Consider the following 144179-nt stretch of genomic DNA (forward strand, 5'->3'; position numbering starts at 1 on the left):
ATCTCCCTTATATAATTACATATTTGTTCTTTAGTGGTTATCTTTCTTGTGATATTGCACATTTTTCTTTTGTAATTATCTTCCTTGTGCAGTAATATATTTATTCTTTGTTGGTTGTATCTTCCTTGTATTTTTACATATTCTTTGTTGTGTTATCTTCCTTATATAATTACATATTTGTTCTTTAGCGGTTATCTTTCTTGTGATATTGCATATTTTTCTTTTGTAATTATCTTCCTTGTGAAGTCACATGTTTATATTTTGGTAATTGTATCTTCCTTGTATTTTTACATATTCTTTGTTGTGTTATCTCTCTTATATAATTACATATTTGTTCTTTATAGTGGTTATCTTTCTTGTGATACTGCATATTTTTCTTTTGTAATCATCTTCCTTGTGAAGTCACATGTTTATTCTTTGTTGGTTGTATCTTCCTTGTATTTTTACATATTCTTTGTTGTGTTATCTCCCTTATATAATTACATATTTGTTCTTTAGTGGTTATCTTTCTTGTGATATTGCACATTTTCTTTTGTAATTATCTTCCTTGTGAAGTAATATATTTATTCTTTGGTGGTTTTCTTCCTTGTATTATTACATAATTATTTATTTTTTAGTGTTTATCTTGTTTGTGTTATTCCATATTTTTTTCTTCGGTGAATATCTATCTTAGCATGCTTAGATAGTAAAAATCAAAATTACATAAACCCGTAAGAAAGAGTGGCAAATTACCGAAAGGACATCCAAACTATAAGTCGTAAACCAATTGACAACGCAGTGCCAAAAATCGAAAAAGGCAAAACAACCACCAACAGTTCTACAGAATACAAAATAATACTGAGAGTTTGAACTTTTCAGAAGAAACAGCAATACAAACAAACAAAACGATGCACATATGCAAATATTATAACTTATTGCCATGTTTCTGTTTTCAAAGGACTGGTTTCAATTTGTAGAATCTAAAATGTGGGTGGACCAGTGGCTCTTATAGCAAATAATTAAAAATGAAAGAAATATTCGAACGCTGTAAACATTTTAGTATCTCGCGACAAAGTTAATCTTTCAATTGTTTCGTGAAAGAATCACATGATTGTAATTGTCATAGGAAAACAAAAAACCTGTTTGTAAAGCCTCAAACTTACAAAAAGAGGAAGAAACCTCCAAGAGGATGTGGATTGGGTTTACAGAAAGAAAAATAATGAGCAAAACAAAAAAGAAAGAGAATAAAGGGTGTTAAAATATATAAACAATAACTGCAAAAATTACATAATAGGGTAAGCCATACTGATTACAGAAAATAACAATGTCCAAAATACAGTTATCAAGTTGTTTTCATTTTTTTACATCACTGGGTCGATACCTCTGCTGGTGGACTATTAGTCCCCGAGGGTATCATCAGCTCAGAAGTCAGTACTTCGGTACTGAAATGTGATTTAACAAACTTTACTAAAATTGTCCGTTTAGAAATTTAGAAATTATCAAGAAACTAAGGTTTCAACTCCCTCAGGCAAAAGTGACTTTAGATGAATTTGGCTATTTATTTTAGGTATTTTTTACATATAGATGTTCAATGGGTTTGGTACTTATACATCTTTGGATTTCAAATGTTTGACTTTGAGCGTTCCTGATGAAGGTAAATCCAGGAAAGCGCTTCGGACGCATAGAATTATAAAATGTGTTGTTTTCAATTAATTAATACAGAATAGCCATTATTCTTAAAGATGAAGAATAATGAGAGGAAAAATTAAAGAATACAAAAATGAAGGATTCCTATATATATACCCTTTTCCAAGGGTAGCCATAACTAAAAGGAGTAGCCTAAACACAAACTGACAATACCATTGCAAAGAACTATAATGATTAAAAGACAATCAACGGTCTAAAAAACACTACCAAAAAAAAAAACACAAAAGAATTATTACGAACAAAAAAAAACTGTGGATAAACTCAAGTGCTCTGTAATGATAAGCAGATCCGGCTCTACAAATTTTACATAGCTGCATTGCACATTTTTTCCTTACTAAAATTTTGCTCGGATACTGTGACTCCCTAAGAGGATAGAAATCGTAGCATATGCTGTACTGGTAAATGCACACATGACAAAACCCAAATAGCATGATTTATACGTGTAAATCCCATTATATGAACTGCTTTAATTTGTAACGGAATTAGTCAATTCAGTTTGAAACTCAACATATATCACTACGACTCTTACTAAATAAGTTGTGTGTGAATTCAAAATAAATTAGGCACAACATATTTGACCAATTAACTTAATTTACAGATAGTCTAAAGGATTTGAGGCACACCATATCATGTGTCATGATATTGTGCACTTGTATACCAAAAATCTAAAAGATATCTTTCAAAATAATGAATTGGTGCCCGAAAATGATGATAAAAACGTCAGGAGTGCAACACCTTTTTGTGACATAAAAAAAAGAAACGTTTTTCAAAGTCTTGCCTTTGAGGAAGTTCTATTTTACCTTGGAATTTCAACACAAGACGAGGAACTGCAAGTCTTCCCTCACTGTATTGGATACCTAAATTTACGAAGTGTTATTACAGAAAATGTTATGATGCTGGATCTTCCAAGTGCTCCACGAAACCTGTTTCTAAACTATTAGTTACCACCAGTTGTAACAGACGTAATAGGCGGACTTCGTAGTTATTGAAAAAACTACCTAATCTAGGGGGTGTCAATCAGATGTGGATACAATTTTTTTTAAAGACCTGATAAGAGTTAATACAGTCTAATTAATATGCGTCTTTCCTGTCAGTTTCAATAGTATTTGAAAAAAATATTTCTCTGCCCTAAGGGAGCTACCATTTAATTTTTATGGGGGGGGGGGGCTAGGATGAAATTTGAAAAAAATAGGCAGGACAGGAGTTTTGAGTAAAAAAAAAAGGCAGGATGAGACACTTGCAAAAAAAAAAGTCAGGACGACAATTTAGGTAAAAAAAAGTCAGAATAAACTAAAAAAAAAGGCAGGACCGAACAGAGTGAAAAATAAAAAGGCAGGACAGAGATTACAGCTAAAAAAAATGCAGGACAAAACTTTTCCTCCTAGCCCCCCCATAAAAATCAAATGGTAGCTCCCTAAAGAGGTAAAATCCCAAACAATCTAATTAAAATATTGATCTCTGATTACGTTATGTAGTATAACGTAATCAGAGATCAATATTTTAATTAGATTTGTAGTATAACGTAATCAGAGATCAATATTTTAATTAGATTGAATCCCAAACTGGGTTAGTTTCTTATCAAGTGTAAACTAAGGTAATTAATTGATTCCACCCGATGCAGCTTTTTATAGTGTGAACACGTTACAAGTGTGTCAGCTCTTCAGCGCTATTTACAGACCATCTAACAAACATTAGGTCGAAATAAAACACCTGCGACTTACTTTAATTATAATATGGTTTATTTCCTATATACTATATAATTATATATCCGTTACCCAGACACCCTGTGTTTAACACCACCCATCTGTTTATGATGATTATAAATTTCGGTTAATCTATTCTATATTCTCGGGAGCATTACATAGTATAATAGCTATGACTACATCAAATAAAAAAAAATGATGAAATGAAATGAAATAGCCGCAGTTTTGTTTTATAGATTCATCTTGTTGAAATTTACTTAATTGTGTGAAGTAAAAATTCAGTGTAATGATAAATAATTAAAGAACAGAAATGAAATGAAACACATTATTTTTCTATTTAAACATCTTTTTTCCTTCCATTCTAAATGCTTTCAAAAAAAAAAATAGATCACTATTTCTCTATTTTTAAAAAATATCGAACCGTTATATTTATCTTATTTATATTTTTCTCCTATTTTTTTTTTCTTTTTTTTTTTCTATCCTCATTTTTTTTATTGCGTAATATTACGTTGGAGCCTCGATAAACGAGTGGTTTACGTAGTACGGCGACTACTGTATTACTAGCCTGTCTGCACGTGCATGGTATACCAAAAGCAGGGGCCGATTTATGCGGGGGCGTGGCGGGCGTGCGCCCCCCCCCCCCTAAAATTTGCAAAGCACGGGTTGTCCGCACGTAATAAGTATCCGAAGAGACGACGAAAGCTAGCCTAATGTCGTTGCATTCAATCTGTTTTAACATTCAAACAAGTATTACTATATAAAACAGTAATTTAACAGAATTATTTAACGTGATTACTAATCAACTGACCTATTGTTTATTTAAGTTCTATAAACATGTTACACTTCAAAGGAAGGTGTCAAAAGCGGTACCGTAACTGCGTTTGAAGACAAATATCATAGGCTTTCAGCAGTTAGAATAAAAACAATTGTGACATTGTAGTTGCAGTTTTAATAAACAATTTCTTTGATAATCGAAGTTCATAAATATCCCTACATCACTTTCCCACGAAGAAGGTGGAAGTGCCCTACCCGCTATTTGGGTTATTTCATCATGGCACGACCAAGAAAGCAGTCTAAGTTAGATTCTTTCTTAAGGAAAGATAAAGATTATGGTTCAAGCGAGAGGTTAGTTTGTTAATTTGACTCATTATTTAATATCTCTGTGACAATATATGATTCTCACTTGCAACATATAAATTTTGCCGAAGCCTGCATAAACGGTCAAGGACCAAACCCGTAGGTACTACAGTATTACATGGGATCCCAAGAAAATAAGCACATTTTTTTTAAGGATCTCATTTTGATTTTAGTGGTTAATAGCGGCCATTTTTTTTTACAGTATGTAAAAAGTCTAGCACGACCTCCGAAAATAGAACAAAAATAAAAACACGTATTATGAATTGACAAATAAATTGTACCAGTTATAATTTTCGTTTTCAAAATCTTATATTGGTCAGATGAGCTATCGTCATTTGCTTCGTCTCACTTTGCGTCTGTCGGTCCACCTGTCTATCTGTCAACTTTTCACATTTGCTTCGTCTTAACCAAGAAATTGAAGTTTGGCAGGGCTAGTGGTAATGGAGAGTTTAAAGTAATTTTAAAGTTAACCGATTTAATTCCACATTATTGAAACCATGTACAGTTGGCTTAGACACATCGACTTTGTGCAAAACAAGAGATAATTATTTTTGTGGAAATCCTGTATCTCTTTAGGTCGCAACTACCGGCCGTGTAAGGGCTGTAAACGTTTAAAACTTCGATTTGTTGTATTGCCAATGAGACAACTCTCCACAAAAGACCAAAATATCCGGTGTGTGTCCGTTACGCATTTGTTATACACGTCCGTTTTATCCGGTCAGTACATCAACGGACTCCCAACGGATAACAATTTTGTCAACGGACAATTTTTATTTTCATCCGTTAGGCGTCCGTTCGTGCTATCCGGTAAGATGTGACCGAGGCTTAAAGTTAAGATTTTTTGTAATATTAATTTCTCTCTTATTATGAGTATAAATATGATAACTGTATTAAAGGGAAACCCAATAACATCAATCACACTCTTGTTGACAGCAGAGTATGCCCATTGTTGTTCCCGAACATTACAAAGGTCTTGAATTTGCCATTGCTTACGTCCGTTACAGCTAGTTCAGTAGAGAGAGAAAACTCTTCACTTCGATTCGTAAAGAATTCCTTCAGAAGTTCTATGAGTGAGGATCGGTTTAATGCCTTAGTTCTGCTGTTTGTCCACAAGGATATTGACATTGACATCCAAGCTGTTCTGGACATGTTTGCTAGGAAATATCCTAGACGAATGTTTCTATTAAATCCATTGGCTTAATAAAACTTGAATCATTCAATAGATATATATATATATATGAACCCATATACACAATATGAATCCCTTATACCTTAAAGAAATTAGTTAGGGTTGTTACTAGCTTGTTGATTTTACAATATTTAAGGATACCTTGTCATCGTCATACCTCAAAGGTTCTTCGCAGAAACAGAGACATATTGCTTTACCTCTGTCCCTCCATCGGTCAGTCAATCACTTGATATTTGGTTCGGTATAGAAATTTTTAAGTTAACAATATATTCGATTAAATTATAGTAATGTATCACCAGTTTTCCCAGCAACCATTGACATAAAATTCGTTTAATTTTTTTATATGGAGAATCAGTTAGCACCAGTTTTCCCAGCAACCATTGACATAAAATTTGTTTAATTTTTTTTTTGAGAATCAGTTTGTGTACTCAGAATTGTTTCTATTCTACTTTTGTTCAGTCCCGTTTTCTGGTAAATATATAGAGGTAGTCAATGAACAGAAACTAATAGATTTTTTTGTTAATTATGGTTAATGTAGATTGTCATTTGAATTATGCGGTTTTAGATTGAAACTTTAATTTCTCGCTCATTTTACCACAAATGTTTCTCGCCACACTTCGCTTGGCAAGATATCTATCTACATTGCACCCACTCTAGAAGAATATTTCAATAACTTTGATTATTTTAACCTCAAATTTTTTTTTTACATTATTTTATTCTGCGCTCCCCTAACGTCAAATCCTGTATCCGCCCCTGATAAAGGTCCACTCGACTGCCGAAGATATTAGCTCCGGGCAGCCTGGCTTTATATTATCAACCACTAAAAACTAACTGCAACGAAATACCCTCCCTTATATATTTTTTTTTTCCAAAACAATACTAGAGACAAACATATGTCATATATATAATACCTCCCCGTTTGTTTATCATGAATACGGCTATGTCATAATAAAATACCATTGAATATTAATGTATTTACGACTTTAATGTTTTAATAATATAACTTTAATATAAAAAAAATAACCTAGTTAATGTCAATATTTACTAGGACATAGTGCAGATATAATAAGTAAGCAGACCACGTATAAGCCCTCAATTTTTTTGTGTAAACCCCTGAGGGTTTACACAGTATATATTGGACGATATATGTATAGCCTGGAAACCTGGCCCAATCATACTGCGTCGATAACATGTAGCGGAGCTAATCAGTAGCCAGGACCCCAGGCTAGATATATGTAGTCTTTCGGAACACCGGATGTTATTCGGAATACATCTGTCCTTTCTATTGCCACCTTTCATATACATGCGCAATAGCTTAGCTATTGACCTGTTGAATAAGCATTAGCATCATGAGTTGCTATAGAGATGCAAAATTTATCATGACACAAGCTATGTTAACGAGCATTTGAATACTTCCTTGCACGCAATTGCAAGCTGCTAATATTTACCTTACATATATCCGTAATGATTATTTTAATTAGAGTCAAACGTTGAAACCAGGTTACCAGCTTTGTTAATTCATGAGATAAGATTTCATGTAAACAAGCAATGACATAACAAATTAAATGTGCCGCTTTAATAACGATAATCGGATTGATAACCTTAAAATTAATCATGCATGCAATTTTAGCAGACTTAACAGGATCGACGTTAAGGTAACAGGTACGTAAATGGCTTGTCCTGCGATTTTTAAAAGAAATTGTATGCACGTAGAACTTATTGAAAGATAATGAAAAATCGAAAAATTTAAGTTGGTCACCGATCTAATTTCCGAGTTCCAGGCATTTGAAAATGGTAATGAAACAACATAAAGTACATAGACATAACGTCAAATTTGAACCAAAAATAAGAAATTTCAACCTTTATTTATTCTGCAGTTTAAACCAATCCTACGATTTTTCTATAAAAATCAAATGTTTTTAAGGTATTATTTTCCTTTCTTTTGATATATAATTTTCATGGGGTTACCGAACTGCTTTTTCATATATCAGCCGTTGAAAGGGTGTTGTTGACGGGAAAAGAGAGAAAAATCATGACGTCGCGGAAAGGATTACGCAACGTCAAGGTTATTTCAGCAGAATTGTAAAGACAACGACTGCCTCATTATAATTTGTTTGGCTGTTCAAATGCGCTATAGAGCATATTATCCTGCCTGGAAAAAGGATCGATTACCTATTATTGTTTTTTCAGTGATTATACGAGGTCCTAAGTATTTATAACATATTTCTGGAAATATTAAAAACACAATGTTTAAGGACATATGTTTATAAACTTATTGAACAGAAACGATAAAAGATCTATCATTAAAATAGATTCTCCGAATGACGAGATACATTCAATGTTCACATATTCGACCACAATATTGCTGCTTCACAATATTGGAGGCGAAATATATCTAAACCGAAAACATACTGACAATGTATTGTGAAAAAAACGAAAAACGGCCAAAAGACAAACAATGGTAAATAAATGGGGAAAGATGGGTCCGCTTGCATATGATGTTATAAAGTGATATTACTAAAAAACTTTAAAAGTGACGCCACCAAAATTTAAACTAGATCTGTGATTATTTTTGGTAATCAGCATTGTGTATAAGTCTTCTAACATTTGGTTGAGGCAAACTTAAGTTAGAGAACGGAAACCAATGTTGGACGGTACGACTGACGAACGGACAGACGGACAAGTGTTAAAAGTAATGCCCCCTCCGCTACGGCGTGTGCATAAAAAAAAAATCACAACATTTAACTTTTAATCCTCCGATAGTTGCAGGATGTCATGCATATAAAATATATAAAACTATGGTTCAATGACACGAGAACATAACATAAACATGAACACATACTTCGATCCAAATAGTACTGGTCATTTGCAAACTTAAGTAGTGTGTTTAATATGACATGAAAGGAGATGTGGGATAAATGTAAATAATAGGCTAAAAGACCAACAAAAAGAATATTTCAAAATTTGTTGCATATTATCCCTACTTTTCTCTCCATCGTTGGTTTTGTTCCGTTATTATAGTGCGGACAGTGCATAGATGTGAATATCTAAAAACAAATGTATATAAATTCCAACTTATTTATCTTTTGGTTTTTTTGTTATTCGGCTTCGCCGCGGTTGACAAGGTTTTCTCGGGATACCAATCTGCTCTATCCCCCACTCAGCTATGTGTTGTTACAAATTGTTCAACATAGACTTTGAACACACTGTATATGACGTTCAGATAAATTTATCCAGTCTAGATTTTGTGAGCTGTACAGTAATGATCAAGCTAACAATGTACTGAATAGAAAAGCTTCGTGTGATTTTGAAGAACCGTCTTCGAGGGATTTTAACGTATGTATTAGATGTTGCAGAGATTGGAAATCTCCAACAGCTTTAGGACCTCGTAATTTGTGCCAACAATATTCCTATTAGTACTTTAGAATTTTTGGCAAGTGTTGCGAAAATTGAGAAGAAATACGTAAAGCAAAAATAAAAACTCTAATTCTAATTTTTTATAGCAGCATTTGCACATGTATATAAACAGTATTAACTAAAATCGAAATAACTGTAATTCCGAAATTTTTGCGCAATTTAAAATGAATTGATTGGTGCAAGCAGAAATTTCTATATCTTCAGTATAATATACTTTGCTAATTATTTTATTTTTGAAGTGGCGGTAAAGCCGTAATTTTCAATCAGCGGATCTATATTTTTCCCTGCCGCTTTTTCATGCTGGAAGCTTGTAATACACAATGTTCCATTCAATTCAAATTAACTGAAAAGCAACGTGTATTCATTTCTTTGAAATTTTCGTTCATTTTGAAAGACAGTTTTACTTCGGAGTTTCCGTTTGTTCATGCGGGAGACCCCATCACCTTTAGTCATTACGATTATCGGTCAAGTTTATTGTCACTTTCTCTTGCTTACCCGTCTGAAGTAATTTCCGACATTATATTATACAAATTTCATGTCACACAGAAAGCAATTAAACTCTTTTGCTTTTCAATGTTCTTTTTTACTATAAATTATTTGTTTTAAAATAGCACTAGTACTTTCATTTTCAAATTCTATTTATAGACCATATCGCGGACGTGAAAGAAAGCACTGTAAAGAAAGATCTATGTTTACATTTATATAAATATGAGAAAATGGTTATATAACAGTTATAACAGGAATATCAAATTAAAAATTATTAGTATTAACCTTTTTTGTGTGTCGAGGATTGAATACGTCCTAGCCGTTTTCACTCACGTTGACAGCTGTTTTGGAAAAATTTATTTCTTTGAATGCAAATGAAGATCAATGAATGAATGTCCGTGACAAAGTTTGCTATGGCATTTCAATAAATAAAATGACAATATATAGTGTAAGCTTTTAATTTGTTATTGTGGGAGTTGACGTGTGTAATGCATGCACGTGTTTATGATATTCTTATCAAGATATACTACATTTCGTTTTCACGTCAGATATGATTTATCAACATTCCCGATTTTTTAAGTCTCTGATCTTTGCCGATTACCGGCGTATAGTAAGTTCATGTATGGACAGTTACCCCAAGGTATAAACAAAACAGTTTCGAGATCCATTCTTTGTACTTTGAACAGTTTTGTAGAAACATAATTTATATGCAAGCTTTAAGTTGGTCAGCTAGTGTTAGTAAAGGACAGTAAACCAAAACTCAGTCGCTCTTCGGCCTACACGACATGCCATTTTTTTTTTTATTTTCATGGGAGGAAAGCACTGTTTAAATGTTACAAGATATTTCATTTTTCATTCTTCAATTTTAGCTATATTTTGATGAGATGCATTCAATACTCTGCCACCAAATTGACCATTATTCCGACGAAGCGGAATATATTCCGACATCTTGAAAATATTTTTTCTGGTGTACGGGAGATAACTCCCATAGCAACAAACGCCGATTTTCCCGTTTTCCGCTAGAGGCGTTCATTTACGTACCTCTCACCTTAAGATATCAAATGTTTTTTTTAAAGACACCGAGTGATGATAGATGTAGACAGAGATAACCAATAATAATTTCTATCATATATGGTCAGGGAACAGATTATCTAACTATATGTTCCTATTGTAATTTCAAAGGCTCTTCAAAATGTTCGTAAAAATAAAAATAAATAATTATTATTTCTTGAAGACGATCAGATGATGAATTTTCGGTTTTAATATATATTAAGTACGACAATGTAAAATAGTGCAAGGGGATTTTAAGCCATCTCACTGATCAGTGTAGGCTACACAGTACCCCCAAATGAACAGTATAAAACTATCCAGCAAGAGAAAAAGATGGGTCAATATAGAAAAATTAACAAGGCAACTTCAGTTCAATTTCAATATATACATGTATTATTATATAGATTATTCTAATGGATAAGTCAAATGTTAGAGGGAATATCTTTTTAAATATGGCAGGAAAAACAATTAGACAACTCTCCATGAAGTGTTAGACACAGTGTAGTCAAAGTTAGCAGTTAAATGTATACTATACATGTAACTGCTAACTTCAAACCAGAAACAAAAAGCAAATATGAACTGCACCAAAAAAAAAAAAACCACCAAACAACATGCTTCTTACTTGGAACATTCAGAAAATATCTACAAAGCGAGTTAAAATTTTTAATAAGTTTTTGTTTTTAACAAAAGCGTTTTGCCATCTAAAACTTTTAAGAGCAGAAAGCACACAACTTAAAATTGCCAATGCTTACTACCCTAAGCATCACAAAAATCTTGCAGAGCAGGTGTAAAGATATTAATAATGATCAATATCAAGCCATTGTTCAAATAACCATGAACATATCAAATTTTATTAAAAAAAACCACCACAGCTATTTACAGGATCACGTACTGCATTTCTTGAACACAAGTAATCATCAATTAATTACATTTCTTCACATTTGTAATTGAACTTTAGCCTAAAAAAATAACTCTTATAAAAAACCAGCACCTTAAAATGGAACATCCAGTGGTTGACTCAGCATATTGTCTTTCGGGAGAGAGAAGAAACAAATATTCCTTGGTCGTGGGCAATGATTCCTTAATGCGGGGATCACACATTGCCGATTATTGCTCCCGTTTGAGTTCAGACAGCAATAAGACACGAAAAGTGAAAAAGTCGGATTACTATCCTCAATTATCTGGAATGTCCTATCATTGTCTGAACGCAGTCGTTTAAATTCGTAACAGATAGGCTACGGGTCGGGAATGGTCTTGATAGTTCGGCGAAGCACCCCGACATTTAGGTGCGTCCCGTAACATTCGGGGAAACTCAGCCGACTGTGTCTAGCCGGATGACAAGCGTGACTATGTCGTGGCAGATTCTGCTGTATCGGATAAAAATTCTAATATTGTTCTGTGTTTTCTGGACGGTGTCCTGTGGAACGGGAATGATCTGGAGAAATTTTTCATTGATGTTTTTCTGCCGATTGAGTCCAGATTGCATCCAGATCTAGTCGATTTCAAACCGTCTTTGCCGAAATCGTTCCGGAACAGTCCTGTTATTAATACGAAATTCGCCAATGATACCCACCTCAGAGTCCCGACAATTACAGAATACAATACGACTGAGACCAGACAAAGACGTTTGCAATGAGATAGAGATCGTGATAGAATTCCGTTCCGACAGTACCTGATCATCCCGAGTATGTCGACAGTTTTCGAACGGATAACTTCTGTCAGCGTCGGTTCACTGTCTGGTCACTGTCTGATCTCTGTCGGATTACATTCGGTAGAATCGGGATGCAGTTGTGACCAATTCGGTCGAATTTTACTTTGCGAAAGATACAAATCGGATTAGAAGCAGATTGAGAACGGGATTATCGTGAAAAAATTCTCTTGGAAACGGTTGAATATCAACGCTTCCTGAACAATATCTGATTGTTGTCGTGATTAATTAATTAAAGTTTGAATTTCCTTCCACGATTCACAGGATCTTGATCAGACTTTTGACAAATTTTAATTGGGAATGGTCCTGTCAAGGACGGCAGTAAAAATCGTGAATGTGTGATCACAGCTTTAGCGAAAATATATTAACCCACATTGAATTGTAATTTCATTAAAGGGAAACTTCGCAAAAAAATCAAAAATTGATATTATGTCCATTCTGTATAAAAAGGCTAAAATTTATAGATATTAAAGTTTTATTCCGCTAGATAAGAGATCAACATCGATTTTAAATTTTGAGTATCAATTTTCTACGCTCCGCCATTTTGTCATCTTCTACGATTATAATCACGATATGTCTATAAAACACAAAGAACCAAAACTACAGTAACCGATGTAGTCGTAATTGCGTGTCGATATCTTGTCAATCGTACGATTGTTTTATCTGACTAACTATAAACTTGATACGGAAAATGCTGAGGGAAAATGACCATTATTATATATCTGTTATTTTTAAACTGTTAATATTGGAATGAGTTAAAAAGTCAAAGTTCAAATAATAAATAAGTGTTCCGTGAAAATTGTTTTCATAATTCTTTAAAGTAATAAACTTTATTCAAATAAATTCTGATCTTTCCTCATCTGATCACCAGCATGGCTAAAGGTATTACTCCCAAAGGTATTGTGAGGTGAGGACTCAGGTGACACGTCCAGGTATTCAAGCGATTTCCTGTCGGGCTTGCAAGTTCATGCATCGTTTCACTTCTGTAGGTATTGATCAGTGTACACGGCAGACTAATAACTTTCCATTTTGAACTATCAGGTGTATAATACACATCTCTGTCTTGTGTGTCCGAAAGTGATATGATGCCAATAACTTAACTCGTACGCTTGTTTATAAATAACATTTCTGGTGTAAAGAATATTATTTATGAAAATATAAAAAATACCACAAAAAAAAAGATTTGAAGAAATAAAAATCTATATACATATTTTTTCCGAGGGTTAATTTGGGAAAATGTAATTTGTCAATAGTAAAGGACAGACTGGAACATACCAAAAATATTGATTTAAAAAATGTACGCACTTGTCGATGTTGGCTTATACGCCTGGATAGAAAGTTACGGAACTATAGTGCAATTCAAAATATATACATGTATCAGACTATATTGTATACCAAAAGAAGAAGAAGAGAACCAGTTTGATTTAAATACAGGTCGATATATATCTTGCTTTGGTTCATCGAAGTTATGAACATAGTAAAATCCCAGTTTTATATATCAATTAGATTGTTCTCGAATAAAGGAAGAAATTCGTCATCATCACAATTGTTCCGACATTCATGTAAAATATATGCAACTGGACGTACACTAATAATCCCAAAGGGGTGTGAGTATTTTCTAGGAAAACTATTGAGTATTAAAGTTTCAAATCAATTTCGGGATTTATTTTCTTTCTTGCCGTGATATGATAGCAATTAAAAAAATAAACTGCTTATCCGCTTTAGTGGTATTCTTGCCAGTTGAACAGCCTTATAAGTTACATTCAAAAATAGGGAAAGATGACATAAAATTCGTTGTCTTTTGTTTTTGAACATCGTTGGTCAAATAGATAGAGTATTATACGTTGTGAGACGAGGACTATTTCAACAAATACTATAAATACAAGTGGAAGTTTTCGTTTTTTGCAATTTGAGAGTAAATGATGTATCAAACGTTCAAGAATACGCATGTAAAATGTGTCACTGGATATAAAAAAAAATCAATCTCAAAACCTACTTCCGTATGGAACTTCCCCTTTCAGTGACCTGCAAATTTAACAGATGATACACTTTATAAGATTTACATGTCCAACAACGACCCACTGCTCTACATGTGTTACTGACAGCCTAAGATAGTAATTCTTCTGTTAGGTCAATTCTCTTTCGAACAATACCAGAAAACATGGAAAATAAGTTCTTTAAATTTTGACTCTGGAATTAACACCATTTTTTCGTGCGACAAACTTTATTTCTGCCGGGCGATGAGCAGACATGGGCGGAAAACAATAAACAGATAGGTTTAATATTTGTTCATTCATTTAACATGTATAATATGAATACGATTGTACTTAAAAAAACTTATATAGTTAGTTTCAAGAACAACCGGGTTCAGACAAACTGTTCTGAAATCGATGCTGTTACTAATGCATTCACCCAATTCAATATTACCATCAAAGAGAGTAAATTCGTGGCAACAAAGACATTCTGTTAATAACGGCATAAGTATGCATTTAGTACACGAACACCAATCTGTGTTTTAAAAACTAGCGATGGTTGCTAAGGATATCTTGATTTCGGGAACTTTCTGCAGCTTCCATTTCATGGAGCTCTTCTTCGTTATACTCTGGCTCTAGTGCGTACCCAAAATGACCATACTCGTCAAAATCTGACTCTTTTGACTGACTGGAACCACTGTTATAGTACTATCATTCTCCGAACAAGACATTTTTAGTTATGATTTTATGATAAATTTTTGGACCATATATAAACTGTTCTATAAAAACAAGCACGCAAAAATCATAAGATAGACATATAAGTAATATGTGAGTAAAGTTAATTGAATCATTTAAGTTAATATCCTTTGGTCTCGAATGTAGTTAACTAATAAATGTGTTTTATAGGATAGCTCAAATCCTCATCCAAATAATATAATCTAGTATATGACATAACCCCTTCCTACTACACCGAGTTTTAATGCCAAGCGTTAGACATATTTTAGGTACCAATTAAGTAATTGAATGAGTAATAGATAACAATAATTAATCATAAATGTGCAAAGATTTAAAAACAAAAGTATTTTTTCTTTGTTCGTACATATTATACTCCGCTTCGGTAGAGTTATCTACTTATCTTCAGATAGTTTCAGATATCAATTAATACATGGCTTTCAAAAGTCTAAATGTAAGTGTTCTCGTACATTTTTTGCCTAATAAAGAAAATCAAAATGCTTTGGTAAAGCTATTTCTAATTTCCCCTTTTTAATGAGACTTAAATCAAGGACAAGAGGTGTATATCATTTCATTCTGACACATGAATTAAGTTTCCCGTCTTTAACCAAAATTGTTTATTACTTAGTAAATTAATTTATTTGAATTGAAATAAATGATACAGCAAATATAATTAAATAATTCCACGGCGATCTATTTTTATTTGTCACAAACTTGAATTAGTATTATAGATGTGTATATTGAATGCTCCCTTGTTTTATAATCCACTGATCCGAATAGACAGTCACACCTGGCAAGGTGTGCCCTAGAGGCGTGGTTAAATACCGAAGTGCAAATAACAATTTACCTTTCAACAAGCCATCTACGAGTATTCAATTTGCCACAGAACCGTGAATACACACATCGTATAAATCTAGTCATAGCAGAGATAGTAAAAGGTCAATAAGAGTACACCAACATATTATTGTACTTTAATTTGTTCACCTCATACATCAGTCCGAAAATGCATTAATTAATAAATTTATAACTTTTTTGGTTGTCTACAAAAATAATTCGAATATATACGTTTAACATAGAAAATTTATCTCATGAATGTGTACAATTGCACGTCTGTGCGTCTTATCTTCTTATTATCGGATGTTTATTAGATAAACCATAAGTCATCGGCGCGCTTACGATTACGTTTAAATATCATTAAAAACCAAGACTTTTACTGATTGTATTTTAAATCCCGGCATGCAAAAACCAGGAGAAAACGTCACGACCTACAGGAAGTAGTTAATAATTTTTCATTAATTGTTGAATTTCTCCTTTATTACTGGACATATAGCGATAAAACTTTGTGAATATATATATTTTGTCATAATGAACAGTGGCGTAGCCAGAACATTTTAAAGTGTACGCCCGAAGCTCGACAATGGGTCTGAGGGCCCCCAAAGTGTCCAGGTCATATAGTAGTGGGTTCGAGGGCGAAGCCCCTGAAGCGAACGAGATATCAAGAAGGAGATACCTGTTCTGTCATGAAAAACTCATCAAAAGCAACATACTTTATATAGAGCCTAATTTGTTTTTCTTTAATGTTTAATTTATAATAATTCATGGTGTTGATTTGGTTTTAGAGAAAATGTCCAAACCAGTTACTTTAGAATATGTTTAAAAGGAGTCATAGGGCAAAGTAATCATTCAACCAAGCCCCCTTTTTGTACGCAAATTTCGTTAATGGACATGAAATAATTTTGACAGATTTTCAGGTGTATTATGAAATTCGTAAAGGGTTCTGTGGAACCCTGGTTCTCGCCTGGGATGCTTCCCGCAAAAAACAAATCATTTATCAGTCCATTCCAGGATTTAAAATAACTGAAAACTTTCTCTATCTTCATCTGCCAAAGTTTCATGACAATCTATGAAGGTTTACAAATTTGTCATGTAAAAAAATAATACCAGCTCGTCTGTTAATCATGTTAAATGCGAAAAGATAACTTAACGTCCATAAATTGAAAAATTAAAACAAGATACTTTAAAAAATTTTGTTTCATTAATCATAAAAAAAGTTTCATAAAACCTATCTGTCTGTAGGACTAGGCTACTCTTAAAGGAGGATAGTTTACCAAAAGTAATAATTTCATCACGGTTCAGCTTGCAAGCAAGTTGATTAAAGATATTATCTCTACCTACACTCGCAATGTAATCGGCTGTAACTGAAAAAGAAATTTCTTTTATAATTATCGGAAAATACAGGAAAAATTAAATGTATTCCAAACTTTCGTAAAATTTCATGCATGTTTAACAAATTTATTGATAGACATTTTTTTTAACAACATGCTGAACATTATGTTGACGCCGCCGACGTAATCTAGGATTAGTATGTCTCGCTTGCTCGACAGGCTGGACAAAAATGCAAATCTCAACAGATAATGAATAATTTTAAACAAAGGGAAAGAAACTACAATTCAGTGTAAATTCAGACTTTGACAGAAAATGAACGCATGTATAATACGATAACTTTTGTTTGAAAAGTAAATTTCATCATTTTTATTCGCAATTATACAAATCTTAATGAAGAATGATTTACTAGGCTTATATGATTTTGACCTGTTCCTTTTAATTCATTGATATTAAAATATTCTTTTATCAAAATTCAAGTGTACGCCCGGGCGTTTTGACGTCAACGTAGCTACGCGCCTGATGAACATATTTAAACCATAAGTAAAAATCGCGAATTTTCCCTTTAAGTAAACAATCAATGGGTTACACTACTGACTTGACCGAATGACAGGACCGAATGACAGGACCAAATGAAAAATGCTAATAACTTTTTCATTTCTCAAAGGATTGATCTCAAATTTGAAATATAATAAGATTTCATCATTTGATAAATAGATTTAAGAAAAAAAATAAAAAGTTTTGTAAGAAACTTTAGAAAATGTGACATGACCAACTTTGATAATGACAGGACCAACATCGAGAATGACAGGACCAAATAAAAATGCTAATAACTTTTTTGTTTTTCAAAGGAATTATTTCAGATTTGAAATATAAAATGGTATGTCATATTTTGAAACCAAAATGTTATAAAAAATATAGATTTATTTTCAAAAACTTTCGAAAACGTGACATGACCATCGCTGATTGACAGGACCAACCTCGACAATGACTGGACCAGATGAAATTGCTAATTTCTCTTTTTTTTCTCAAAATGTTTTTCTGAAATTTGATATATAATAAGATTTCATCATTTGATAAATAGATTTAAGAAAAAAAAATAAAAAAAAATTGTAAGAAACTTTAGAAAACGTGACATGACCAACTCTGATAATGACATGACCAACATCGACAATAACAGGACCAAAATAAAAATGCTAATAACTTTTTTTATTTTTCAAAGGAATTCTCTCAGATTTGAAATATAAAATAATATGTCATATTTTGAAAAATAAATGTTATAAAAAATATAGAAAGTTTAACCGTGACATGACCATCGCTGACTGACAGGACCAACCTCGACAATATCAGGACCAGATGAAATTGCTAATTGCTTTTTATTTCAAAAAATATTTTTTTGAAATTTGAGATATAGTCAGATTTAACCATTTTATACATAAAAATAGGAATAATATAGGGAAAAAAATATTAAAAGCTTGCTGTAATGTGACCTGACCAACACTGACAATGACAGGACAAACCATGACAAGGACAGGACCAAATAAAAATGCTATTCACTTTTTAATTTTGAAAAGGAATTATGTCAGATTTAAAATAAAATGTGATCTCATCTTTTAAAACATCAATTAAAAAAAAATCTAGATTTTTTTATTGCGAAAATGTGAAATGACCATAGTTCCTGCTATAGAAATCCTGGTTGAAATTAATAATAATAATTAAAAAACACACATTAAGATTGAATGATTTATAAGTTTTTAGAAAATAAGGGAAAAAGCTAACTTTATTTATCTTTGGTGTAAATATTTATCATATTAATTGATATTTCACACATGCTATATCTTAACTCTTTAACTATGTATTTGGGTTGAGAATAAAGATAATTCATTCATTCATTCATTCAGATTATTTTGTATATTAATTACCGGACATAATCTGACACGTCTGAAAACAATTATAAGGTAACAAACAAAAGATGTGACATAAGCCATAAATAAGTTGATAAATCCAATAAAGATTGTGATGACAGTAATTAAAATCACATAATAGTTCATGTCGTTGTTTTATTAAATATTTTCAGAACATTAAATAATTATTTCCATGTATTCTTGAGTATATGCAGGGTATATCTTGATAGTTTTTTCCCCCTCATAATAAATAAACAAATAAACATTTCTTGAAGTATGCCCGACCCTTGCATGCATGATTTCTTGGTAGTTTCAAATATTTTCATAAAATATACTGAATCAAACATTTTCACGGACTACTTTAAAAGGGTTGATACCTTTTCAAAGTGGCTTAAATTGGGCTTCGTGATGTCAAGAAATATTATGATGACAATTCAATAAATCTGAATTTATCTATAGTTTAATGAACAATCTCTTAAACTATAAAATGATTATATGTAATTACATATAAATATTTGAAGATCTCTTTCTTAAATATAGTGATCATTCGTGTCTTTTTGTCCTGTGACTCTCTGCCAACATACGTTTAGCATGTTTAGTAGCTAGGTCAAGAATTTTAACCACCATAGAATATATTTTCCTGAATTTATAAGATATATCTTACTAATTATGGATCAGGGGCCGTGTCAACGAAGCTGTCCTAGGACTAGGACATGTCTAAGGATGGTCTAAGGATACGTCTTAGTCCTAAGTCAGGTTAACGAAAGTGTCCTAAAATAAGATATGTCCTAAATTTGGTCCTAAAGTTAGGATATACAAATAGGTGTCTTAGGATAGTCCTAAAGGTTACAATGTCCTAAAAGGTAATAAAAACAAAATATATGGCAAAATACTAATACTATATTAAACTATCATACTGTTATTAGAATTAGATTAATAAAACAAAATATTTTTCAATTTTGTTAAAGATTCAAATTTATTACATTAAAATATTTCGTGCTGCCTTTTTTTAAGCCTACAAAATACTACTGACTACATGTATCATCATAAGCAATATTTTTTGCGAATAACCAAAACGGTGCAATATTAATTTAAATATGAGAAAATATTACTTCTTTTTTTTTTTTTTTTTTTAACTAATCCTGATTTTATATAATGTAATGAAATCCAGAGGACCTAACGACAAAACTAGTTCATGTACTAAAATTGCAGCACGGATATTGCATTTAACAATGTTTTGTGACTATTTACTTTTGTTTTCGTATTAGATTCTTTTATATCTTTTATCATATTTAATAACGTATTTATTAGTATTACTTTAAATCTTTAACTTTTATTGGGCGTTAATTGTTTTCCATACAAGAGTCGACCTCTCTCTCTTTACATATAGATACTAAAATACAATAAAATCTATGTCATAGACATCTCTACCTTTTTTCCAATTGAATAAATGTGTTAGGATGGTCCTAGGACCATCGTAGTTAGGACTGTCCTAAGACAGCTTTGTTTTACATCCTAAGACATGTCTCAGACACGTCCTAAGAACATCCTAAATAATGTCCTAAGACATATCTTAGGACATATCCTAGGATACTTTCATTGACACGGCCCCTGAATTGAACAATTTCAGTAAAATCATTGGCCAGATCATAGCCGATGTTGGTCAGGTCACACAACCGCAAGCTTTCAATACGGTTTTTTTCTATATTTTTCTTATATGATGTGCAAAATGGTCTTAATTGTCATTATTTCAAATTTGAGAGGAATATTCTGACAAATGTTATGCATAATTAGCATATTTATTTGGTCCTGTCATTAATTGTCGAGGATTGTCCTGTTATTGACAACGTTAACCAGGTCACATTTCAGCAAGCTTTTTATACCTTTTTCTTATATTTATGTATAAAATGGTATAATCTTCACATATTTTAATTTTCAGAGAAATATTCTGCGAAATAAAAGAATAATTAGCAATTTCATTTGTTCAGGTCATTGTCGAGGTTGGTCATGTCAGTCAGCGATGGATCATGTCACGATTTTGAAAGTTTTTGAAAATAAATCTTTATTTTTTTATAACATAAATGTTTCAAAATGTGACATATCATTTTATGTTTCAAATCTGAGATAATTCTTTTGAAAAATAAAAAAAGTTATTAGCATTTTTATTTGGTCCTGTTATTGTCGAAGTTGGTCCTGTCATTATCAGAGTTGGTCATGTCACGTTTTCTAAAGTTTCTTACATATTCTTTTTTTTTTTTTTTTTTAATTTATTTGATAAATGATGAAATCTTATTATATTTCAAATTTCAAAAAAATATTTTGAGAAATAAAAGAAAAATTAGCATTTTCATCTGGTCCGGTCATTGTCGATGTTGGTCCTGTCAATCAGCGATGGTCATGTCACGTTTTTGAAAGTTTTTGAAAATAAATCTATAATTTTTATAACATTTTGGTTTCAAAATATGACATACCATTTTATATTTCAAATCTGAAATAATTCCTTTGAAAAACAAAAAAGTTATTAGCAATTTGATTTGGTCCTGTCATTCTCGATGTTGGTCCTGTCATTATCAGAGTTGGTCATGTCACGTTTTCTAAAGTTTCTTACAAAAGTTTTTATTTTTTTTCTTAAATCTATTTATCAAATGATGAAATCTTATTATATTTCAAATTTGAGATCAATCCTTTGAGAAATGAAAAAGTTATTAGCATTTTTCATTTGGTCCAGTCATTCGGTCCTGTCATTCGGTCCAGTCATTAGTGTAACCCAATGTGTAACAATCAATGTCAGTTTTTAATTCTTATACCACAAAAATCGAAAAATTATAAAACTGTGAATAAGAAATATACAATTAACAATGATAGTTTAAATATTTGTTTCTTGGACTTAAGAAAAGACTATTGTCTCCTGATTTCATTGAAATTTTGCTTGAACATGATATCTGTATTTTTGTTGAAACGATGTTAACTGATTTAGATAATTTGAACTTACCAGACGATTATATTTATGTCACAAAAAATAGAAAAAAATTTAAAAAAACATCAGGTGGAATAGTTGTTATTTATAGAAAGAGTTTAGAAAAAGAGTTGAATTTCTATAATACTGAGAGTCAATTTGTTTTATGGTTTAAACTTTCGAAATCAATTTTGTCACTTAATTCAGATGTAATTTTTGGTTGTGTTTATGTACCACCTGAAAATTCTAAGTATTCTACTATAGAAGCTTTTGAAGAATTGGAAAATGAATTGAATATCCTTACAAACACTGAAAATTGTTATATTGCCCTAGTTGGCGATTTTAACTCAAAAACTGGGTCTTTACCCGATTATATTATACCTGATGAGTCAATTGTTAGTATGTTTGATTTAGATTGTGATGCTGATATATTAGATTATTTGTATGATTATGAGAATCTGACTCGAAACAAAATCACCTTACAAAGAGTGTCTCAGTGTACATGTAGACCTAATAAGTATGGTCATAGACTGTTAGAGTTGTGCAGAAAAAATAATTTCAGGGGTTAAGAAATTTTGTTATAGCTCACTAGCCCAGGGCTAATTGGTTGCAATATTTTACTAGCCCTGTTGGAAGAACTACTAGCCCAACAAAACTGACCTGCTAGCCCTAGTATGCCTTACAAATTCAGAGTTTGCTGCAATAAAGATGAATTCTATAAACTTAACAATTTTTATCCATTCACGGCATTGTACAGTAGATTTTTGCAAATTGGATATTTAAAACTTATATCAGCAAAAAATATTCCATTAGCATATATATATTCAATTAATCGATAATTGAATATTCACTGAAAATTCTGATATAATGAGTTGACCAAATCCGGGGATGATACAAGTCTTGATCACTGCTATACGTGGGTATGTAAAAGGATTGGAGGGGTTTTATCAGATACAATAGCATCATCACGTTTGTGTAAAAGAATTAGCAGCAAATGTTTCAAATTTATTTCTGACAAAAGTCAGGTTTCTGCTGTCAAAAGGGATTCACATTTATATTGCATAAATTAATCAGAAGGAGGTAAAATCAGGTTGCATAAGCAATGTACAATACCACCTCCTGTACTGACACATCGATATTGAAAGTACAAGATCCACCCAGAGTTATTTGTTCTATTTTAAAACTTGTACAACATTAGTTCAATTTCTGGGAATCCCGGATGACGTAGTGGAATCTGATTGGATAAGATAGAAAAGCGATGAGGGGATTTTCCCCTTTCAATTTTAGAAACGCCAAGAATTTTTTGTTACTAGTCCGTCTGGCATTTTTGGTTACCAGTTTTGATTGCCCGAGGTCTAAATGTTGTAGTCCCGGGCGTCGGTCTAGTGGATTTCTTAACCCCTGAATTTATATATTGCAAATTCAAGAGTTGGATCAGATAAAGATATTGGGGAGAAAACATGTAACGATTCAAGTGTTGTTGATTATTTAATTATTTCATCAATGCTCTTCCCTTTGATTGTTTATTTTGAAATTGCTGACTTTATACCGTTATATTCTGATTGTCATTCTTTTATAAATTTTAGACTTCAGGCCACATTTAGTAAATCAGATTCAATTGTTATCAACAATAGAAATGATAAAACTTTTGTCAGGTGGAAGAGTGAACAGAAATCTGAATACGTTGATCGAATTCACAATGATTCCGAAGGTATTTTGACCACTGTTATGAATAAACTGGACAAATTGTCCGTAAATAATGATGCAACTCAAAATGATATAAACAATATAGTTTTAGATATCAGCAAAAATTTTAAAGATGCGGCAGCAGAAACGTTTGGGAAAGTAAATAAACATAAACATTTTTACAAACATGAAAATTCAAAACCTTGGTTTAATAGAAAATGCTCGATGAGTAGAAAAAAATTTCATAAAGCTCGAAAGAGATATAGTTTTTTGAAAAATGCTGAAAACAGAAGTAAAATGAGACAAGCTAGTAAAGAACATAAAATAACATTAAATAAATCTTTTGCAAACTATCAACAGAGAGCTCAGTGCCGCTGATGAGTTGCGTAACATTTCTAAAAAGGATACAAAAGCTCTATGGAAAATCCTTAATAATCTAAATGATAGTAAAAAAAAAGATAACAATGACGATATATCTCTAAAAGCATTGTATGATCATTTTAAAATACTAAATGAAACTGTTGAGACAGAAAATGATTTCGAACAAGATTTGGAATTTGATACTCTACCAGACGATGTTGAGTTATTTTTAAACAGTCCAGTAACAGAAGATGAAATTAAAAAAGTTGTTTCAAACTTAAAAAATGGCAAAGCTTCAGGTAGTGATGAAATTTTAAATGAGTATATAAAGAATACAATTGACGATTTAATGCCAATTTATGTTAAGCTATTCAATTTGATTTTAGATACTGGAATTGTTCCTGACAGTTGGTCTAATGGAATCATGATTACTATATTTAAAAATAAAGGATCAAGATCTGATCCCGAAATGTACAGAGGAATCACTTTGAATTCATGCTTTAGTAAAACTTTTTCTGCCATGTTGAATTACAGGTTAAATAATTATGCAGATCACGTAGACCTGATTTCAAAGGCACAAGCAGGTTTTCGTAGAGGATTCTCTACTGTTGACAATATATTTGTATTGTATTCTTTAATTACTATATATTTTTCATTTGGTAAGAAGCTATTTTGCACTTTTATAGACTTTAAGAGCGCTTTTGACACTGTATGGAGGTCAGGATTGTGGCAAAAAATGCAAAAATCAAACATTAAAGGTAAACTATTTAATGTGATCTATAATATGTATCAAAATATAAAAACATGTGTCAAGAAAGGAAATGAATTTTCCGAATTTTTTATATCTCATACAGGAGTAAAACAAGGTGAAAATCTATCACCTTTTTTATTTTCTTTGTTTCTAAATGATTTAGAAAATTATTTTGTGGAAAATAATATAGAAAGTATAAATAATATTTCAAAGCTGTGCTTGGAATCATTAGAAATGTATGTTAAATGGTTTATTATACTGTACGCAGATGATACTGCGCTATTGTCTGAAAGTGCAGAAGGATTACAAAAAACCCTTGTATGTTTTGAAGAATATTGTAAAAAATGGAAGCTTAAGATTAACACAAGCAAAACTAAAGTAGTGATTTTTAGTAAAAGGAAAGTAAAAAGAAATCAGAATTTTATGATATATGGTGAAAAAATTGAAATAGTTGATTCCTACTGCTACCTTGGTGTACTTTTCAATTACAACGGTAGCTTTTGTACAGCACGAAAAAAACTTCTTGTTCAAGCACAGAAGTCTTTGTATGCTCTTTACCGAAAAATTAAAAATATATGTATTCCCGTCGATTTGCAGCTAAAACTTTTTGACTCATTGGTTAGTCCTGTTTTATTATATGCTTCAGAGGTATGAGGATTTGAAAATAAAGAAAGCATTGAGAAAATACACCTTCAATTTTGCAAAAACATTTTGAAATTAAGAAGCAGTACACCAAATTATATGGTGTATGGGGAACTCGGAAGATTCCCTTTGGAAACCATTATTAAACGTAAAATGGTGTTGTTTTGGAATAACTTGTTATCGGAAAATAACAATTTATCTTCCATTATGTATAAATTAATGCTCAAATTACATTTTCAAAACCCCATTAACATTTTGTCATGAAGAACTTTACAAAAACTTGGCAATATTTTTAAAAATTCTTACACGATACTTGTGATTTATGTTGGTTTTTAGTTGAAAGTTATGGTAGTTTGTAAATTGACATTTGCTATATTTTCTCATGTATGTAGCATTATTATGTTTAGTGTGAATGTATTGAGTATAAACATGTGTATACGTGTATATATGATGTCTTCTTGTACACCTATGTGTCTGAGGTTTATTAATAAAGTATTGTCTATTGTCTATTGACAAACATGTGCACATCTATAATACACAATAATTATATAAAACAATACATCTTAAGTAAACAATTATCTAATATTTAATACCAAACAAGCATTTGGGTTTACGATTGCATTTCTTTTTTTAAAGAAAGCAACTTGTTTAAAGATTGGGCTGCAATCTATTAGAAAAAAAAGAAAAGTTGTGTCCCTTGTCACATAGAGGTCGCTAAGCGGAAACTGCCATTTCTCTGCGAAAATAAAATTGTTTTGGCATGTGAAGCCGACACACAAAAAACAGAGAAAGAAGAAATATAACAGAACTGACAGATAAATTCAATCATCTTTGCTCTCTGTTGAAACAAGAAAAATGGCGAGTGTATCGTATCATATCGCTAATCTTTTGGAAAAGGTAGACGTCATTTGTCATGATCTAAATATTTGCCGGCACCGTACTTATTTTACGATAGAAAACAAAAGGTTCTATCTTTGAATTGGATTATTTCTGTTGTAACGAAAAAAAGAAATTTGTAAACGCCCTTTTTCCTTGCAAAGATGGGCGGGACGGGACCTCTTGAGAATGGCAATGTCTGCTATAGTGGGATTTAATACACCTTATCGCTAGCATTTGTCCGCAATTACTGGAATTCATACAGGTTACCGTTAAATTTTAACGTCATAAAGCAAAATATCTGACACCGCAATGAAAAAGTGATTGTTGTGTGGGTCAAAAATTCAAGCGGTCGGTCCAACGGCTGTTTTGCCAGACAAGCTTGGGCCGTGGGATGTCAGAGCTCGTCCCATATAAAAAAGTGGATATTTGCCCACCCAAAATAGATGCGCTGCTTCATCGCTTCTCATGTCGACTGACGGCCTTGGAATTATGTAAATCGGGCATCAATCTGTTCATTTTTCATTTATCTCTTCATTTATGTAAGTTTCACCTACCTGCAAACCTTTATTTTTCCATATTTTAACAGTTTTCACAGTGACCCATCGATTTCGACATAATATTTGAGACCTTTGACAAGTCACAACAAGGATGATTATATAAATCACGGTAAAATTTTAACCAATTTGACGCTAAGAGTAGCTAAAAAGGACTGTTTGAAGCCTGCACTGCAGTAGAGGGCATTGATATCAGATACCCTCTTTTATCCTTGATTATTTATTGGACCCTACAAATATTTAAAAAAAAAAATTTAGATACATATTGTGTTACAATGTTGAAGATTCAGGTAAAAAGAAGATCACATAATTCAGTTAATAATAAAAAACATTGATTTTCATTGACAATAAATTAGAGCCTATAAAAGGGAGATAATTCTTTTCAATAATCCTGAACAAAACTATCCATGTGCATGTTTTACTGATTCAAGGTATAAAAAAGTCCTGTAAATCCTTTTCATCATGTTCATTGTTTTATTTAAAAGTCAGAGGTACTGTGTGTACAAGTTATTTTTATTTATTTTGAAGAAGTAAATGATAATTTTCTTATGTTGGTTAATTTATTATATATCCAAATTTTCTTATAAGGTTTAAGTGATCTCCCCTTAATAATCTCAAAAAAATAATACTTGTACTTGTAATTTTTTTCAGCAATTCCTAAAATTCTCTTGTATAGGAATGAGAAAACAAGCCTTAATTAATTTTCTCTGGTTACATGTAGCGCTTGATTTTTTATTAGAACTCAATGTTTCATCTCATTAGTTCAACTAAGAAACTAAACGCTGAAAGATGTTGAATAATTGTGCAAGGCCTTCAAAGACTACCCCCTGGACACTTTTAAATCAGCAGTGTTTTCAAGATTACAGACAAATGAGATTTTTTTGGTCTATGAACACGTGATCATGATGATGAATACCTTTGAATGAAGTATAAGGCCAAAATAAATAAATAGTGTGTTTCCTATTTCACCCCGAAAAAAATTAGGTAGGGTAGGTAGGGAAAACATTTTATTTTATGAAAACTTTTTATTTTTTTCTATCGATGACAGCAGAAAAAGATTCAAAATGAAATCATTTGATGTACCTGCATGCTTCTTTGATATTTATTAGTACTTAATTAAATCTACAGGTTTTTTTAATTTTCTGTATAAAGTATAAGAAATATAAAAATAAACTTACGAATTTCATGGGCCGTAATAGGAATATGTTCTTGCCAATTAATTATCTTAAAGAAAAAATGGCAGTGAAAAATCTGGCATGGTATTATTGTTTGGCCTCGTTGAACCTAACAATGTAAATGACACACAGGGTATACATTGTACATGTGGGAACAGACTCCTACCCCCTTTTTTTAGTAGTAGAATCACTGTAAATTGATGCTAAGCAGCGGCTTATGATTTTTTTGGGGTAATACTCTTCCACCCTCTTTATTTAATAAATACATGTAGATGTGTTTTGATGTTTGACAGAATTTAATCTTGAGGAGTGGGGTTCTGACAATATTAAAATTTCAGGTTTTGAGAAAAGTGAGAATCTTTGTCTTCATATTTAATACATGGAAAAAAATTGTAGATATTAATAGGGCATGATTTTTTTTCCTTCTCTGGTATAAATTGTTGTGGGCCAGCCAGAGAAAATTAAAAAAAAATAAAAGTAGACATGGTGCAGGGGCAGATTCATTTATAAATGAACATGAATCATACACCATGTCTGCCTACTGGGGAAAGCTTTCTATTTCTCGGTATACGCATTGTCAGTCAGGGGACTTACTGAAATAGGTGATTTTTAAATTACTTATTTGAGTAGCAAAATCATGGTTTTGTCACAAATTGGAATTTTGTATTTTTTTCCAAATTTTAAACACATAGGTTTAAATAATATCTTTTGATTAGTAAAATTGAAAAAAAATAAACTTTTTGCTTCTTTTAAGTAGAAAGGCTTCTGCCTTTGATGCTATCATTTAGCTGAAAATTCTATTTTAGTTGAAAAAATGCTATAATAATGGCTTTACATAATGAACTGATACTTTCTTAAAAGATTTTTCCCAGCAGTGGGAGTATTTTTCCTGTGAAGTTCAAGGTTTCATCTTTCAGATTATGTAATAAAATTCTACTGTTCGCGATAAAAATCTCACTGTTCAGGGGTGTTGAAATTAGTAGGGATTATTTAAAGAATGATACTTAAAGAAGTGATTTTTGGGAAGGAAATTGAGGTCTGATACTTAAACAAGTGATTTTTATGTCATTATCCTAGATTCAGTACAAGGTCATCACCTGAAATGACCTGGTCATCCTAGACAACACAGATGTTGGTTCTGATAAGTTTAGAAACATAATTAGTCCCTGGATCATTAGTATTCTATATTTAAAGCTACAATAAAATTAAATCACTTCTTATAGTGATTAATTTGTACTACTTAAATAGGTGATTATTAAAGAAAGACAACTCTAACTTCCAACCTTTATGAAAATAATGTTACTTAAATCAGTGATTTAGAAAATCACTTATTTAAGTAAGTCCCCTGACTGATTGTCTGCCTCTTGTCATCATTAACTCCAACTGTCAAATCCCCAAAAGCATTAACAGCCGTTATGTTACGTCCGAGAACAGTGTTTTACAACATTCGTAAGAGCATTTTTTACAACAAAAGCTAGATTGATTTTAGCAGTAAATTAATCTCATTTTACTCTTAAAATTATTGGTCAATTATCGTCTTGTCATATGTTTTCGTATGTCATAAAAGTTTTTTCGTCTATAGGTCCATCATGTTGTTCTTTAAAAACATTCATCATATTGTAATTATCCGGAATTCATATTGATGTCATTATATTTGCAAACATGTGATCACATTTTGCATATTTGACAGCTATTAAATACGCTGCACGGTTGTTGAAAGCCATGCTTGTTTATTTAAAATCTTGGTTTTTGAAACGCTTGACTTATCCATATTGGTCGTTGCTATCAAATGTTTTAAAGATCTGTAGTTTTCTAAACAAATAGTCGGATCTTTTTTTAATTTTTGTCAATAAAATGTTTAGGGTCGGCGTCAGAAAGGGAGGTAGGGTCGGGAAACCGGAAACACACTATTATTTATTTTGGCCTAAAGACATTTGCAAAGGACAAACAATTAAAATGCTACATTGTATAAGAGAACGAAGGGTTTCCCCTGGATCAATTATTTTTTTCACCACCTCTTTTGCTAAAACAATATATTTTTCGCCACTTTAATATTTTTTTCGCCATGTGACACAAATATATATCTTTCTTTTGAATCCCCCCCTCAAACCTAAATAAGATTATTTTGCCCCATTGCTGTCTAAGGTTATTCTCTAAAACTATTCTTACAGTATGTATTGTAATAAATAAATACGAAATACTTAACATTTACCTTATAAAAGAAAGAACTGTATAGGGAAAATTGATTATATTTTGATCAACTTTAAAAGAAGGGGCCACTTACTTTTGAAATTAAAGAAGATATAAATCCTGGAATATAAAAAAATCTTGGTTACCTGAAAGATGTCACAGTTCTATGGCCAAGTTTTTTCAAAAATAATATAAATCCTGTGTCCTTTTGTACTAAGAAGTGTTTTTTACAACAAAACAAAAGTTTTTTGATCACTTGACATTGATCCCTCATGTAAGGTGTATTCATAACATTGGAGGGTTATTTTCATTAGAGGGGTTGTTCCCAATCTTTTGAATAAATTTCTTCATAACAACAGTTTTCTTTTCTAGACCATCGTAAATACATGTGTAAGTAAAACTATGTTTGAAACACGTGTGTCACTGAATCAACTTTAAAGTACCCATTCAAATCAATTATCGACATCAAAGTTGAATGATAAAGTTTCAAATTAGAGACCTTTCTTGCTTTTGAACATTTTTCTTCATAGCAAGTATTCTTTTCTGGACTATCATTAAAAGAAGGAGAGGAGTCGTCAAAATTTTGCTTCAAACATGTGCGTCTCAAAGTGGTTAAAAGATCCTTTAAGTGACATGTAACGAACGCCAATCAACCATATCATTTTGTCATTACAATTAAAACCTTTATTGATTACAGTGGCGGATCCAGAACTTTTCCTAGGGGGGGGGCCCGCTGACTGACCTAGGGGGGGGGGGGGGGGGCCCGCTCCAGTCATGCTTTAGTGATTCCCTATATAATCAACCAAATTTTTCCCACGAAAGGGGGGGGGCCAGGGCCCCCCCCCTGGATCCGCCTATGGATTAGTCTTTTGATGTCGATAGGCATAAAATGCAATCAGCTAATTATTGATTTTCTGTCAAAATCTTAACGAGTTCAAGGTGAATTCAGAGTATTGTCTGACCAGGTCATGCAGGTAAAGACTGAGAAATCCGAAAAAAGTAAATAAACAAGATGGTTGAAAATAAATGTTATGTATATTTCTTTTGCCAAATTCTTTCGCCATTGACGAATTTTAATCGCCACAATTATTATTTTTCGCAAATTGCGAAAATGGCGACCGCCAGCGGAAACCCTGACAACGAGAGAACGAATTCCTGAATATCTAAGGGACATAATTAAGCAATATAAATGTATAATTATAATGATATTTTAATACTTCTTCAAGTAAAAGAAATAACTTTGTATCCCTTACTGACATACATGCATGAGTTATGAAAACAACACAATTTTAAACAATCTAGTGAGTAATAATCATACAGTAAGGAAAGAACACAGTATTGTCAATTAATAGATGTAGAAAGATGTGGTATGAGTGCCAATGATACAACTCTCCATCCATGTTACAATTTATAAAAGTAAACCATTATAGGTCAAGGTACGGCCTTCAACACAGAGCCTTAGCTCACACCGAACAGCAATCTATAAAGGGCTCCAGAAATTAATACTGTAAAACCATTCAAACTGGAATTAAGGTGGTACCTAACACTACAGGGAGATAACTCTGTAAAATCAGCTAAACGTTTTAATTACGTTGTGTTGATAAGGGAATATTAAGCTTCTCAATGATGAAAATAAGTGTTTGTCAAACTGCTATATAACCAGTGTAATTTTTCTGATAAAACGGTTGGTTCAAATTTTTTGAAATTTTTATATTTTTGTAAAAGGGTCAAAGTAAATACTTTGTCAAAATTTTAAGAAAATTAAACGACCCACATTAATTTTAGCTAAAGTGTTGGGTACCACCTTAAGTTTATATTATTTTTGCGTTACAGATGACTTCAAACGATAAAGACTTTAGATTTATGGCTACAAATGATTTGATGACAGAACTTCAGAAAGATTCTATAAAGTTAGATGATGATAGTGAAAGAAAGGTTTGTTTCATACTCATAGAACTTTATACTGTATAGCCATATCAGTTAAGCATGTTCATGATGTTAAGAATATTTATTTCTGAAATATAAAAGAAAATTGACCATTTCAAATTTTGGGTAATAATTTTGATGTACTTCAGGTACATGTATGTTGATATGCTGTATTTAAGTTATTTTATCCATATACATGATATATAATATAGAGCAGTAATTAACTTCATGAACTTAGAATTGGGATTATGATATATGTGTGTGGTACATGTACATGATGTTTGAGTGCCGATGAGACAACTCTCGATCCCAGCGATGATCCAAGTCACGATTTGTAAAAGAAAAACCATTATCATGATTATAGGTCAAAGCAAGGTCTTCAACACAGAGGGAGAGCCTTGGCTAACAGTGACTATTCTTTTCAAAGTTACATGAATAAATTTTCAACTAGATTTTGTACCAAAATTATCCTTTTATGTAACTTATTCACTGTTATGTGTTTTCTATATACAAGTTGCCTTGTATACATGTGTAAATGAATCTTAATGTGATATTGTCATTTTTGTCTAAAAGGCAATTTTAATTTTTGTGATATTGTGAAAAATCCTGTTTCAAAATACAAAATTTTAAATGCAAGTTAAAATTATTGCGTTTATAACACCATTGAACACTGTCACATTTTTCCCAATAATTTCTGAACTACATTTGTACTGTAAACAACAGATAGTCTGAATTGGAACCACACATTTTCCCAGCTATTGCAGATCTAGATTGCAGTGTTCACCCAAGGGGCTTAAAGCACTGTTATACCGTGGTGCTTTATTTTCTACTGTGGTGCTTTCTCAGATGATTTTATAAAATAGACATAGGAAGATGTGGTATTAGTGCTAATGAGACAACTCTCCATCCAAGTCACAATTGCTAAAGCAAATCATTATAGGTCACGGTACAGTCTTCAAAACGGAGTGTATAGTGACTTTTGTCTCTATATTTTTTTGAAAACCAGTGCTATGTTAATTTCAATAGTGCTATTGGAAAATTCTTGGTAGAACACTGGATTGAAATATTTAATGCTGTTTTTTTTCTTCAAATTATTGTTAATTGTCATATATCTAATAAACTTTTTCTAGACAATGTTAACTATTCTTCAAATTGAAATTTGATGATGCAGGAAATTATAAAGTTTTCAAAATATAGAATAAAACAATGAAAAATATGTTTGTATTTAAAATAAGGGAGAAACCAAATGATGGTAAAATGTCCATTGATACCATGATTACCTGATATCAATGCAGTGATCTGGAAGGTTTTTTCCACTATGGGCCCAGGGCCCCTCAAAAATAAATTCAATGGGCCATTTAAAAAAATATGGGGCCATGTTGTCAAATGAGTGGGCCATTTGAATTGACTTCTGTAAAAAAATAAAAAGTATCATTATTTTCTCATGTTTTGGAAAAGAGGTGTTGGTACAAATTTACCTTTATGATTTTAAATAATATTGTTCCTGTGATTCTGTAATTTCAATGAATATATACAATAACTTCTTCCAAAACGGATAATATTAAAGATAAACCTTTATTTACAATGTATAAACTGTTACTGTTGCCTTGGCTTGTTCATGTTCATGTTTTTTTTAACATTAAATTTGGGTCTTCGTCGATACCATACTCATTCCAGATGTTCCGTATTAGAGGACATTTCAGGAACGTCCTCTGCACTTCTTGTATTATTATTATTACTTCATCAAGATGACAAGAATAACAGTAGAGAGTACCATTAATTGATAGAACAAATCAATAATTCGCTGAAGTCATGTTTACAAAATGTCAAAACGAGCCAAAGACCAAAAAATGACAAGGACAGTTAAGCGCCTTTTATGGAGACAAAAACTATATTCATAAAAAGGCTTCAGGGGTTTTCAATCGAAATAATAGCAAGCTAAACTAAATAAAAAGATTATTATTAGGGTTAAATCTCGTCTGTAATAGCCAAATTTCACAAATGTTAAGTTGTTTATAAAAAAATATATCATGAATGATGGTTTATTGCGTTTTTTGGGTTATCAGTTAAACCGCATGGTTCTATTATTACCATAGGAAAACACCCGAGACGTCCTAAAAATATATGGGTGCTCCTATGATTGGAGGAACATTATACTGTGTACACACACATGGCTGCACGGAACACGATCGGAAAACTATTTGACGATATCTAAACGTTTCAAAACGATGTGAAAAATATCGTGCGCCACGTGGGCGCTTACATTTGTCACTCTATGCGCCATTTTTGGTGAATATGCGCTAAAGGCGCAAGGCGCACGTCCTTCCCGATCACTGTCAATGATATCATGATTACCTGATATCAATGATACCATGGTTACCTGATATCAATGATATCATGATTACCTGATATCAATGATACCATGATTACCTGATATCAATGATATCATGATTACCTGATATCAATGATACCATGGTTATCTGATATCAATGATACCATGATTACCTGATATCAATGATACCATGATTACCTGATATCAATGATACCATGATTACCTGATATCAATGATACCATGATTACCTGATATCAATGATACCATGGTTACCTGATATCATTGATACCATGGTTACCTGATATCAATGATACCATGGTTACCTGATATCAATGATACCATGGTTACCTGATATCAATGATACCATGATTACCTGATATCAATGATACCATGATTACCTGATATCATTGATACCATGATTACCTGATATCATCGATACCATGATTACCTGATATCAATAATACCATGATTACCTGATATCAATGATACCCTGATTACCTGATATCAATGATACCCTGGTTATCTGATATCAATGATACCATGATTACCTGATATCAATGATACCATGATTACCTGATATCAATGATACCATGATTACCTGATATCAATGATACAATGAGTACCTGATATCAATGATACAATGAGTACCTGATATCAATGATACCATGGTTACCTGATATCAATGATACCATGATTACCTGATATCAATGATACCATGGTTACCTGATATCATTGATACCATGGTTACCTGATATCAATGATACCATGGTTACCTGATATCAATGATACCATGGTTACCTGATATCAATGATACCATGATTACCTGATATCAATGATACCATGATTACCTGATATCATTGATACCATGATTACCTGATATCATCGATACCATGATTACCTGATATCAATAATACCATGATTACCTGATATCAATGATACCCTGATTACCTGATATCATTGATACCCTGATTACCTGATATCAATGTGTTTTCTTTCTTTGTAGGTTGTTAAGATGCTGCTGAAGTTGTTGGAAGATAAGAATGGTGAAGTCCAGAATCTAGCTGTTAAATGGTGTGTATCTTTTACTAATCAGTTTGGACATGCTTGTCCACAAGCACACCAGTCAAGGCTTTTCAAATTTCTATCAGGGCTGTAACTTTGCCAATGTTGTATAATATCAGATTATTACATGGCATTTTTCATATCGCATGTATTATCAGCCCTAGGTTCAATATCAGCCCAAGAGCCTCATGGCTCGAGGGCTGATAATACATGCGATATGAAAAATGACATGTTTTGATCTTTTTATCATATGCTTCAACAGTAGAGAAAAATAACAGATTTATATATTGATCCTTCTACGTGGTTCCCGAAAAGAAGTTGAAAGAGTAAAAAGTTCACAGACGTCGGACCCAAAATTTGATACATTCAATATGAAATCTTTCTATCAGAGAAAAAAAAATATTTTAATATGGACGAATCGACACAAAAATAATTCAACAATATATATAATGAACATTGTTTGGAAAAGTTAACTTTTTTAAAATAACTTTCTAAATTATGTTACAGAAAAACTTAAAAAATGCATTTATTTAATTAAATTTTTTTTTAAATTTAATTTAATTATTTTAAACAATATACTTTCAGTATTCAAATAATTGTTTTGTACACTACTTTGTAATGTTTTTCACTGAAAACGTAGCATTGAGGTGTATTTTCCGGAATTTGCCGAGTATCACCGGAATGCCATGTGATAACGTTACGGAAAGGCATGTGATAAACTTTTCATATCAGCCCGCTAAGCACCAATTCGGAAGATATGGAAAATACTTTAATTTAATGCTATTATCATACGGTAAAAATCATATGTTATTTAGTCTTAGTATATGATAAGTTTGGTATATTAACCCGATTTCATTTAATGATCTAAGATTCCTCATTGTCAAACTATTGTATATATATGAATGGGTTAAATCATTGTTAGAATAATAAGGAGGATATTTGGATGTAGAATGTATTCAATTAATATGGCATTTATTGTAAAACAATATTTCTGCGTGAATTTATTTATATTGTGATAGTCATTATTTTTACAAAAATATGTGAAATTAAACTGTCAATTGTTCTTGAACAATTGAGAGGTCTTTCCTTTTGTAATGTAAAATAAATGTTCAAATAGACGTAGAATGTATTGAAAAGCTTTAAAACACACTGAAAATCGTTTAAATAAGGTTAAAAACACTAAATTCGCTATCTGGGACATGACCTTGACCTTTGACCTTTTGACCTTTGTCAAGGTCATCAGTCCCCAATGTCATTGCCGAAGACCCCATGGGTCTAGGACCTTTGGTTATATAGTAAAAGCTGATTTTGTCTTTCCAGAAACCTAAAACAGGTGTTATGCCCCTTAAAAAAAGGTCAAATCTCTTCGGTCAAAATGTAACAAAGTTGCGCCGTAATGACCCAAACATTTTCCACTATTCAAAACTTCTGTAAGTATAATGGTTTCTGAGATTATCCCATAACAAGGTGTTAGGTCAAAGGTCAAGGTCAACATACAAATTTGACCTTGAGGTATTTTTCAAAGATACATGAATTGATGATGATTGGTGAAGATCCTAGGTGTCTACGACTTACGGTTTCTGAGTTTTGGTGGTCAACCGACACCGGTTAATTTTCATAGGGGCATAACCCTACCAATGAGTCGTTGAATCTTTTCGATCCAAATGTAACGAAGAACCGGGGTCTGGTCCTGAACAAATTTCACCCTGTGTTTTTTGTCTACCTATTACGGTTACGGTGTTGGAACGATAACAAGGTTTTTGGGTTTCGGAGGGATTAATCCGAACCGACAAAATATTTCGACTCACAGGGTGAGTTCCAGATAGGTATTCATGACACCTATACAGAGTGTGAATATGAAAGCGACACGTCTTACGGTTAACGCGGCTAAATTTGTCAAAGTTTAACGGAAGAATAATAATAATAAACAAAAGAAATACAGTAAGGTCTTTCCCTTTTGTAAAAGGAAAGACCTTAATTATCTATTATTATTAAATTCTGTATGAAAATAATGCTATAATATAGAAGTTAAAAAAAATATTCTGTAATTTCAATCCTGTCATGTCTGTTGCAGTTTTCCAAAAAAAATAAAATTGTATTTTCCAACAATCTGTCTTTATTATTAACACCTCAATTTTGCCTCTTTTGAAGAAAATAATACAATTATGTTTTTGTTTCAGCCTTGGACCATTGGTGAATAAAGTGAAAGAGTTTCAAGTTGAGACCATTGTAGATACACTTTGTAGTAATATGATATCTGATAAAGAACAGCTCAGAGATATCTCAAGTATTGGTAAGTATGTTGATATCTGCTAAAAAATAACTGTTTAGAGATTCATATACAAGTAGAGTTTACATAAAATGTTCTTGTGGCTAGTGAATTTTATAGACATTTCACTTAAAATGGCCAATTGATACATACATTACAGTGATATATAAGTGTTAAAAACGCCAACATTATCTATTTCACACTTATTTTACACATCATGCACATGTTATGAGACCACAACGCACGATTTAATTTCATATTGATTACCATGAAGAGTGGAGAGTTTTTTTTTTATTTTTCGTTTCGCTAATTTTTGATAAAGATGAGATCATGATAATATTTCATTGCGTAAATTTGATTTTATCATATCCCATGTGTGTTAAAATAAAGAGGCATGACAACCAATACCTCAGTCTCTGTATATATTTTCTTAATGCAAACAACATTATTTTATTTAAGGTTTAAAGACAGTGATCAGCGAGTTGCCTCCCTCTTCTACTGCACTAGCATCCAGCATATGTAAAAAGATAACAGGCAGACTTACCAGTGCTATTTCTAAAGTGAGTGATTTCTGTTTCTAGATCTACTATGACGTAGATGATATAGATATGATGATTGAAGTCTTTCATTTCAGGTTTTCTCTTCTATTCTGTTAAAGTTATGCTGATTTTGTAATGACAAACTGTTGGAGATCTATATAACCAAATTCAGAGTACAAAGTAATGTTAAACCTAATTATGCCCCACCTACGATAGTAGAGGGGCATTATGTTTTCTGGTCTGTGGCTCCGTTCGTTCGTTCGTCCGTTGGTCCGTTTGTCCTGCTTCAGGTTAAAGTTTTTGGTCAAGGTAGTTTTTGATTAAATTGAAGCCCAATCAACTTGAAACTTAGTACATATGTTCACTATAGTATAATCTTTCTAATTTTAATGCCAAATTAGATTTTTATCCAATGTTACGGTCCATGGAACATGGAAAATGATAGTGTGAGTGGGGCATCTGTGTACTTTAGACACATTCTTGTTTTTTTCATGTTTTGTGGCAAAGTGTTTGTCCTGATTGACATTAATGTCATGAGTTGTGAAAGCAAAGAAAATGGAAATTATAAAATAGGATTTAAAATAATGTCTTACTTGCAATCAAATATTTTTGAAACCCTGTTTACTATAGAAACTTTTTATCTGGCTTTGACTAGAAATTACAGTATTGATATTCTCTTAATATGACATGTATGATACTGCATGGTCTGACTATTTTACATACATGTATGTTGAAAAGTATTTAAAAGATCTTGGTACACATCTGATATCCAGATATTCTATTGTAGCAAGAAGACATGTCTGTACAATTAGAAGCCTTAGACATACTAGGGGATTTGTTGAGTAGATTTGGAGGTGAGTGCACTTCAAGATTTAACTAAGTAAAACAATAATAAACATTATCGAAAATTAGATTTCAATTTTAGATGCATTCAAATAAATAAACAATTAAACTTTACATCATTTGAAAATTTGACAGTAAAACCTGCATTCAAAGACACACTCAGGAATAAAAACTTTTAGTCCAGCGGGACAATAATTATGGTGACTTATGAAACTTGTACACAATTACTTATTAACACAAAACAATAATCAAGTATAAATTTGGGTTGCATCCCTTTTACCGTGTTTACGGTCCTTCAGTTATGTCTATTTATAAAGTTCTATTTAATTTTAAGGTTTTATTTAATTCTGTCTTATTTTTAGGTTTGTTGATCAGTTTCCATCCTAGTATTATGCAATCCTTGTTGCCACAGTTATCTAGTCCCAGACTGGCAGTCAGGAAGAGGGCAATCATAGCGTTAGGTTAGTCACAAATGGCAATATTAAACTCCAATGTGTATGCTATAATATAGATTTTACTCAGCTATGTAGGATAAAGGTGGTACCAAACACCTTGACTATGTTGACTAAAATTAATTTTGCTTGTTTAATTTTCATAAAATTTTGACAAAATATTTACTTGTGACCCTTTGACAAAAAATATGATTTAAAAAAAAAACTTGAGCCACATACTTTCTCTGACAAATTTCATTGGATGTATAGCAGTTTGACAAATACTAATTTGATAATTGAGAAGCTTAAAATCTCAATAACAGTACAATGTGATAAAAATATTTAGTTGAATTTTACAGAGTTATCTCCCTGTAGTGTTAGGTACCTCATAAAAAGTCAATTTTACTCAGAAATAGCAGATGTTATAAGAAACTTTCTACTCACAACAGATGTCAAAAGAAATGTATTTCACAGCTGTGTATGTTTAAAGAAATATTATGCTCAGTTGCACGTGTGGAGAAATTTGATATTGGTCACAGAGCTGTGACATCATGAGTCAAAAATTAAAAGATTCAAATAACAGCATAATCTATGTATTTGGGAAGGAAAATATCTATTCTTTTCAGAAAACATATCTGTTAGATAGTTTGTACAGTGTTTTTTCCATCATTTTAGGTAATTTACCAGTGAAATTTTCTGTTGCGTATATAACATGGTGTCTCAATGTCACCATTTTAAGACCTTTATATGCATTTCAATAATATGATACATGTTAACAATAATGCATAAGAGGAACAAATGACAAATATAGTCTAATTCAAAAAAAAAATATTCAAAAAAATATTTTAGAAACACAAACAATAAGGACACCGTTACACACAGAACGGAACAAACTTTTTATATTTTCAAATGATATTTGAACACACTATGATACACTGGTTTTAATTTTGATAAAAGGTAGACTTATTATTAACCTATGTTGTTCTCTTTTAAGCACCTCAAGTACTTTTTTACCAAGTGAATTGTAGGAATTAATCAAATGTCGTGTGAGTAACAAGGACACGAGCAGAAAGAAAACATTTTTCTCTGTTCAATAATGATTGGAAATTGTATTTATCCTGTTTGTGTTCATGTTCAATTATTCTGATAATGTATCTTTTTGAATTATTGAGGTAAAAATAAAGCATGCCATGGCTGTAATTGCAGTTAATTCTATATAAGATATATATGCTACAGCAGAGCGAGACCCACACTTTTCTCGTAACACACAATCACAATTGAATAACAGATATTCAGTAAAATGGTAACGAGACAAGAATCAAAACCTTCCTGAATGAATATATATCAGAAAGCTGCCAAGAGATTTAGAACATTTAATAGGTCTATATAACACATAAAACTCCTTATATTGCAAGATCTAGTTGACTTTCTTTATTCTGTTAAGGAATATGTTCTTGAAGGAAACGTAAAACAAAATTACAATATTTAAATTTTACAGTCATTGATTTTTAAATCAAATAATTAAATAAACATGTCAGTTCAGTGCACTTTTCCTTTTCTGTTGCTGTTGCAGCTAAAACTTCTCTACAAATAAACAATAAGAAATTAACTAACAAATTAGGCAATGCAAATTACGCACTTTTAAATAATGTTAGATAACCCTCAGCCTTAAATCATTACAGTTTTCTAAATCAATCAGAAACTTTAAAAATTATCTTGCCTTATAACTTAAATTATGAAAAAAATATGTATAAAGTCCATGTATGAATAATTTTAGATGTAACACGTCTTCTGATTGACTGACATTGTTTTGTTATCATTACAGTCATTCCTTTTAAAAATAGTTTAATGGAGTTATGCGGTGTGCACCACATTTTTAAAAATAGTTCTTCATAGACAGAAAAAATATTATAGTCCTTCCTTAAATATATATAATTAGTATATGGGCTGCATAACTTATTTTTCAAACTCATACCTGAAAACTTGTATAAAATTCTGCTCCCACACATTACAATATCTGGGGAGGTAATCTTTGAATGAACATCTGTATGAAGAATAGTGTGTCGAGTGTCATTTAAAGTCCACATGTTCTTGGCCTTACAGAAAAATCTAACCCATGGCCAATCATCCACCTGCAATAAAAAATAGTTCCAAATCTATAAATTTATTCATTATTGATTTAAACAAAAAATCTAAGTTTTCCAAATTCTATTAAATGATACAAAATAATGCTTTGATTTTAATTAGTTACTGTTCTTTTTTTTTATTATTACAATCACAAAGCAGTAATCAAAAGTAAACCCATTAACTAAAAGAAAGATCAATCTTTTTAAAACCACCTCTGGGTTTAGACTTTTTGAGTCCTTACACCAAAGATCTAGTATAGGAGGTTTATCTATTACAGGTGATCCAGCCGAGTCCTTTGATATACCAAATTCTCTGATCAAGTTAGTTCTGCATCTAAGTTAACAAATAAAATTCAAACAAACAGAACTAATTTTAACAAACAAGAATAAAACAAAATAAACATTTCATTCTGGTACTTACAACTCCAGGAATCAATGAAGCACCATGTTTTATCACAATGTATTCTCCTACTTGGTATCTGAATAATTTTTTATATGACCATACATTACCAAAACTGAAGCACAAACTTATATATTCTGTTCTCTGATAGAAATATGTTTTAAAATTGATCAGTTTTATAATGGAACAAGATTTTAAAAGCCTAAACATATGTCATGGTTGCCTCGTTTTTATAATTATACTTAAGAACTTAAGGGGGTACAGAACACCTAAGAAAAGATAACTCTTACTCATAGTCTGACTCATTGCTACGTTTTAAAATTATGTGCACTATGCAAGCTTTTAAAAGATCATGATCAGAATGTTTACATTATTGCTAAGACCAGCTATACACCCTTTGTTATTCACTTAATCTTTTAATTCATTTAAAGTTACTCATTTTCCATTAATGAATCTTCAATGAGACATAATAGGGAAATAAAATGAAATAAAGTACAAAAAGTCAAAAGTCTAAGGGTGCTACCATTTTAATTCAGGAGGAGGGGGATGGAGGGGCTAGGCTTTAAAATTTTGTCCTTCATTTTTTTTTTTATAGTTGTAATCATCATTATTGTCCTGCATTTTTTATTTTTCGTGGCATTCTTTACGGACCTGCAATTTTCATTAGTTTACTGAACTTGTTTTCATAAATTGTCATCCTGCTTTTTATGCCAAATTACTGATCCTGCCTTTGCCGGTTTGTTCAAAAGCCTGTCTTGCCTTTTTTCAAATTTCATCCAAGCCCCCCTCCTCAAATGAGGGTGGATAGGACCTTTATCAGGACTTCGGGATCGATTGTTTTTAAGGTCGGGATTTAGGGATTGACCCTTTCGAGATCCGGAAATTCTTTTTTAGAATTCGGGATGTCAGGATTTAAATTTATTTAAATTCGGGACCTCAGGATTCCATGTTTTGAAGCCGGGATTTCGGGATCAGGACCCCTCCTACCCCCTCTCAGCATGCTCAAATGGTAGCTCCTTCCGACAATTTAATTTTAACCAAATAAATAAGAATCCCTGGACAATTACACAATGCTTATGTTCGTAGATCTTCTTATCAAATTGATTAAATCAAAACTGAATTGACTCCACACTGAGAGTACTATAACATTATAGTAGTCTCAGCTCCACAATACTTTTTTTTAAACGAAACATGTAGTTTTTAATGCAATACACTATGGTCTTAGAAATACATGCAGTAATGTAAAAAAGATTACGAATAATTTATAATATTATAATTGCTGTCATATTTTTTAAAGTGCAATTGACTATTTTATTGCATAATTTATATTCATATAAAAAGTTAGAAGATACCCAGAGGGATAATCAACCACCAGTGCATCATTTACATGTCACGGAACAAGCTATAGGCAAAAAGAAGAAAAAAGCGTCAGATTCAGTCCAAAAAACACTACACATATTTTTGCTTTCTTAATTCATCTGAATAAAAAGAAATATATCTTTCTAGTATCTTTTTCCAACCTTTATCCTGACAGGTGTAGAAAATTAACAGATGTCTTCTATTCCGTCCACAATTTTAGGGAAAGTAAATTCTATATTTAGAGTCATAGTTGAAACTGAAACTACACATGTATGATATAAATAGAACATATCATTTTCGCTTCATCAAATTTTCGAAGGGATAGCAAAATTTGTTATTGTCTTTTGTTGTGCATTTGTCATGTCAACTTGTGTATCTTTCCGATTTTGTTTATCAAATGCAATTTTGGAATAAATATAAAAAAGGAAGTGTGGTGTTATTGCAAACTTGTGACAAGTGAAATGTTTCTTCTCAAGTCTCAATTCAAGATTATTACTAAATAGAGTAATCATTCTCTATAATAATAAGGGGCCCCAAAAATAATGTGAAACTTGTAACTGCCGTGCTTTTAACTAAAAACCAGTTGTATCTAATTTTCATAACCTCTGCAGAAATAATAAAAATATTATATGTTTTAACAGTATAAGGATTTTGCACAGTCAGCTCTATTTCATCTCTCATGAGCCGTCGTTCTTTGCACCAATGGTTTTGTCGTTAAGTTTTGAATTGTATTTTTTTGAATCTGGTCAAAAGACCATTAAATTGAAAATCTTGATCATGTAAAGCATCTGCCAACTTTTAAGCTTTTCCCTATTTATCATGTGTATTTTTGGCGTGTCATGCTTTTAATTTCAACAGCTCGTATCTCAAAAATCAATTACATCCTTTTTTTGCCCCTGTAACTGAAAGTCGGGGGGGGGGGGGGGGGGGGGGGGGGGTATTGTTTAACCCCTGTCCGTCTGTCCTTCCGTCCGTCCCATTATTGGTATATAGTTATTTGGCATAACTCCTTCTTCTGTTTGTTTCCTAGGAAGTTTTCACTTTGCTGTCTGTTGAGTAGTTAAGTACGTACACTGCGCTTTCAATAGAAACGATTCCCTTTTCAAACAATTTTATGTGACTACATGTCCATTATGTATTCCGTGTGCATTGAATGGTTTGACATTTCATAAATGTGTCTATATTGTTGTATGGTCGATTAAAGCTTGTGTAATATGATTTTTTAAAATAAATATGAATTAATAACTACATAAAAGTCATGGCCCGTAAAAGTGTTTCTTACCAAAAACCACAATTATCGTCCTTGAGGTCAAGTTCAAGGTCTCATGAAGGTCAGAATTTTAAGAAGGCACACCACCTCATGATGATACATCCACATGCCAAAGATGTAAGGCCTAGGGCAAAAGGCAAAGAAGTTATGGCCTACATGGTTGTGTTTTTCACGGAAAAAAACCATAAAGTTGACCTTGAGGTCACATTTGAAGGTCACACAAATGTCATCATGATGCAAGACACTTAACCCTGTGATGATACATCCACATGCCAAATAGCTAAGGCCTAGTTCAAAAGACGAACAAAACTATGGCCATTATGTACTTTTTGAATAGATTTTGCTCTTATTTAATGAACCAATTTGAGGGTGGGGCGTAATTTAAACTTAAATACCAAAAAATCTACTGGTTAAATTTAAAAAAAAAATTGCAAGAACAACCGACTAGTATAGCACTCCAAATGCTTAGTTTTATGAAAAAATTAAACGACACAGTATTTTACAAAAAAAAAATTCTTCTTCAAATACTAGAAGCACAGCATTCACTTTTCGGGGCTGATTCTGATACCCCCTATTAAAGTTCTGGCAAAATTTTAAATCCGAAATAAAAAACTTACAAGAAAGGGGTATCAGTGAACTAATATTCACCTCAGCTATCATTATTAGCTATGCTATTGTCAATTCAGGATTAAATTTAATTTTTTTTAACAAATTCAACCCTATACCCATATTTCAGAAACTTCCAATTTTGGCCGATACTAGTATGTAAAAGATGCCATATTTGAGTTACCAAATCTTTTAAACCTATGGTTCAAATCATTTAAAATTTTTACAAGATGTTTAGGTTGGCCTAGTTTATCAATGAAAAAAAATTAAGAAAAATTAAACGACAGGATTTTTTTGGGGTATAGTGTTGGGTACCCCCTTAAAGTTACTTTTTTAAGTTATATTGTTTGAATCTTAATAGATAATTTTGCAACTCACTTTGCATGGTCTTCATTTATCTTCTGATCCATGGTGACAGTCTCTAAAAGGTCATCATATTCAAATGATATCTGATTAATGTCAGCATTTATCATTTCCATGGTAGAGTCTGTAAATAAAAGATACTTACAAATTAAGTGAACACATAATGAACAAGTTTTTAAAATAAACATTAACATTTCATAGTTAATTTTACAATTAGATTTTGATAAATTTGGAGACAATAGCTATGACAAAAACAGTTTTCCTATTGATGCTATTAATCAAAATATTATAAACAATGACCTAGGGTGGAGTAAAGCAAACTCCAAAGTCAAAATGTTAAATGACCTTGGTACATACACATTAAAATGTACAAAACTGTGTCTGCAATATATATTATTTACCATTTAATAAGGTCATGTCATCTTCAGATTCAGTAGACCTTTCATTTTCTTCTATCTGACCATCTTCATCTACTTGACTCTCTTTACTAGCCCTTCCTTCTATCTGATCATCTTCTTCTACTTGACCCTTTTCATCAGCCCTTTCTTCTATCTGACCATCTTCATCTACCTCATCAGCCCTTCCTTCTATTTGACCATCTTCATCTACCTCATCACCCCTTCCTTCTATCTGACCATCTTCATCAGCCCTTCCTTCTATCTGACCTTCTTCATCTGCTTCATCAGCCCTTCCTTCTATCTGACCATCTTCATCTACTTCATCAGCCCTTTCTTTTATCTGACCTTCTTCATCTGCTTCATCAGCCCTTCCTTCTATCTGATCATCTTCATAAACTTCATCAGCCCTTTCTTCTATCTGACCATCTTCATCAACTTCATCAGCCCTTCCTTCTTCTTGATCATCCATTCTATCGTCTTCTGAATGACCATCTTCTTCCATGTTATTAATTTCAGCAGTTCTAGCACGAACATTTCGTCTCTGTACCACTCTTTTTTTAAGATTTGAAACAATCCATTTGCCCAGGAGATCTTCATTTTCACATTTACCTTGAGATGTAATACAAGACTCACAGAAACAAGATCTTTCTCTGTGTGTCACAACACCTTCTTGTATACATCTGAAACTATGATATGTTCTTGTACCTTTTACCGCTTTGAGGGACTGCCTTTCTGGGCGGTTCCTCTCAATCTGTCCACATGTTACATAAATACATTTTCTTTTAAAATGGACATGTTCATCTTCTTCTTTTGGTCGAGTAAGTGCTTTGTTGCAGTAATCATAAAATGTTTTTGCATCTGAAACCTCTGTTGATCTGCTCTTGACAGCCAAAACAACACTCTTCTTTACTGTACCTATTTCTCTATCACATGGGCCTTTTCCATGGCGACTTCCAAAGAAGTGCTTCTCTGACTGAAACCCGAGGTCTTGATAGGAATAAGAAAGATCAGCAAAATTAACCTTCCCCTTGTATTGCGAGGATGCACCATCTGAAAATTGGATCAATTTTTCTATTTCAATGCCTTTTGCAAGAAGATGATTTACTGCTGTTTTAAGGTAGTGTTGGACAGCATGGTTGTCATGCTTATGATCATCACTTATGAACATAATACTCTCTTCAACAATGTTCGTACAGTTTTCCTTCGGACAATTGTAATAAGATACAATTGGGTGGATTGTTACCTGGTCATAGGACCAATGTGCACCCTGTGCCTCATCTTGCCAAAGACAAGTAAAGTTCTCGGCAAAGTCAAGACACATGACGACCCAATTTTCAGGGACAGCCATAGTAATTTTCTTAAATTGCTGCGCCTGCCATTTAGCATCGAAAATATGTTTAGCAAAGGGTTCAAGTTTAACTTTTAATATTGATAAAAAGTTATTAAATTTTTCTTCTTTTGGAATTTTCATCATCCTCAAGCTTTCCTTCCCAGCTGCATTTTTATATTTAGTCCGTTCCCACGCTGACCATTTTATGTTGTCATTAGAATAATCCTCAAGGAAAACCAGCTTTTCATTAAGTTGGCTTGTGCCACATTGGACACATTTTCTATCAAAACACTGTTTTCGGTAGTTTAAATTTTGTTTTGGACATAAAGTCCAGCTGGAAAGTTGGTATTTGTCCCTGATAGCCAATAGCTCAGGTATTTCATTATTCTGTATCCTTTCTTCATCTACAATTTCATTACGATCAGCAATTATTTGCCTGTGTTGTGTGAAAGATCTCAAGGCATCAACACACAGCTCCATATTTACACAGTACTCGCACAGACAATTCATAAACTTGTTTTTTGACATAGGGAGGACATTCCTAGGTTTTTGTTTAATAAATTTACTATAGCTTATTGGCTTTTCAGGATTTTCTGATGTATATTCTTCATGCATTCGTTTCAGAGAGCACTCCATCACATGCTTAACCTTATTAACATCTTTTCCAATAAGGCTTGTGGATGGAAGAGTTCTTACAAAATCAGGTCTTTTGAAAAAATTATCAACCTTCTCCAGTTCCACTTCACTTAAAGCATCCTTCCTCTTTTTCCTGGCATCAAGATTATCAAAATTGTCTATGACAGAGCTTTTAGCAAGCTTTCTTGAGATTCCAAATTGATCCAATATATTTTTTTCGTTTCTTCTTACTGTTTTTATTGCAGATCTACTCAATAGATGCGCAACTGTTCTTTTGAAAACAATATTTTTCTTCAATTTACTTTTCTTTATACCTTCCATCTTCCTTTTTATGTCTCCAAAAGAGTTATCAAATAGTTCAAGTCTTTTTTTTGAATTTGGGCTGCAAATCAAACGTTTTCTTAATGCACTTTTTTTACTTGGTGTAGCTTTTTCTATTATAGACGAAAGAAGAGTAGAGAATTTTCGTGGAGAAGATGGCAAAATGGTCTTCATTCTTGACACTGCTTTGCGTCTGGCATCATCAGATCTAAACCCCGATTCTGTTGTAGTTTGCTGTTTTTTTTCTGTAATTTTTTGTTTTGTTCTCATCTCCTGCCTGATTTTTTGTTTTTTGTGAGCATAATTTTCTCGTCTTTTTTCATTGATTCTTCTTCTTTTTTGTGCTGTCATACTTTGCCTTTGTTTTCTTTTTGCCTCACACCATTTGGCTTTTTGATGTTCTTTCTCAGCTCGTGTCACTGCTTTTTTGGGTTTTATTGTGGTGGAGATCAGTTGACCTTTTTTTCTCTCCCTATATGCCTGCATTCTTAACCTTGTTTTTTCGTTATACTCTTTCTTTTTTTCATCTGGCATGCTTTGAATATAGGCTGCTACTCTGGCATTATCATATTTCCTATGTGCATCATACAGCTCTTTATCTTCCTTCAGTTTTTTTCGATATTTTCTGGATCTTTCTTTGCCAGTCATGGCCTTTTTCTTTTCACTCGAGGAACATGTTGGTTCTAATAATGATAATTTGCTTAGATTCTTTCGTGGTCTTAGGACAAATAATTTTTCTGTAGTATCCATGACGATCTGAAAAAAAGAAATTGTTTAAAATGACTTGAATATTGAAAAAAAATGATGTGGTATGATCGCTAATCATGCTTATGAGACAAATCTCCATAAAAATTGACACAGAAATAAATTACACTAAGGTCACTGTACAGCCTTCTATAATGAGCAAAGCCCATATCACATAGTCAGAGCTCTATAAATGGCCTGAAATGGCAAAAACTAACAGCCAAAACTTTAACCTGAAGCGGGACAGACGGATGAACTAACAGATGGGCGCAACCAGAAATCATAATGCCCCTCTCAGTGGCGGATCCAAAAAATTTCATAAGTTGGGGCCCACTGACTGACCTTAGAGGGGGCCCGCTCCAGTGATTTCCTATATAAGCAACCAATATTTTTTTCCAAAAAGTGGGGGGGGGGGCAGGCCCCATGACCCCCCTAGATCTGCCTCTACTATCGTATATAAACAATTTATTTTTCATGTAACCTTTATTGCTAAATTTTGTTCTCAATGATCACTTGAAATCAGGAATATGCATTGTTGTTTGTTATAAAATACGATTTTGTTTCCTGTATTATGAACAAAACAAAAAATAATTTAAGGCACTTTCTTCACAGAAATATGTACTATGAATATCTTTATTGACAATATTTTACACAGTTGTAATGACTATTTGAACTGACAAAAGAAACTGAAAGCACTCAGCTAAAGGGACGACATATATCATTTTGTCTGTTTTGTTTCTAATAGAGGACAAAATTATTGTGTAGTCAAGTGTTACTCACAAGACAAAAGTTTTATACAAAGTTAAAATAACACATGTAAATATTTTATTTTAAATGCATATGTTTTAGTTTAAGTTTTATCCATTTTTTCCAAGATATGACAGGATAATATATAAATTATCATGACAATAGTTAGTTTTTTCATGTATGTTTCGTTCATAACAGAGGACAGCATTTTCAGAAGTCAATTGTTACTAACAAAACAAAAAGTTTTAATTAAAACTTTATAAGTGTGTAAAATAATAATCTGTGCAATAAATTTTCTACACACCAAAAGTTCCTCACTGCATTATATTGCTTTCCTAAGGGAATTTAAAATGTATCAGAGCAGTACAAAATAAGTACAAACATGTTTTGTTCATAACATAAGACAATATATTATAGTAGTCAGATGTTGTGAACAAAACAATTTTTTTTTATAGACATTAATAAACTTGATAACACCTTTGAGTACATTACAAATATTTGGTTTAAATGAGTTTGTGTCAAATCTGGTATAAATTTTGAAAGATTATTAAACATAAAGGTTGTTACATAAAATTTACTGATATGTGTATTGTTCATAACAAAAGACATGAAATTACGTCGTCTTTGTTATGAACAAAACATTTAATTTCTAAATTTCATTTTTACATTAACAGCTAATACACTGCTAACATGAACTTTCTTTGCTAAAGAAATAATCAATGATAATACAACAAAATGGTTAGCAGCAATGGCTTATATTTTGTCTTGACTTCTATTCACATCGAGTGTTGTGTGCATAACAAATGACACAATACTGACTGTTCGTTTGGTGTCCACTTTTTGGAACAGAACAATATGCTTATTATCATTAAAGAACAGTTGTAAACATATCATCTTTTTATTAGAAAGAAATGTTTCAGTTTTAAGGGTACTGGTTCTCATTTCTGGCATTTAAATTTAATTATGGCACACTTTATGACTTATTTTATGTACGTTCGTCACAAAAGACACTTTTTTTTGGTGTCCTTCATAATGAACGTTACAAAAAAACAGTATGTGTAAAATAAAGATTAGGAAAGATAAGATCAGCTGATTTTAACACACAAGAAACCCTTACAGACAATTCTGTGTAGAATATTTCGAAACGTCACTATTGATGTCTTAAAAAATCGTAAATCTAAAAAATTCATTACGTTCGTAACACTTGGACTACACTGGGCTTTCGCGATCGTGTCATTAAAAGTTTATCTTTTCTAGAATTAACAAGTAAAAATTGGAAATCCTTCATTTAGAATTAAACATAATACTTCTAAAAAGCCTTAAATTAATTCATTTCATGTTTGGAACGAATAAGAATTAAGAAAAGTACAAAATTTAATGAAGTTTACTTACCCCGTTGCGTACGTCACTGTCTTCCATGTTTAAGACGACACACCAAAATGTGTGTTCTACGTCATATTTTCTGTTATTTATCACAATTTCTCGTGACGTGATGGAAATCCCCAGTCTAACAATAGATTTAAAACACATTCGATGTTCTTCAGATTATTACACTGAAGCATAACAATGAAAGTTGCGTTCGTAATATCATGACGCCAATTTCAAGTCGCGAGAACAAACATCAATTTCACCATAATAATTTATCTTGCCATTTAAATATCTCTTGATACGGGTTGTTCTTGTTATAATTATGAAAAACAAGAAGGTTGCACAGCCATTTCACGATGTTTGCCGATTGATTTACGAAAATTGTCTTCTACCACTGTAGGACACTATTAGTTACATACGGAACACATATTTTTCAGATGGAAATACGATTTTTTTAAACACTGGACAACTTATTGATGGTGATTTTTAGCATGTTTGATAATATTACTTTCAAAATAAACGTTCATCTATTCAATTTACACTGTTTTCTGACTGCTTTCTTTAAAAATACCTTTGGATGTTTATTATGTCACATATTTGTCCCCAAAATGTATGCTCTTTTGTGGAAAAAAAACATTCTTGGACCATACCTCTTGAGGTTATCACTGATTTTTTTTAAATTTTATTAGTATGATACTAAAATAATCTGATGCACAACATTTTGTCTGCCAGAGACAAAATTTTCTTGTAAAAAAAGAGGTTTATTGACCAACCATCCATTTTTCCCAATACTGAATTCCTCCACACATGTAAAAGATTTTACTCTAAAACACATCAAAAGAAATGTTTTACTCAGTTGCAGCTTTTACAAGAAATTTTCACTGAGAAACAGTAAAAAATAAATTACTGTTATTTACTCTAAAAACATCTGGCAATTTGCATACTTAATAAGATAAATTCATTGTGTTATTTAATCACTAACAGTCATTTTATACTGATAAAATTTTCTTCCAAATTGTTCTTTATCATAGAAACTGACATTTATCATTTATCAGAAGATGACTGGAAGTTGAAACCATATTATTTTTTTTCGTTTACAGGTTACTTAGTAATGAGTTGTAACAACACATTGTTTTTCGAGTTGATAGAATTTTTACTGACAGAGTTGAATAAAAATACCTCAACATCCACAACTAGAACATTCATACAGTGTGTCGGAGCTATCAGGTAATGTTTAACACTCTACAATTGAAGTAGTTTCCTTGGTTTACTCCTGCCAACTGTCTTCTGTTCTTCAATCAAGTTTAATTTAATCTCAGTATTTGCTAGAATTTAAATTTTTGGAATATACACTTCAGAGAGTGGACAGATGATCATATTTAAGTTCTTTCTGCTGTCTTCACACTAACACCATAGAAGAGTGACAATATTCACATGAACTAGATTGCTAACTTCTTTTTATTTACCTTTATTTATTCTATTATACAAAGACGAGATACAAACCAGCTTTTAAAAGCACAAAATATGTTTACAACTTTATCTAAACAGATGGTTTTCATTTAGCAGTGTAAGGTCTATTGTATATAAAAAAAGATGTGTGTGAGGGTATTGCATTATTTCTTTGATCACACATATCTCGAAAAATGTATTGAAAGTTTAACAATACTGAAAACCAACTTATGCGATTTATATTTGCATTATTTTTTTACTCTCGAAAGTAGCGAAAATAAATCGCTCACGAAAATGTAAAACATGGATCTTTCCTCATTAAACTACATCATAAAAATTTGAAAATCGCGAAATTAAATAGTTGCGAAGTGGACTTGAAAGGGTAAAATGCGAAATAAAATATTCGTGAAAATAAGTTGGTTAACAGTATATAAATTTATTTAATACTTACAGTCGACAGGCAGGTCACAGATTTGGGGAACATTTAGAAAAGATTGTGCCACCCATTATGAAGTTTTGTCAAGAAGAAGATGATGAACTGAGAGAGTACTGTCTGCAAGCTTTTGAATCTTTTGTCAGAAGATGTCCTAAAGAAATATCATCATTTGTTACTAATGTTAGTTATTTTATGTTTATTAATGGAAAAGATATATATATTAAGATATCATAAGAGAGAGAATCCAAATGATTTTTTATCAATTTAGAAAATTTCCACAACAGAATCTTTACAGTTATATGATTATTGACTTCAGTTAACGGAAATGCCATAAAATTGGCTGATCTGTTGTGCAGCTTTTTATCAAATACTTAATATATATCTTTTAAGTCCATACAAGTAAAAAATGCTTAAAAATATAATTAATTTAAAAGTTCAATGAAGTACAAATTTGACTTGACAAACTACAAAAAAAGAAAATACTAGGAAAACTAGTACCAATGATAGATTCATGAATACACAGTATAGAAACTTCAGTTTTTACCTTTTGAAAGAAATGGGAGTAAAAAATAACTGCATGTTAAACAGAATAACAATCTTAAGTTCACACAAAAAAAAATATGTGAAAAGAACTGGATTGTTGCCATTGCTGTTTGTTAATTTCCAACTTGCCAAATGATTAATTGTAAGGTCTAGGGCAATCATTCTGAAATATATAATGAGGGTTATTTTAAGTCACATTTGCAGCGATTTATATTTGCACTATTTTTGAAGTAGCAAAAATGAAGAGCTTGAGAAAATTAGTTTAGTTCCAATTAATTGAGGTGTTATTCCTGATTTCAGATAATAAAAACCTGTCTGAAGTACATCTGTCATGACCCTAACTATAACTACGATGATGACGATGATGGGTTCGGTGATGAAGCTATGGATGCTGAAGACGATGACGAAGATGAGTAAGTCTGACCTTTTGACCTTTAAACTTAGATGTCATGGATATTGAAAAACATGTCATATTTTATCTGTTAATTGGGCGACTAGGACTATTTTTAAGTGCAGATGTAAACGTTGATCAATGAAAATCAAGAAGATACATGAAAGCACTAAGAAGAAAATTATTTATATTTTTGAAATTCAATCCATAAGTCATTCCAGCCGTATCATAACATGGTATGGTGTGTTCAAGCAAGGTCATTCTTTATATTTTTGTGTTTTATAATATCAGGCAGGTGCTACCTGATGAGTTCCAGAAAGTGATAAGTTTTTGACTAGCAGATTTTTTAAGGTTTTTTACTTTCAGCAACAATTTTATGAGACTCATCCGGTGCTTGCCGCCCACTTCAATGTCAACTTTTTCTACCCCATAAAATATTTTGATATATCTATGTGTTATTTATGAACAAGAAGTTCCAAAAGATCTTTTTGGTTATTTACTTAATTTTAAAAAAAGTTACTGGCATTTATGCCCAATTTTACATGTCAAGTTTCATCATCGCTATGTGTGTGATAGGATTTCAGGACCATACTACAGACGTAATTGCACAACCCATTTTCCATTTCAATATTTTCATGGCCATAATACAGATGAAATCTACCTTTCTACAATTTTATCCCCCTTTATCAAGCTAATAATCTGTGAAATCATTTAATGTCATTTATCAAAATCTTACCTTCTTCTGAAATGTTTTTACAGACTTGCCAGGTAAAGTGATTGAAGTAATTTTTAATAACCTTGTTTTATGTGTATGGGATATTTCATTTAAACTAAAGACCTCCATGAACAAGAACAACCACAGAAATCCATTTTTACCACCAACCTTGCAATTGTTGCGTTAATGTCATTTGCAATTCGGTTGCTGTCTTATTGAAGCATACCTTCATTTCTTTGTATTCATATGTTGTTAACAAACTGATAAAAACCAATTGAATTTGGGTTATGAAGATTGTTTGAGGTGCCTTAAAGTTGTTTAAAATCTATAATATGAAATAATCCTCTCACTTTTGTTTTTTGCAAAAATTGTTGACTATATTTATTCATTTGTTATTGTTCTTTTAGAAGTTTCATTTAATTAGTGTTTTAGATTTGTTTATTTTGTTGTAACTATTAGTATTGTACTACCAAATGTTTTTTTATATCATGGTAAATGATCATGTGATTTGTTAATGCCTGTAAACAATATTGGCAGTATATATAGGTAACAGCCATTACAGTTTTCTTATCCTTATTTAACCTGTAATTAATAAGATATTCAATTTGCAATGTGAAATAGATGTTGATATAAGAATTTTTTTGAAAATTTAAATGTATAAACTTTGATTACTTTTTTAAAATATTTTAATTTTGGATGTAACACGTCTTCTGATTGGCTGACGTTGTTTTGTTTATCAGCTCAGACATAATTTTGTCATCAACGTTTTTTTCATGATTTACTCCGTTTTAAAATGGAATGAACGGGTAAGTGATTGTGCAACTCATTTTTGATGTTATTTCTTCATAAACAGAAAATGTTTTACAGTCATGTCTTCATATTTTTCCTATTTATAGGGAAGGTGATGAGGAGTATAGTGATGATGATGACATGAGTTGGAAAGTCAGACGAGCTGCTGCTAAATGTTTGGATGCTGTTATTGCTACTAGACATGAAATGTTGATGGAATTCTACAAAACTGTGTCTCCAGCTCTTATTACACGGTTTAAAGGTGAGAATTTTACAAAACTGTCACCATGTTAAATGGCTAGGTTACTTTTATATTTGATTTTTTTTTATCTTTGTTATCAGGAAAAGTTAACTCTAGCATTGTCTTAAATAAATTTAATTATTACATTGGTTGCAATGAATTACATTAATTTCCCAGTGAAATAAAAACTGATAACGTGGTTATTTCACTTCTCTGACCTCATACAACAATAGAAGTTGTGAAGACGTGATAACATCAGATCAAAACAAATTGTGAATGCATAGAAAAAGATATAATTCCTTACATTTTGTAAAAAAAAAGCCAATGTAATAAAAAGAATAACTATTCGAAGAAATCAAATATTGAAAAATATTCAACTCTTGACCAGACAACACTGATAATTAACTCATGCGCTGTGTGCATTTATGAATTAATGTGTTGTTCGGTCTGACACTCATTGAATATTTTTCTCTATTTGAATTCTTCTATTAGTTATTCTATAAATAATAAGATTTGTTCCTTTAAAATTTGACAGAGAGAGAAGAGAATGTAAAAGCTGATATTTTCCATGCCTATATCACACTATTAAGACAGACCAGACCTACTGTGACCTCTGACCCTGATGCTATGGATCAAGATGGAGGGTAAGATTACAGTCAAACCTGTACTCCTTTAAACCAGAGAAAATTGAACTCTCAAAAGGGGTGACCTTTGAATGTAGGCCTTGTAGTCATGGCAGTAAAATAATAAAAAAAAAGTTAAGCAATAATTGAAATTAACCATAGTGGCCAGGTATGACATGATTATGTTTCAGTGCATTTTTCTAAAGAACTACAAATCAGGCTTTCTGTTATTTGGATGTGAGCATGTTTCACCTTTTTTTTTTCTTTTAGATCCTTCACTTTAATATCAACACCCTATTTACTGAATACTTCTATCATTAATGAGAAATATCTCAAACTTGTAGTTTTCTATTTTTAGACCAGTTTCAATGTTACAAAATCAGGTACCAGACATAATCAAAGCCATACACAAACAATTAAAGGAAAAGAGCGTGAAGACAAGACAGGGATGCTTCAGTTTACTTACAGAATTAGTTGTCGTCCTACCTGGTGCCCTAACAGATCACCTACAGGCATTAGTTCCAGGGATACAGTATTCTCTAGGGTATGTTTATATTTTTGTGCTGTAACAGGTCACTTGCAGTAAGTAGCTGTAGGTGATATGGGATACAATATTCTCTTTGTTTCTATTTTGCAAAATGTACTTTTATACTCAAATGACCTGACCCACCAACTTGGGTATAATTTGAAAGATAGTTTAGTTTGTCAAAATTTGAATGAAATTTAAAACTTATTTATGCTTCTCTGTCCAATATACCTTTTATCAAAATATGCTCAAATAAAAAATGACGGCAACAATATAGCCAATATGCTGACAAAGGTGTTAAACAACAATTATCAATCAATCAATCACTATATGCAAGGTAGGAATTTAAATTTGAGTTTAAAATAATATGGTTTAAAGATTTAATACAATAAATAGGATTATTGAAACATTGAAATTTCTGAATAAACAGCAATCTGTTTGATGCAAATACAGGTTTATAAAAATAATTATCAAAGATGAGCATAAAAAGGTTGGAAGTTTTATTTCATATTTCAAGATGCATTATTTTTTCAGTGATAAAAACTCCAGTTCCAACATGAAGATAGACACATTGTCTTTCCTGAACTGTATCCTAACTCACCATAGTCCTGTTGTATTTCATCCACATGTTAAAGTTTTGGTACCAGTAAGTATAAAAACTAAAGACTAAAGTAGAAATTTTATTTTAAGTTTGGTTCATTTATTTAAGGTCAGGTATATACAAATGTTATTGACAAGTATCACAGAACCATTTAGTAAGCATCAGACTATAAAAAAATACATATGTAACCTTTTTCACTTTCAAAGACATGATCCATTACAAAGTTGTCAAATTGATCTATAATTGTATAGAATGCACTTAGAAAGCAGTTGGAATCTATTTTATCTTTTTTTAGCCCATAGTACATGCAGTTGGAGATCCATTCTATAAAATAACTTCAGAAGCTTTGCTAGTAACACAGCAGCTAGTCAAGGTCATCAGACCATTAGGTTAGTAAAATAGTTGTGTTATAAGGAGGAGACTTCTGAACATGATATCCACAAATAACTGTGGTGCTGTTCATTGTTACCAAAGTTTGAGAAAGTTTTGATCTCTCACTAATAGTTATTCATATAAAAAAGAAGATGTGGTATGATTGCCATTGAGACAACTTTCCACAAGAGACGGAATGACATAAAAATCAGCAACTGTCGGTCACTGTATGGCCTTCAACAATGAGCATAGCCCATACCACATCGTCAGCTTTAAAAGGCCTTGGAATGACAAATTGAAAACAATTACGATAAAACTAACGGCCTATATAATGTACATAGAAATTAACAAAAAACAAATATGTAACACAGCAATAAATGACAACCACTGATTTACAGGCTTCTGATTTGGGACAGGTACATACATAGAGAGTGTGTCAGGTATAAACATGTTAGCAGGATTCCAACCCTCCTCGTGTATGCTTGTCCCTGATTGTTAAGGACCAAGGCAACCAGACAAGATTTTATCTTCAGACCATATGTTTTCATATGTCATATGAATTTGTACTGTGCAATGGAAATTATGATGTCACAATTACGAAAAACTCATGAGATAAGGAAATATGAATAAAAAGCGACATGGGGAATATGTTAATTAAACATCAGCATGAAAACACAAGAATAAAGACATCTAGAGTTCAACATTAGTACTGTGTTTACAATATATCAAACTCTTAAAGAAGCCATAGTCTAAAAAGTTGTGAGTCAGACTTTGTTTTAGCAAAGACTAACCCACAATGCTAAAAAATCAACTGTTGTATGTTTCTATACATGCCAGAATCATTTCAAAACTGTTAATTTTTCTCCCAAATTTCACTGATTGTAAGCTTGATTTGCTTCTTTAAGTTGCTCTAACCTGACAGAATACAATAATGATGTAACCTCAGGGAAGGTAACCTTTAAAAAAATATATTCTCTATAGTCGAAAAATAATCTAATGAATAGCATAAGGAATATGTAATGCTTTAGATCATATGAATCCTCTTTCTTGCAAAATCATTTATATATTTTGTGTCTTTTTTAAAGCTTGCTATTTTGTTTGGGGTTTGATGGCCATTAAGTGGTTTTTATATTCTTTTTCTTTTGACTTTGGTGGATATATAGGTGTCTTGTTTGGTAATGCACATCTAATAATTACTAACATGACTAATCAGCATCTATTATTTTTTCCAGATGTACAAGTGAGTTTTGATTACAAACCCTATGTAAAAGACTTATACAAATGTACACTGAACAGATTAGTGGCTGCTGATATTGATCAGGAGGTCAAGGAGAGGGCTATTTCTTGTATGTAAGTCAACATTTAATATGAAGAGTTGTGTTTGATAAAGAATAAAGATAGACACTGATTTGAGAGGAATTACCTTGTCAGGTTTTTAATGTCTTCTCCTTTTTGTATCCTCATAAACAATATTTAGTTATTTCAAGCAAAGAAATGTATATTTGAAATATAAATGATACAACAATTATTAAGGTTTAAATGACTATTTTAAACACATGAAAGATTGAAATTAAAAAATCATTCAGTGCCAAGTAAATGCAAGAATTATATACTTTTTTCCATTACAGGGGTCAAATGATTTGTAACCTTGGTGACTGTTTATCTGCAGAACTGAAGAATTGTTTACCAATATTCTTAGAGAGATTGAAGAATGAAATAACAAGATTAACAGCTGTAAAGGCTTTAACTATGATAGCAGGGTAATATAAATTTGATATTGACTTATGATAGTAGCTGCAGGCTTTCAACAGCAATGTTTTGGAAGAATTTTTAAATTAGCACTGATCAAATATATTTACTAGAGTTATTCCCCTTGGAAGTAGAAATTAAATGGAGAATGACATTGAAAGCTATTTCATGCCTTTATTTCTTTTAGGATATAGTTGAATTTGTGCATCTTTAGACATTTAAATGCAGTTCTTTCTTTTCGTTTTTAAACTGTTAATATACAAATTGGTATATTCAGAGTTTAGTATGACACCCATTATCTCTGTACTAGTATACATATTTGTTAAGGGGCCAGCTGAAGCACGCCTACGCATTCAGGAGTTTCTTGCTACATTGAAGACCCATTGGTGGACTTCAGCTGTTGTCTGCTCTATGGTCGGGTTGTTGTCGCTTTGACACATTCCCCATTTCCTTTCTCAATTTTATTTGGTATTATAACATTTATATTATAACCTTTATGGAAGTTTCTACTAAAGCCAAAAAGAAATATTTCTATATTACCTCCATTGCTCCTGTTTATTTTGGTTTTCATTTTGAATTTTCTGATGAACATTCTTTGTATAAAATTTTGAAATTATTATTTTTCAGATCTCCATTGAAAATAGATTTAAAACCTATATTAGTAAGTATGTTTAATTGTGTATAAAAAGGTACACAAACTACAAGTGAAAGGGCAGTTAAAAGAATAAAAAAAATAAAACAGTACGAATTAATTATACCTGAAGTTTCAAAGAAGAGGGGTCATATACTGTTGTATATGTCAAGCCATTAGTCACTAATCGCTTTTAAGATTATGAATCAAATACTTTATATCAAGACTTTTTACATTCATAGTCACTCAAGGAAACCAAGTTTAACACGCGTCTTTTTCTTTTCAGGATGAGGGTATACCAATCTTGGCCTCATTTTTAAGGAAAAATCAAAGAGCTTTAAAACTTAGTACATTAACATGCCTGGATGTTTTAGTAAAAAATTATGGTAAGTAAAATTTAAATACTTTTAGTACTTTTGTATAAAAAAAATCTGCTAATCATGTTTGCTGTTTAAAAGTTATAAACATGATAGATGTTGATGTTGTCAGTTATTTGCCTCTTGAGTGTATAGTGAGAAATAGTTGTATGTTTCATTCATATTTCTGTCTTCGGAAAATAATCAAAAATAATGTAAGGGATAAAGTATATTTTGTTATTTTATTTTAGGTACAGCATTATCATCTGGTATGATATATGAAGTAATGAAGGAAATGCCTATACTTATCAGTGAAAATGATCTTCATGTTTCTCAGGTAAAATCTGACTAAAACCTAAGAATACTTAATTAAGTAAATGTAATGCCTCTATCCTTGTCAGTGTAAATAATCTCCATGTTTCACAGGTAAAGGCATGTAATACTGTGATTGTCTATAATTAAGATAGAACTGTTTTGTTCCTTGATGTAACAAAGGGGACTTCTCTTCCTTATTCAGCATGGTGATATATTGATTTAATTTGGCGGAATTTTGCAATGTTTTTTAGAAGATTATAATTAGTCTTTAATACAAATTTCTAAGATCAATGACAATTTCTAATTCTAGGAAGGTTGAAGGCAATTTAAATAAATTATCATGTTTTCATACACTGATTTGCATGAGAAAATCTGTCCCTTGGAGTTCGAGTTTTAAAATTTGAACAAGCGAAGTAACTCAATTTATTTACAGCATATTTTATTACTATGAATATAATAGATTTAACGTTTTTATCTTATGAAGTAAATAGCCTCTGTTTAAACTTTCCTTACAGACTTGATGGTATCCTTGTTACAGAAATATTTAATCAAATAAAAGATGAAGCTTAAACTTCCATCTTGCATTCTTTCTTAAATGTCTTTGTTCTTAAAATTTTTACATCTTGAAAAAGAGAGTGGGAAGTACCGAGAGGAATAGTCAAACTCATAAGTTGTGAACTAAAGTGACAATACATAGCAATAGCAGGGGGAAAACAACCAAAAGACAAACAACATCATTTAAAATAAAATAAATTTAAGACTGAGATACTGTAACCCCGCCAAAAACAGGTGGGTGTACTCATAGGAAGAGTAAGCAGATTATGCCCAACATTTGAAACTCAAAATATGTAAATATTGAAGATTTTAAAAGATTTCCAGTTAACTCCTACTTGTATTTAATTTGATGGCATGGTGTTATAATACATGTACATGTATAAAATCATTGACACATTTTTTTCAGTAATTAATTGCATTATAGCCATTTCATGCTGATAGTAAGTTTGGCAAGTATCAATCATTCATTCAATTTGTAAATTGGGTTTCTACTTAGTATATGCTTCATGTTTGTTAGGAAAAAATAAGTTCATAAAAAATTAAAACATTGCCCAGTTTTATGTATCTGTATATTTGTTTTTTTCAGCTTTCCCTACATTTGTTGACCTCCATATCTAAGATACACAAGTCTTGTATGGCGACCATACCCAATGAGATATTACCACAGATCTTAGTACTGATCCAGTCCCCACTACTACAAGGAGGAGCTTTGAATGCTCTATTGGAGTTCTTCCAGGCTTTAGTAGCTACTGGACTACCTAAACTTGGTTTTAAAGATCTTCTTCAGGTAGGTATTGAATGCTTTATTGGAGTTCTTCCAGGCTTTAGTAGCTACTGAACTACCTAAACTTGGTTTTAAAGATCTTCTACAGGTAGGTATTGAATGCTCTATTGGAGTTCTTCCAGGCTTTAGTAGCTACTGGACTACCTAAACTTGGTTTTAAAGATCTGCTTCAGGTAGGTATTGAATGCTTTATTGGAGTTCTTCCAGGCTTTAGTAGCTACTGAACTACCTAAACTTGGTTTTAAAGATCTTCTACAGGTAGGTATTGAATGCTCTATTGGAGTTCTTCCAGGCTTTAGTAGCTACTGGACTACCTAAACTTGGTTTTAAAGATCTTCTACAGGTAGGTATTGAATGCTCTATTAGAGTTCTTCCAGGCTTTAGTAGCTACTGGACTACCTAAACTTGGTTTTAAAGATCTTCTACAGGTAGGTATTGAATGCTCTATTGGAGTTCTTCCAGGCTTTAGTAGCTACTGGACTACCTAAACTTGGTTTTAAAGATCATCTACAGGTAGGTATTGAATGCTTTATTAGAGTTCTTCCAGGTTTTAGTAGCTACTGGACTACCTAAACTTGGGTTTAAAGATCTTCTACAGGTAGGTATTGAATGCTCTATTGGAGTTCTTCCAGGCTTTAGTAGCTACAGGACTACCTAAACTTGGGTTTAAAGATCTTCTACAGGTAGGTATTGAATGCTCTATTGGAGTTCTTCCAGGCTTTAGTAGCTACAGGACTACCTAAACTTGGTTTTAAAGATCTGCTTCAGGTAGGTATTGAATGCTCTATTGGAGTTCTTCCAGGCTTTAGTAGCTACTGGACTACCTAAACTTGGTTTTAAAGATCTTCTTCAGGTACGTATTGAATGCTCTATTAGAGTTCTTCCAGGCTTTAGTAGCTACAGGACTACCTAAACTTGGTTTTAAAGATCTTCTACAGGTAGGTATTGAATGCTTTATTGGAGTTCATCCAGGCTTTAGTAGCTACTGGACTACCTAAACTTGGTTTTAAAGATCTGCTTCAGGTAGGTATTGAATGCTCTATTGGAGTTCTTCCAGGCTTTAGTAGCTACAGGACTACCTAAACTTGGTTTTAAAGATCTTCTACAGGTAGGTATTGAATGCTCTATTGGAGTTCTTCCAGGCTTTAGTAGCTACAGGACTACCTAAACTTGGTTTTAAAGATCTGCTTCAGGTAGGTATTGAATGCTTTACTGGAGTTCTTCCAGGCTTTAGTAGCTACAGGACTACCTAAACTTGGTTTTAAAGATCTTCTTCAGGTAGGTATTGAATGCTCTATTGGAGTTCTTCAAGGCTTTAGTAGCTACTGGACTACCTAAACTTGGTTTTAAAGATCTTCTACAGGTAGGTATTGAATGCTCTATTGGAGTTCTTCCAGGCTTTAATAGCTACTGGACTACCTAAACTTGGTTTTAAAGATCTTCTACAGGTAGGTATTGAATGCTCTATTGGAGTTCTTCCAGGCTTTAGTAGCTACTGGACTACCTAAACTTGGTTTTAAAGATCTGCTTCAGGTAGGTATTGAATGCTCTATTGGAGTTCTTCCAGGCTTTAGTAGCTACTGGACTACCTAAACTTGGTTTTAAAGATCTGCTTCAGGTAGGTATTGAATGCTCTATTGGAGTTCTTCCAGGCTTTAGTAGCTACTGGACTACCTAAACTTGGTTTTAAAGATCTTCTACAGGTAGGTATTGAATGCTTTATTGGAGTTCTTCCAGGCTTTAGTAGCTACTGGACTACCTAAACTTGGTTTTAAAGATCTTCTACAGGTAGGTATTGAATGCTTTATTGGAGTTCTTCCAGGCTTTAGTAGCTACTGGACTACCTAAACTTGGTTTTAAAGATCTTCTACAGGTAGGTATTGAATGCTTTATTAGAGTTCTTCCAGGTTTTAGTAGCTACTGGACTACCTAAACTTGGTTTTAAAGATCTTCTTCAGGTAGGAATTGAATGCTTTATTAGAGTTCTTCCAGGCTTTAGTAGCTACAGGACTACCTAAACTTGGTTTTAAAGATCTGCTTCAGGTAGGAATTGAATGCTCTATTGGAGTTCTTCCAGGCTTTAGTAGCTACTCATGGATTTTTCTAGCATTCCACAGGGTCCGGTATTCGGACCCATTCCCAACGGCAAAAACCCTACATTTTTCCCAATTTTGGCAGCAAAATTCCCAAATGATCACAAAATTCATTTCAATCTTTATTATTCATGACAGAGATGTTTATTTTATTCAACCGCTAGCTTTATGTAAAAAAATCGCCAACAAGTAATGTGTAAATCCAAGTTAAAACATATTGAATGAAAACAACATTGACAAACAATGGCTGCCATATAAAATAAATAAACAGGAAGTGTGGGAATAAACTAAAACCAGGTCAAATCCGGAAACGGACAAGTATATAAATCCGGGTTTGTCATTCAAATACAGTAAATAAAAAATGAAAAGAACCAAACATGTGACAGCTATCATAGCAACACTAAAATTGAAAACTAAAAGATATATAAAAAAGAAAATAGAAACAGGATATATTTTATACAGAACTTAAAATATATATATTTTATTTCACACTTTTTCATGTCAAAATCAAAAAAATGTAACAATCCTTTAAGAAGTTGGAACTCATTATTTTGATACTCAAATAAACTGAAATGCCATGTTGTTATATTTAAAAAACAAAGAAGGTGTAGTCCTTACTTTATTTTCACCAACAAAAAATAATTTTATGAACTAATCACACTAAAACTAACATCTGGTATATTGGTTGTTTTTCCCAATTTCATTGAAAACCGCGTTAAAAAATTCCCTAAACTGGCCAGGGTCCTTTTTCCCAAAATACCCAGATAAACCCCTGCTACTGGACTACTTAAACTTGGTTTTAAAGATCTTCTGCAGGTAGGTATTGATTGCTGAATTTTCAACCTCTTAAGATTTAACCTCTGGAGATTTTACCTCAAAGTCTGACCTTTAAATGATCTTAAACAAATTTAATATGAATTCTTATTATATGACGTGCTTCATTCTCTTTATGAATAAATCTATGCTCTAAATCCAATAAAATTTGTTTGCACATGTATATATTGACTACTACAGAATAATGAGTTTTATCAAATTGGCATGCATTTAATACATGTTGCAATATATTTCAGGGGTTTCACTTCATTTTGTTTGAAGGGGCCATTTAGAGATTTAAGCAGGCCCAAGCCTAAAAGGGGGGGTTTGGGGGGACTTGCCCCCCCAAGATTTTTTTGAAATTAGACGCAAAATCCTGCATTCTGGCGCATTCTGGGCATCAAATTATAGTTCTGAAAATGTCACTTTCACCACTAGCCCCCCCCAAGATTTAAACAAAAAGGCTGCATTCTTGGCATAAAACTATAGTTCTGAAAATGTCATTTCTACTACTCCCCCCACCCTCAAAGATTTAAAAAAAAAAATTAGAAACAAAATCCTGAATTCTGGCCATGGCATCAAATTATTATTGTTCCAAAAATGTCACTTTTACAGTACCACTGTTAATGTAGGAAACCTAAAGTTTTTCCAAGTCAAAAAAAATTAAATTATTATCTAACATCACCAAGTCAGAAAGTATAATATTGAAATAATATTGAAATATTTTCATTTTTATCACTTTAATAAGAGATTAATTATTATAATGATTGATGGATATAATTCAATGACACTTCTGTATAAAAACTTTTTATTCATGCCAAAATAAAGTCTTCTTTTTTATATTCACCAGCAACAATCGTCCTCAAAATCTGATTCATCCTCAAAGTCTGAATCATTTTCATTTTCTATAGCCATAACCTTCATGGCTTGTCTAACTTCAGACAAAACTTCCTGAGCTTCTACTATGACTGGATTTTCTTCTGTTTGTACACTTGCATCTTGTGAAATCACATTGTCATTCAGAGTTTCTTTGACTACAACACCACAAGCACCTGATATTTTATTTACTTTTGCAACTTTCCTTCTGTTTTTTGCTTTTAACCATGAGTCAACAGCTGCCTTTATTATTGTTTGACCTTCTTTGGATTCAGGTGCTGGCCCATTAATGCAGACATGCAGAATATTCTCCAGCATTGCTTCCCCTAGTCTATTCCTTAATTTTGTTTTGATATTTTTTAAAGAACTTGCTCCTCTTTCTGGCCATGCATTGGTAATTGGTATGGCAACTGCAGCCGCTGCAATAGGAATTAAACTAGGGTAGAAATTTTCAAAGGTTGGATTTCGTAGGAGCTGCAAGAGAAGCCATTCTGTTGTATTTGTAGACTTGGATGAACCATCCCTTACATCTTCTGGTATCACTGGTTTCAGTACATCATTTATATGATACTTAAAGCTTTGCCATTCACTCTGCATTTTTTCTGTTTTTCGAGTTTTAGTTTCTGGCTCATCTAGTTGATGAAAATGATCAGCAAGGATATTGATCTGAGCAATTCCATATTCTTTAAATCCTGGTTGGTTTTGTAGAGGAACACTTATCGGATCAAAAATTCCGAGTGCTGCTAGAACATCAGAACTATCTTCAAATCTTCTGGTTATGTTGTTAATAAGAGCATTTACATACTTTTCAAATAAAGATTGTAGTTCTTTTAATTCTTTATTATTAAGCTTGATCTCTGCACACATGTCAGAAAATGAGTCTATATCAGTCTGTAGAGACTGCATTGGTGTTTCTTCTTCTAACAATTTTTTCAGTTTATCTTTTGCTAAGTTTATTGAAGGCCTGATATCAGAAAAATTAAGAGAATCCTTCTGGAAGTGTTTTGAAAGATCTGCAAGAACTGGTAATATGTCTCTCATAATGTATAATGTACCTAAAAATTTAATGGATTTCATTTTCTTCATGAGCCCTGTGGCTGCAGCATCTCCCGACTGATCCAATATAGACAATGTGTGCAAAATTGCTTCATAATCTCCATGCACTGCACGCACAGATGCCTCTAGGCTCAACCATCTTGTACGACAAGCCTTTTTGAGTCTTTTGCTTACAATCTTTGTAGCTTTTTCACCCATGCTAATTTCTTTTAACTGCTTTTGAGTTTTTAGATATACTGCCATTTTCTTGGGAGAGTTTTCAAATAATTGCCATAATTGTCTCAATAAAGTCTCTATAGTCTTTATATAATTTATTGATTCATTTGAGTCTGTACAGGACAATGCCAGACGATGACAAACACAGTGCACATTGATTAATGATGGGTTTTCTGCTTTAAGAAGAGTTGCAACACCAGCACGTTTGCCTACCATTACTGCTGCACCGTCTGAAGAAAATCCTGCAAACTTTGAAACATCAAGGTCATCATCTTTGAGTTCACTGAGAATTAGCTTGGTTATTGCATCAGCATTTGCAGAGGAAAACTCACTCAAAATGTTCTGACATGATAAAAATTGAGTGCAGACAGATTCAGATGTACTATTATAATACTGTATAAATGTCATAAGATTTTCTGTAACAGAAATGTCACAAACTTCATCAGTTAAAATTCCGAATGCTGGAGACTTCTTAACATCACTAAGAAGGGATTTTTTCATAGTCTCTCCTAAAGTCATAAATATTTCAGACTGACACTCAGCAGATCTATGATTAAAATATTTTAAATCTTCAACATGAAAAATTTTCTCAATAAAATTTAGTAGTGGTAACAGTTGCCTGTTTGCAATAAAGCTTTTCATTAAGTAGTAGGCTGTTGAAAACACACCTTCAAGAACACTTGTTTCAACCTCTGATTTTTTTGTAACTTCTTGATGGAAATATGAGACTTTCTGTATCATTTCAGTTTGAAGTGCAGCTGCATGCAAAGAGCTTTTGTTGTGTGTAGTAATAGCATCAAGCTTAAATCTAATACTTGGTGTTGCTGCAAACACCTCTCTCTGGTTGTGTGGGTGTTTAATGTGGTGTTTTTTGCAAACTAAGCAGTACATTCCTTCAGTCTCAACAAAGCATAGCCACCAGTTAGAACGGTTTAGCCATTTGTGGTTAAATTTCTTGTATCCTGGAAACTTTGACAGTGTCTCTTTACTTAACCCAGTACAATAAGCATTTTTACAAATAAAACAAGAATGAAATGATTTTGATTCATCAAATAAATTTTTCAGCAATGATTTACATTCTTCATCATTCCATGGCCCAAATCTTTCTTGCACTGAGGACTTTCTCTCATTTGCAGCAGTGTCTGTACTAGCACTAGTACTAGCACTAGTAGATGTGGAATTGTCCTCATTTGCAGTATCTGTAGTTGTAGTGGAATCAACAACTGTGGGACATGTGGGAGTAGCATCATTTTGCACTGAAAAATAAAAAAAACAGTAGTCAATTTCATAATATTAAATATTGCATCTATAGCTGTTTACCTTAAAATTATTGTCCAATTTAATTGTTACAAATATTTTTGCAGATTATGTACAATAATATTAGTATAAGTGATCCAAGAATTAAAATGTAGAACTTATTCAACGTGTGAATGAACAAAATATTAATTCACAAATGTGCGTAGAACTGAACACAGTTAATTATCATTGTTTTTCTGTCAAGAAGAAGATATGTTTTTTTTTTTATGTGTGCACACATATGTTTAGCATGGAGAAATTTAAAGCGCAGACTAATAATACTAATAAGAAGAAGTGGTATGATTGCAAATGAGACACATCCCCACCAAAGACGAATGATTTGGAAGTTGGCAATGTTCTGATTTCAACAATGATCAAAACCCATGCCTATAAAAGAACATTTTAAAAATGTAAAAAATAAAATTGAAACGCTTGAACTAACTCCAATTGGAATCAGGAGGATAGTGATTTATATATACTTACAATCCCACCGTGCCTGCTTGATAATTAAAACATATATGCAGCTGCATATATGTCATAATTATTAACCACGAGGACATGACAAATGTTCACTGAATGATTTTGTAGTAATAATCATAAAGTTAGCCAGTAAACATCAAATAACATCACATGCATCTGAAAATTAACATAAAACAATTTTAACAAAACAAATATTCATTTTTTATTAAAAATAACAAAGCAAACATAACAAGCATGCAAATTCAAATAATAAACAACTAATGATACATGTTTCAATGATGGTGGAATCAGTAGCGGTCACCAGAAAAAAACATAGAACTATCACATTTCCATGTTTTAAAAAAGTGTAAAATTAGTACATGTAATACTAATATTGCATCAACCTTTGAAAAAATTAAGAAAAAATTTAACAAAGAACTTATTTGATCATCATGATGGTGTCATGCATCATAGGAGTCCAAATAATTATGACGTCTGGCAAGGCTATTTTAATTTTTTTTATGGGACACCTTCCTACGACGTTGTAGGAAGGCGTCCCAGAAAAAAAATAAAATAGTCTTGCAGACGTCATAATTATTTGGACTAGCATCAAAGAAACTTGAATAAAAAAAAACTACATTGAGCATCATAATTTATTTCTGGCTATATATTGTTGATAAAAGGTTACATGTAGTAGCAAAAACTCTGAACCTGACCCTGATGAGAGGTTAATTTTATTTAGATAGGGACTTGGGACAATAAGAAAATTATGGTGCTATTTACATTTAAAACCAGATTCTTGTCCTTCCTTTGGGGACCCCAAAAAAATTTGGACAGCACTTCCCCTGCACGCAGCAGTTTTAAATATCCCCCTTCCCATTATCCCAGTGGTATGAAAAGATGTGTAAAGAAAGAAAAAGATGAAGTGCTGGCCAGGCTCATTTATAAGAAAACATGAGCTTCCACTTCTTCTTAATTTTATTTGATAGCTTTTAAAAGGGTTACATACCTCACAACTGAAAGTATAATCACCAGAAATATATCTATGATTTGGAACGGGACCAGAAGTTCTGCCAATGCAACTTTTCAATCGATGTACCCTGCCCCCTTTTCGGATGCTCTGTAGTTGCCGGCAGATCGACGGGGCCCGTTGTAGATCAATTAAACAGTAAAGCTATAACGTCATTCAAACTGTTCCAAATCTTGTCAAAATACATAGTAATCCAAACCTTTTCTACTCTTTGGCGTGGTAGTTGTTGCAGAAGTGAAAAAATCATGTAGTGTTCTCTTCATTACTATTCATTCAATCATAACAAGATAAACACCGAACACGTGTGTCAAACAGGAAGTCTGAAATAACAGCCAATGAAAATCGTCGTTGCAACCGCATGTCGGTTTAAAATATAAACACAAATCTTCAAACTCCGTTGTCATGATTTTTAATATAAAAAGATCTTATAAACAAAAAAGGGGGATTTTTTTTTTTTTTTTAAGGACAACTGAACCGGCCGGAAATTGATTTGAACAGGTCAAAATGGCCGGCGGCCGGTTCTTAACGAAAACACTGTATTTGATTAACTTTAAAAATTTCCAACCTTTTAAATGATGCACATGTTGTTACTAATTCATTTATTATGACTGTAAGGTGTTGCACTTCGGAATTGACATACTTAACCTAGATATGACAACCGTTCATGCTGGCTGTTCAAACTCCTCCCTCTGAAAAATCACATTGTCAACCGTTTGCTTATTTACAAACAAAAAAGATAGGTTCATGGAAGAGTCTATACAAATGTTCTACACCTATGCACATCGAACATAGAAATTATCTTAATTTTCCTAATCAGAATTGAAATAATTGATGCAAGCTATACTTTTTTTTTTTAACATGGGTAGGCATTATATTTGGTCAAAAATAATCACGAATATAATGCCTCCCCAATGTTAAAACTACAATAAAGTATAGCTTGCATCAATTATTTCTTAAATAAAACATTTTGTATCTTGATGCAACAGCCTTTGTGACTACTGTAAGTATTAAATTATCAGAAATAGAATTAACCACATTACAGACTTTGATAATAAATGCTATATTCAATAAACTGAAAATTGAGATTTAGCTATTGTGTTCAATTTTCAAAATATTAATGTTTGATGAGCACTTGTTTTTACCTTGTGATTATTTTGTGTTTCAGATGTTAATAAACCCAGTGTATAACCCTACACAACAGACGTCCAGTAACATATTTGCTGTCCACCGACAAGCTTTCCATTCTATAGCTAAATCTGTAGCAGCCCTGACTGTCAAAAGTTCCTCAGACTCCACCAGTGTGGTAAACCAGTTTGTTAAAGATGTAAAGGTTGGTATATATTATCTTGTGATCAGGTTTTTGACAAAGTGTAAAGCGGTTTATTTTAGTATAGAATTCCTTCCTATGGTTTAATTTTCAAAATTTCCATGTTCTAGCCTTAGATATTAGGCATATAAGAAATTTATGTGTAGAGCATATGTCAGAAATTTGCAAAAAGAAATTCCTCTTGAAAATTGCCCACTTTTCAGTAATGTAAATAATTAAAGCAAACTGAACATTAGTTCATTATTTTCACACAGTTTTATGGTACAGTTGATGCATTTATGTTCATTGGTACCAAGACTAAGAAAATTTTACCACATTCCACATTAAATTCATGCTTTCTCTATACCAATAAAATCAATGAAAATTGATACTCCATAAAAAAATAATGACTACATTATAAACATATTCTCATTTTATTGGAAAATGACGCGTCAGTGGCATTGTTCCAATACCATTGACCAGAACAACAGGAAGTCGATTATTGCCTCCGCCTACCGCACTCGGCTTCATATTTACTATTTTACAAACTCACTGGTATCTGCTTGTATTCCGCTACACTCAAACAAAGTGTTGTAGTCGGAAGGGAACCAGTTTACATACTTTATTGTATTTACAACAAAAATGTTGACCTGTCCATAGGAAGGCTTGTATAGTCCTCGCTTTTATTCTCCAAAGTGGGGATACAGACTATATAGTACAATTAGCAAGAAATATGAGAACAAGTTCAATATTCGCGGCGAGGTGGTTTGTTTACATTCCGCCATCTTTGTTATTGATATTGTAGAGGGCGCTCTCATGATTTTTCGAACTTATAATTTTAACACATCCATATTAATAAGTTATTTCTATTTAATATCAAATTGAAAGTGATAAATATAAAAACTAAACCTTTCATTACAAATTTCTCCTTTCGGTTCAATGCATTTAGAATTTATAAACTACAAAACGTAATTGGTTATGGTTCATTCCGTTTTGGTGTTTCATACCGACTTAAATGGTTTGTATAATCTTAAGACCCTTCAAACATTAATGTGATAGGAATATTAAAGACTGTTTTACAAAAGGATAGAACTGTTTTATTTTCAAAGTCGTATTATAGTGATATCTGTCATGTACGGATTTCGACTCTCACCGGTTAATTTCTTCTTTTACGCGTGCTTTTTAAACTTCCTTTCAAAACATCGCAAAGTTCAAAATTGTTTTTACGTGAATTAAACTTATTTTAACAATCATGAAGCGTTCTAGAATCATTTTAAAGCAGTTTCTACTTCTGTTTGATGATCGAAAACAGGGTGTCTCAAGAAAATACCGCAAATGATCGCAGAGGATTTGAAATGTACAACTCAAATCGGCACCTGGTTAAATAGGCATCTAGTCAAATCGTCACCTATTTGAACTCAATTCGGCATCCAATAATATTTGTTATAAATTATAACATGGGGTAATTGTAATTGTAATCATTAATCAGCTGTTATTGATTACAATTTTTCAAGTAATCATTGTAATCATTAATCAGCCAAAAATCTGATTACATGTAATTTAATTTAATCAATTACTTTTCAAAATACCCTGTAATCCTGATTACTTTATGATTACATTCTGATTACAATGAAAAAAAATCTTAAACTGTGTTTATGGTCAATAAATGAACCTTTTTGTTATTCTTATTTAATTACTAATAATATTTAACATGTTAAGATAGTTTGGTTTACTTTTTTTTATAAAGCATGATAATTGGTTTGTATACTTCAGTAATAAATAAACTGTTACAGTATTGAAAAGTCATCAATGGCCTAAGTAAAAGATATTGTACATATATTCACAATTAAAAAATTTAAATATATATATTTGATAATAACTGTTATATTCAAGTAATAGTTTTCTTTAACCATAATTATAATCTTTTGTTAATGTTGTGATTTTTGTCAACTTTGAATTGACAGGTAGGAAACCAATTAATGTTTGTTTTTGTTGCAATTACCAATTGAGTATAGCTGTAGGACAATATATATGGTAAAAGATAAATCAGAAATGTGATCATTTATCTAATTAGCACAAAATTAATTAAAAGTTGGACAAATATCTTGTTTAAAATTAGCAAATTTTTATTTGTATGTATTTGGACTTGACATGTAAAATGCAATGATTTTTAGTACTTGTATTTTGTTTACAATTTGATTAAACTGGTAACTTTATTTCATCCATATTTTAACTTCCATAAACAGCACTTTGAAACAAATATAAATTAAAGTCTAGAATAGGTCAGAAGACAAACAGCAAACTCTTTTTATAAAGCTATATTCAATTAAAGTCAAAATAATTCAGAGATCAATGATGATAAAGTGCAATGGGTCATAACCAGTGACACAATGTTCATGGATGTATGAAGTGAACTTTTGTGGTTTATTAAATAGATGAAGTTTGAAGTTATCATTTTATAATATAGCAAACAAAATACTTTCTGAAAAATGCTATATATATATACATACAATTTTTTTTTTTATAAATTCATTGTAATCAGATGTAATCATGATTACTTTGCAAATGTAATCATTAATTTAATCAGACACTTTCAGAAATGATGTAATCATTAATTTAATTTAATCGTACAAATGGCAAAGTAATTGTAATTTAATCAATTACATTGAAAGTAATCGGACCCATCTCTGGTTATAATATTTTCTATTCAATTAATTAATAACTTTTACCAAGTACATAGTTAATGTTGTTGTGTATAAAGGTAAACAACAAAACCCTTACCCAAGCTGTTGTTTTAACAATGAGACAATTAGAAAAATAAAATGGAAAACTACGTCACAGTACCTTTCAATAAATCAAACTTTCATGCCAAATAATAGCAAATTTAAGGTGTTCTTTTTCAGGAAAGTTTAAACAGCATTAAGCCAACACTCCTGTAAAATGCTCAACTGGTTAAAAAATGCATAACAAAATATCCAATACCGTTAATTCCTAAATATACCTCATATATATAATTAAAAATACATGTTCTAGACCATATGAGTATTTGGACCGTATGCGTACGGTCCGGACTGTATACACATAATCGTACGGTCCCACCATACGCGTACGGTCGGACTGTATGAGTAGACACGTATGGTCCAGTACGAGCTAACCATTTATCACAATCTTTATTTTTAGTTTTATAAATTGTGTTCATTACAATTACTTTTAGATGGATAAATTGAACAATTGAAATTAAATATTTGTTTAATTGTATATCTGAATCCTATTTTGGTACTCTCGCCCAAGGTGACACTTACTACCACAATTAATGATATATATTTTTTACATTTACATGTTTGCAGTTCATTCATGTTCCTTTGCATATGCATTATTTTGTAAAGTTTCTAATATTCTAAAATTATCATCCCACATCATGTTAATTTTCGATATCGTAAATTTCTATGATCATAATTCAATTAATGTATTACTGATCGACATGCTAAATACAAGATATTAACAGATTTAATAAGCGTGAATTTTTGTATTTAGTTAAAAAATAAAGTTTTCATTCCAATTACAATTGGAACTTTTACATATTAATTTGAGAGTTCAGTTATGTTGATCTGTACATGAACTTTACATGCATTTGTAACTTATAAACTTGAGCAACTTCTTAACGATATTAATCAGACCGTACGCGTACGGTTCGACCGTATGAGTATTTTGAAAAAGTACGCATACAGTCCAAATACTCATACAGTCCGGAACATACACATTTAGTTGAGAAAAATAAATATATACAAAATGTACATGAACCCCCAAAAATGTGAAAGTTAATATTTTTGGACAATCCCTTCCTTAGGTATTTAACTCTTTTTGCATAAAACAAATCTTGCAACCCCTTTCTTATTTTTACTCTTTTTGCTTAAAATACTGTTAAAAATATATATTTAACATGGGTGACGAATTGAATATATCAGGTGTCGATTTAACCAGGTGCCGATTTGACTATACCGGGTGCCGATTTGAACAGGTGCCAATTTAACCAGGTGCCGGTTTGACTAGAATTCTTTGAAATTACCCGAGTTTCATAAGACCTTTGATAACAGTAACAAAAAGATTATTTAAAATTACCTAAAATTTTCTGGGAGAAGGGGGTTTCGGACTATGTACCAGTGAGAAATATACAAGCCTTTCTATGGTATTTATTTGTACAATTCAGGTAGTCTTGACCTATTCATTTGTCTTAAAAAAAAAACCCAGCCAGTTGTCATCTTCACTTCACACACACATATATACGAATATCAATTATATGCTTACGAGACATGTTGCATTGTTAAACTAATTACGGTGTGAAACATTTAAATTCATGATTATTATTGAAATAAACCCAAAATTAGTAATTTTTTTTTATATGAATAGTTTCATCTAATAACTGATGTATTTAATATTTGGGTTAATAAGATACAAACTACCTATGTGTATTTGATCAATTTTATATGTGGGCCATTCAAACATAGACCTGAGTTGTACATAATATTATTTCTCATTGTAGAATGCTAAGTCATCAGATTCAGTGAAACTGTTTTCTTTGTTGGCTTTAGGAGAAATTGGGAGACATATGTAAGTTTCTAACACAATCATTGATATTGACTTTTAAAACATGCATGAGGCTATATTTTAATTTTACAATGTTGGTTATATAAGAGAATAAGATTGTATTATCGTATATACAGACATTGATGTTTCAAATTAAGAAAAGGAATATAATTATAGTGTTACATTGCAATAGAGGATATGTTTATTTCAGTAAAGAAGAGTGTCTTAGATTTAACTTTTTACCATGTATGTAGATGTCATAGCTGATATATTTTACTATTAAATAAAAATCTGCAAGATGAACAATCATGATGTCCCAGATTTAAAAATTGTACATTGATATATTTGCAGAGATTTAAGTTCTCATGGAGAAATACAGATGGTAATTCTAGAATCATTCTCGTCCCAGAGTGAGGAGGTGAAATCTGCTGCTTCATATGCTCTCGGTAAGTTATTATGTGTCCTCTTCTACCAAGGAATATTTTAATAATATACATTGTATCTTCTTCTTGAATTTTTTTTATCAAACAACTTTGTCAATTTTTAACAAGGCAATTTTTAATAACTCAATTATTATTATAACAACTTGGTCTGAACCAAAATGTTTTTGTGTTTTTGCATTGACTAATGATATTTGGTATTTATACTATAAGACAGTTTGTTATTATGATTTTCATGTGACCTCGACCTATAATTTGGCATTAAATATTATAGGTACATAAAATCTATTTCATTGCAGGAAATGTCAGTGTTGGAAACATGCCAAAATTTTTACCTTTTGTGTTGAAAGAAATAGAAAATCAACCAAAAAGACAATACTTGCTGTTACATTCTCTTAAAGAGGTATGTCTGATTTATTATACCAGACACACACTATTCTCTTAAAGAGGTATGTCTGATTTATTATCCCAGACACACACACTTTTTGATAGATAGAGAAGGAAAACCTGTAAAGATTGTTATGTTTATTTAAGGATAAAAAGTTTTTTTGTTGTTTTTGAAATTACACAAATGAATTAACTCTTGTGAAAAATCCTCTGAAGATTTTGAAAAAAACCTAGATGTTTTCTTAAGTTTTTCTTAGCTGAAAATAAAAAAGTATGTGAAAGAAAATTTTCATATATTTTATATAAGTGTAAAAGTAGTTGTAAAGTAAAAACAAAAGATGATTCCGAAAATTTACCAGATGAAGATAAATAAGAAAAATCTAAGTTTTACATATTCAAGATTTATATTCGCGTTAAATTTCTACTTGTGAAAGTCGCAAAAATGAATCGCTCGGGGAAACTAGTTTGATTACAGCTGTTGTTTCAGTGACCACATCATCCTATATCTCATTTTGTATTTTCAATGTTTATGTTTACAGATAATAAGCTGTGAGTCGTCATCAGCAGGTGGAGTAGATACACTTAAAACATATGTAATGACTATTTGGTAAGTGATGCTGTTCTTTAAATATACTTTTTATGCCCCACCTACGATAGTAGAGGGGCATTATGTTTTCTGGTCTGTGCCTCCGTTCGTCTGTCTGTCCTTCCGTCCGTCCGTCCTTCCGTCCGTTCGTTCTGGTTAAAGTTTTTGGTCAAGGTAGTTTTTAATGAAGTTGAAGTCCAATCAGCTTGAAACTTAGTATACATGTTCCCAATGATATGATCTTTCTAATTTAAATGCCAAATTAGAGTTTTAACCCAATTTCACGGTTCACTGAACATAGAAAATGATAGTGCAAATTTCAGGTTAAAGTTTTTGGTCAAGGTAGTTTTTGATGAAGTTGAAGTCCAATCAACTTGAAACTTAGTATACATGTTCCCTATGATATGATCTTTCTAATTTAAATGCCAAATTATAGTTTTTACCCCAATTTCAGAGTCCACTAAACATAGAAAATGATATTTGCGAGTGGGGCATCCGTGTACTTTGGACACATTCTTGTTCAATAATAAACTATATAGATGTACTATATAGGATAAGATATTCTAAGGGATTAACTAAAAAGCCTAATTAGTAAACTAAAACAAAGAACACAATGCCCCAAATAAAAATGACAAAAAGACAAAAAAGTTTTTTTTGTATTCAAGTGCAATACTATTACATGGTGTATAGTCATAACACTTATCATAATATCAACATTCTTTTTCAAATCAATAAATAAACTCCAATCTTAATTGACTGGGGTTGTCAGTTTTCCTATTGAAAGTCTGTGGTTTTCTCCTGGTACTCCAGCTTTCTCCACCATTAAAAACTGACCACCACAAAATAGCCAATAAGGGTATTTTTTAGTACGGTTACAACACAAAATAAAAAAATCATTTGTGAAAAGGTATGTTTACACAGTGCGATTTTCATTTAAAAGTTTATTTGTATTGTTTGAGTACCTAAAGAATACCACTTGTTAATGTATATGACTGGTATCCTGTTTCTATTTCAGGAATATGTTGTTTCATCACTGTGAATGTCCTGAGGAAGGGACCAGGAACGTAGTATCTGAATGTCTGGGTAAACTAACCCTTATAGATCCTGCCAACTTACTGTCTAACCTGAAACAACATCTCAATTCTCAGTCAGCTTTAACTAGATCTACAGTCGTCACAGCAATCAAATTCACTATATCAGATCAGGTACGTAGCTTTGTTCAGGCATTGGTTATTATATAGTATTTCATAGTGGGTCTAATTTACTTGTAGCTACATTCCATAATCCTGTATCAGGTATAAGAATGTTTTTTTTGAAAAAACAAACAAACCCCAGTGGATCTGGACCACTAGATTTTTTAAGTGTTAGTAGTTATATTATTTGGATATCTCCAACTTATTTAGCACATTTAGGATTTTTTGCTAATCATGTTTTTTAACATTTTGTCAGATTTTTGGATTTTTATAACCAGTGTAATGCACACACAAAAAAATTGCCCACAAACCCCTAATAATTTTATTACATATAGTTTTTCCGTCCGTCTGTTCGTTCGTCCGTCCGTACGTCTGTTCATCCTGCTTCAGGTTAAAGTTTTTGGTCAATGAAGTTGAAGTCCAATCAACTTGAAACTTAGTACACATGTTCCTCATGATATGATCTTTCTAATTTTAATGCCAAATAAAAGTTTTAACCCCAATTTCACGGTCCACTGAACATAGAAAATGATAGTGTGGGTGGGGCATCCGTGTACTGGGGACACATTCTTGTTTATAACTAGTTTACCATGTTTACCTCAACCAAATGCTACTAAACTTGTGCACAATGCTTATTACCACAAAACTCACATTAAGTACAAATTTTGGTAGCCTTGTTATTTTCAAACAGGGGAGCGAACATTCATAAATACAGAAATTATTCTTTGCATATTTTATTGTAATTTTTGAAGAATAGATAGAAATGCAAATATAATTATTGCAATTTCAGGAAAATCTGCATACAGTTTACTTTATACTTTCTGATTTATTTTCAGCCACAAGGAATAGATGCTTTATTACGCACTTGTATTGGAGATTTCCTTAAGACTTTGCAAGACCCAGATTTAAATGTACGACGTGTTGCCTTGGTAACATTTAACTCAGCTGCTCACAACAAACCAACTTTAATCCGAGATTTATTAGATAGTGTTTTACCACATTTATATAATGAAACAAAAGTTAGGGTAAGTAAAGAAAATCATAAAGTGATACAAATGTCTGGTAAAGTCATGATAAACTATACATACTGAGTTACAAATGTCTGGTAAAAGATTGGTGTTTTAAAATCAACCCATTTTACAGATAAGAATGCTACATGTTAATTATAATGAAGTGAGGGTATAATGTTTTACTTCTGTCCATTCGTCCTTCCCATGAATATTTTTCATCATATCTTTCTCAGGAACTACATCATAAGGATTTCTGAAATTTGGTTTCAGGGTTTATATAGCTACATAGTGTGATGTGATTTCGGATTCATCACTCAACAACTTCCTTAGTGTGCTGGGTATCATCTGTGAGCAATAGCTCGCAGTTTCTCACTTTACTTCATCATGTCAATTTTTCATGAAATTTTGAGCAGTTGGATTGAATCTTTATTCTTGACTTTTTATCTTATGGTCCTGCAAAAAAAAGTATACAAATCATTTAGACTGGTTTCCTTGGTTAGTTTTGATCACATGACATTTTCAAGGTTATTTCAATATGCATTACTAAATTTCAAGTGGCAACAATCTAATAGAGTAGAAATTTTGATTTCAAAACAAAGTTCTTTTATTATTACTTTTTAGAAAGAATTGATCCGAGAAGTGGAGATGGGTCCATTTAAACACACATTAGATGATGGATTAGATATAAGAAAGGTAAGATCTCAGACATGTGACCAGTATATTTGTATTCAGAAGGACAACTGAATCTGTCGCCACATTAATCATAAAAAATACAAGGTATATTGTCAGCAATTCTAATCTCTGCTACTTTAACTTATTTATAAACATTCTCACCTTTTTCATTTGTATTGAAATCAATAAACATCATAAGAACTCTGAGAAATTAAAGTAATTGAATTATTTAAAAGTCTTTGAAATCCATGAAAAAGGAATTCATTCAGCTTGTTCAACTTTATATCAATTAAAATGATATTTCAAAAACTGTTCATCACAAAGACATCCTCGCCACATGATAAAGAGCAGTAACTATTTTGAAGCAAGAAAAATCAGTGTCTGTAAAAACTTTGTGTGGCATATATATAAACTAACTGAAAAACTAATATAAAAAATATAGAACAATTGTACATATTTGTAGAATAACATATTAATTCATGAACATGCGTAGGGCATAAGTTAATTTTCAGTTTTGGTTTGTGACAAGTTTTGAATTCTTTGAATAACTATTCATTTTATGACATTGACCATGAGCTTTACAATAGGAAGAACAAAATAAAATACCTAAACCTTTATCCTTTTCTGTGCAGTCCCAATTTGTTTTAATGCAATTCCATCAACATTATCGATGTCAAAGGAATTGAAATTGGAATTTTTATTTAACATGGAAATCTTGGTATTTTGTTGCAACCAATGTATTTGTTTTTATTATTTTCTAATTCTATGTTTCAGGCTGCCTTTGATTATTATAACTTATTACTATGTTTCAGGCTGCCTTTGATTATTATAACTTATTACTATGTTTCAGGCTGCCTTTGATTATTATAACTTATTACTATGTTTCAGGCTGTCTTTGATTATTATAACTTATTACTATGTTTCAGGCTGCCTTTGATTATTATAACTTATTACTATGTTTCAGGCTGCCTTTGATTATTATAACTTATTACTATGTTTCAGGCTGTCTTTGATTATTATAACTTATTACTATGTTTCAGGCTGCCTTTGATTATTATAACTTATTACTATGTTTCAGGCTGCCTTTGATTATTATAACTTATTACTATGTTTCAGGCTGCCTTTGATTATTATAACTTATTACTATGTTTCAGGCTGCCTTTGATTATTATAACTTATTACTATGTTTCAGGCTGCCTTTGATTATTATAACTTATTACTATGTTTCAGGCTGCCTTTGATTATTATAACTTATTACTATGTTTCAGGCTGCCTTTGATTATTATAACTTATTACTATGTTTCAGGCTGCCTTTGATTATTATAACTTATTACTATGTTTCAGGCTGCCTTTGATTATTATAACTTATTACTATGTTTCAGGCTGCCTTTGATTATTATAACTTATTACTATGTTTCAGGCTGCCTTTGATTATTATAACTTATTACTATGTTTCAGGCTGCCTTTGATTATTATAACTTATTACTATGTTTCAGGCTGCCTTTGATTATTATAACTTATTACTATGTTTCAGGCTGCCTTTGATTATTATAACTTATTACTATGTTTCAGGCTGCCTTTGAGTGTATGTACACTTTACTAGATTCCTGTTTAGATAGACTAGATATATTTGAATTCCTGAACCATGTAGAGGATGGTCTAAAAGATCACTACGATATCAAAATGTTGACGTACCTTATGTTAGTTAGACTGGCTCATTTATGTCCTAGTGCTGTGTTACAAAGTATGTACTGTTATATGTCAAAAGTTATCTCATTTTTGTATGGACTACTGTAAATTTTTGAAATTATTGCATGCATTTTATTATTATGATTTTGTCATTTTAGTCTAAAATGCAATTTGTATTTTTTGTGATATTAAGATACACAAAATTTTAAAATGCGAGTTTAAATTATTGAGATTATGACTGTGTTGCATTTTTCGCAAAAATAAAAACATGGCAATAATTTCTGAATTTACAGTATTCGTATTTTGCTATATTTTATTGACACTTAATATTCATGGACTATTTATAAAATAGTGATTTACAACTTTTTAATGTTGTCAAATAAAGTTCAATCAATCCATCGATGTTTATTGCCATTGTTTATTGCAGATATCAGGTGTCTATAGGCACTCTAGTTTTATTGTAACATATTTTTGTGAATTAAGGCAATTGAAGAAAGGTTTAGAAGTTCATTTCATGTTTTTCACATGTATTGGAAAACTCGATTCACCAAGTTAATTTCTCAGAAGAATTTTAGATTTTACCTAATTTGGAACAACACAATTTTCAAAAAGGGTCAATGACTTATATTTTGATTCGCTTTGTATCATTCAAAGATTATCTGTTCCAGCAGGCCAATATTAGCTTTTCCCCTTTATGTGAGAGGCGTAGTGGATGTGACTTGATTAGCTCATGGTTCATTTCTTTCATTGTAGAATTAGACAGATTGGTGGAGCCACTAAGAGCAACATGTACAACAAAGGTCAAGGCTCACTCTGTTAAACAGGAGTTTGAGAAACAAGACGAGTTAAAGAGATCTGCCATGAGAGCTGTAGCAGCATTATTAGCAATAACTGATGCAGGTAAATAATTTGATTACATATGTTTTAGAGTCATTTAGACCTTAACTTACTGTAAAGACACTTTTATGTAGTTAAAGAACTCTAAAACATCTCTAGCCCAGTAGTCAGCACTTCTGTGTTGACATGAATTATCATTGATATGGTCATAATTATAAATTTTCTGTTTTCAAAACTTTGAACTTTTTAAAAACTAAGGCTTTGCTACCTCAGGAGTAAATTACCTTAGCTCTATGTGGGAAAACTTTATGAATTTTTGGTTCTCAATACTCATAAACTTCATAATTTTTGGCATTTAATTTGTTTTTGGTTCAAGCTTCACTGATGAGTCTTTTGTAGATGAAACGTGTGTCTGGCGTAAATACAAAACTTAATTCCTGGTATCTATGATGAGTTAATTTCTATGATATTATGCATTCTCAGCTTGTGTTGTTGTGGTTTACATTATAGGCTTTTGCTTCCAATGGCAGAAGAATTTGATTTGTGATATGTGTCAATAACTTTCAAACAGTGACTCTGAGAATCATCACTTCATGATTAAGTTGCTAATCATTAATAATACACTATCAACACTTTTTTGTAAAAGAAATAGACTTTTTGGTTAACCTATACATGAAACAATTGCTCACCTTGAAGGAAACTTAGAAATTTGCCTTATTTTTTCAGATAAAAGCCCACAGATGAATGAATTCTTGTCATATATCAAATCCAACACTGAGATGGCGGCCATGTTTGAAAGTATTCAGAAAGATGCACAAGCCTCCATTTCAGATTCTATGGTGATGGATACAAGTTGATGTGTTGTCATGGAGATATCATTAAAGTGCTAATTATTGAACTCTGAAGACATTTTTACATGTGAACAAATAGTTTATAAACCTTTGTTTTGCTTTTATCATGTTATGTTAAAGAACTTGTTGATGACCCAAATGACAATTAATATCAAATAGAACCTCGTTTTGATTCCTTAATATAAATGAGGTAATGAGAACTCATTCAAATGCTGCAAATTTAATTTTGACCTGCCATCTTTTCTGATTGTTGGGGGATTTCTCCTAGAGGTGATGACATTGATGATAAAATCGTTCATTATAAAAAATAGATACCTGAAAACATCACTTGTACACTCATTCAAAATCAATAGTATTAGACACTTTTGATACGTATAAATAAAGGCAACAGTAGTATAATGCATTTGGTCATCTTGTGCCTAAAACACAGGTATTTTGAAATTGGCAGGTATCATTTATGAGTTAATGAAATGCATGTTTATGCTATATTTATAGTTTGTTTCAACTAATATCTACTCTAACTTCATATAATAGAGGATAACAGTCAAAAGTATGTGTTCCCCTTAAATGAAAGCTGCATTTCTAAATGAAAAAAAAAAACCTGCCCATGGTTAATGTACCAATAATTCATTAATTATTGGGTGCATTTATGCTTGCAGTTTTGTCCTTTTAGACTAAAATGCTAATTTGATTTTTGCAATGTGGAAAAAAAATCCTGTTAAAATTCATATACCGGTAAAAAAATCAAAATGTGAGTTTAAATTATTGCGATTAGAACCCTGTTCCATTTTTCACTATAAGAAAAATATTGCAATAATTTCTATATTTACATTATCTTTTAAGGTACTGTGGCTTTCTCTGCCAACAAAATCTGGCCACCATCATAGCGCCAAAATCACTGAAAGTGGAATTAAACACTAACAAAAATTCGAAATGAGTGTGAAATGATTACAAATTTTAGACATCTTACTGAAGTTTGTAATTAAACCAATAATTGCTTTTCACTTTTTTTACAAATATTGTATATCTTAAACTCTTGATATCTAAAAGGTCTTAACTTATATTAAATTGTCCAATGGGACAAGAACATTAGGTACAATAAAGTTTTTCAGTTCCTTGTAGGTAAAGTGTAGAACTAATATTTAAATAGGAAAGCAAGTTTAAGTCTTACCATGAATCTTGCATAATCATAGCTCATGTTTACTACAGTGCAACTGTTATATTTTGTATTCAATTGCTTAGATCTATACATCTCAATCTATTTACAATGTAAGAATAGTGTAAATGTTTGCATAACATTATCCCATCGGAACTAGTTTTAATCGACAGGCATTTTTATTAATTTCGTATGTTCAAAGTTAAGATTTCATATGATTTTTGTGAAGTTTTTATTTCCTGAAGGTCAATCCTTGTTTAGTGGTCTTTATAAATCAGTCTGTTATAAGATATTTAAATATACTGTTTGGAAGTGAAATAAATTTTCAAACAACACATTTATGATTTTATTACAAACCATGATTTTTTTTAAAACAGTATATGAAAAAAATATTATAATGTAACACTACATCAATGTTTTAACATCTGCTCTGTTTGACATTTATCACAAAACAGAAGACATAGAAATGCTTATCTGGTGGCAGTTGCGGCCAAATTTGTAGGATACAAAGTAAATTCACAAAAATACTGAACTCAAGAGGAAAATTCAAAACGGAAAGTCCCTAATCACATGGCAAAATCAAATGATAAAACACATTAAACGAATGGTCAACAACTGTCATATACCTGACTTGGTACAGGCATTTTTAAATGTAGAAATTGATGGATTGAACCTGGTTTTATAGCGCTATACCTCTCATTTGTATGACAGTGACATCAAATTCCATTATATTTACGACGATGCATGAATAAAACAAGACGAAGTATGTAAAATTTTCAAAATAGGGGTACAGCAGTCATCACCGTGTCACAATCTCAATCAGTACAAAAACAAACAAATATCTAACAAAGAAGCACAAAAAAGCATATATCAAATTTAACAACCACGTTCGCAGCTTACTTACTTTTGTATTTTAAATCAATCCATATACGATTGAAATATTTGAAGTCCTGTGTCTGAATGGCTAGTTTCACATTAGCTGCGGAACCGTAGCTCTTAGGTCCTTATGTTATTTTTTGACTATTTGCGGACCATAGAGCTACGGATTTTTCCTATTTCAAAACGTTCGGAATTGCGACCCAGGTTCAGGTCGCACTTATTTCCCCAAAAAATATTGTTTATAATCCATGCAAAGCTTGTCAATATATATAGTTCGTTTCGTTAGATATTTTTCTAGGATATGACGTACCTATTTATGTTTGAATATTCATTTCCTTAACACTATTATCTAATTATTTCCATTTGTATACATTCTCCGCCTATTTTGTTCGGCCATATTGAATCTCGTCGTGACGTCACGAAAATCAAGAAAAGATAACTCAAATATCCTCGATCTCCTATGTTGGAGGTAAGGAACGCCTACGAAAAACAAGAACAGATAACTCTTTTAGAAAAACATGTGTTGGTTTGTTTACTTATTTCTAAGCGAGAATCGAGTGTTTTTAAGACTTTACAACATTAGTTCATACGAATTTTTTTAATAACTTGAAAGAATTATTATTTCCGTTAGTATTTAACTTTAATAAAACTTACTTTCATTCAGAAAGTCATGAAAATAAAATAAAAGACAACGTAAACAACCCAACACGTGTTTTCCTATAAGAGTTATCTTTTCTTGATTTTCGTGACGTCACGACGAGATTCAATATGGCCGAACAAAATAGGCGGAGAATGTATACAAATGGAAATAATTAGATAATAGTGTTAAGGAAATGAATATTCAAACATAAATAGGTACGTCATATCCTAGAAAAATATCTAACGAAACGAACTATATATATTGACAAGCTTTGCATGGATTATAAACAATATTTTTTGGGGAAATAAGTGCGACCTGAACCTGGGTCGCAATTCCGAACGTTTTGAAATAGGAAAAATCCGTAGCTCTATGGTCCGCAAATAGTCAAAAAATAACATAAGGACCTAAGAGCTACGGTTCCGCAGCTAGTTTCACATCAACTATGGTGTAGAATCGTGTTTGATGTTGAAGGTAAACATCCTCACAGGTAGAGATATGAAATAATTTTGTTGTTTTAAGTATTTTAAAAATTACCATAGAACAATAACATAATGGGGGATGTTTAAAAATACACAGCCACGTCAAATGTACTAAAGAAACACAAAAAGTCACACGTACAAAGCACACCAGCAAAAATGAAAGATAATACAAACAACACATTGACGGGATGCATAAGTACAAAGCCACGTCAAATGGATATCACAAAAAACAGACCATACAGTAAAAGTAACATTAATATTAGAACAAAGACAAATAAAAGAACAATATAACACGTTATTAATTTGAAATAGATATTTATCAACAAGGTCTCGTTACCTTATGATGAACTTTTTGTAGAAAAAGGTTGTGACAATCTTTGACATACCCCTGATACATCACCTTTTTGCTCAGACACTGCTGACGTTTTATTAAAGTGAAGATGAAATTGATATATTGCTACTAAGTTGGGGGAAATTAATAATTTCAAAATTAAAATCGTCTCGTTTGTCATAAATTCTGGTACTGAAATGACTGTTAATGTAAAATTCGAGGTATAAGTCTAAACATGAGGCAGAGAAAACCGTGTCTGTTGTCTCGTTATCTTGTAGTTCTGTGGAAACCCAATCAGAAAGTACGGATTGCTAATTGAAAGAACATCATCAATAAATCAGAAATTGAAATTAAGTAATTTGGCTTCTTTAATCTTTAAGTAAAATTGAGAATGGAAATGGGGAATGCGTCAAAGAGACAACAACCTGACCATAGAACAAACAATAGCAGAAGTAACTCCAATTCATATGAGAATAAGAAGATGTCGGTAAGGAAATGAACACATTTCGTTCCCATAGGAATAACGATAATTTGTTGAAAAAGTCCATCCAAATTCAACAAATATTTTGTCGATAAGAAACTTCGGCATACTGATCACTTGTTCCTCTGTGTAGCATGTAGTACCCTTTTGTTACCCTAAGTAATAAATTTATAGCGTATGTTACCATTTTTATTTTGAAAACAATGCGGATTATTTCTTTTAGGCGATTTTTCAATTTCACATTGGGAATGGTGGTATACAGGGTTGACAATCAAAAGTTTTGATAGAACTAATTTCAGAAAAAGACCGAGTTTTAGAAATATCCAGAAGTTCTTTAGAAGTTTTAAGAATCCACATATGGTTTATACCACTACGCCAGTAAACAGTTTAACAGTGTTTACGAAGACCCTATTTCACTACGGAGAGAATTTTAGTCCATCTAATGGACACTTATTTAATGGAACATGCAGATGAGCCGACAATGTACCGTTGTTTGTACGGAATTTTGTGAAGCTTAGGTATCCAATACAAACAAGGTAAGTCCTCCGAGTTGTTGTTCGATGTGATCTTCATTGAAGCCATGAATGACTTATGATTTGCCAAAATCTCATCCTTGTCAAATGAAATGTTTTTTATATATTCCTAATTATTTTACAAGACATTCCTAGTAATACGATTCACACACAAAGACAATATTATTTGAAGCTTTGTACGCACGACCAACAACATACTTATCATGAAGAGATTATAGACATGTCACGGCCTCTTTGTCTCTTAAAACGGACTTAGATCGATCAATCACACAGTGTTTCAACTTATGAATGCGACGTTTTATCATAGACCTGACTGTTTCTTCTCATTTAGCCCATGCTCTGGCGTAGGTCTCCTCAATGGAATCCATAATTATTTTGAAGTCATGTTTCCAATTGATACGTTGGGATTCTCTAAACTTAGAAACATGAGAAATCACCTTTTGGAGATTTCATGTTGAATTATGTTTAGATCCCTAGTAAATACATGACCAAAGCGGCTGTGATTATAAGGCGAGTAGGAACAGTAACATGTCAGATATGGGATATATCAAGTGCCCAAGATGGATACGTATTGCCACATCATATGTGGCACCCTTTGTGTTGCCCATTTGTTCAAACACTGTGACATGTTCAAAGTGTCAGAAATCATATATTATATTCTTCTTCAGTCATAATAACCTTCCATCATTACCGAACTGAACAAAGAAATAAAACTACGGGTGCAGTATACGGAGCAGGGAATGCTTACCCTTCCGGAGCACCTGATTTCACTCCTGATTTTTAGTGGAGTTCGTGTTGTTTCTTATTTATTATTTATAACTGATACAACTGAAAAAATATATGATGTAAATGTCTTTTGGTTTTGTGAGTCTTTGTTTACTACTTGGTTCTGATTGTTATTGTCTTATTAGGTCACATTCAATGAAACGAGGACGAGGTAGTGGTTACAACAATTGAAAATATTTCCTTCTTAACTTTGATAAAAAAAGGTCTTCTTTTCATAACTACCTTATTTTACAAAGTTTCTGTATGTCGTAAGTGTATTGTCCTTGAACTCATTTGCATGATTCAGCGACTGCTTTGAAATGTGTATTTTGTTGTGGTATGAATATTTCTTTTATTACGTCACAAAAGAACTATTATTGGTGCATAGGTTTCTAGTAAGGTCTACATGGGGCAGATTTGTATGGAAGGATTCAAAGTTGTATATGTGTGTCTGTCAGGGATCGTTTGTTCTTGACCAATTTTCGTTCTAAATTGGTCATTGTTAAATAAATGTTCAATTTGAAGTAAAACTATATATTTTAAAACTATCAACTTTAGATATTTACAGTACATAAATAAAGGCAACAGTAGTATACCGCTGTTCGAAATTCATAAATCGATTGAAAAAAAATCGGGTTACAAACTAAAACTGAGGAAAACGCATCAAATATAAGAGGAGAACTACCACACAACAGAAACACAACATTAAAATATAACACACACAGAAACGAACTATAATATAACAATGGCCATTGTCCTGACTTGGTACAGGACATTTCAAGAAACAAATGGTGGGTTGAACATGGTTTTGTGGCATACCAAACCTCCCGCTTTTATGGCAAGTTTAAATATAACATTAAAATGGCAACATTATATAACAGGACTACAATACAAATAAATGGGATAACATATATGACAAAGAAACACACAAATCATAGCTAATAAAGATACCAGGTTTAACATTTAACACGCCAGACGCGCGTTCCGTCCGCACAAGACTAACTAGTGACGCTCAGATGAAAACGTTCGAAAGCCAAAACAAGTACAAAGTTGAAGAGCACTGCGGACCAAAAGTTTCAAAAAGCTGTGCCCAATACGGCTAGGATTTTCTGTCTGGGATAAGAACATCCTTAATTTTAAGAATAATATTATATATTCCTTTGCAAACAGTAAATTTTATAAAATGACTATATAATAGATATACATGATAAAACCGAAGCAGTGATTAACTACAGAAAAAAAAACCCGGACACATTACATAAAACGAAATTAACCAGCCCATAAAAATGCACAGCCGAGTTAGTTAAAGCCATCAATTAAAGTGACGTCAGATTTGAATAAAAAAAAATAAATAAAAAAAATAAGATAGAATTAGGATAGAATTCAAGATTAGATTTGTAATACTGATAATACTGATATAACATTTCTTGATAACAATGAAAATTACAATACTTATTAATATAAAATTGTGGTAGTAATTAGATAATTAATTGTGTTATCTAGCTATGTCAAACTTTAAAGCAAATATATTGTATAAATTTCGTTGACCCAAACTAAAATCTAATAAACGAACTTGGTGATTAATTATCTTTACCATAACACACGAATATAACAGGCAAAAAAAATAAGATTTACAACTACAAACGTTAAGACAAATGACAACTTCTGATGAGGATAAAAAATATAACATCAAATCTAAATACATGAATATGGGATAGAAAAGTACCGTGACACGTCTTTTAGCAATGCGAATTCACAGTCAGCAAAACAGTCACAATCGGGAATAAGTCACGTTTGATAACTAAAAAATCAGACGACGTAGGACAAACCACCATCTAACACGTGATAAAAATGTCCTTAAAAACACATCTTATGGATCAACCTATTCGAGATGGTGTCCGTAAAATTTACGGAGTATCATTTTTAATCTGTCCTCCTCAACTTTGTTGGAGCAGTTTCTGCGTTAGGAGCACACTCCTGTATATAAAATCCGTATAGTGTTTACATGCAAGAGAATAACGTATCAATTGAGATATGTAAACACCATACGAAGGGGGAGAGGGTATGTTACTGCTTGGGAAATTTATAATTGGGAAGTTGAACTCGTCTCGTTTATCATAGATTATCGTGTGAAGTCGTCCATCTGTGGCAAGATTTTGGAAAAGATCAAGGTATAAAGCAGTCATTCTAGTATCAGTAGTATCCTTAATTTCAAATTCACTAGAATATATGAGATGTAAGTATTGACTGAAATATAGGTTATTCAATGATAGGACATCTTTGATATATAGGATAGTAAAATTGAAGAATTTCGCAAGGTGCTTTTTCTTATGTCTTTTAGAAGGTTCAGAATAAATTTCGCTTCATACGAGTACAAAAATAAATCGGCCAGTAGGGGCCACAATAAGTACCCATTGGAATACTGTTGAAATATAAATCCTCCAAACTCAACAAATATATTATCGATCAAAAAGTCCAGCATTTTGATAATATCATCTTTAGTATATTTTCTGGTAGATTCAGAAATTTGTATCTACGATTCCCATTTTTATAGAAAAAGATCTGTTTAATGAGATTGTGAAGTCGATCTTTCAACTGAGCATGGGAAATAGTAGTGTAAAGCGTAGAAAAATCAAAAGTCGTTATGTTACTGTAAAATTACAAAGATTGTGATCGCAGATTAAGCGGTATATCTTTCGACTTTTTGAGAATCCACATCTGGTTAACACCACTGGAGAATATCACAATATTTTTGGGGTCCATCTTTAACTGTAGAAAGAATAGTAGTCAGTACTTTAGAAAAATGTTTAGTCGAACATTTTGATGAACCAGCTATGTATAGTTCTTTATAAGCAGTCTTGTAAAGTTTGGTTTTCCAGTATAATGATGGCAAATTTTCTTCGTTTTCAGTGATGTTGATACCAAAAGAAAGAAGGACATATTTGGGATTTTGTAAAATTTCGTCCTTGGTAAATGATGTGAAAGAATATGTTGGATTATCAGTAGTTCTATTTATACCAAAAGAGGGATGACTTATACCAGAGGGAGAGTCAAACTCATAGCTGGAAAATAAACTGACAACGACATGCTCTGTTGTGAGACATTGCAAATACTGGTTTTTACATATGAAGACAATATTATTTGAGGTTTTATCTGCTGGAAAAACGGCATATTTGTCATGCAAAGGGGATAAAGCATTCACAACATCCGGATGATTGAAAGGGTTAGTAACTCTAGTGTTCATAGTACATCGTAGTTTTTGACCGCACTTCTGAATGCATAATCAAATAGCTTTGATCAATTCAGACAAAGTGTTCAGTTCTGGTTTTTCTGGTTTTCTTGCAAAGTCCTCAACTGCATGCACCAGTAACTTGAAGTTCGTTTGCCTGTTGATCGGCTGGGGAATTCTAACATGACCAGCTGAACTATATTTGTATTGTGACGATGCACATGATCAATTATTCGGAGGCGTGCTTCAACCAAACATGTATACTAGTTCAGTGATAATGGACGTCATACTTAACTCCAATATATATAAAAGAAGCTAAAATAAAAATCATACAAGACTGACAAAAGCCGAATTGGAACAGGCTAAAAAATGCAGCGGGGTTTAATGTACATGTATGTTTCATTATTATACACTATACCAGTTTCATAGCAGCAATCTCGCGTCATTCTGAATGAAATAACCTTCATTTCAAAATGAAATGTTAGATTCATGATGATACGAGCTTCAACAATAACAATGAATAAAGTGCACAGATAAAAAAAAAGACAAATGTGATAGAAAATGTGTTTTCATGATCCTAGCTAACACACTGTAATTGTAAGTATTGACTGCTTTTTGAGTAGTTTCATAGGGTTGAAAGGTTACCGTCGTTACCGTGCGAACATATTAAGAATGAAAAGCTTCTACGGTTCACAGAAATTTTTATTCGCTCAGTACTTGTACACTTCAATAAAGGAGTAGGTTCAGTAAGACCCCTTTTTGGCCCCAAAATATAGCAGTTTTACAAAACTGTTAAAATGTAAACTTTAGTTATTAATTGGACAGTAGAATGCTTCTGCTACATAAATATGGGCTGTTTTTGACAATACAATGCACATATATCGGGTACTAGCACCATTAAGTCATGCTAAATTACTGAAATCTTCACAATTCTAGCATTTTAGTTAAATTTTAGACGGTTTTCGTGTAAAACGGAAGTGGCCGTATTCGTGTTCATCCTTAATATTGAAATGCAAGTTGTATTTTATGATAATACATAACATATATAAAGGTTGAGGATGAACACGGATGCGGCCACTTTCAATTCTGACAAAAACCGTCTGAAAAGTGACATTTTTCGGCATATTTGGTAGATTTTTCATATTTGAGCTTGACTTGGATCGATTTTAATGACTAAATCAGTTAAAATCTTTCACATTAACTAATTGAATCAAATGAAATAGACACTTAAGTGTTTAAAAAGTGGTCAAAATCTTTCGTCAGATGAACCTGAAATTTGAGGCCAAAAACGGTCCTTACCGGATCTACTCCTTTAAAAAAACAGCATTACAAATAAGAGACAATGTGTGCTAAATAATTCGAAGAATGTGAAAAAAAATTCAACAACAGCTGTCAAAATCAGCCATTCATTCAAGTCTCTAGTTTGAAATTGACTATATTTTCTGCAATTTAAGCAATACTAGGTAAATCAATACTTTCTAAATATAGTACACGGATATTTAAATCTAACGGTATTGAATGCGTGTGTACACAAATGATAAAGGTAAACCAAAATGGCCTTGTTTTCAACAAATAGGATTTAGGATAATTCTTACTTTATAAAAGGATAAATATGGATTAAATACGACAAATTAATAACTCTGGTTAATTGATTGATTGGTGGTTATCATTAAATCGGAATAAGGTAATTGTTTTGTAACTATGAAACGTCATTCGATATAACAAATAACTGCGCAAAAGCGAAAAAATAAGTATGACCTAGTTTTGTAGTAATACATACAATGGGAATACGAATGAAATGAATAAATCATAGCTATTTTAAAAGAAAAACTATCATTAGCATATCACTTGTTTGTATAATGGCGATTTATCGCGATGACATTGGTATTAAGCATTGCATATTTTTTTCACTATATATAGAATCCAGCTTGTTTTCGAAAGCGGTCATGTTGGTCTGATCAAGCAAGCCTGAATCGACTTAATTTTCCGAAAGACAGAAAAATATTAAGGCTTGTTAAGATTTTAAGCTACAGTTCAAATCAATTTGAAGAAGAAGAAATCGGACGTATCCTTTTTTTCCACTGCAAGAGAAATTTATGAAAAGTGTTTGTATCCTTTCGAAAATTAATTTGATTTTTTTACAGAAGGGTAAGGTAGTTCCATTATCCAACCAGAAACACTTCTACATAGAAACCATATCCTATCATCGTCTCCCAACACCGAAATCCTCGATCAAAGTTTGGGTATTTATGTAAACAAAGAACAAAATGGCGGCAATCACGAAATAAAATTCTGACAGATCGACAGTCAAGCAGAAGTTAAGCAAGTTCTGTAGATGAGTTCATTCCTAGTTTTTGGTGGGGTTCGTGTTGTTTATACTTTTCTATGTTTTTCTAGTTTTCTATGTTGTTTCATGTGTACTATTGTTTGTCTGTTTGTATTTTTCATTTTTAGCCATGGCGTTGTCAGTTTATTTTCGTTTTATGAGTTTGACTGTCCCTCTGGTATCTTTCGTCCCTCTTTTCTAGTTGCTATACGTGACAACTTGATCAGTTCACCAGTCAGAGAACCACACACAGATTGTGAAATGGTCTGGTTCAAACTAGAACTAGTAGGACATAAAGCCATCTGCATGTACCTAACATCCTTTCACAATCCAAAAACATCTAATGAAGAGGGATATAAGCAATTTGAAATAATCATGAGTAGAGCTACAAATGTGAAGAATGCATTTATCATTGCAGCCGGGGATTTCAACCTACCTGGATGGGAGTGGAAAACTAACCAACTAAATACCAAAACCGAGAATGTCAAAATTCACCACTAATTTACAGACATTTTAAATGACCATGGGCTAACTCAAATAGTTAATGAACCAACTAGAGGAACTAACATCTTAGATTTGTTTATAACAAATTATCCAGACAGCTTTAGGAGAACAGAAGTGATACCTGGCCTGTCCGACCGTGACATTGTCTATACTGGAGTGGACAGAATACCAGAAAAACTACAACAGAAACCAAGAAAGATCTTCCTTTACAAAAAGGCAAAATAGCAATATGTGAAAGAAGACCATCGCAATATCAAAATCACAGCCAAATCAATCTATGATAACAAAGCCTCTGTAAGTGATACCTGGAACCTATTCGTAACAACACTAAAAGATAGCGTCAATAAAAATATACCAACTAAGACAGCTCGTAAAAAGGATGGTTGTCCATAAATTACAACAGACCCAAGAATACATATAAGAAGAAGGGACAAAGCATATAAGAAGAAGAAAAAATCAGGTGATAAAAAGGACACTGCTTCATACAAAGATCTAAAGAGCAAAACCCAAAAAGAATTTAGAAAGGCTTATTGGAGGTATATCGAGGACATCGTTACACCAAGTAGTGAGTTGGACAGATGTACGAACTGCATGAAAAGAGTCTGGACGTACATTAAGCATTAACAGTCAGATTGGAGTAGCATAGCACCGCTTATACATCAGGTCTACTACACGACGACTCAACTGACAAAGCCAACATCTTAAATGCACAGTTCCAGGAATCAATTTCAAGTAAAAATTACCTCAGTAACACATATTTTAAGGAAATATGCAACATATCTGGCCAATACCACACATCACCTGATATTACCATCACACAAGAAGGAATTAAGAAACCACTAAATGGTTTAAAGCCCCATGAAGCTGTGGGTCCAGTTAACATCTCACCTATGACCCTTATAAACTAGCCAATGAAATAGCTTCAATACTCCAACTTGTGTTTCAGAGATCATATGACACAGGAGTGTTACCATCATTATGGAAAACAGCAAACGTTTGTCCAGTTTTCAAAAAAGGGAAACAGATTGAACCAACTCCGGCCCATATCATTAATCTGTTTATGTTGTAAGATAATGGAGCACATAGTAACAAGCGATATCATGTGTCATGCCGATTAAAACAACATCCTGTATGAACTTCAACATGGATTTTGGAACTATCATGTTAAACCCAGCTGATATAATTCATCGACGACATTACAATAAACCTTGATAGTGGCCAACATACAGACTGCCTAATCATGGACTTTTTGAAGGCATTTTACTAGGTCGGCCAAAGTCTACTAACGCACAGACTGACACTATGGAATAAGAGGAAACAACTAGATTAAAAGCTTCCTATCTTAGAGAACCCAACGAGTACTAATAGAAGGAGAAACATCTTACTTTAATGATGTAGTGTCTGGGGTACCACAAGGATCTGTGCTAGGTCCCAGTCTCTTCCACTTCTATAAAAACGACATGCCAGAAAATATTAAATCAACAATGAAGCTATTTGCAGATGACACCATTGTATACATCACTGTAACATCAGATGATAATACCCTCCAGGAAGATTTAGACAAATTGGCTGTCTTAGAAGAAAAATGGATAATGCAATTCCATCCAGATAAATGCCAGGTACTATCAGTAACAAAGAACAGATCACCTATTATAAATGTTTAACGTTTACATAGCCACACTTTGGAGCATGTAACATCTGCAAAATACTTAGGAGTAACTATAACATCAGACCTTAAATGGGAAAAACATATTGGAAACATCTGTGCCAAGGCAAATTAAACCATCGGATTTCTCAAAAGACACCTCAATATCTCTAACAGCGATATCAAAGAAAAGGCCTACATCATGTACATCTCCCGCGTTAGACCAACAGCCGAGTATACCAGCTCTCTATGGGATCCATAGCTCCAAAAAGATAAACACAAGTTAGAAATGGTACAAAGGAGATAGGCCAGATATGTAACAAACAGGTACAGTACTAGATCATCCGTTACTGGTATGTTGTAACAATTAAAGTGGACACCACTTGAAGATAGAAGGAGAAGCGAACGACTATCAATGCTGTATCATAAGATCAACAATCAGGAGGTCAACGTTGCAGCAAGACACAAACGCGTTTCATCGGACATCATCTCAAGAAATATGGACACAAACTCTTTTCAGATCCTACAATGTAACACGACAACAAGGAAAGAGTCATTTTACCCGAAAACCATCAGGGATTGGAATGCCTTAACCTCCTCAGTTACATCTGTCAGCAGCCTTGAATCGTTCAAGCGGCTCCTGACGAACAAATAAATCCAAAGCTCTTGTTTTTTATCCCCACTGTTAAATATTTGTAAAGCACCTTTTTTTGTTTGTAATTTTAATCAAAATTATATTTGCGCACACCCAAAAGTGACAGAATTGTCAACTTAATGACGGTTGTCACTTACCGGTAGAAGTAGAAGTAGAATTTGTAACCCGGCATATAATATATTTTATTTCGTGTCGAAGTCATCAAAAACCTATTGTTATTGTGTCTGGTTGAGTCGAAATGTCGCAATACGGAATAGGAATAAAATAATAAAATCCTAGACTCACAACTATTCTGTTATTTGAAGACCTAAGACCTCACACACATTAATTTAGACAACCAGAAAAGGTCAATAAGAAGATATGGTATGATTGCCAATGAGACAACTCCGCACCAAAGACCAAACGACGTAGATGTTGAAACAACTTTAGTTCACCGTACGGATTTAAACATGAAGCAATCCCATACCGCATAATAGATGCAAGGCTCTGAAATAAATGAAAATAAGGAAAACAACCAGCCTTGACAAAACCATAAACGCAAAGCAAATATGAAATACAACATCAAACGACAATCACTGAGTTACAGGCTTTTGTCTTTGGACAGGCACAAAATACTGTGACGGAGTTAAACGTGTTTGCTGAAGCCAAATCATCCCCAAACCTGTGACAGTGGTGTGACATTACACAATAAAAGCTACATTTTAAATACCGTTGAAAATGGCCCACCTAATCAGATTGATACAAAGCACAACAAATCTCCTTAATAAAAAAATAAAAGACACAGTGTATGGTTATGAGGAGGAAATTTTAAAATGCCACTCCGCAAATTTTATCGACACCATCAAGAATTAGCTGATCTATACAGTGTCTGTGTCTTAACAAGCTAACGATATTTTTACCAATTCTTAGATTGTGGTTTACCGTCTACTTCGTCTGGTCTAATTATTACCGAACGTGAACTGTTTTGCCAACGTTGAATTCGCATGCAACGTGTCTCGGTATTTATGTTTCCTACATTCATGTATTTATTGATGAAGTTTGTATTAGATAGTGGAAGAAATTAGCAAGCAAAATCGAGGGAATTGTGCAAATGATGATACAAGCATGACAATTTGCACGTACCCTCATTATTATATACTATTCAAGAAAAAACTTCTGTCCATTAAAAAAAACTTTTTTCAAGATGGCCACGGCCTTTTTCTAAAATGGTTATTTTTTTCAGTTTGAAAATACTGATTTTTCTGCGAAACTTTTTTTTTATCTTCTTTTAGTAAAAAAACAATTATCAGGTAACATGGGTAGGCATCAGTATCGCTCGGGCAAAAATAATCATGAATATAATGCCTACCCATGTTAAAACTACAATAAAGTATAGCTTGTATCAATTATTTCTTAAACATGTTAAATAAAACCTTACTTTAAAGATCAGTAGGTACCTAACATCTCTTATAACTGTAACTATCAGAGGCGGATTTAATGGCGGTGTCCCAGGTGGCTTGCCGTCCTTCCTGTTGCAGAAAAAGTGGTTGAATATGTTGAGAATCACTGAAGAACTTTGGTGCTTGCCCCTTTCTGAAATTTTTTTGATCTGTCACTGCCTATGTTACTGTGTTCGTTGTCTTGTTTCAATATTTTGTTCCCTTTTCTGTATTTACTTAATTTTACTTTTTGCTATAGAATTACCCTTACATCTCATTATATATGGTTAATCAATTGAACTAATCGGAAGACCTTATTGTTAAATATTTCGTATAAACTTCACATATAATACACGTAGGTATTAGTTTCGTACTGTATAAACCTTGAATTTAAAAAAAAAAATTAACTCAGTTTAAAAAGCTCTTATTTATATAATAAAGAGAAATTTGAAGGAGTTTTTTTCAATTTTCAATCATGTTCTTACATATTGTATCTAAGGAAAGTGTTTCCTTAGTTACGAGTCAAAAGAGTACTAAAAATAAACAAAAATCAAAACATTTATAAGCCACCTAGAGCAAAAGTGTTGAACGTTATTAACTCATAAACGAAAAAGCGTTTGAATTTCAAGTGAATCATCCCAACTTTTTAAATTACACTGAGCGTCTTTTCGTTCATGTTGTGTACATGAAATAGGCTATTCGTTGTCTCGTTGAAATTTGGACATTTGTCATTTTGGGGCCATTTATAGCTGACTATGCAGTATGGGCGTTGTGTATTGCTGAAGACAATACAGTGACCTATAGTTGTAAATTTCTGTGTCATTTGGTCTCTTGTGAAGAGTTGTCTTATTGGCAATCATACCACATCTTCTTATCATCTATGAGTATGTCAAAACAGAGTCAAATGTTAATGTTCTGAATATAAATACAAAGATCACGTGATTTGCTGTAAACAAAAATGAAAACAGTTATTTATCATCTGTTTTAAGTTTCATAAATGTCCCAACGAACAAGAAATTTAATATTTGGGAAGACATGTAAATGCGAACAAAAAACCAACAGAATCCATGATTCATGAAATAGAATAACACAATTTAGGAGAAGGTTATCACTGGCAGTAGTTTCTTTATATCAATTCTACACTTAGATAAGAAATAATATGAAGGCCGTCGTGTATGAAATTCGGATTTGAAATGATAATGAGTTGCTTTGGAACATGAATTTTTTCTCAAATCATCTGCAAGGAGTCATTTTGAGGTTTCTGATTCCCTCTTTTAGCATCCGCAGATGTTTTTAATGAACAATATATTTCTCTTCAAACTGCATTAAAAATCAAAAAAAGAGGAACGAAAGATACCAGAGGGACATTCAAACTCATAAATCGAAAATAAACTGACAACGCCACGACTAAAAATGAAAAGGACAAACAGACAAACAACAGTACACACGACACTACATAGAAAACCAAAGAATAAACAACTCCTTAAATTTCATGTTTCAATATTCTAAGGACCAGAGTTTTAAAAGTTTTTTTGATCCAAAAAAAAACAACATAACAACACAAAATTACAGTTTATAATTTGATTGATTTGCATTACATTATTTAAGTTTTATTCACTGTCTCTTGGTTCCAGTTAGTATATTTGATCCCTATCATTTTTTCTTGTGATAAAGCATAATTCGTTAATAGTTATTAAAGGTACAAGGATTATAATTTAATACGTCATATGCGCGTTTCGTTTACATAAGACCTATTAGGGACGCGCAGATCAAAATATAAGTAATAAAATACAATCACTAAAGTAACCAGTGATTATACATAATCCCTAATAAAACCAATATACCGTAACATATATGTGGTATATTTTTTTTTCTAAATCTATGATTTTTGAACATGGGTAATTTTGTTTCGCTACATATTCATGATATGTATCAAAAGTTATACTGACAGTAAGTTAGTAAAATCATTGACGTTGTTTTAATTTAATTTAACTATTCTTTTGTAGGATGGCGTCATCCTTGGCTCAGGAGGATATAAATTTTCTACGATTGGCTGGTTTGTTGTTAAAGATCGCACTACGTGCTGTAAGGCGATGTTTTGACTATGAATTCCACCCAGGACAGCTAAAACAATTTCTGTGTAAAAACAGACGTAAGATATATGACCTAACATATACGAAAAGAGTCTTGACACTGGCACAGTATGATTTACTATATCCAAAAGGTAAGATAAAGATATAGTATTATTCATTCTGTTCATCCACCAATACAACAACAAAAACATAGTGGTCTTGATAACATGAATAAATGTTCAGTCAAATGGAAACAGCGCAGTGAAATAATACAAAAAAAAAAATCGGTTGACAAATCAATAAATTATACATTTCAATATGAAAACATCTTTTAGATTAATTTAACCGTAAAGGGTTTAGTATTTTAAAATCATACTCCTAATTGGACAAACATAACCTGTATCATGCCAATACTTGGTTTTAGAACAAATGTGTTTATTTTCGATACAAAGATCCCATGAGGGAAAAAGATTGATACTTAGATATGGCATATTTAATGAGCTGACAACGGTATTGGTATTATCTCCCTTCTAAATAATTCTGTTTACAAGTATGGTTAGCTTCAGAGGTAAATGCCAACATGTTTTATCTTATATAGAATATTAACATAACAGATAGAATGTGAAAGAACTGAACGTATAAGATGTCTGTAAAGTGATTCATATTTTCAAATGATGTCCTTGTACTAGACATGTTACGAAAAGGTATACCCACGACGTTGAGGTTGACAAATTACTCTTTAAATGTGGGAATGTGTCAGAACACAAAAGAGTTTACCTGTGTATTCATGTACATTACTATATTATTTAAAAAAAAAATGCATTGATCTTTTTGGAGGCATTTCCGTTTGGAACGAATTTTCAATAACATTTTTATCATTAGAAACTTAAAATATAGATATTAATAAATTCCATAATGTTTGTAAGAAACTCGAATGCAAAACATTGGGGAAGGGGGAGTGGAAGGGGGAGGGGGAGGGTGGAGCATGTAAATGCAGTAGATGTGCGGGCAACTGAGACACGGGGTACAAACAGCGAGCCCTTAATAGGTCTTTCAAATAATCTTCAGTATTATAGTATATTTGATACCTACTCGTGAATAAATATGTAACTATAATTTTTATATAGCTATGAAAAGCAAACAAACGAGTGTTTGTATTTTGATCCAGTTGTTTGCCACCTAAATTTGTATCTAACGGGGTTTGTTAAAACACATATTTTATAATTTCAACTTGAAACATGTTGCACTATATTTTTTGAAAATTATAAGGGGTTTGTGATTGATTGATTGTTGGTTGCTTTACATCCAGTGGCAAATATTTCATGCATGTTCATAACGATAAGAAGTTTGTGTAATATATGACTCACTACTCACCGGTTGAACATTCCTGTATAGTTTCAAACGCATTGCATAATGACTTTCATTTACACCTTAACACCACTTTATGCAGATAGTTTGTATTCTATAAATTCCTGAAACGTTTTGTGGAAATTTGCCAACCATTTCATTAGTAAATGACAATAGGAAAATTAACACCGATGACCAAGGCTAGGGGGTTCTCTAAAAATATTTATAGCCTTTTTCTATTAAATCTGTTGGATGTGTACCTATTAATACTCTACAGAGGTACCAGTTTGTTTTTGCAGGGAGGGGGAGGGGAGGGGGGGGGGGAGCTAGGATGAAATTTAAAGGCAAGGACAGGAGTTTTGAGTTTAAAAAAAAGGCTGGTGACAAATCATGTAAAAAAAAGGCAAAATCTACTAATAAAAAAATCCGGACATAATAGGGCGATAAAAAAGGCAGGAAATATGTATCAAAAATGTGTAAGCTCGCAATACTTTTTATTAGCCTGTCTTAAGTCAGGGACCTGTAGTGCAGTGGTGGTCGTGAGTCTGCCATATTTTTTCTTCGCAAATGGTTACCCCCTACAGACACCATCAAGAGCTAAACCACGAATAGAAAGAAGAAAATATAAAAAAAATGATTTTGTGTATATCAGAGTGTCGGGTATATGTCGAGCACGCTATAAGGCGTCATTGGAAGTTTATGGAGACACCGGACACCTGTAGAGCTTTGTGCGGGATTAGTGGGGCCACAGATTGAACTTTTTCAGGAACTGTACAAAAATATTGATTTTTATCTAATTGGCTTACTGTGTATAAATTATCAATCTAGAATCGAATGAACTCTCAGTCCCCCTTTTTCTAGCCAATCCACTCCTGCATGCGTACACCTGTCATGTCTTATGATAGCCAACAATGATATTACACAAGCAATTGTTTGTATAGGATGTTAAATGATGATGTTCTAGATAAATGTGAATTGAATTTACCAAGACGCACATGATTTAAATTTTACCTATTTAAATTGATAATCAATGTTTTGACACCGTCCCCCGATTTAAAGTATAATTTGTCAACCTCAGCGTCCATAATATACCTTTTCGTAATATGTCTACTGATGATATAATTAAGAACATGTTTTGACATCGAAAACCACGGTGTAAAGCAAATTTTTTCGAAAGATGCAGACATAAATGTATACATCGAATCGGATGTATTTCATATGTAACGTAATCGCCGTAAAGAGAATAAAGCTGAGTAAGCAACTAAATATAAAAAAAAAGATTTGGTTTGATTGCCAATGGAACAACTCTCCACAAGAGACAAAATGACACAGACATTAACAACTATAGGTCACCGTAAGTCTTTAACAATGAACAAAGACCATACCGTGTGGTCAGCTATTAAAGGCCTGTGTAACAGTTAAAGTCCCCGAAATGACAAATGTAAAATAATCCAAATGCGAAAAATAACGATCCTTGTTTCAAGTAGTTTGTATAACAGTTAAAGTCTTGAATTAATAGCTTCCTTATGATCTGCAACCCTCTATCAAGAAAAATATGATAGGCAATACTAGCCAAGGAATATCGTATAAACTGGGAGATTTATACTCCATATGCAGGTGCTGCTTGATTGCTAATGCATAGAAATTATAGATGATAAATGCTTCTTTAAAATTCATGGGGACCTCTAACGAGGGTAATCTTGTATGCGTTTAGATAAATAGTTTCCGGTTTAACCAACGTACTAAATTCGGAATTTCCTGTTTTTCGAAGTAGGCAAAGACATGATACTTTTAGTTTTTCAATTGAAATCAGTATCAAAACTTTAGGAAGATGTACTAAAATTCAACGTGGAGCTTATCGTTTTGTTGGTTGAAAGACAGGGACATTGAAGTTATTTTTGGCATGACATCTCAATAGAAGGGTGACCACCATTCTAATTATTAAAAATGTTAGTCATTGTGGTAATTTCAATTAAGCGATTTATACGGTAGGTATAGTGTCCGGCTAGGAACCTGTTTTTTCGAGTGATTTGGTCCATTTTTTCGAGTGTAGTTCGGTCTTTTTTCGAGTGATAAAACATCCGATAATTTCAAATAACGGATATTTCGTAATTATAACAGTTTTTAATATTACTACCCACCTTATATATGTTTTGTTTAACAAAGAAACTCAGTTTCCTTGTATTTAATAAAAACAAATGAGTAAATCGTCCGGGTTTTTAGACAAATGGTCCGTTTTTTTACAGAAAATTTGAAGGTAATACTATTCTAGACTTCAAATAATGAAATTTCTAGTTTATAACTGTAATTAAGTGAAGGACAATATAATATTGTAACGTTTTAGCGTTTGCGCTGTTCCCCCCTTTTTTTTTTAACTCTACCGTTCTTTAACAGGTCATGTTCAGTTTTAGTCACCAAGTTTTCTTTTTAATAATATTCATATATATATAATCATATGCATAAAAACTGTTTAAAAACAGATAACCTTCAAGTAATGCTGGACGTCAAATGCAACGTAAAAGTTAAAGCATGCACTTACCTGTTTTGTATCTTTCTGATTATGTCCGTGATTTGAAACCTCATTGTTAAGATGATTTTACATGTAACATTATATCCATATCATGCACATTTATCATTGCTTCGTAGGGATACCTGGTCAATTAATTTTGTACGATTGTTTACATTGAAAGGTCAACTTAAAATTGTATGTACGCACATTGAACGACAAATTTATGTGACGTATAAAATTTTCTGACGTCAGACACTCAATAAATGTGTTCGTAGATAGTAGATGTTTTTGTGTTCTGTTAAATTGTTCCTTTTAAAATTGTTAAACGATGATGACTGATGTACCCATATTTTGACTATTATATTTATTGTGTCTGTTTATTTAACGCATCAATGTAAAAATATCGGAAATTGATGAGACTGTCATTAAAGTGAGAGGGTTAGCGCTATAGAACCAGGTTTAATCCACCATTTTCTACATTTGAAAATGCAAGTACCAAGTCAGGAATATGACAGTTTTTGTCCATTCGTTTTTGATGCCGTTTGTTATTTGATTTTGCCATGTGATTATGGACTTTCCCAATTGATCTTCCTCTAAGTTCAGTATTTTTGTGATTTTACTTTTTGTTATTCCAGTACAATTGCCGTAAAACAAGTATCGATTGTCGTTAAACGTGTCAAAGACGTAACGTTTCGAGTCTTTTAGAGTCGAAACGTCATTTTCTAGTCGAAATTTAGGTATAGAGAGCGTGCGTATTGCATTGTTTTAGTTGTGGTTCAACTGGGCATAAGGCAACATCTAGCCAAAAGCCAACTTCCAAACTGCTTTAATAAAGCAACTTTAGAAGTCTTTCTGACCTTTTCCATTGTAAAAATAACGTGATACATTTCAAGATTAGTTTATTTAAAAAGGTTTTTCGAGTCATTAAAGTCAATATTCTGACTCAATTCCTGTTGACGTAATATACTTAACGACTCGTTACCAGAGTCTTTAATTTAGTTATAGAATAAAAGACACTATTCAGTTTTAAAGAACTATTAACGGTCTACGTGACCTTCCGGCATATTCACACAATAATTCCATACATATTTGTGGTATAAAAGTTTATGCTTTCTAATCCGAATTCTATACGAAAAGGTATTCAGAGAAACGTGTAATTTAGGTATCCAATAGCAATAAGTCATCAAAAACATATCAATATTTGCATTAAATCTTTTTTCGATTTAATGCAAATATTCTGTTTGGAAAGCGTTATACAACTACTTTTCAGTGTTCAAGCAGAAATAACTTGATCCTTAACAAAACGGTGTCTAGAACATTATGCAGGGAACTCCTATTAATTTTAACTTCATTTCATGCTACTTTTGATTTTACAGTTAAAAATATTTCTTGTGGTGAACTCCAGAGATTAATAAAAGAAACCTATTAATAAAAAACCCCATAAAAAACCCACACACACTTAATCCACCCGATTTTTATTGCCATTGAACACATAATTTGAAATCAACAATGAAATGAATAGTTCATTAACCTTAATCACTGGTATTAAAGAGATAATAGTAACTGCAATTACGATTATTCCAATATGGCGACGGTAGATATAGGTAAAATCTTTACACTCATTTTTCTTAAATGTAGCATGCTTTTGTCAATAGTTACTCAGCTGCAAGGTTTATCTATACCATTACATCATATTTGAATCGTAACGGTGCACTGGAATCGTCTGAGCGCTTTGAAAATTGCCGTTGAAAAATTCGGTATGATAATCGTAACTCTATGGTATTTTTCTTCTTTGATAATCGTAATTTTCTTTATCGGATAATAGTAACTGAAACATAATAAATGTGTCTTTCAGCATTTCAATGGTATTTTGTGTGTTAAAAATGCAAATGTCAAGTTTAACGATGACATAAACGCATATAAAAATAAATGAAGAAACTTACAGGTTAATATCTAGGACAAATTTACCTATATAGATAATATATATATATATACAGTCATGGGACTAAAGTGAGTTCCCAGTAAAAAAAGTCCTATCATTTCAACTTGTATATCTATTTAAAACTGACAACAATATGCATAACCTTTTAGTTTAAACATATTTTACTTGCAAAAGTAGCAAAAGTGATTGGACACAAGTTATAACAACATTAGAGACGTCCTCTCCCAATATAAATATAAACACAAAGTACATTAGATAATGGCGAAAAAAAACACAACATAGTAGTAATGCATGTAATACATACTTCAAACAAAAATTAGAAATAAAAAGAAAAAAGAAAAAAAAATACAATATAATATAATAAGGAATAGTAATGAAACAACTAGACTGAAGTGAAAGGTTGTAAAGTAGAAATTTAGAATGTTAATTGACTGCTTTAAATCTTTGTGTTATTCTGATATAAGATTGTACGGACTCAAAATGTCTTTGTTTTGCTGAAAAGAAAGGTCACCGTCACCAGCTAAAAGAAGCTCAATGGATATAGCATAACTTTCTAATTTTGAAAACAGTATTTCTCTGGCTTCGTTGTGAAGAGCGCACTGTACAAAATAGTGTATACTATCCTCAACAGGGTGGCCACAGCTGCATGCGGGACTGGGTTTAATATTAACACGATGTAAATCTGAATTTAAAGAACTGCACATATTTCTCAAACGTGTATGAATGATATTAATTTTCTATCCCCACAACTAAAATAGGAAGGTGGCTGTATCAATTTGGACTTCATCTTTCGTTTAAAAATATTTATGTTTTGGACGTACGTATGTCGGGGGGAAGGCTATTCCATTCAAAAGTAGTGGATGGGAAAAAGGATTTTCTAGTTATGTCTAGTCTATAACCGGGTACTACATAATTATTACTGTTTCGCAAATCGTATAGTTAGATACTTGACCAATAAGCGGGGGCATTAAATCACAGAGATAATCAGGGGCAGTCTCATTATGTATAGAATAGAACATATTGAGCATTCTGGATTTTCTTCTGTTCACAAGCAATTGCCAGCCAGTTTCAAAATATATAGCTTCCCGACTAGCAAACACGGGCAACCCAGTTACTAACCTCCCTGCTTCTAACTGAACATGTTCTAAATTGTCGGCTTCTTGTTGAGTACAACCATCCCATAACTCACATGCATATTCCATAACGGGTCTTATAAAAGTTAATATATACGAGCAAGAGAATTTCTATTCAATACATATTTCAATTTTTTAAGAACATTTAATCTCGTGCTTGCACACTTTAAAATATTTTCTATCTGTGTATGGAATTTATCATTGGAATCAAAAGTAATCCCTAAGTGTTTATGACAGGAGACAAATTCTACTAATTGGTTTTGAAATTCTATTTCAATATCATCTGGGGAAGTATGGCAGGAGAATATCATAGCCTTTGTCTTATTAGGGTTAAAGTTAAGAAGCCAATCTTTAGACCATACTGAAATTTGTTCTAAATCGCTGTTAAGACATCCTCTATAGTGTAAGGGTTATTGCTGGAATTAGAAAGAGATGTATCATCAGCAAACAATCGAGTTAGACTTGTCAAATTATCAGCTATGTCATTTACATAAATAAGAAATAGTAGGGGACCTAATAGAGCCTTGCGGAACTCCTGTATTAGTATTATCAAAAGGCTAGGCGAATAGGCATTTGAAACGAAAACGCATTGTTTTCTATTTGAAATATAACTTTCAAACCATTTATACAGATTTCCATCAATACCATACGCTTTTAGTTTTATTAAGAGGCCACTATGCCATACCCTATCAAAAGCTTTCGAGGTATCACATAATATAAGAGATGTTATACAGCGATCATCAAGTGACATGCATATCCTATAATAAATTTCTATTAGCTGGTGAACCTTTTGATATATACATGTACCTGTTAAAGATACGGAAAATGAAGCAGCTGTCGAGACAGCTATTGTGGTAAGTAGATATTTTGATTTTTTTCAAAGTTTCAATGTTGTGTGCGCGTTTAAGTCCGTTTTTGTTTGTTTTTTTAGGGGGAGGGGGAGGGGGGATTAGCTATATCCCATATCCCAAAAGTGCAATCCTTTCAATTCATTGCTCAAAATGAAAGTCACGTATACCACATTTTCATATGTCATATATATGTTTTGCCTCCAATATCACGTTTATATTAAAATTCTGCGCGAAATGAACAAAAGTTTCCGTCAATAACTTTATAACTGCATTATCGGATTTAACAGTTGATACCTTTATCGGTAGATATGAGTGTTCATATTTCCCTTTTCCTTATAATTCAATAAATATAGCCGTCCATTTTTTCCCCTTTGATTCCCTTTTTTCTATTTTATACTGATATAATATATGATTTTAAAAATTTACTTCAAATGTTTTGATCAAATACCCATGTATTTTAGGACGTTTCTTTAAACAGTGTGTATGGTAAAGGATCTAAAATAGTTACAGTTTATTGTTACTATTGTTTATTGTTACTTTTGTTTATTGTTACTTTTGTTTATAGTTACTTTTGTTTTTTGTTTTTTTTAGCCTTACCTATAGTCTTAATACGAAGCACTTGACGGACTGAAAAAAACACACACAAATATGTATATTGATAAATTACATCAGAAGGCATAACATGTACATCATCACAGTCGGAACTTGTTTAATTACAAAGATTTTTATAGATTTTACAACAAATATTTTGTGCTTCAGAAAAATACATGACAATTAGGTTAGGCTAATTTTTGTTTTCATTTAATAGAAAATAACTTATTTTATGGCAAGTATGCAAATACAAAAATGTTCCTTGTTTAGTACCTTCAATATTTGTCTCTACAATTTCTTCCATGCATATGTATGCATCATACTTTTCATATACCGAGTATTTATGAATTTTTGAATTAGTTTGTTTCTAATATTGCGGAATATGCGTTATTTTATTCTCCACTTTGCAGTCATTCTTTGAATAAGTATTCCTTGTAAGACAATTTAAAGCCACATCAACTTCAATTCTTCATTTTCGGGCTTTTGGCAAAACTATAAGAGAACACAAATCCATGTTTGTCAAAGAACTCCACGTTACTTAATTTCATAATACACAAAAAATCCAAACCTTTCTCTATTCTTATATAGCATTAACTGTTTAAAGGATGTCATATTGTTATAATTCAAAATTAAATTTGTGTTGTTTATAGTTATTTTCTGAGATATCGAAATTTCAGTGACAGTCATGAAGTAGCTAAAATGCCAAAAAAATATGGTATGATTAACAACGAGACAACTTTCCACAAGAGACCAACATGACTCAGATATTAACAAAAATAGGTCACCGTACGGCCTTCAACAATGAGCAAAGACCATACGGCATAGACAGCTATAAAAGGCTCCGAAATGACAATGTAAAACACTTTAGACGAGAAAACTAACGGCATTATTTATTAAAAAAACTTAATTTTATGATAAACTAGTATGTAGATATAGGAAGATGTGGTGTGAGTGCCAATGAGACATGCAACTCTCTATCCAAATAACAATTTATAAAAAGGTAAACCATTATAGGTCAATGTACGGCCTTCAACACGGAGCCTTGGCTCACACCGAACAACAAGCTATAAAGGGCCCCAAAATTACTAGTGTAAAAAAACAATAGCATAACATCACAACATAGAAAAACACACGTTAAAATATCAATTGACAGACTTAACTCAATCAAAAAACATAAATTAATACACATATGTAGCTGTTTTCCTAAGAACTGTTAATAATATATGCATAAAAAGAAATGTCATAAGATGTTGGAACGTTTTGTAAATAATTCATCGACATAACTTCATTATATGCTATTAGATATATGTTTTAAGTGTCAATATCAATAAAACACTTTCCAGTTACGATTATCTTTCCATTTTTAAATACCATAATTACGATTATCTTTTTTTCCGAGTTACGATTATCATCCCGAATTTTTCGACGGCAATTTTCAAACCGCTTAGACTAATCCAGTGCACCTTTACGATTCAAATATGATGTACTGGTATAGATAAACCTTGCAGCTGAGTCACTATTGACAAAAGCATGCTACATTTAAGAAAAATGAGTGTAAAGAGTTTACCTATATCTACCGTCGCCATATTGGGATAATCGTAATTGCAGTTACTATTATCTCTTTAATACCAGTGCTTAATATGATCATTCAACAATGATAGACAAATACAAAATGTGTATATTATATGCTATCACCAGCTAGATTGTCCAGTGCTTCGAACGACACCAGGAACAACATTGTAGTGTCTTGATTAATTTTAATATTTTCCACTTTTTAGACACTTTTCTTTTATTGAAAGGAAGTTATCATGGTGTTTAGTTGCTGTATGACCAATTATTATATTCGCATAATCAGTCTCCTCCTCACAGTTGTTGACGGTTACATGTGTACTATTATTTGTCTGTTTGTCGCTTTCATTTTTAGCCATGACAAGTAGATAATGAAATATCTCAGATGTATATTCTTTTAAGAACAAACATACATCTCATCTTATACAATATATGTATGTACATCTCAATTCGAATTGTCTATGCTTATGTTCCGGACCATATGAGTATTAGGAACATACGGGTATGGTCGCGACCATATGCGTATACTCATATGATCAAACTGTACGCATATGGTCGGACCATATGATAGATATAGGAAGATGTGGTATGAATACCAATGAAACAACTCTCCATCCAAATAACAACTTAAACCATTATAGGTCAAGGTACGACCTTCAACACGGGGCATTGGCTCACACCGAACAACAAGATATAAAGGACCCCCCAAAATAACTAGTTCACATAAAGGCAACAGTAGTATACCGCTGTTCAAAATTCATTAACCGATAGAGAAAAAAAAATCCGGGTTACTAACTAAAACTGAGGGAAACGTATCAAATATAAGACAACTACGACACAACAGAGACACAACACTGAAACCACGGTAGGTATAGTGTCCGGCTAGGATCGTGGTTTTCCGAGTGATTTCATCAGGCTTTTTCGAGTGTGACCACTTTTTTCGAGTGAATATGAACAATAATGTAAACAAACAGAATTCATCTCTACCAAGACCACTGGGGTAAAGCTGATGACCGTAACTGCATTCACGGTCATCCCAAGATGTCGGATGAAAAATTAGGTCAGTTTCTGTATTGTCTGTTAAAGTGTTTCTATATCATTTTCTTGACAAATCATACATTGAAACGATGTAAATTTATAAAAGAATCACTCGGAAATCACTAATTACTTCTGAGAAATGTGCATGAAACGGGAAATTCGATTTGAAAAAATCGCCAAGATGACCGAAAATCACAATCGAGATGACCGTAACAGAATCAGCGATTCATAACAAGGCTGACCGTAACTGCTTTTAAGATGACCGTAATTTGTAAATGATGACCGTAACTTTTAAAGGATGACCCTCAATTCTAAGAAATATTCGTATTTATATAACTATCTTTTTGTATCAAATGATTAATCGTGTTGGTATACACATATTAATATGAGAGTTTTATCATATAGGTAGAAGAAAATAAGACGTGCTTCAAATGCAAAGATTACCATATGTATCTTTTTTACAGTAGAGGGTTTAATTTTTAAAATGAATTTGCCAAAAGACATGCAAATGAACAGGAAGGGAAAACATGCTACAAAAGCGCGATAAAATGACACCTTTCAAGCATAATGAAAAAAATGCGGTGCACAGTTCAACTGCTCGACATAAGATTTTTTTTGTTTCTGGGATTCCTTTTAATGACATATAATAAATACACATTTTTAAAAATGCCAAAAAAATGCATGTACACCCATTGATATTATATCGTCTTTCATTTTGTCGTGCAAATAAAATAACAGAAATATTTTGAAAATATCATTCGAATAAACTAGTAAAGGTGAGCTCCAGCAAAGTAGATCCTTAAAATAGTATTGTACGAAAAGCGTATCACAAGGCGGAACGTTGTCAATTTGTATATACAATGTATACAGAAATGTTATTCATACAGTCAGGATTCTACTTCTTCAAAATTATCTCCCCATTACGCCAGTTCATGCTCACAATCGTAGAAATGGAAACCATTGTAGGGATGACGCTCTGCCAATTTTGCTCTTGAAAACTGATAAATTTATCCACATAGCACCATTACGATCGATCGTTATATGTCAGTTATATTTTAAAAGACAAATGTATATACTAGCTAATGAGCATTAGTTAATGATCTTGTCTGCATTGATTCAACTTAAAAATATTGTCTGTTCGGATGTCAGATGGAATTTTTGAAAATTCTTGAGCATTTAAAAAAATTCTAATTAAATATTTCGTGGAAGGGCAGACTAAACAATTTTAGTGGTTGAAGATTATAAACCCTAGTTATCACACTCAAGAAAATCATTTTTTTTTCGAAGATATCCATTTTCATCATCCAAATTAAAAGACTGTCGTCAAGTACTTTTAGAAAAAAATAGCTATTCATACACACCTACTCTGTTTTTGTGATTCATTAGATAGGTATCTCACTTGACCCATATATTTCATCTTTTCGTACTGTCATTTTTTACGTTATAAAGTCAACCTGTAGCTTTGATATATAATAATGATAGAATCTGAAGCGAGATGCTATATAAAATACTCTTGCTTTGTACGTTTTAAAGACAAAATATACACCCAAACATGCCCTAACATAAAAAGGTGCACTCGATTTTTCTCTTTTCGATACAATCGTTACCTGTTTTGGGGAATTTTTTCTTGATTCACATCATGGAAGGGCAGACACGAAAATTTCTGAACTATAAGATTGATATGTTCTCCGTCCGTGATAAAAAAAAAATCGGAGGTTATGCATTTTCTACATCCAACTTATAGATACTATATATGAAAAAGAAGATGTAGTATTATTGCCAGTGAGACAACTATCCAGAAAAGACCAAAATGACACAAACATTAACAATTATAGGTTACCGTAAGGCCTTCAACAATGAGCAAAGCCCATACCGCATAGTCAGCTATAAAAGGCCCCGATAAGAACCATGTCGTCGACTTGATATCTTATTGTTTTGCATTACTATGTAATAGATACATTGAAAACTTATGCAAATGGTGTTTTTAAAATAAGAAAATTGTCGTTTTATTTGTTTCTATTAACTTTTTAAAATTTTGTTACTATATCAAACATTACAGTTAACATTTATCGCTTTCTCGATACACACACAGCTTCGATTCTTTTGTTCTATTTCAAAAGTGTTTCCGCCTGCATATACCAAGACAAATTAAGATTTTAATCTGCTTCCTCTGGAACCATACACATGGGCTCGATTACCAAATATTCATATGTATTATTAATGTTTTTAATGCTCCATTTATTGGCATTATGTTTTTCTGGTCTGTGCGTACGTTCGTTCGTCCGTTCGTCTGTTTGTTTGTCCAGCTTCAAGTTAAATAAAATTGAAACTTAGTACACATTTTCCGTATAGTATGATCTTTTTAATTCTAATGCCAAATTACAGTTTTATCCCATTTTCATAGTCCACTAAACATAGAAAATGATAGTGTAGATGAGGCATCCGTGTACTAGGGACAAATTCATGTTTCTTCAAATTTTCGTCGTATCGCTGTCAATTTGTGTTAAAATGTTAACGTCAATATCAATAAATATTTCATTGTTTACGAGAAATATGCAATTTACTATCATTGTTATAAATCCTAAATATGGCCAATTATATTATAGTTTAAAAAAAAAAAAAATTTATGAAACATATTTATATCCGCTAACCGAGCCCCTATTGAGATCGACAAACTCAACAAAAAAGCTTTGAATACAATACGGATATTTCTTAGAATTGATGGTCATCCTATAAAAGTTACGGTCGTCCTATATAAATTACAGTCAGTCTTTACAAATTACGGTCATCCTTTACAAGTTACGGTCATCTTTTTACCAATCACGGTCATCCTTGTTTTATGTTACGGTCATCTTGAAAATATTTTGATTATGATTTACGGTCATCTTAACGATTTTTTTCAAATCGAATTTCCCGTTTCATGCACATTTCTCAGAAGTAATTAGTGATTTCCGAGTGATTCTTTTATAAATTTACATCGTTTCAATGTATGATTTGTAAAGAAAATGATATAGAAACACTTAAACAGACAATACAGAAACTGACCTAATTTTTCATCCGACATCTTGGGATGACCGTGAATGCAGTTACGGTCATCAGCTTTACCCCAGTGAAGACGTGATATAGACGCCTTTGTTTAATATACAAAGTTATATCATGTATGATAGTATTTAATATAGAAAGATATTACCAACCCGACATTATTTTTCGTTAAAAAAAGTTAAAATAAGCCTTAAAATGCTTTAATTCCAAAATACAGAATAAAGCCACTTTTATGCACATAACATTGATAATGTTGAAGGAATTGCATACATGGAATCTATATATCCTTAGAAATACAGACACTTTACCAAAATTCTTGTTTTTGCATTGTAAACGAAGATTTGAGACTAAATTAATTTATTTATGTTTGGGTTTTTTCGAGAGCAGTCCGGGCTTTTTCGAGTGTGTCAATTTTTTTTCGAGTGATTATACAAATTGCCTATAGTTTATAAAGCTATTTGTCACTGTATTTACCATTAAAAATAATAAACAAAGTTTCAAATTAATACTTTTCCAGGCATGAATCAATGCATTCGTCAGTTTGATAATAGTGTTCTAACACTTACATGTCATAAACATTCGTTCATTTGTATATATTTTGCTGTTTGTCATATCTTATAACTTTCATGTACAGTACATATTCGTGATGTCAACAATATAATGTACGCATAAATTATTTGGATTGAGACGTACATACAGATATTTGTATTCCTGATGAGCTATTCATTTCATTGTTTATTATGTATAAAATCTAATTCAAATGTTTTTGTCAATTAAAATAAAAAGTCGAGCGGATTAATTGTGTCTGTGTTGGTTTGTTTTGTTTTTTCATTCATGTTTTTTTTTGTGTTGGGGCGGGGGTCAGGCCTCCTCAAGTAGAATGTGTTTTATTACATAGCATTTTTCTGATTCTTCTGAGCTTTCCAGTACTGAGGTTTCTTACTCCGTTTTTTAATAAACAGCTGCGCCATGGTCGCATGATATACCTGTCACGTTTTCAAAGTTCATATCTCTTATACATGGTTGTGTCTTATTATCTATTTCTTGCATGAATAGAAAATTCTCGTATCATCACTACACAGATAATGATATGAAAATACGAAAATCTGCGTTAATTTGATCTGCTGGTGTCACACCACCAATTATTCCCTCCAATGTAGAACGTATGTAAAAGTAGCCCTACTCTGACACAAAATAGTGCTTTCGATGTCCTTGTTTACTTAAACTAACCAACAAATTTTCACAAAACAAACTTTTGGTGAAAGAGAAATATATCAAGACCATTTAGGGTCAAAATTTATTTGTCTATGAGTTAGAATTAATATTGAGGATTTTATTTGTCTATGAGTTAGAATTAAAATTGAGGATTATTGCAATCCACGGTATACTAATTAAAGATTTCGAGAAAACCAGGGGTTATTTTTGGAGTACCTCTTTTCGTAGGTCAGTTTTTGTTTGTTAGAAGGCTTTAAGGGAATTGGCATGTAGAAAGATGATACATGTACATATCAGGATATACCTGGTTTCTAGGAAATTAAACTTAAGATATTTAGAAAGCTGTGAAAATTGCAAAATTTGGAAGAACAGATCAGGAATTTTTATTGTTGGTCTGACACCTTACTCATCATCATACGACGATATTACGGCATTTTCACTGGCTATTCGTTAGGTCATTGGTGACATGTCGTGTGCAAAAATGCTAGAACAACCATTATCGGAATTTTTAGTTTAACGCAATGAGATAGTTTGCCGTCAATCTAATTAAAATACTGATCTCTGAATACGTTCTACTACATATGTAGTAGTTCTACTACATATGTAGTAGAACATAATCAGAGATCAGCATTTTCTGAATACGTTCTACTACATATGTAGTAGTTCTACTACATATGTAGTAGAACATAATCAGAGATCAGCATTTTAATTAGACTGGTTGGCCGTATTAAGACAACCAGGTTTGATAACTTGTAAGAATGGGATATCGCTTGATATCAACTCTCGTTATTTAATTCAAATTGTAATAATAAGCTCGCCAAAGGCTCGTTTATTATTATATTATAATTGAATAACTTGAGTTGATAAAAAGCGATATCTATTCTCACTCATTATGACACGTATAAATAATTTCTCAATGTCAAAAACTTAACTTTTACAAAAATCTTCTCGTCTGAAACTACTTGACCAAGTTCATAATATATAGAGATAACTGTAAACAGCATGAATGTTCAGTAAAATAAGATCTACAAACAAATCACCATCACCAAAACAGATAATTTTGCCATGAATTCTATTATTGTCGTTAATGTTGAAGTGTGCCCTTAGTTTGACATGCAATGCAGCAAATAGACTAAGGTGAGTGACACAGGCTCTTAAGAAACTCTATAATGTTTTTAAATAAAATCCGATAACTTGGAAACGTAAAGTCAATAATTTGTAAAATTTCGAGAGAGATGATACCCCAAAAGACAATTCATCGAAGTTTCATGTAAATTGGTTACAGCGTTTTTGAGTTTTTGTCCGACGATGGACGAATGGACAACGGGGTACCATAATATGTCCCGTATAAAAACTCCATGGTTACCACGAAATTTTTATCTACTTTGACAACAAAAGTACCAAAGGGCAAAGGGATTAATATAAGTTGCAATAACCTGTTTCCCAATCAACTATTAATAAATATGTTTAAACTAACAAAAGTACCATGAAATGAAGTTAAAAAGATTATGATTCTCCTTGATAAACGAGATGAACCGACACTAGATAATCAGTTTCGGATAAGTGTATTATATTATTATTATTGAACAATGTATTTAAATGTAAAAAAAGTATATAATTAATTTGTCTTATACTTTTACTGAACATTGTATTGAGTTATACTATTCTAATATGAAATTTAAGCTAATGATACATATCTATATGAAACCCTGTTCTTATAGATAATAACAATTTCAGGGTACCTTACGGTTAAAGCTGTAGCAGTTAGGTCATTGTTAAGAGCTTTAGTGCAATGAATTTATATTCAAGTGTTAAAAAAAAGATTCTCCTGCACTTTGTTCTAAATACCTTTTATAAAAGATCTAATAATTTCTAATTTAATACTGGAAAGTATGGTAGAACGATTTCCGAACAGAAAACTTGCATTAAATTTAAAAAGGTGAGTTTTGATCAATGTAGTATTATGTTTGTATGATTTATTGAGAACAAATAATATTTTCATTCATTTGATTACAGGTATAAACTAGAAAAGTATTTTTTTCAAAGTCTAGAAAACCTTTTTTCTTATTCAAATTTTCTGTAAAAAACCCGGGTCATTTGTCTAAAAACCCGGACGATTTCACAGTTGTTCTCGAAAAAAACCGGACAATAATAAACACTTAACTTTTGTTTAAATACAAGGTAATTGTGCATCTTTGTTGATCGAAACATGCAAATTATTCAATATAAGATGGGTATTAAGGTTAAAAAACTATTATAATTACGAAATAGCAGTTAATTGAACTTATCGCATGTGTTATCACGTGAAAAAACCCGAACTACACTCGAAAAATTTGGACCGGATCACTCGAAAAACCTCGATTCTAGCCGGACACTATACCTACCGTGGAAACGTACTATAATGTAACAATGGCCATATTCCTGACTTGGTACAGGGCATTTTAAACGAAAGATATATTTATGTTACTTGGAGAAAAAAGTAATAAAGTGGCGAAAATATATTGTTTTTGGCGAAAGAGGTGGCGACAAAAATAATTACTCAAGGGGAATTCCCAATTTGGGACTATATAGGTAAACATTTAAACGATTCAATAATACAGTAAACTTATCTATAACAATGACGGTTACATTAAATGTATTAGTTTTATAGTTCAAAGGCTATCCAAAACAGCACAAGATACAAGTTGAAACCCATTGTCTTTCAGTTAATTGTCTTAATCTGGGTGTATCTGTTTTCTATCCGTCTCTAGTATCAATTATTAGACTCTTTATCATATCGACTTTTTTTGTCAGTTAGTAAAACAGTTGAACTCTTGTTTAACAGTTTATTAAGAAATTTTTGAAGTTATCTTCCAAGTCGACATTTTGCTGTTCAGTAATAGTTATCCAATGAAGTCCAAATACTTATATGGTCCGGAACACTCACATAAGATTGTTGACATCACGGATACATACTGTACATGCAATTTATAAGATGTGAGAAAAAGTATATATACAAATGAACGATACTTGTTTCATGATAAAATGCAAGTGTTGATACACCATGTGCTTGAAAGTATTTAATTTGAGCCTTTAATTTATAGTTTTTAAACGTAAACACATAACAGTTAGCTATAAGAAATGTGTTTAATCACTCGATAAAAAAGGGCACACTCGAAAAAGCCCGGACTGCCCTAAAAAAAGCCCGGACATGAAATACTGAATTAAGTCTCAAAATGTCGTTTGCAATGCAATAACAATAGTTTTTGTAAAGTGTCTGTATGTCTAAGGATGTATAGATTCCTTGTATGCATTTCCGTCGACATTTGCATTGGTATGTGTAAGAAACTGGCTTAATTCGGTATTTTGGAATAACAACATTTTAAAGCTTTATATCTCAAATACTAACATATCAAGTATAACCTTGTATATCAAACTCAAGCTTCTATATCAAGTCTTGTTAGAAAAGAAGTCTGTTTGTTTACATTTGTGATCATATTCACTCGAAAAAAGTGGTCACACTCGAAAAAGCCCCATAAAATCACTCGAAAAACCACGATCCCAGCCGGATATTATACCTACCGTGATTTAGAAGATTGAGGCGTGTTGATACCCTTGAAACGAGTTTGGTATTGAGAATTGTTCCATATCTGAGTTTCATTTTTCAATGTTTGTTATGCATATTTTGTTTTGTGATATCCGTTTAACGTGGCTCGTTACTTATTCATCCCGTCAATGTGTTTGTATTGTCTTTCATTTTTTGGTGGTGTGTTTTGTATATGCGACTTTTTGTATCCCTTATAACGTGACTCTGTTCTTTAAAAGATCCCGTCAGTATGATATTGTTCTATTTCATGTCATTATGATATATTTCTATTATGAATTACAAAATACGTTGAACCACAAACGTGAAAAACATTCAATCACCTAGAGGAATTAACTATTTGTGGATTCTTATAAGTTCTATATAACTTTTGGACTATTTAAATCTCTGTCTATTTCTGAAATTTATTCTTACATACTTTTGATTTTTTTAACCCTGCATGCTACCCTGCATGCTAGCATTGCCTATGTGAAATTTTGAAATTGTTTGTATGTACATTGAACGACAAATATATGTGACGTATAAAAAAAACATCTGTCGTCAGACACGCAAATCAATGAATGTGTTTGCAGATAGATGTTTCTGTGTTCTGTTAAATTGTCCCTTTTGTAATTGTTACAAGATGATGACTGCTGTACCCATATTTTGACTATTTTATTCATTGTGTCTGTTTAGTTAACGCATCATTGTAAATATAACGGAATTTGATGAGACTGTCGTCAAAGTGAGAGGGTTAGCGCTATAAAACCAGGTTTAATCCACCATTTTCTACATTTGAAAATGCCTGTACCAAGTCAGAAATATGACAGTTTTTGTCCATTCGTTTTTGATGCGTTTTGTTATTTGATTTTGCCATGTGATTATGGACTTTCCGAATTGATTTTCCTTTAAGTTCAGTATATTTGTGATTTTACTTTTTCCAAAACAACAATGGGACATTTACAGTGGTATCATATCCATATCTGATACGATGACGTATATAAACGTATCGAGGGGTTATTGCTTAAAATTGATTATTTGTGTGTTTAGATAGTACATGTTTATATGTTTTTTGTTATGTTTGATGTCTTTCGGTCATTAAAAACCAGAGGACACAAATAAAAGACAGGGTAATTCAGAGTCATCTGACATAATAATAAGAATGGGGCTGAATAGTGATGTATGAGTTTTAGATACATACTTCTATATAGGTATGAACTCGATCGGATTTCACTCAATTATCATGTAATACTATATTACTATTATCATATTTTTGTTTAGGCTCGTCAGGAGTATCATCAGACAAGTTTGATATATCATTGATGGTATGTTTACTGAGAAATTTCACAGACCTTGACATCCAAGATAGACTTCCACTGGAAACGATTCATACTACAGCTGCAGATATTTCCAGGATAAAATTTTACAGGAACTACATTGTTCATTCAGACAGCGGGGAAGTTTCTGAAAACACTTTTTCAGAAATATGGAACTGTGTAGTCGAGGTATTTTTTACTTAAACGTAGCTGGTATGGATAGAAAGTTGCTTATTGAAAAAGTACACCTAGTAAAAATTAGATTATTAGAGTATCACACTCGACGACAGCAGAAAATTATATAGAATAGCATCTTCAATAGATAAAGTAATGTAGCTGGTATGGATAGAAAGTTGATTATTCAAATCACCAAGAACAAAAGTAAGGAAAGATTGAACATAAACAAGTGAAAGGATCTATATGAAAGTCACTGATCAAATCCTGCCTTTAAAATAACGTTTATAACATTATTGATAACAAAATTACATCAACAACAACATTTTATACCAATTGAGAATCCTAAACTTGCTTCAGCAATATTTATTTAAACAAATCAGTGACCCTAGATATGTCTCTTCGCTAACTATTTATACCATTCAGAGATCATAAACGTACATCCGTAAAAAATGTTTATACCATAAACTAAACTCCCATTAACTTTTAATGGATCGATTGCTGTCGGCTCTTTGGATTTATAGACTATGAAATATACAATCGAAAGACTTAACTTTACACAACTATACTCGGTTTTGGTCTAAATCTTATATTACTTAACAAGAGTGATTTGTATTGATAATCTTAGTATGGTCTGAATTTGGTCCTGACAAATACTCGACCAGTCCCGACATGCTTCACTTCTTAACCGGTTTCGACCTGTCAATACCAGCCTTGAACTTTAAAGTCAGTCTCGACTGGTCTGAATCAGCTCATCTATTTCAATTATATATTTTATTATTGATCTTACAAAATTCAAAGTTGTTTGGTGGTTTTATATTAATTAGTATTGTAATTTTCATTGTTATTAATAAATGTTATATCAGCATTACAAACCTAATCTTGAATTATATCCTCTTTTTAGGAAATTTTTAGAAATTTTTAAAAATGTGACGTCATTTTGTGCATTTATCGATTTTGCTAACGCGGCTGTGAATTTCTATCGACTGGTTTTGGTTGTTTTATCTATTTGTTTTTATTCTGTAGTTGTTCACCGGTTTTATCATGTATATCTTTTATATAGTCATTTTATAAAAAAAAATATATTTGCAAAAGTATGAATTATTCTAAATAATAAGGATGTTCTTTTCCCAGGCAGAGAAACTTAGCCGTATTAGGCACAATTTTTTGGAATTTTTGGTCCTTAATGCTTTTCAACTTTGCACTTGTTTTGGCTTTTGAATTTTTTTTTATCAGAGCGTCACTGGATAGTCTTGTATGGACGAAACGCGCGTCTGATTTAAAACCTGGCACGTTTTGTTAGCTATTATTCGGGTAATTCGCTGTCCTTAATGTTCTCCCATGTTATACTTAACACTGCCATAAAAGCGGGAAAATTGGCATGCTACAAAACCAGAGTCAACCCACTATATTTTTTATTCAAATGTCCTGTACAAAGGAAATGACCATTGTTATATTATAGTTCGTTTCTGTGTATGTTATCTTCGAAATAACTTGGAATTTTGTTACATCAATATATAATTGAGACAAATGTTCTGAAACTGCATTTTTCAATTTTAGCGATGTCTTTGTCAGTTTATTTTTGTTTGAATGTCCCTATGATATCTTTCGCCATTCTTTTTCAGACCAGTCAAGACTTAATTTAAAGTTCAAAATGTTTTAGACGGGTCGTGACTGGTCACGACAGGTTTGAGACTGGTCGAGACTGGTCGAGCATTGGTCGAGATGGTCGAATATTTGTCAAATTCCATATTCAGACCAGTTACTTTTACATATTGTGACTTGGATGGAGAGTTGTCTCATTTGCAATAATACCACATCTTCATATCAAGTCAAGTAAAACTTGTGCTTGACCCTACTGGTCGTCACAACATGTAGTCGTTTCGGACTATGAATGTAAATAAACTTATCATTGATGCCAGGATTAAAATTTTGTATTTACGCCAGACGAGCGTTCTGTCTAAACAAAACTCATCAGTGACGTTCGAATCAAAAATATTTATTAAAAAAGCCAAAAAGTGTAAGATGATGAAGCATTGAGGATCAAAAAATCCTAAAGGTTTGCCGAATACAGCTAAGGTTATCTATTCCTGAGATAAAAAAGTATTAAAAAAATCAAGTTTTGTAACAGATAATTCATCTCAACTTTTTGTAGTGCTTGCTTAATTATGTAATTGTTGTTTAGTATTAAGTATATTCTGCAGTTGTGTTGTCTTACAGGCCATACTTAGACTAGGGCCGGATTTAAAGTCAGAGATTGATGCAATGATGAGCTCACCTTTAACTAATGATATAATAGATTTGATAAAAGATTTGATACGACTTGAGAAACAGATGGAAAATACCAATCAGCATCTGCGTACCGTCAGCCAGAAACTAGAGACATTAGAAATAGAAAATAATAATATAAAAGGTATTTCAGATTTATTGTAGAATAGAACAATTTGTTGCCCAAAAGCGTTAGTCTGCACTTTAACATGATTACACAATTTCGTCATGGTTTTTACAAATTAAACAATAACTTTCTATTCCTTTATGGGAAATCTAATATTTAATGTAAACATAAACAAGTCTTATATCTCATTTATACGTCACGGGTTGTATAAAAATCAAGATAAATTTGATACAGTGTGTAATTGTCAAATCACCCAATTGATTGGGTAGCCATACCCGATATGAGTTATATTGACCCGATAAATTCCCGTATTATGACAATTTTACTCTGCGTGACTGATATTACATAAAAAAAAATAAAAATTAAAAAATTAAAAAAGATTAACCAACTAAAAAACAACAACAAACAGCAAAAGCATACCAATATCACAAATAAAATTCGCCACAAATCAAGAGACAAGGAAACACTTGAAACACGGGCGAGGATAGGAAAACAAGGAACGAAATCAAACACGAAACATAAACACTCAAAACACCAAATCACATTCATTAGACCGGGGTTATTCGCTAGTATTCTTATATTATCCAAAAAGATGATTACAGTTACCTATTTGCAGGGATTCCCATTACCGTATACTCGAATTCTGAAATATAATTTAATTTAATTATGGAGTATGTTTCTTGAAAACTGGCATTTTCTTTTTCTTCTATATTACAAACCGTCAACGTAATCGACGACATGGACATTATAGCCTTCTCTTTCTCCCTTAAAATTACGTAATATCAAGATCTGCAATAAATTGAATAAAACAAAAAACTGCCATAGATTTGTTTGGCGTTTGTGAAATAAAAATGTTGCATAGATCTGGAACCCATCATAGATTTGAATCAAACAGCATGTACATATATATGTGTAGACTATACTAGATCATTTTTTAGTAATAACAAACAAAAAACTATGTTAATTGGACCATTTTTGATACGATAACTACCTTGAAATTTTACTAGATAACGTTTTTGTTTGCTCCGTTTATCGTCAAATTTTCGGAATGGGAACTAACTGTGCACTTCTTAATGCGAACCTGTTTCTATATTCCCATGAGTTATAGTTTATATCTAGAATATGCAAAGACGTATTAAAACAACATCATGAACATCTCCTACAAAATTTAATAACACTTTTAGGTATTTGGATAATGTATTTGCTCTTAATAATGACGACTTCAGTATGAACACAGCTCCTTCCTAAATCTTCATATTAATATCTTCAAACGGAAGCTAAAGTACCAAAATTTAAGATAAAAAGGATGAATCTCATTAACTATTGTTTATTATCTTCTTTTTTAAATGGTGACGTTTCCTTGTCACAATCTTATGGTGTCTATATTTTTCAATCTTTTCGATTCACTCGTGTTTGTTACAACGTATTTTATTTTAATGAAAGACAAATCTCTGTATTACTGAAAAAGTATTACACTGGAGTTTTCGGTATCACAAAATACTAAAGTGTGTCATCAGGACAAGGTCATTATTCGTAAATACAATTCAACTCGCAGACATCATTTACGTTCAGGTATTTCACATCATTTTTTTATGGTAATATTCTATACAAAGCACAAAAATGTCGGCATTCACCTGAATAGTTAACCAATCTTTAGACAGACTTATTCAGAAAGGATATAGTTACGATACTGTTGACTTGCTTGCTTTGTTTATAGAAATTTTGCTCAAGCATTGTAATTAAAATTGACATCTGCAAACAAATTGGCAGAGTTTAACCTGTATATAGTTAAATTTAATTATTGGATAATGTCCAATCAAATTTAAATATAATGTTTACACGTTTAATTGTGTTGGCTACATGTATAGAAAAGAGTTGAGATCTGACATGAGATGTTAAATTCTGCAGCATTCTTGCGCCTGTTTCAAATCAGGAGGCGCTGGACTTTGTCAGTCTTGTATGTTTTGTTAATTTTAGTTCTTTTATATGTTCTTGATTCTATTGTGACATCGGTTTGTACTGAACTTGGGGGGAGGGGGGCTAGCTAAAGTCCTCCTCCGCGTGCGGGACTTCCTCGCTGTGTTGAAGACCCAGTGGTGGCCATCTGTTGTCAACATTAGTTAATGACAGATACTTAGATCTTATCCTTTTCTCTCCACAAACAATTTTTTCTATGCTATTGTTTACGAGTACAATAAAATAACATGCAGTAAATAGTACATACTTAATCGTAAATGTAACAAAGCTGTTTCAGATTTGCATTTCTAAGGTTAGCCGAAAATACTATATTCTAACAAAAACTATTTTTGCAGAAATATACATTAAAACTTTGAAAGAATGGAAAGAAAAAGACATGAAATACATTTCTACCGCAGCATCTACTTTTATACTACAATCACTAAACCAAAATAGAGGAGTCATTATTACTGGATCTCCGGGTTGTGGGAAATCTTTTGTCGCTCATCATGTAGCATTGACATTTGAAAAGGTGGGATATGAAATAATTCCTTGTGATGGTCCATCAGACATACTTAAACATTTTACGGCAGAGAAGATCCAAGTTTTTGTAATAGATGATATTTGTGGTAAATTTGCTCTTAATCAGCATAAAGCAGATTCCTGGGAACAAAACGACGGTAAATTAAATATGCTATTACGTTCTAGTAATGAGAATGATGATCATGATGACATCTCCAGCAAATTAGTGGCTAAGTTTATAATCACGTGCAGGGGGAATATATTTCGTCACAAGGCATTTCCAAAACTGACATGTTTTTCCCTTGTAGAGTGCAGCTTTAGTACTAAATATAAAATTTCTCCAGATGAAATGAGAAATATTGCACTGTCGTATTTACCTGAGAATACTGTGAACAACATAGAAAACATTTGTCTGTACGATTTCTTTCCTCTTTTATGTGCACTGTATGGCAAAAAAATTAATCAAAATCCAGTTTTTTTTAATCATCCCGTTGAAGTTTTTGAAAAAGAAATTTCAGATATGAAAATCAAATCTGAAACATCTTTTCTCTGTCTTTCTCTCCTAGTTCTGAAGAATAATAAAATTTGTAAAAATGAATTAATTTCCAGTGGTTTAGAACATTTAGTAAAGGTTATATGCAGAGACGCTGAGATTGAATCATATGTATCCATGGTGTCGATACAAAAATGTTTAAAGAGTCTTCAAGGTATCTATATTACGGAATCCGAAAATCTGTATACAGCAATCCATGACAAAATGTTTGACATAATTTCAGCAGCAATTGCACCATCTATATTAAATTGTTTAATCGAGTATGTTGACATTGCTTTCATTGCACATCGCATTCACCTTTCATCGTGTGGTCAAAGGAGTCTGCCATTTGTAGTTTATATCCCACCAGAGTTGGAAGAAAGTTATCTCAAAAGACAATATAATGAGGCTTTGAAAGGAAACAACTGGGAAGTCTTTGGAAGCATACAGACAGAGAACCAGATATATAGAAAATTACTGCTTTCCTTTCTCAAAAAACAAGACACATGTCAGGAAACTATTTACGTTGCTGACAAGGATGGCGCCACACCGTTCTTTGTGTCATCGTATTTAGGATACGTCGATTTTGTAGAATATTTCAAGGTAAAAAGTCCTGGTCACATAGATGGGAAAGACACGAAAGGTAGATCGTCCTTCTTTGTTGCGTGTGAAAACGGTCACATTTTAGTTGTTAAATATCTCATGAATTATCTTCATGACATTAATGCTGAAAACTCTGAGAAAACAACTGCATTATCTGCAACCTGTCTCAATGGTCACACTGAAGTGGCTCAATTGTTGTTAGAAAACAAGGCAGAAACAAACAAAACTAATAATTCAAACCAGAGTACTTTACATTTTGCTTGTTCAAATGGTAATGTAAAATTGGTACAGCTGTTACTAAATGGTGGATTCCATGTCGATATAACAATAAAAGATTACTTAAGAAACACTGCTTTACATATAGCCTGTGAAAAAGGGCATCCCGACATTGTTAAGACATTGGTTCAGTTTGGAATGGATGTCAATCAGAAAGAAAAACACGGTAAAACACCACTGTATATTGCTTGCAGAAATGGTTATTTTGAAACAGTAAAGTACATTATAGATTGCATTTATTTGAAACAAAACAAAAGAACAGTTGCTGATGAGTTGAAGAATTTACATACACTTAAAAGTGGAATGACACTTCTGCATTCAGCTTGTAATAATGGACATACCGAAGTAGCGAAATTATTGATTGATGTTGGTATGACTGTAAATGACTTTACAACTCAAGGTTTTACACCCCTATATCTAGCCTGTAAAAAGGGACATACTGTCACAGTGAAACTTTTACTTGATTTAAGATACCAAACATTGAATATGTGTGTAGACACGAAGACAAAATTTGATAATGAATGGACAGTTTTACATGTAGCTTGTTATTCTGGACATACAGAAGTAGTAAAATTATTGATTGACGTCGGTATGAATGTAAATGACAAATCGAAGGACGGTTCTACGCCACTATTTCTAGCTTGTCAATATGGTCATTATGAAACAGTTAAACTATTTCTTGATTTGAATAGCAACAGATTAAATAGCTGTGTAGATACAAACATAAAAGATGAAACTGGATGGTCAGTTTTACATGTAGCTTGTTCGGAGGGACATTTGGAAATAGTAAAGTTATTGATCAAAACCGGTATGAATATTAATGACACATCGACTGACCGTTGCACGCCACTACAATTAGCTTGTCTGGAAGGTAATTATGCAACAGTGAAATTATTACTCGATTTAAATGGTCAAACATTAAAAAGTTGTGTAAATATAACCCTAAAAGATGAAGATGGATGGTCAGTTTTACATGCAGCTTGTTATTCTGGATGTACAGATGTAGTAAGATTATTGATCGATGTCGGTGTGAGTGTAAATGACAAATCGAAGAACGGTTCTACGCCACTATTTCTAGCTTGTCGAAATGGTCATTATGAAACAGTTAAATTATTTCTTGATTTGAATAGCAACAGATTAAATAGCTGTGTAGATACAAACATAAAAGATGAAAATGGATGGTCAGTTTTACATGTAGCTTGTTCGGAGGGACATTCGGAAATAGTAAAGTTATTGATCAAAACCGGTATGAATATTAATGACACATCGACTCTCGATTACACGCCACTACAATTAGCTTGTCTGGAAGGTCATTATGCAACAGTGAAATTATTACTCGATTTAAATGCTCAAACATTAAAAAGTTGTGTAAATATAACCCTAAAAGATGAAGATGGGTGGTCAGTTTTACATGCAGCTTGTTATTCTGGATGTACAGATGTAGTAAGATTATTGATCGATGTCGGTGTGAATGTAAATGACAAATCGAAGAACGGTTCTACGCCACTATATCTAGCTTGTCAATATGGGCATTACGAAACAGTGAAATTATTTCTTAATTTGAATGACCACAGATTAAATAGCTGTGTAGATATAAACATAAAAGATGAAAATGAATTGTCAGTTTTACATGTAGCTTGTTGCTGGGGACATTTAGAAATTGTAAAGTTATTAATCGATAACGGTATGAATATAAATGACAAATCGACCAGAGGCTCTACGCCACTATATTTAGCGTGTCGGCAAGGCCAATACGACATTGTGAAATTATTACTTGATTTAAATGGTCAAAAAATTAATAGTCGTGTAGATATGACACTGAGAAATAAATATGGCTGGTCTGTTTTACATTCAGCTTGTAATAATGGACATACCGAAGTAGCGAAATTATTGATTGATGTTGGTATGACTGTAAATGACTTTACAACTCAAGGTTTTACACCCCTATATCTAGCCTGTAAAAAGGGACATACTGTCACAGTGAAACTTTTACTTGATTTAAGATACCAAACATTGAATATGTGTGTAGACACGAAGACAAAACTTGATAATGGATGGACAGTTTTACATGTAGCTTGTTATTCTGGACATACAGAAGTAGTAAAATTATTGATTGACGTCGGTATGAATGTAAATGACAAATCGAAGGACGGTTCTACGCCACTATTTCTAGCTTGTCAATATGGTCATTATGAAACAGTTAAACTATTTCTTGATTTGAATAGCAACAGATTAAATAGCTGTGTAGATACAAACATAAAAGATGAAAATGGATGGTCAGTTTTACATGTAGCTTGTTGGGAGGGACATTCGGAAATAGTAAAGTTATTGATCAAAACCGGTATGAATATAAATGACAAATCGACCAAAGGCTCTACGCCACTATATTTAGCGTGTCGGCGAGGCCAATACGACATTGTGAAATTATTACTCGATTTAAATGGTCAAATAATGAATAGTCGTGTAGATATGACACTGAGAAGTGAAAATGGCTGGTCTGTTTTACATTCAGCTTGTAATAATGGACATACCGAAGTAGCGAAATTATTGATTGATGTTGGTATGACTGTAAATGACTTTACAACTCAAGGTTTTACACCCCTATATCTAGCCTGTAAAAAGGGACATACTGTCACAGTGAAATTTTTACTTGATTTAAGATACCAAACATTGAATATGTGTGTAGACACGAAGACAAAACTTGGTAATGGATGGACAGTTTTACATGTAGCTTGTTCGGAGGGACATTCGGAAATAGTAAAGCTATTGATCAAAACCGGTATGAATATTAATGACAAATCGACTCTCGGTTACACGCCACTACAATTAGCTTGTCTGGAAGGTCATTATGCAACAGTGAAATTATTACTCGATTTAAATGGTCAAACATTAAAAACTTGTGTAAATATAACCCTAAAAGATGAAGATGGATGGTCAGTTTTACACTTAGCTTGTCATTCTGGACATACACATGTAGTACAGTTATTGATCGATGTCGGTATGAATACAAATGACACATCGACTGACGGTTCTTCGCCACTACTTCTAGCTTGTCAGAACGGTCATGACGAAACAGTGAAATACTTACTTGATTTAAATGGCCAAGTATTGAATAGTTGTGTAGATACAACCATAAAAGATGAAGATGAATGGTCAGGTTTACATGTAGCTTGTTCAAACGGATTTACTGAAGTTGTAAAGATATTGATAGATGTTGGTATGAATGTTAACGACACAACAAATAACGGTTGTACACCACTACTTCTAGCTTGTGAAAACGGTCATTTTGACACAGTAAAACATTTACTTGATTTAAATGGCCAACTAAAAAATAGTCGTGTAGATTTAAACATAAGAAATAAAGATGGAAATTCAGCTTTAAACGCAGCTTGTAAGGCAGGACATTCACAAATAGAAAAGTTATTGATCGATTTCGGCACGAATGGAAATGACAGATAACATACCAGTTGTTTATCACTATATCTAGCTTTTCATGAAGGTTATTATAAAAACATGAAATAACTCATTTTTTTATATTATGCTGTATTTGTGTACTATCGTAAATTAATTTTAGATGTTCATTGTTATTCTGTTGTTTACATGTTGACATGTATTCTGATAGTATTTATTCATGCATTATGTTCTCTGTCCTGATAGTTATTGCATTTATTGGTATTTGTACTGTATGTTGTCGTTTGATTTTTTAGCAGTTCAGTGTTTCTGTTGTTATGATTCTTTTGATGCTGATTTGTTTCCTTCAGTTTTAGTTTGCGATCCGGCTTTGTTTCGGTTAAATCAATTGAGGACTGTTTAACAGCGATATATACTATTATTGCCTTTATGTAACAATACTACGACTTCTAAAGATTGATGATCAGATTAACACGCACTATCAAATAAGAGACATACAGAAGATAACTCTGATACTGAAAGTCCGTTTAGAACAACTTTGTACGAAATAAGAGATGATTTCATCGTCAAATTAAAAGCAGCATTCCAGCAGTTTAATATTGGATCATGATTCCTTAAAAAATGGTTACTGATAATTATGAAGCAAATTAACTAAGATATCCTTGTGCTGAAGTTACAATCATCCGTTTGAAAAGTTTCAGACAACATCATGAGAATGAAACAATTTTGATCAACTTGAAGGCCCCAAACATACTATTAATACCTATGTAGTTTACATGCACAAATAACAAGGCTGTAAACGGTAACATTTTACTTATTTCTCCATTTTTCGTAAATCGTCGACATAACAAGAAACACTACATTGATTGCCTGATTAAGAATGTACTTAGGTGAGGTTTTGGATTTTGTTTCAAATGTTCGGACTCCTTGGTGTTTTTCTATACAATACAACGTAAAATATTTTGCTTCATAACACCTATTCATTTTTTATACAAGATTTAATAGCTCATGAAAGGTCATTTACCAAAATTTTAGAAGATTTTTGATTTTCTTTCTTTTGTTTTGAGACCCAAATAATACCAATGCAAATATAAGGTCAAAGTCCGAGTCAGCCTTTTCCCGCCATATTTTAAATCTCAAATATCTCGAAAAGGAGGTCCATGACCTATCAATATTGTTAGCTTATTTTTATCCTTAATGGATGCTCTACCAGCTTAAAGTATTAATTTTAAATTCTTAATTTATTAATTTTCAACTAACCTCACCTAAATATATCCTTAAGGAACTCGAGATAAATAATACACTTGGAAATTCTCCATATACACTAAGTACGCTTACGGAGCAGGAGATCCTGGAAAAACACAAATCGGTTCTAATCTCCTTTTGTGTTAATCCAAAAGGATGAATACTATGATCTTTCATCCTTATATTGGATTCCTTAGCTTCAGAAGAATTCTTATAAGGAAAGGTCAAAGTATGTTGATTTTGTTGAACGAGGAATACTGCTTTCTCAAAAGTTGCTAAGACAGGGCTATGAATCAATCAAATTAAGATCACCACTAAAGAAATTTTACGGTCGCCATCATGAGCCGATTGGCCATTATGACAAAAATGTGTCAAATATTATATCTGATATTCTTCCTCAGTCATGATAAACTTCCATCATTACCGAACTCAACAAAGAAATAACACGACGGATGCCGTATACGGTGCAGGAAATGCCTACCCTTCCGTAGCACCTGATTTCAGTGGAGTTCGTTTTTTTCCTTATTTATCATTTATAACTGTTGATGTATGGTTTTGTGAGTCTTTGTTCACTCCTTGGTTTTGATTGTTATTGTCTTCTTGAATGGTATGAGATTGATAAAAACAAAGTCAACTTAAAGAATATTTGCCCAAAGGTATATTGAACTTATGAATTAAGGAATCATTTGTCATGTTAGGAATTCAGGTCCCTTGAGCCTTTATTTTTTCTTTCAATAATCTTCTATCAATACAGCATCTATCAAGGAGGATTATTGCATTATAGCGGCCAGCACCTCATTGGGAAAGGAACATTCATGCTATGTTTTGTTTCATTCAATTCAGTGGTTCTCTAGAAAAAGACCTTTGTATGCATTTCCTATAGGGTCCAATGTTAAACTAAGTCCCCCACTGGCGGTCATCTTGAATGATTGATCGGCTACAAAGTAACAACACGTGGTCAGCACCACTTAAAGAACATTCATGCTATGTCTGGTTTCATTCAATTTAATGGTTCTCTAAAAGAAGTCATTTGTTTGCATTTCTCGTAGGGTCCTTTGTTAAACTAAGTCCCCCACTGTCGGCCATCTTGGATGATGGATCGGCTGCAAAGTAACAACACTTTGTCAACACCTCATAGGGAACATTCTTGCTATGTTTGGTTTCATTCAATTCAGTGGTTCTCTAAAAGAAGTCATTTGTATGCATTTCTTATAGGGTTCTATGTTAAACTAAGCCCCCGCTATTGGCCATCTTGAAGTAAAAACACTTTGGCAGCACCTCATAGGGAACATTCATGCTATGTTTGGTTTCATTCATTTCAGTGGTTCTCTAGACGAAGTCATGTGTATACATTTCCCATAGGGTCCTATGTGAAATTAAGTCCCCCGCTGGCGGCCATCTGGGATGATGGATCAGCTAAACAGTAATAACACTTGGTCAGCACCTCAAGAGAAACATTCATGCTTTGTTTGGTTTCATTGCATAAAGTGGTCTTTCGGGCCAGGTGAGCTAAAAACTAATCACAGATAAATTGAATAGTTAAAAACGACAGACGCGTGTCTCATCTTCATTTACTACTCAACGACTCTCCAATCAAAACAATGGAAGGTCAAACCAATTACATAATGGTAGATCATTTGAAACCATAAGAATTTGGAAAATATAATTGCTTTTCTGCTGCACATACAAAATTGCAATCCTGGTATCGAAGATGAGTTTATTTATATTGTCCTAAAGACGATTCAAGCGATTCCTAGATAAAAGGTATTTGACAACCGTTTATAAGAGGTATCGTATAAGTATTGACGAAGGTCCAACATACTGTTGATTGATAATTTTACTGGTAGTGATCTCTACTTGTAGAGTAAACAATCAACCTCAAATATCAGTATTCTCTTTGCAATTATTTGTTATTATTTACTGATTGGTTTACTTATGTTACAATGCAATTTATATTTGAAGGAATGCTTATTTTACGATTAATATTACATTTTGAGTTTTTGTATATTAATTTGTTTACTCTACAAAAAAAAATGATTTCCCCTTTTGACTGTTATACAATTATAGCTTTAATATGAGGTCGATATAAGAATATATTGACATGAAAGAAGTATCTTCACCGAGGACGAAGATTGATAAACATATGTTATATCTTATATCATATCTGTACCAGAAGGGACTACATATATCTTACATATGCACATATTATTTGGTGGTAAAAGTGATAGCCTCTCAAAGAGATATACACCATTATTTTATTTCAATCCAAAATGTGTCAAACTACTCGACAGACAGATGTTTACTGAGTATCGCTATTGAAATTGTATTATCTACTCTACTCACCTAACTATATCAAAAATGCATGCAAAGTTAAAGAAAATGCAGATTTCAGGAGAGAGAATAAGAACATGAAAAAATACATTAGAATTCAACGGGCAAATCTGTTATAGCTTGTGTAAGGTAATACATTTTGATTTAGTTGCGTATGCTCCAAAAGTGAATACAGTTTTTTTCTTTTTCCTAGTAATAGTTTTGTATTGCTTTGTCTTATAAATTATCAAATTTGTACTTTTGTTTTGATGAAGTACACCATATTTCATGCTATTTATAAATAATATCAATATGATGAAATATATTTTAAAAAATAAAGTAATTTCTCATTTTAAAACATCTATTTAAATAATAAAATTAACGTCATACATGTACGTCTGCTGGTTTCTTTTTAAAATATTTGACTGACGTTAGAGGTTATGTCAGCCCTTGATACTACTTCGTTCATATCCGGTGTTGAGAGCAAGTGAACTTCACAATTCTAACATTGTTGATGAGTTAAAAACACAAACAAAATGTTTGCTGGTCTATGATTTAAAATATCAGATCAGCATTCGGATGTTCAAATTTACCGATGACATGGCCTTGTTTTCTAATTTCGCTATTATTTTTCATGTTCAGTCGAATTCATGTCTGATTTGAATGGATGGCGTATTAACAAGACACTACTTTATCATTCTCGTATAGTTTCTATTATCCTCCGTCTTGTCGAGTTCGTGAATGAATATCATTTTCGATTTTCCAATTAATCAAGTGAAACAGCCGTTATACGGACGCAACCTGTCATTCTGGTTTGCACAATTTCTCCAATCCTTTCCTTTGCTTTTGAGTGCAACACACACCTTAACAATATCGTTATTCAAAGTTTTGTTAAAAAAAACCCATTTTGGTATATGAATGTTATCATTTTTTAAGACCTCAATATTAACCATAATAAAATGTCGACCTACATATATTTGTTTTTTTCAATCCAGTGGAATCCAACGTGCTATTATCCTCTGATCGGACATTAAAAAATTCAAAGTAGAAATATTGCTCCTTCAATGAATACTCAAAGGCCCCAAATATAAAATGATTAATACATTTCTTCATGTGATTTGAAGTTATCTGGCTAATTCAAAACAAAATTTCATTAAGTAAACAATTAAATTCAAATATTAGAACTCTCTCTGCAACTATTGATGCAACTCGCTAATGTTGATACCCTACATTAATGTAATAAAGTACTTATAATGGGCGAACTAATGGATTTTAAGATAAACAATCCTCAAAGATTTCAAATATTTGATTTATTTATGCAAATGATGTAATGCAAGATAATTTTAAAACAAGTATTCCCTTCTGATATAGTACCACTTTAAGATAAAGCTTCTGAGACTCACTTACAGTTATTTGTTAAGTTGTTCAAATCACAAACGAAATTTCTGTAAATAAACTCCTTCATCATATTCATTAAAAGAGAAACTGTTTAGGTATAGGAGTTTTACAAACCTGTGTAATCTTTAAAAGAAAATTTGCTGTCAGCAGCTTAATGGTTCAATGTTTGAATTGACAACTTAGTTTTGAACGTATTTTATTCTGCTTATTTTGTCATTTTTACTTGCTACATTTCTATATAAAGAGATCCTCCTTCAAAAGTTTAAAAGAAAATTAAATCACGAAATTTAACAGCCACAATAGTTTTTACATATAAGTGTAACTATTTTTGTGGATAGTCAATCATAGAAACACAACACCAAAAACAATATGCGAATATAAGATATTCACAGAATCTATACAAATGATTCTTCTTTTTATAACTGGATCATTACAATACTTAATGACACATAATTTCAAGAGGCAGAATAGTAAATTCTTACATTTTGTTTTTATTTGGTAAAACAACACATTTAAATGGGGACGAAGTCCCCTATGACAGTAGAAAATTCAATAAAAAAAAATAAAAAATCCGGAAAATTTCCCGAATTTTTCATTGTACTAATGACCTCAAAATCGTTCAATTTTTTTTTGACGCGTTTTTGAATTTCCGGATCGGCGCATAAATCTACTTCCGTTTTCGGTCTTGTTTACATGAGACTTTGAATAAAATGTATATTTATCAGTCTAAGAAAGGAACTAATAGGCTACTAATTCATTTAAAAAAAAAATGTTTGTTATTAAAAAAACGTTACCTGATGACAGCGTTTCTTTATATACATTGAATATGACGTCATAACTTAAATAACATCGCAACTAAAATCCCTAACAACAGAACCAAAATCGGAAACGTTACAGTATTTCCGTTTCTTTTTTTTAACAAATATTTAAGTTACAAAAAAATAATTCATACAGACTTCGTCCCCATTTACAGGTAATGCCTGCCTCATATTAGTTAACAACAAGAATGTGTGCCAAGTACACGGATGCCCCACTCGCACTATCATTTCTATGTTCAGTGGACCGTGAAATTAGGGTCAAAACTTTAATTTGGAATAAAAATTAGAAAGATCATATCATAGGAAACATGTGCACTAGGTTTCAAGTTAATTAGACTTCAACTTCTTCAAAAACTACCTTGACCCAAAACTTTAACCTGAAGCGAACGGAGGCACAGACGGACGGACGAACGGAGGCACAGACCAGAAAACATAATGCCCCTCTACTATCGTAGGTGGGGTATAAAAACGATGCTAGTGACAAAGTAGGTTCTTTAACCATGCTATGAAGAGTAAAAACAAATGAACAATTCCCTTTACTATCTTAAAAGTGGGTGTTTTTTCAAAGGTTTCAAAGTTTACTTTCATTAATTGTGACTTTGATCGAGAGTTGTCTCATTGCCACTCATACCATATCTTCCTCTATCTAGACACCTAAGTTTATATTTTTGATCATCTGTTAACAACACATTATCGATCACAGATGATTATTGCATCACTAAAAAACCGAAATTAATACAAGTATGTGTTTCGTTTAAGTCAATTTATATTTGGATGTAACCGATTTCAAATCGTACAATATTTACTACAAAATGGTTGATATCAAATCATTGATTTACTGGTTTTTAGAAAACATGTTGTGTAGAACATGAATCTCATCCAGTCCTAATTTAAACCAATTTACAACTAGCACAGACTAGCCGAATTTTCATAAACTTTAATGACATCTAAAAATCCAGACGCCATATATCATCTTCATTTCACTACTCAATGACTCTCAAATCAAAACATTGCAAGGTCAAAACAAATTGACGAGTTACAAACCAATGGTGTAGTAGATAGTTGCTTAGGCTTTGTTCACAAATTTAAAACTGCTTAATCACGTTGAAAATGTGCATATATATTAACAAAACAGTAAGAGGATATATGTTTGTCAGTGATCAAACTCGAAACCATTTAAAAAAATAACAGCTGATGACAACGTTAGGCATTTGGTTTGAATTCACGTAAAACATTTGTTCATAAGGATATGGTAACTATTCTGTAGCTTGACAACTTAGGTTTTTTTAGTTTTTACGGACGGTCCCTTTTGAATTTATCCTGAAGTTCTGAAGTGTACTATTCCTTAATTTGTTAACTGTAAATACTATTGGGAACTCTGTTATCTTGATAGAGAAATGCAGAAGATAAAACAAATAATACATTTGACTGCTTCTTTGGTATCCTGCGTCACAATTTTAAGAGAAAATTGTAATTCTGCAAGCTGCTTCATAATAACATTTTTTTTTGTTTTGCAACAGCAATGTCTATAGTAATATAATGGTTTTATTATGCATTATGTACTTATTACATCTAAAGATTAATGTTGTATAACTATCTTTCATTTATTAGTATTTACTAGATACTTGTATGCACTTTTCATAAATTATAGATACAAATACATGTTGTATTTCTATCTTTTAACTCATTTTTGTTCAACTGTACTATTCTCCGTTTCATTTTTAGCAATGGCGTTGCCAGTTTATTTTCGATTTGTGAGTTTGACTGTTCCTCTGGTGTCTTTCATCCCTCTTTCATCTAAAATTTTAATTCTCGAGTGTTAAATTTATGACATTCTGTGACTTTATGTTTCATCAAAGATGAAAGGGAGGTAATCGTATCGTATATGTATTCCCGAAAGTCCTACGTACAGCTTGATTGATAATTAGTAGTGATCTTGATAACTTACAGCAATATATCAACCGGGTAATCAGTGAGGATCAAATATAAGTAATTGCTCTGCTTTAATCTAAAATTATTCACTGATGGGAATACTAATGTTTCAATTTATCTGACAATTATTGTCACTAACCTTCTGGAACATGTTAACATAAATGTTTAATTGCATAAATAAGGGAATGTTCCTTTCTGTGTTAATAAGTGTGAGGTTTAAATAAAACAGTATTGGGATATTCTAACTTAAACTTGCTTTGTGACTCTCTAACGTAATGATTAAATTGAATGAAACGTGGTCAAGAAAGTCATTAATCACTTAGAGTCCATTAAATATTTTTTTATTCCATTATCCCGAATGAAGTTGTTCCGAGGCTGATATCTACAATAATTTACAACGGCGCTGAGATTTATTTGTTAATCTATTAATCTTTAAATAACGTTTGATAAATAATGCATCTACTTATTTCATCAACAAGCGACGGCCGTATATAGATATAACGGTTTGTAAAGTACCTCATGTCCATTTGAGTGAAAACTAACGTTATTCATGTTATTCCTTTAAAAAAATTATCAAAAATTGCTATACTTATAAAATCTTCAATCGACCAAAGCAACCACCACCACCGACATCTTAAAGAAAAATAACATACACCCTAACATAGATCACTACAATGGATTCATCAGATAGCCTGATAAAGAGAAGCGTTAATGGAACGAACGTTATGTACTTAAATGTTCCACTTCTACTTTCATTCATGTTTGAATCAGAAAAACTAGTTTTGGAAAGCTCGACAAATAAAGGTTATGCTTCTTTATCGAAAAATAATACAAAACATATCAACTGCTATTTATTTTACAAGTATAATATAGACTGTTGTCTAATGGAATTGACTTGTACCCAAAGTCCCTTTAGTCATATATAGAAGTGATTGTTTTTAACATTGTAAAGCATTTCAGTTATAATCATTCCAGAATGAAATACTGATAATGCAAACGTTTTGATAGGATGTAAACATACTCTAGACTTTCCATCAGTATTAATTCAATAGGTCAATGGAAAGTAAATACTGTCAAACCGAAGACACCATTTTCTTCCAGATGAATTTATATTGATAGAATGGCTGGAGTCTGCGGAACGTTACAATTGATGAATACAGATAATTGAACATGAATTTGCGGATTTACGTTATACAAAAAAGATCATGTTTAATTAATGATTTATTTGAACTTTTCGAAAAACTACGGATTTTCTTATCCCAGGCATAGATTACCTTAGCCGTATTTGGCACAACTTTGTAAAATTTTGGATCTCCAATGCTCTTCAACTTTGCACTTGTTTAGCTTTATAAATATTTTGATGAACCTCACTGATGAGTCTTATTTGGACGAAACGCGCGTCTGGCGTACTAAATTATAATCCTGGTACTTTTGATAACTATCATGTATGGGATTGAAACAACGTTGAAATGTAAATTATCTTTTTTCTGAAAGAGTTCAATCAATATTATTAGTATAATCATTTAACAATCTTATCAAAGTTGTTTGGTTAATTACACTTTCTTGAAGTATTAACCTTCGCTTTACAAATTAACTGTAATTGCGTCGACTAACAGGCATGTAATGGTTTGTCTAACCAGTGATCATATTTAAATAACTATGATTTTATACAATCCATAGCTAAACCTAGATGAAGTTGAAGCATAATCAGTGGAGATATGATTCATTTTGCACTTCATTTTAATCCGATTGAATTTAAGAAAGTGTGTACTAACAGTTGGTATGTTTTGGATTTTTTTATTTGAGCGATGGTATATATGCATTTAGATTAAAGAGATCATAAAAGTTTAGAAAAGAATATATATGATAAGCAAATTTTAGAGTTGGACATTTTTTCAAACTTACTAGTATATTTTCAATGTGCATGACAAGCATCTTGTTTGGAATCCCTTCCGTTTGGTACGTTTATTAGTTGAGAAAATAGTTGCAAGCACTGAAAGAAGTCCCTAACCAAAACAGAACAACACTCATATATAAATTGACGATACCATGTATACCAAGAAATCTCAATTATATGTTTTTATGACAAAGTTTTTGTTTTGGTTTGGATTTGATTATTTTTTTTTATATTAAGCCTGATACAAAACGTTACAATAACTATTCTCGATGGAAATTTATCCTTTCATTATTAGAAATCAGATTTTAGTAGAGTAGCAAAATAGTTTATTCCAACTGCATTCTTTATGTTCCCGTCCTGTAGATAAGGGAAAGTCGTTATTTATGAAACATGTTTTTTTGTATTTGTATTTCGCAAATAGTGTTATTAACAATGTTAATTAGAGCAGTTATTTGTCTCAATTGAATTGTTTAATAAATGTAATGTAAGGTCCTTTGCAGCTCACTATACGGCAGGTTTTTTTCTTATTGTTGAAGGTTGTTCGGTTGTCTATAATCACTTACATCCACTTCATTTAAACTAAGACAGTAGTCTCATTTGCAATCATACCACATTTGATTTCTTTTTATATTTGTAGCATAAAGAACTGAATGTAAAATGTTTTTTTGCTTCAGATATATGTGTACTCATGTTACTTTTTACATGTCTATATATTCTATTATGCATTTCGGAGAACCTATATTTAATTTCAAAGAAATGTTTTATAGCCCAAGATGTGATTTTAACATTGCTATTGAGGAAATTGTTATACATAATATTGAAATGGCAAGCTGCGCTTTCTTGATTTATTCCTACTCTGCACTATATAAATCTTCTTGTTCTTACGTCAATAGTATAAGCTATTGCCACATTCATCTGTATATGCTGGTCAACCTAAACGAATGGGAAAAAGAGCAAATTTTCAGATTGAAACAAAACTATCAAGGTGTTAATACCGTGAAAGTGATTCAGTTAATAAACACACAGTGTGCTTCTCGTGATGTTTAACAAGAAATATATGTTGATATGTTGTATATTTATAAATGTACGACAAAACTATAACGGTAAAGGAAATAAGACATGTGGTTGGTTAAATTAATAAACTTAATCCCACATGCAAAACGAACACTCGCTTAGTTTCAAATACTTTTCGAAAAAGTCGGAACAAATAAAGATTAAACGTCACAAGGGTCATCAAAATAAAGATTAAACGTCACAAGGGTCATCAAAATAAAGATTAAACGTCACAAGGGTCATCAAAATAAAGCACATTGTCTTTTGTCGTCGACAATAACATGCAAGTTGTCTTTGTAAATTATATTTGTAATAACATATATTAGCATTTTTCAATAAAGAGGATGAAATCATGATTTTCAATTTAGTGAGTTTCGTGCTGCTGTATTTTTCTTTTCGTCAATTAATCATTTTTTAAGACGTTTTCAGCTTGTCTTAGACTCATGAGTTAGTATTTCCCTTTGGTGTCTTCATTGTAATTAGTTTCATGACACAAAAGCCAGAGAAACAAATGAAAGGGAACAAAAGAGAAAATAGCCTTACTATAACTTTATAAGAATATTACACAATTAAAAGAGTTAACTAATGTGCAAAAGGGTGACGTTAACTCATAAAGAGGTGCTAACCATTAGAACCACAGCTGTGTATCGTGAAGTAAGCAACCATATTGACAGTTGAAATTCATAGATATTCGATTAACAGTTAAACTGCGACGTATTCAGAATGAACGTGTTTTCATACGAGGTCGGTTAACGTGGTGCAAAGAATTTCTGAAATCCTCTGCAGACTGCTTTAACTTGTGTCTTACTGTCAATTAAACGTTTAAACATTAAAGTCCTTTGAATGTAAAGTATATCAAAATCTAAGTTTTTTTCATAGTCCATATAGATGAGTATGTTGTTAATAAAAAGATAACTTTCCAATATTTGTAAATATATAAGATTCTTTTATTTCAAACTTAGTAAGACATTCAAAACAGAACAAGAACTAAAACCTCATTATAAATACACCATGGCCTCTAGAAAAAGTTTGACCGAAACGTTACACATGTATTACAGTTAGGGACAAAAAAAAATCACTGTGATATTCGGAAACAATACAATATTCTGTCGGAATAAGCTCGATCAATTCGAAGCCTCTTGCATAGTTATTGCCATGATTTTTGTACGTAACACATTGGGTATAGGTTTTATTGCGAGTTAAAATGTATGTCATTATTCAAAAGTAAAATAGCAAAATTACCGAATCCGAGGTAAATTTGAAACGAAAATGCTTAGGAAAAAATGGACTTCATTTTTAGGTGTTTACATTTCCCGCCTTTGAACTATGTCAATTTATCTTGTATAAACTAGTTTTTGGATACATTAGTAACCTCTTCTTAATGTGAACGTTGTTAACTTGCTTATCTACGATCAATTACTAGTAATCGGTATGACGTATTATTATACTTTTGACTTACGATTTAAAGAATGTTTGTTTGCGTGAGAGGAATAAATACGCTAAAGTATCTGAAATAATTTGAAACGTCAAACACAGATGTCTGAAGTCAGTCAGTGTCTTTCTCTTGACAATCATGCACTTTCATATTTTCCCGCTAAGAAGTGCCAGTATGTTTAAATGAACAACATTCCCATCGGGATATCAAAATTGACAAACACGTACCTTGCCTCAGACAAACTGACTAAAACTAAAATGACTGCCATAAAAATGGAATGTTCAAAATGGCTGTTTTCATCCTAATATTTTTATTTGTAAGTGCCTGTATTTAGTCAGGACTTCATCGATAGCAATCACTATCGTTTGTTTTCATTTGTGAAATATTGAGATGTTCCCCCCATGTTTGACTAGTTGTATGACCGTTTATTGAATGACTTCATCCGCTGGGAAAGGACTACATTAATTACACCTGGCGTTCGTTTAATTTTGAGGCATGTTTATAAATACACCAATCGCAATGTGGGCGTTTAATTCAATGTCTTGTCTTGGATAAAAAAGTGACGAAAGATACCACAGGGACAGTCAAACAGATTGAAAATAAACTGACAACGCAATGGCTAAAAATGAAAAGACAAACAGACAAATAATTGTACAGAAGACAAAACATAGAAAACATAGAAAACTAAAGACTATGCAACACGAACCCCACCAAAAACTCGGGTTGATCACAGGTACTCCGAAATGGAGCATGCATGTCGCGATTTAAGCACATTAAAACACAATTCCTGAACTCTCATATGAATCGTGAAAATTCCTCTTCTTTTTATTATTACCCAGAGGCACTCCAAATTACAGAACATACCAATTTAACATGTATTATCGATTAATTTTTGTCCTAAATATGAATGAAATATTTGCAACGGGACATGGAAGAACAATCAATCAATAATCTAGTGAGTTCTCATACGTTTATAGCTAGATAGTATAAAGCCCTTAAATATGAACATTGACATTGACATTTTAAACTATGGTTTTTTGCATATTTCGCTCAACTAGTTTATGTTACTTTTAAGCGCCATTTCAACATTCCACCAGCACCTGTATACGGGGT

At 32.1% G+C, this 144179-nt stretch overlaps 2 protein-coding genes across 3 annotated transcripts; both read left to right on the top strand.

Moving 5' to 3' along the window:
- The first annotated feature begins 26235 nt into the window (after positions 1-26235).
- Positions 26236-84045, top strand: LOC139499553 (cullin-associated NEDD8-dissociated protein 1-like). Of its 2 annotated transcripts, XM_071288279.1 has the most exons (33): positions 26236-26440; positions 32175-32276; positions 35603-35670; positions 37842-37954; positions 38390-38490; positions 39257-39323; positions 39675-39773; positions 52512-52638; positions 53314-53476; positions 54140-54252; positions 55842-55996; positions 56511-56619; positions 56957-57142; positions 57659-57770; positions 58021-58114; positions 59330-59447; positions 59726-59857; positions 60474-60507; positions 60764-60863; positions 61085-61170; positions 62290-62409; positions 62495-62575; positions 71492-71656; positions 76173-76240; positions 76568-76662; positions 76956-77059; positions 77583-77650; positions 78645-78834; positions 79659-79847; positions 80454-80525; positions 82077-82248; positions 82947-83093; positions 83757-84045. In XM_071288279.1, the coding sequence occupies exons 1-33, from the start codon at positions 26399-26401 to the stop codon at positions 83885-83887; spliced, it is 3723 nt and encodes a 1240-aa protein (XP_071144380.1). In that variant the 5' UTR covers positions 26236-26398; the 3' UTR covers positions 83888-84045. The 2 variants fall into 2 exon arrangements, with proteins under 2 accessions (XP_071144380.1, XP_071144379.1); XM_071288278.1 differs by lacking the exon at positions 62495-62575 and having other exon boundaries at positions 62290-62490.
- Positions 84046-93900: 9855 nt separating this feature from the next.
- On the top strand, positions 93901-131148 carry LOC139499550 (serine/threonine-protein phosphatase 6 regulatory ankyrin repeat subunit C-like). The gene is made up of 5 exons (XM_071288273.1): positions 93901-94058; positions 100929-101146; positions 121075-121298; positions 123504-123696; positions 125991-131148. The coding sequence occupies exons 2-5, from the start codon at positions 100930-100932 to the stop codon at positions 131024-131026; spliced, it is 5670 nt and encodes a 1889-aa protein (XP_071144374.1). The 5' UTR covers positions 93901-94058; position 100929; the 3' UTR covers positions 131027-131148.
- The last annotated feature ends 13031 nt before the right edge of the window (positions 131149-144179 follow it).

The sequence above is a fragment of the Mytilus edulis genome, chromosome 12, assembly GCF_963676685.1.
Source record: "Mytilus edulis chromosome 12, xbMytEdul2.2, whole genome shotgun sequence".
NCBI classification, from domain to species: Eukaryota; Metazoa; Mollusca; class Bivalvia; order Mytilida; family Mytilidae; genus Mytilus; species Mytilus edulis.

Coding starts and splice junctions, on each gene's coding strand:
- LOC139499553 (XM_071288278.1), top strand. CDS start 26,399: ATGGCGAGTGTATCGTATCATATCGCTAATCTTTTGGAAAAG. Junction 53,477..54,139: donor TATCATCATTTGTTACTAAT/GTTAGTTATTTT, acceptor TCCTGATTTCAG/ATAATAAAAACCTGTCTGAA. Junction 60,508..60,763: donor TAGATTTAAAACCTATATTA/GTAAGTATGTTT, acceptor TTTTCTTTTCAG/GATGAGGGTATACCAATCTT.
- LOC139499550 (XM_071288273.1), top strand. CDS start 100,930: ATGGCGTCATCCTTGGCTCAGGAGGATATAAATTTTCTACGATTGGCT. Junction 101,147..121,074: donor TGATTTACTATATCCAAAAG/GTAAGATAAAGA, acceptor ATTTTTGTTTAG/GCTCGTCAGGAGTATCATCA. Junction 121,299..123,503: donor TATGGAACTGTGTAGTCGAG/GTATTTTTTACT, acceptor GTTGTCTTACAG/GCCATACTTAGACTAGGGCC.